We start from the raw sequence: 144,179 nt of genomic DNA on the forward strand, positions 1-144,179 counted from the left end.
AGTGCGGGACCCATGAGTTCATACCGTGATCGCACTAGAAGCGGGAAGCTTTTATAATGAAAACCATTAAAAATTTGTAATATTGTGGTTTTTAATTTATTTAAAAATGAGTCGGAATATGACTTCTCTCTAGGAAGTAATAGTTGGCGCCTTACGTGTAAGATAAACGTGATGCGTGAGTTTCGTTGCTTAAAAAATAGAATATACCAAGAATGTGCTTTCAGTGTTAAGGTAAGTTGGTTGTGAAATAGTTCAATAGTTTTACATACGGGTTTTTTAGCCTAGTGACGCTTCCGATTACTTTTGCTTGTGGGAATATCGGAAGCTTTTAGAGTGAAACACATGCTTTGTTGTTATTGTCTAGTTATTCTAAAAAAAATTGTCTTCTTTATTGTCGAATGAAGATTATTGCATCGCGTTGTTATAAGGTATTTTTTCAAGCTGTTAAGCATAAGATGAGCAAAACGTTTCTTTATCCTCTCCTCGGAAATCACGCTTGTGTTGTAAGTGCCCTCTCTAGCATCGCCACAATTTGTAATTCTTTTTTTTTTTTTTTTCCCCATTGAGATACCTCATCTTACACTGATATAAGTGCTCGCAGTGCTAAAAACACCATGAAACAATAAATGGAAGAATGTAGACCCTTAGGCTATGTAAAGTCGCGCGCTAACCATCATCTCCTAGTTTTTCAAATTTTGTTGAGCCAAGATATTCAAATCTTTATTTTCGAACCGGTATCCGATCAAAACCGCCGAAGCCCGTCATTGAAGCTGGAGACAGAGAAACAGGACGTAGAATGAAGACACTATGTTTGAAACTTTAGAGACAACATTGGCTTTATTTATTGAACCACAGTATAAATTGGAAATGAACGTTCAAATAACTTCCTCCAAAGATCTTTGCTTCTAAAAACAAGTTATACTTCCTCTGCGCTTCGAGTCCATGGGGAGAGGTGAAGGGATGATTTGTCAAGCAGCGCGCGCTTTCTACTGACTCGACAGAAACAGTACTTGTTAGAGGCATTCGGACTAGTTTCCCTTGATATAATCATTTTAATATCCTCAGCATTCGATATGTCACAACCTGACGTCTAATCTGCCTTAAATATTACGAGGATTAAGCCAATAACAATTGAAGTATCGCCAAATCCTAGGCCACTAGAATGTTGTCCCCGCCTAACTTTAATTTGCCTAAAAGGAGTTCCGTCGTACTTAGTTGTCATAAAAGCTACGCGGATTGTCTGTCCTGAAATGAAGAAAAAGCCGAACAATGCCCAAAGTAGCGACAATTAGAATCGAACTTGTTTTTATTGATTTTATGCAGTAAAGTTAAGTAATTATCTTATACACGTGAAAGTGTAATCACTAAAATATATCATGCTTTTAATTGAATGTACGTTTTATTCCTAAAATTTAAACGTATTTTCAGACCTAAGTCGTTTTAAGGCGCAGGACATGATTCAATTAAATCTCTACATAAAAATAAAACAGTAGTAGAGTAGTGATGCTTCTACGTCAGCATAAAAGACAAGGTTCATATTGTTGGCGGTTCCGGTGCGTGTTAGCTGCAGTGCTAATGCTTCTTTCTCAAGGTAGGTGTTTTTTTCCCATACAAAAAACACGCATATTTCGAGCACTTGCGTCATAAATTGTTAAAGCGTCTTGTGGGTGATTGCAGTGTAAATTTTGGTCGCTTTTTCACAGCTTTTCTGGTTCGAGACCACTTAACGGCGCAAAGTGATGTCATCGTTGGAGCAATCATGGCTTAAAAGTACATTCATCTAGAAAACAATCTGGTATTCCCTAGAGAGAGCACAGCTCTCAAACAAAGCCTTTTACAACCTCATTAGAACATCAAAAGGATTGAACAACAAGATTGCTAAGAGCCTTGCAATTGCATCAAGATCGGACTAGGACATAAGCATTTGAAGCAGTCTAAACACACCAAATGTGACAGGTGATCGCTGGATGGCAAGGAAAGGTTTTTTAAAACTGCAAGCTTGATTGTATCACCAACAATTTTTATATCTTCCGCCGGCAACCATCCGTGACCATCTTCGTACGACTATCTAAGTCAGGATCGTATAGTTCCTAGAAGAAATTCAACGTATAGGATCTCTTTAAAGCATCTAATGCTGACTACATGGAACTAGAAATATCTGGAAATTAATTCTGTGCTACGCTTTTAAGGATACGAAAGGTAGGTCGGCTAAAACATTTTAGAAAATTTGCATTTTCACAAAAAAATTAGTGAGTTTGCCGCGAAAATTTTCGCGCACGTTAAGCGATGTTATCGGACATTTGCCTCAGTTATCGTTCCAATATCAACTTCCTCCATTTCGTACTGTTCTTTTGTAAAGCGTTGGTGTAATATTGATCGTCACTGTACGGTGGTCGTCATAGGGAAGGTTGTGTTTTGTTTTTATTTGATTTTGTTTTTACTTTGTATACGTAAAAAAATATCATTATATTTATTTTTTTATTATTATGTAATTTCGTAAAAAGATTCGAGCTCTTCTTTAAGGAATCGAGTTCACCCTCATTTTAAAAAAAATTCTTGTAGCTTGTTAACATGTTTAAGTGTCAACTCAATTAGAACACTGTGAAGGACGATCGTCACTGCGTTTAGACCCAAAAAAAACAATCCAGAATCTATACGATAGTTATTCATCTGCGATTAGAATTCCTAATGAGCTCGCAGCTTTTACTAAAGCTATTTTTATATATGCAAAGCCAGTTAGTGAGGGTATGAGTTTGGATCCATTATGCCCCCTCGGACGTAAAAAATATTTATAACATAAGCAAGAAATAATAAAAAATACTGGACCACTTTTTTAAAACCGGATAACTGATTAAATGGTAGCTTCGGCCCTGAAACCCCATGTTTAATGTAATAATGATCCATGCACTGAGCCAGAGTGTTGTCGATGAATCGCCATTGATATAAAGTGCCTGATAGATATGTTTATATTTAGACTGTTTGAGTGGCTTCGTATATTCAACTATCAGTTTTCCTCGTTGACAAACGTCCTATAATAAACTATTAGCTTTAAACGAGTAATCTGCAGCAAGCTTTACTCTTTTATGTAAGAGACTAATATCGTAGATATGAGATAGTAGATATATAGGTAAACCTGTGGATATCGACCACCGACAACTGCCATCGACCATTTGGATTGCCCTCTTGTGTTTGTCCCAAGTTCTGAGCGATTAAATTTACAAATCGAAATCAGTTGATTTTAGATTTTGATAGATTAATGATTTCGTACGGATCCCGGTTGTAGGAAGGCACGCCGACCGATGGATAATCCTTATCCAGCGCGGAACAGTGGATATTGGCTGTTAACCAATATATTTATCCACTGGATAAGATGTATCCGTCGGATATCTGCCCTTCGTACCACAGGCAGCCCAAACAAGGTTCCTGTGTATGGTTTATAAGGAAATGCATGGGAGTTATGATAAAGTCATGAAATGAAATGTTTCACTCAACAGTTTGCCTCAAAACTTGCTGCAGTTGTTACTTTTACTTTTTTCAGTCTTCTGGCGAAGAATTAGCGCCATTTGAGGCCGTTTAGTGGGTTTTCAAAATCCGCTCTTCTCTGCTCATTCCCTTGTAAACCATACACAGGAACCTTGTTTGGGCTGCCTGTGTTCGTACAGCTGGGCCCTGATCCCGTACTTTCAACAAACCATCGACCGCTGGATTAACAATTAACGTGGTAATTATTTATGTTTTGTACACTGGGGTAAACTTGTAAATAGTGGACCGGACCGCAACTATTGTTTGACTGCGCACTTCAAATTATGTAAATTTCCAATCTTCAAGTTTTTGTACTCGACGAATTAATTAATGGCAGCAAAGCGAGATTACGCGAGCAGATGGATAGTAATGCATGTACCATCTTTTATAAAGATTGCGTGAATTATTCACTAACGAGTTATTTTTTCCAGATCAAGAGTCGGAGCAATTTTTAAAAATTCTTACTTTGGCATAGATTTTCATTTTAGCCGTTTCGTCTTTCTCTTTTCACTGAATCGTTTTACTTTACTGGGATTTGTTTTTGAAGTTTTTGATCGATAGGAAAGACAAACTCTTACCTAGAGCCTTTATTTCTTACTTATTTCTTCGAGCATGCGCAGTACGAAATAAAGGCTCTGGGTACGAAATTGTACGAAAGAAACCTCTGCCCATACTCAGCACTTTTCCTCAGTTGAGCATGCGCCGAGTTGTCATTGAAAAACCTGAATGACAACGTTCTTTGACAAAGATTGAACTTGCGACATGCGAGCATCAACTTATAACTGGTTACAACACTTCCTCATTTGCATTTTATTTATGACGTATCTAGTGACGACACTATGTCTTGTAATATCTCCCCTCCCTCGATTACTTGTAGTAGTCTTAGGCCTCGTCCACATATATATTCGGATATTTTTGAATACCGCAACGTACTTTTCCGTTACGGATTGGCCTTCAGTCCATACTTTTCCGGATTCTTTTGGTTTATTAATATAGACTGTGGATACAGCCTGGTTGAGACGGTTGAATCCGTATACTTTTAAATACGCTGTCGTCATAAAGATAAATAAAATAATCTAATAATAAAATAAAAATATCCATCCACACGAGGTCGTATTCACAGCCTATTCAAAAAATTCTATACTCTGGAGAGCGTATTTAAAAAGTTTCTGATTCATGGACGGTATTCACCGGATACGTGTGGACAGAAGGTCAATCCACGACCAAAAGCACGTTTGGGATTGAGAAATATCCGGATACGTGTGGACAGGGCCTGAAAACCGGTCTTCAGAATATGGAGTAATCTGCTTTTGTTTGACTCTTCATTCATACGTACGCATGTTGGTTTGTAGGTTTGACGTGCGAAACAAGCGGAATTCAACAGGCAACGCGCAGCATAGACGATGCATCGACGACCGGTGAGTGTTAGACCATAATGTATGTTATTGCCTTGTATTTCAGGGTTTTTTAATAGAAAAAATATACATTTTTTCCAAAATGGATCATGAATATTTCATAATATGATTCTAATGTAACATGTCCTTCACATGCACGGTGATTCAGATCTCGGCGGCTAGCCTGCGTAGCAACGCTTTAGGGAGGAGGAAGGGGAGAAGGAGCACTAGGGAGGAGGGAGGGGAGAAGGGGAGGAGGACTAGATGTCGGGGCGACGTTAGTCTTTCCAGAAAAATGAATGTGTTCTTTTGTTTAGTTCATAAGCACCAATTGTCTTACCGGCCCTATTCAAATAAGGGAGTACAGAATGGGTGAACCTATCCAGTGGTGCCTGGCAACCTTCGTGTAAACATACCATAGACCATAGACCATAGACCATAGACCATAGACCATAGACCATAGACCATAGACCATAGACCATAGACCATAGACCATAGACCATAGACCATAGACCATAGACCATAGACCATAGACCATAGACCATAGACCATAGACCATAGACCATAGACCATAGACCATAGACCATAGACCATAGACCATAGACCATAGACCATAGACCATAGACCATAGACCATAGACCATAGACCATAGACCATAGACCATAGATTATAGACCATAGACCATAGACCATAGACCATAGACCATAGATTATAGACCATAGACCATAGACCATAGACCATAGACCATAGACCATAGACCATAGACCATAGACCATAGACCATAGACCATAGACCATAGACCATAGACCATAGACCATAGACCATAGACCCCCAAAAGGGATGGGGGTGGGGCTGTCGGGCAGCTACGCAGGCTAAAAAATTAGAAATATCTATTTTATAAGTTTTTTTCTTTTGTGATCTTTTGGTTCCTTTCCATGATCTGGGATTTCTGGTTTCGTATTTATTAGAATCCCGTTATCTCTATCCACCCAAAGGACTATATATAGCAGGAGTACGTAGGGTGGGGAGGGGAAATAGCCCCTTTGTATCTTAGTGATTGTCAATGGAAGCCTGCAGTTGGTGATGTTTCACGGATCTCTTTGGGGAAGTTTCACAAATCTCTTTTGGGTCCTTTTGCATCGAAAATACAAACCTACCGTTTGCTCGATCTCCATCTTGAAAATGTCTTTTCCAGGCTTACTTTAGTACCGCATTTTGACAAAAGAGTAACAAAGTTAAAGATTAAATAAGATTGACTTGAAGGTCAAGTAAGCCTGTACAACACCCCACGCGGAGTAAAAAACATAAAACAGATGTTGGTCCATAACCTTAATAACCACGTGTTAACAAAGTCTCGGCGTTCGTACGAAATGCATACATGTAAGTCGATCAGTGAGAAAATCACTTATGAATCTTACATTTAGTTATAATATAAACGCGTGACTAGTAGATGAAGTGTTTTTTTGTGTTGCTACCGGGTGATCACTGAAAAACTGGAAACTGATTTAGGGAAAAACTAATGTTGAGAAATTCTGCTTGATTGGTCAATATTATGGGACAAATCCGTCATTACTAAAAAAAATTATCCTTTGCGACAGCTTAGCAGATTTTCTGCACAATTATTTTATGAGGTGGGGGAGGAGGGGCCGAGGGGGAAGAGATCCATTTGCACAAAGCAATATATCGTAGCGTGTAACAGATATGACATCGGAAATAATGCTATAAAAAGTATAAACAAAACTATTATACTTAAATTGACATAAACATTTCGAAAGATAAGTTATGCATAGCTCGGAGAGGATGTTGAATTATTAAGCTCTCAAATTTTAATTTTTTAAACAAGGGCCCACTCACTAACTAACACTTGCAGTGCTTTTTGTTTGTACGATGTTATGTTTTCAGTCTACCAAAAGCCTCTTATAAGTTTTAACTTGAATAAGATCGCAAAAGTGTCATTGCAGAACTTTTTTCTTCGAATATAGCTAGAAAAAAAATAGTTATAAAGGCCTCTCAGTAGTTTCATCCACTATCAGGAATCTTTTCAAGAGAATACAATTGACCTATTTTTCTCCCTTCAATTCACAATCTTTTATCCAGCAACGAAGTGAATCTTTCCAGAACCTTCCTCGGAGCCGTTCGACCAATTATTAACCTGCGGACGTCTTTTCGTCTTTCGCTTCCGGGATTTTTGTCTTCAAACCAAAACCATTAGCTTGTTATGTATTTTAAAGATTTTCAGTCCAAAAATCAAGGTTACTTTTGTTAAAGTTCACGTCTGTTAAACCAATACAATGCAGATAACGTACTGGGTTATTTCTATAGGCGACTCGAATGGAGCTTTTGGGTAACCAATTAGAAGATTCCTTCCTTCAGCTAGAGAATCAAATCATTCCCATTAGCGACTCGGCATGAGTTCATAAATTGAATTCCACGTTCTTTAGTTCGGTAGCTCATTGTAATCCCTGTCTAAGGCTTTGTGAACGATTTTGAATAAAAAGTCGGTTTACCAAAAGGGTTTTAAAGCGCTAAAATGCATAACATAGAAAGTATTCACTCTTTGACGAAAATGACGCGACGTTGCACACTGTTAATGGCTTTATTCTAAGTCGCTTATGGGTATTTTTAGATACTCAGCGATCAAGATAAATCAATTCAATATAACTAGCGAAGAAATAAACTACTCTATGCTTGTACTTGCGACTCAATGAACTCGCATTTCTTTCTGTCTTTGTTTCTCAATCTACTAAGAGTAATTTCAAGCAGTTCTTCCGAGCTACAAGGAATTAAACCCGGCTCTAAAGACTGTGAAAACTGTTTGTGGCCGTCTTTATATACTCTACTGTCAGATGCTTGATTCTCAGTAGCCCAGTTACATCGGTTTTATAAACAGAATATTTCATGAGTAGCCTAAAGTTGGTCATAGGTAGAGCGCGGTCCGCTGCGAATGAATCGACCTTGTTTGAGCTCCTTTAGGTTAAACTATAAACTGGGACGCCTACAGATTTGTTTTTCTCTCGGTATCCAATCCTGTCTTTGTTATTACCATGAAATTATAAGGCCCACTTCTTAAATTCAGCAATGTGATTCCAACACAAACTTAGGTGATTTCAACCCAGGCAGGGTGTAGATTGCCCTAAAAAAATAATTCTACCATCCCAGATGTTTAACGTAAGATTTTGCATAAGATCATTTCAAACTTAATGATAAAATTAAAATGTTTAGTCTCAGAAAGATTGTATTTTTCTTTCGGTAATTCGATTTTATTGACGTAGGACATTGACGCGTAAGACACAGCGGGGTGCCACAAGGCTTTGCTATAGTACCTCTTCTCAGCGCCACTTCTTACCCGAAGAAAACTTCGCATATTTATCAAGGAAAGCACTTGTCGCCACAGCCACAGACGTCCAGATAAAACTTTTCGAGCTGTCAAATAATAGAGCTCAGTTATAACTAATTCTTAGCGAGTAAAGAATGTACTTATCTCTAGCAGTCAAGTCCATCAGACGTAACAGCTGGGTGATGAGATAATTTTTTGGGGCCGTAGTGTCGGGTAAGGAGAGTACGCTGCTACAGGATAGGTTGAATGCTGCGATATGCAACAAGATAAAAGCACTATGTATAGGACCACTGATATCAAATAACTACGAAACAAGCGGTGAGTAAGCTAGCAAGCTAGAACTTCGTGCTCAAATATTTATTTAAAAACTATAATTTTCGCTTCTCGCTGCTCGGCTCGGGAATGCATGGAAAATATTATCTGTGCTATCTTTGATCTTATATATATTCTGGGTTTTTTTTCTTCTTCTCTTGGAGTTTTATTTGATTCAAGCAATATTTGTACGGCTCAATGAATATTATTTTCTGAAATTAAAAAATATATTTTTTCCCGCCCCATGTTTATGGCCGATTCTTTGCTTTACCACTACTCAAATGTCTTGTACCATGAGGAGTCTCAGTGTGTGTCTTTTTCTCCGGACTAGATTCACAACAGACTTGTTGTCAGACACAGATAAAAAGCTCAAACGTCCATTAACACATATATAACTCACTTTACCCACAAACACCTCGTCAAATTGGCATAAGCACTTGCCCAGATATTACGCCAATAACAGCTGTGGAATTTCCGAGAACAATCTTACTTTATGCTGAATTTTTTGGCCAGGGGCATCTAGTAAGAAATAAAGAAAATAAAGGTACATTTGACAAAGGAGGTAACGGTCAGAATTACTTCCCAGCACGAAATAAATACAACTTAATACAGAAAGCGCTACATGCAGATCACTACAAGTAAAGCAGGTGTCGCAGTATTTAGCACTTGTTTAGAAGTCTCTCAAATTAAGCAGTCATCAAACAAAAGGTCGAAGATACAAATATCTGTGTGTAGTAATATGTCTTTCAGCCGATCCGGGAGCCTTCCTACTTGTCTCTCAAAGAATTTGTTCAAAGAAATTCGCTTTGTTTAAAACCTATTCAGTGCTTCTTCGGCAAAGATGCTACACTACAAAGCTAGTATGATATTGTAGACATTGTTAAGTGAAATGTTTAGCTGATGCAAAGCAAAGGATGAGGTTTTACAATTCTCGACTTTATTGCAGGATAGAATTGTGTGGCCATTGTGTTGTTCGAATATTTCCCGATAAGATTAGGTCTAGGAGTATACTCCTAGACGTAAAAGATTAGGGCTAGGAGTATATATATACCAAAAGCAAATACTATTGATAAGCAAATTAGTAATGTTTTTGTTACTTAGTATTCTGGCCATTTATGTTCGATTATTAGCGAGATAAAATGTTTAGTAGCAGGGTTCTTAGTGTGTCGTCTGTTAACCGGTAGATCACAATACCATGAAAAACACCACAGAAAAGGGGAAAACAAACATAAAAATAACTAAGGATAATTACCGCAGAATTAAAAAAAGCAACAAATAATAGTTGAAGCAGATGCAAAAAATAAAATAAAAAAGCAAACAAAGTGAACGCCGTTAAATACACGAGCAAAGCCATCCCAGCGAGAATACAAACAAACGAAAAATAAACAAACAAACAAAACATTGAGCATAGTACATCAACTGAATGAAACAGTAAAAGCAAAAAAAAAAAAAAAAAAAAAAAAAGTTAAAGCAAAAACAAAAACAAAAACAAAACAAAAACCGTAAACTCGCACACAAAAAATATTTTTTTAGATTTATCTAGAATACAAGAACTGAACCTTCCTCTAACTATAAGTGTTTTTCTGTGAGTCGAATGAACATTGTCATCAGTAGCAACCGCTTGTGTTCTTTTAGGCGGGAAAATCAGCGCCTCAGATGACGCGTGCGCCTAAATTATGCCGCCAAAACACTGTTAGAACAGTCATTTTATTTATATGTAATATTTAAGAGGTTGTTCAGCAGAATATTTTTGGTTTTCCCACATTATTTATGTTGCATAACCTATACATTGATTTCTGCTTTAAGTACATCTATTATTCAATGTGCAGTAAAGATAATCTTGAATTTAAAGGCCATTTGCTAGCCATTAGGAAGGCGTTTAGCCTCGTTTGCCATTTGCATTGATGTTGATAATGATGACCGGGGATAGCTGGTTATCTTGCGTCTCATTTCTTAAGCGTCAGACTTGGCTAAGATAAGGGTTAAGAATGGCTATTAGTGGGGCTTTACAGAGTCATATTATTCTCTAAAGCTTGAACCCTTTCGATGTGCAGAATGCAGGAAATGTATTGCGACTATCTCCAGGGATTTGAGAGATGTGGTCGAGTCTATTTAGTCGTAAAAGCAGTGTGTTACTCTTATATTTTGTCAGTGTTTGCAATAGGATTTGTAGATAAAATTTAGAACGGCTTTTAGCAAGGAGCGTTAATTAATGGATTAAAAAAGCGTAGATTGCTATCACAGGATAGAGTATTTTAAAAATAATGTTTAAGAAGGTATATTTCTGTTCGCTGTAGTCGAAAGGCAAGTATTCCAAGAAGGGCATGGACGATTGCTGACTATACTCGGCACTCAATCGACCGTGTAAATATATGAATTAATTTTACGATAACCTTAGCTAATCTAAAACTCTCAAGTCAAAAAGTTATCCCATCCTCATCGATAACCCAAAGACGCAATATAGTCAAACGATCAAAATCATTAGTTTTTATCAAGAAAAAATGTCTTTTGATCGCGGTTTCTTTACATCCATTGTTTCCCCACAGAATACTGACGCCTTTGTATTTTCCTCGCATAACAAGATAAAGCACGATCACATTGTCGGTGTCTAATCTCTCCAGTTGTTAGCTCTTTCATGTGACAAGTGTTCCTAGGTATCTTTATTTATTGACGTCATTGAGGATGTCTCATTTGCGCTAAGCGAAATAACTCAGAAAATTATTGCTTTTAGAGTCGTGAACGGTTGGTAGGCCCTTCAGCTAAAATATCAAGACGTTTTGATCATTCTTCGTGCGATTACGTAGCCTTCTGGGATCAAGGCATGTAGTATAGTGAGTCAACGGTTTATGCTTTATACGGTGCCTTGGCAGTGACGTAAGCTTCGTTTATTATGGTTTATTATTTGTACACATTAGATTTTCAATCTGTCTAGTACTTTTATTTATATACATAGAGCGTGATTATGGTGAATAATTTTCTTTTCTTTTCTTTTCAACTCTTACGAAATGGTATCAATTGAACAAATTAGAACACACGGTTTCCAAGTCTTGTAAGTATGTTTTATTTCCTCTTATTTATCTACTTTTCTTTTTTCCTAATGGGATGGAGTACTCTTACCTGTACGAACATAATTATCCCCAGGGGATGGAGTACTCCTACCTGTACGGAGATTATCCCCAGGGGATGGAGTACTCCTACCTGTACGGAGGTTATCCCCAGGGGATGGAGTACTCCTACCTGTACGGAGATTATCCCCAGGGGATGGAGTACTCCTACCTGTACGGAGAATATCCCCAGGGGATGGAGTACTCCTACCTGTACGGAGGTTATCCCCGGGGAATGGAGTACTCCTACCTGCACGGAGATTATCCCCGGGGAATGGAGTACTTCTACCTGTACGGAGATTATCCTCGGGGAATGAAGTACTCCTACCTGTACGGAGAATATCCCCGGGGGATGGAGTACTCCTACCTGTACGGAGATTATCCTCGGGGAATGGAGTACTCCTACCTGTACGGAGATTATCCCCGGGGGATGGAGTAATCCTACCCGTACGGAGAATATCCCCGGGGGATGGAGTAATCCTACCTGTACGGAGATTATCCCCGGGGAATGGAGTACTTCTACCTGTACGGAGATTATCCTCGGGGGATGGAGTACTCCTACCTGTGCGGAGATTATCCTTGGGGAATGGAGTACTTCTACCTGTACGGAGAATATCCCCGGGGGATGGAGTACTTCTTTATGGAGTACGGAGACCTTCCCTTAGGGATTATTTTAAAATAGGTTGTTTTGGGCGGGAGGGATCATTTCAAATTTTTAGTACAAATATCCCCTTGGAATGAAATACCATTACATCTTTTTAAAGATATACATCTAAAGATACGGGGGAGTTCTCATTGTATAACAGCATTTAACCGAGGGGGGTGGGGTCAGGTGAAGTTCTATTCCCTTGAACAAGAGATTTCATTGATAACCTTAAAGTAGCTTACCTTAAAGTAGGATTTCCGAAATTCAAACCCTACCTTTTACGACAACCGCTTTGTGCTGAGACAACTTCTCCCCCGAGCTCTCTCTAGGCAGTCGCATACACAGACAGGGCCCCATTAATTATATCACATATCAATCGATTTTGTGGTCGAAAAGCGGACATAACGGTGCCATCACATACTTATTTCATTGTCACACCTAGAGTAAACCCCTGCCAAAGGGTCGTGTAGAATGTAAAGAGGAAAATGACTTAAAAGTACATATTAAAACAAAGAGAAAGGTTCTTTGAGGTGAATGTTTTTACTATTTAAAGAGATTGTGATAAGAACGGAAACTAACAGGAAGTGAGATCCAATTGAGGAGTAGCTTACGTAGCGAGCACTTCACTCTGTTGTTTACTTTTACTCTTTATCGTACACACTATTACTTCTTATTTCATTCCTTTGTTAGAAATTTCATAACTTCATTACAATGGTATAAAATTGAATTCTTTTGGAATTGAAAATATTCAAAATATAAATCTTGTCGTGCAGCCGAAGTTAATCGAATCAGGACTAGACCACGAAACACTTCTAGGCTTAACTTTGCGCGTTTGTCGAAAAAGAAATAAGACCTTAGTTAAAAGGACTTACGAACAGATAAATCGTTTATTTAAAAGTCAAAGAAAGAAATCCCAGTAGTCGTTTAGCTGAAATCCCTGAACTCAAGTTGAGAAATCAAAAGGAAAGATCTTGATACTATTAAACACGATTAGCCGTAAATCTGCTGCCGTCTTGATCCGTGCTATCTTGGCTTGGGACTTCAAGTCTGAAAAACTATACAAAAATGGTGACTGCTTGGCTCTGGGTGATCCTATTTTGGTCAAGTTCAACAAGGCATCTTAAGGCATCATATTCCTGTATTTCAAATGAAAGACTAACTATTTATCGGGTTTTTAAATGTTTTTAAATAATTAAGTCGATAGCTAAGGAGAGGCAAAAATACTCCATCTTAGCTAAATCCACGACAAATCCGCCGTGACACAAGTAGGTTTATCTCGGGTAGATATACTAGATCGTGACAAATACTTGACGGAATTCGATCTGTGATTGAGTAGGGCACAATAGAGTGATGCCCACATAGATGTGGATTTAGTTACACGGAGGCCACTGAGTGGATAAGGTCGCAGACAAATGATAAGCCCTAACGAAAAATCTCTATTTTTGAAACACAAGACCTTGACACGGTAACACAGTCGGGAGCTCTTGTGATCAAAAATCGTCCCTTTGAAAGTCAGGGGAGCTATTTCTATCACATGAGCCATGGAAACACACATCTGATGGTTGATTCGTGAAGCCATTTGTCTTGAGAAAGCTATGTCGGAGAATAGTACAGTTCCTGGCGCGAATAATGTAAGCAACTGTTTATCATTGAGTAAGAAGCTCAGCAACTCATAAAACTAAAATTATAATATATTCTAGCTATAAATTTTCTATTATTTTCTATTTTTTCAGATGGCTGAAATGCGCCCGTCAGGCATCCAGCCTGCACAAGCTCCATGGGTTCCCCCTTGCGCTCAGACTGTACAAGCAGGAGGAGTTTGGTGTGAAAAATGTAACAACAGGCTTGTAGAACTCAAGCGCCAGGTCCTTCGTCTGATTCTTCCAGAGATTCAGAGCTTTTTCCACAGTGGAACCACACCAAACACTGTAAGTATTCTTGTTTGGGAATCGCGTCGTTGCATGAAATCCGCTTATTTCAATCCGAATAGTTTGGAGAGCAGGAATATTATCTAGAAAGAAAATAATCGTCTTTACGGCGCTCCTCTTCCCTTTTCTATGGGAATTAGAATGTTCTTGCCTTAATTCTTAATATTGTTCTTCATTAATTTCCAACCAACAAATACTGATTTGTGCACGATTATGAAGGCTTACCTCTTGAATTCTTTTAATACGAAAGAGAAAAAATTCACTGAAAAACCTCATGTGAGTTTAGGAATTCATTCTATCAATAGTTACATTACTTCAAGGGAAAACTAAGAATCAAGGATAATATAGGAGAAAATGTCATAGGTTGTAAACAGAGATGTAGTGTTGATTCAAAATAATAAGAGTTGAAAGCATATGTGTGAGAGTGTGAACAATATTGCTGTTGTTCTATGTCGGAATGACGTGAATTTATGCGGTAATGGTTATCAAAAGAGTGAACTAGTGAAGGTGAACCTAGTGATCAATGCGTTAATTGTTTCCAAGGACAAGATAGTAGGTTTTGTAAACATGACGGAATGTCGTCAATCCTCGCAAGGCAGAGGAGTCGGAACCGGCGCGGTGGATAAAGGACCTTCGTTGACGTAAAACAACAATATTTTATATAGAAGGGGTGCTTTGAAGTAGAGTGGGTTTTCGGCCAAAACCACATGTCAACGAGACACAAACACTTAGTGCTGACGTTAATGTGTTTTCTTTGATATAAATGAAAGGCCATGAACCTTTTCCCTGCAGTTAAGATTAACGTTTGAAATCAATCCTCTTTTGGATTGACAGATATGGAGGAATGATAGTATCTATTCAAAATGAACAGCAAGCACCCCCTGTTCTTTTCTTTGGGTCAAACTTTTGTGGTATTTCAAAAATACTTTAACCGTACATTCCATTCCTGGAGGAAGAATTACGGAACGACGTTTGATCAATGAAATAAGTTTTCCTCGGCTTTCTTTTTCAAGAAAGAAATTTCACATACTGTACAACTTCTTTTGCGTTGTCCGTGCGGTGATATAGTTTTAAATATGAATATTTCTTCCATATATTTCGATGTTTCAAAGTCTTAGTCAAGTAGAACTCTGCAGTAGACAGCGTGCACAAAGTAGGAATCTATCTTTCGCCTAATTGGTAAAACTCCAAATACCGGACAATGTTTGACAAACAGAGTCAAGTTAAAAGCGCGACTTTAAAGGTTACAGGTCGCGTGCTTCGTCAAGAGTGTTGAGATATTTCACCGGCGCACGATGGAAACAAAACAAAGCCGGCGCGCAATTAGACCAGAAGGAAAAGACAGTCAGTCATATATTGAGTTATCGGAAATAATGAAACTGGTGCGCAACTTTGTTTATGCACCTTAAATTCTTAAACTAGAAAATAATCCTGAAGCGTCCACGTGCTGGGGAAATGCATTTCCTTGACAAACGAGAATAAAGTATTGTTACGAAAGTAGGTGGAATGAAAAGAATTGGTCATCTTCTCTACCGATTCTAATCAAAAACAAAAAACAACAACAAGAAAAGAACAAAAATCCCCAATAAAAATCTTTTTCTTTCAACCGACCGATCTTCTAAGAAGCGTCGTATCCCCTCTACCCCCCCTGACAATTCGTTAATGGCTCTAGGCTATTTTTGTCTCAGAACAGCAAATTTTTTGAAAGTATGTACCTTCGGAGTTTTCGTGCTCAAGAGCGACCGTCTTTGAAAAAATTTGGGTTTTATTCCTTCTCAAAACATTCCACAATAAAAATACTTTTCGTTACTTCTGTTGAACTGTTTCTTTCCGTAGCGTGCCGTGTAGACAATTCCAACAGTTTCGAACAGTCCTAATCGTCACCTTTCATGACTGCGCCATACCGAGTTAATTCATTAAGTTCATTCTCAGGTGGTCTAGTATTGTATGGATTGTATAATTCAATAAGACAATATCCTAGTCAAAACAAATTATCATCTTGACAATGAAGATTTTCCTGACTAATTCTCTTACTCTACCGTTGAACAGATGAGTGGTCATATCGCACAGATGTACCGTTGTCATCTCGTCTTGTTTTTGTTCCCTTTGCTTTGCGTGCTTGCGCAGTTGGAGCGCAACTTGTATTTTCTCTGGCCCATTTACAGACCACTGGCGGATGGGAGGGGAAAGCCTTCATGTTACCACTGCTGAGCGAAAATACGCCATACATTTTTTACCGTGATTAATTTAAAACCATTCTTTCTTTCGTAAAACACATGGTTATTATTAACCTTAATTTTTGCGCCAAGCCCCTAAGCCAAGACATGTATATAGGTAATTAATTGGATAGACTTTTGGTTTTTTCATTTTTAATTGTTTTTCCTGAGTGACTCAGTATGTCTTAAGTACGCGCATGTGCATAGTGAATTAAATTCTGGACGGTCTGACCAACGAGAATGCGGGCTTAGAAAACAATCACTGGACAATTCTGGGAAATTCTGAATCCCTATTCCTTTTTTGTCAGACAGGATAAATCTTTTATTATAAAGACTTTATATTGACAGAGGAAATGCTTTAAACCAATCTGCAGTTTACAAAACTATTTTAAAGTAAGATTCTTTGATTTATTGACACGGTATGACATGATGAGCTGTTCTAACCATTATTCCTTGACATCCCCAGGATTACCTACTTCCACTGCAAATTACTGGCTATTAAAATCCATTCAATAAAGTACACTTTACCTCTCGACCGCGTTTGCCACTGTCCTAGCTGCTAAGGTTTTTTGCGGAACAGTGTTTAGGTCTTTGTTCTTCAAAAAATGATTTTAAAATATTTCTAGAAACAACTATTCTCGATTTTGTAATTTTATTAACATTAGACTGTTGTCTCTGAGAGGCGCAGTTTCTATATTTCTTTTTGGTAACAGAAAAATCTGAAAAGATTTTGAATGATGCATTTACATATTTGGATGTAGTAACATCATTAGCGCACGGCTTCCTCCCCGCATAATTTTCAAAATACGCGCAGATGTTAGCAAGGTTCCTATGTGTCTTTTGCGTGGCTAAATGTGTAAAGAGCCGCGTCCGGACCTGACAAGCCATCACTTTTAGATGCTCCACATCACGGCCCTGTTTTCCATACAAACTGATTGTCTCGTTTGATTTTGGTCTCCAGGGTTCCTTGTCATCTCGTATCTTCAGTCAAATTGGCCTCCCTGAATCGCATCTCAAGTCATGGCACGCTGACCAGTGTCAGGTCTGTTCGACTCATCTCAACCAATTAAAATGGGAAGCCGTTTCCATGGTGCACACCCTTGAAGAATCTCAATTCCTCGCCTATTATAACATACCTGGATACGTCGTTGGACCTAACGCTCAGCAGGTTTTGAGAAAAATGGAAAAACAGCGGCCCCCTGTTAATGTGGTTACCGCTGAACAAAGTGATCGTGGGCTCGTATGTGCTCGACCGGAAGACGCGGCATCTTCGTCGTCTTTTTTACACAGGTTAGTGAGTTTTATTCTTATTCCAGATGGATATATCCCGTGCACAAAGGATTCCTAACATAAAAGTCATGATCTAAAGGTTATAGAAATAGGATATTCATGAGTGCTCAAGTCTCTCACCACGCAGAAAGATTTCCAGTGTGATAAAGTCAGACTTGACGAATGACGTCATGTCAGGAATCTGCTTTATCAATATCACTTATCTCCACAGTTATTCTCTCTCTCTATATATATATATATCGATGGGAAATAGTGTGACAAAATGCAGACTCTCTGATACCGCAGCAATACCGGAGACAAATACGAACAGACGTTTTTCCTTCGAATTAGGAATTAGTCTAGCGATACTCCAGTTTCCAGTTGCCTGTTGCTCAGGGTTAACCTTGATTTTGTGCAGTATATTCATGTTCCAGTAAAGGTCTGTGGAATTGTTCAAAGTGTTCGTATTGTTAAAGTTGTGCATTCTTTACTTTACCGTTGGTATTTCTGCATATTTGAACACTGATACGAGGCTAACCCTGAGTAAATGAGCCTGCAATTAAGAAACACAGCGGTAATTTAGAACTCGAAAGTGGTCTATTGTAATTGATAGGGTGGTGGGAATCAATGGAGCGATGATACTGATGGTACCCCTGTGCGATATTTGCCTTGTTTCCAAGTCCTTGGTCAAGACCTATAACTTGACGCTATGTTTTCCTTGTTCATGCTATATCTAATCGCCAAGAATTCTTTAATCTCTCCGCTAGTTACCATTAAACATTGCGACAAACGTCACGTGACCAATCTTTGCATAAAGGCTGTTCCATAAGTGCATTTTTAGGGCAAAGGCTGCGATTTCAATGATATTTTTTTCACTTCAAGTTTCTATCTTCTGTGTATAACTGTGAATGTACTTTACTCTGTTTCGTAAAATTTGAGAAAATGACGCAGAGAAATAAACTACAGTGTAGTGAGGTAAATAAGGGTAAGCTATTTGTATAAAAAAAACGCACGATATCGATTTGAAAACTTTCAAAACATGACGAGTATCTATAAATTCCAAATTGTACGAGAAGATTGTGCGATTTTTTTATTATAATTTGTTTAAAACACTCAACAAAATTGAGCGACTTGGGACTCTTCAGAGTACAATTTTAGATTTAATTGATTTTCTTGTCCAATCAGAATCGAGTAATTTCGTGTAGTGTATTATAAGGAATTAAATTCTCGAGACTAGTTAGTTTTGTTACCTAAAACTACTCAAGAAGAATCCAAGATCTCCATTAGTCGTGCTGGGGGAAAAGGCAAAGAATGACAAAATGTTTCGACCAATAATTGCAACACACTTATAACCGATGTCCTTATAACCTCCAGCATTTATAATGTATATATAGGTTAATTAATTAATGGCTATAGATATTGAAGTCTTTTTCCGGAGATATTTAGAATATTCACCTTGGTGGTCTGACTTACACAGAATAATTTGCCCTCAGGATGATTGAGCCTCGAGGTATAGGCAGTATAAGCCCCAAGACAGGGCTTTGCTTCTTAAGGCTAAACAATTTCAAAGTCGGTTTAAACCCCCTAAAGGTAATCTAAAATATTTTATCTTCCTTAATCATGGAATTGAGCTTGATACTCAACAACAATTTGCAACAACTACACTCTGTTTGCCCTGTCTGGATTTTTTTCATTTTGTTTTTGAAAAAAAAAAAAAAAAAAAAAAAGATTCCAATCATAGAATGAGCCACCAGCGATGGCTAATGCTCTATCCCACCTCGTGTAACGCCCCGAGAAAAAGAACTATTCGTAAAATGAGCTACCTAAAAAAAGCTTGTTTTTCTCGTTACATGTATATATATTGTGGTGTTGGTCTAAATTGATCCTAAAAGATTCTTGTCATAATTCATAATAGTGACAGCTGAAATCAAGAGGGTTTTTGACTAGAATATACTTATATTAATGGCAGTGTACATATAAACTGAACTGAATAATGTGTACTAGTATCGTAGCTTACTAGTAATATTCGTATTGGTCATCCATTATGTACAAAAGAAACTAACTAGGAAACTAGTTTTAGTTTCGTCGTCAGTGTGTTAAGCATTCAAAACTGAATGGGACACTTTGAAATGAAGGGATTTGGTTTTAGGACAGCTGAATGAATTGATTCAGCCACTGTGCACTTTATAGGTTTTACAGAAATTATTAATTGGAAGATTGGTAGATTGACACTTATCATTTGGATTGATTGGTCGAACTCTTACTAAAAGCTCAGTTTTAATTAAGATTGTGATTGGTTGGCTTATATGATCGTAAAACACCTGTTGATGGGGAATAAAAGATTATAAATTTGATGAACACAACATTATAGATGCTCTTCGCTGATTGGTTAGTCTTTCCCGGGGTGTAATTTGATTGGTCTATTGTTGTGATTGACATACACCTGTTGAATACAGAAAAAGCGAACTCAAACTTCAATTAAAATATCTTGATTAGGATATCGTAATGACTGGAAGCAGTTGGTTTTGCTTTTCAAGGAAGATGACCACGAGGTCTTTAATATTTTTCACACCAATTACAAATGTCTTTGTCAAAATAAACGAGTCATAGCTGCAGATCAAGCCATCTAGCTTATAAAGCATGATTACTAAATAGCAGAGCATTTGAACGACACTAATTCGCTGGAACATCAACGAGTTTTTCTTTATGTTTAGTCGTAGGCATCCACTGACGTGGCTACATTTTAGCGTATAATGATTGTTAAGAATTCTTTTCGATAAAAAATAAGTTGATGCTCTTAATGAAGATCTGTAAACTTTTCTAAGAATATTGTATATTTAACAGATCATTTTGAAGAAAGTTCTATGATATCTAATTAAAGGAAAAAAGAAAATACGAAGAAAACTCTCCAAAACTCAATACTCCATTTACAGTTCCGTTCGAGTGACTACGAATAATAGTTGCAAGTCGAGGCTGCAGTTTCCGCGCATAGCAAAACTATACTTTTTATCATGCGATGAAACTCCAGCCTCGGCTTGGAACGGAACTGTAAAATGGAGTATTGCGAAAGATAGGAATAAAATATACAAGCAGAAATATTATATCATACAAAAATACAATACAGCAGCTGTTTCTGAAGGTTCTTAATTTTTGTAATCAAATCCACCCTGAACAGCTCGTCGTTATCGCGATCGGCGTCTCACTTTAACACCAAATGACAAAATGATGAAATTGTTTTTAAATCTTAGAAGTAAATATGGCGCTGTAATTTATGTACAAGCTAAAATTAAGGCAAACATGATCTATATATTCTATGACCGTCTAATTTCACTAGTATTTTAGAATCGCTGATAAGAAAAATCAATCTTCTTTTTCCTTCGTTTTTCTTTCTTTCCTTTCGTGTATGTTTTGCTCAACTTTATTCATAGTGTCTTCCATAATATTAACAGTAGATTATAGCTAGTCTGGGTATTGTTCAAGTAATGGTTTTAGAAAGTGGCTATAGCGTTTGTTGGTATTGATCGAACGGCGTGTTTTGATGTGTAACTGAAGATCAATATTCGTTATCAAAAACTGCTGGTCATTTCGCGTAGTGTTGGGGAAGTTCAATAAAAATGTTCGCGAGAAGTCTGTCTAGAAGAGAAGTATAAACACTCTACCCTACTCAACCCTACAGCCAGTTGATGGATGGAATAATGGGTGAATAGATGGATAGATGGGACAGGATGGATGGATGAGATGAATGGAGGAATAGTTGAATTAGAGTTTGAATGGATTAAAGCATGGAATGGGATGCGATGGATGGGATGAATGGATGAGATGGATGGATGGATGAGATGGATGGATGGATGGATGGATGGATGGATGGATGGATGGATGGATGAGATGGAAGAATGAGATGGATGGATGGGATAGATGAAATGAGGAAAGATAGAAAATCGACAAGAAACCATCGATCAGCAACATTCATTTTCCCCACCCTCCCCACCCCTCTCCTCTACATACTCACCATCTGCATAAGGCGCTACTGAAACTTCCGATGAATTGTCATTGAGTGCAATAAATATGAACAACCTGTTTGCCTACGCAAAACAGCGGTCGCCTCTTTATTTCATTGTAAATGAACAAGGAAGACCTTTAACAGTCCTTGACGATCCTTGTCGCTATATGCTCCTATCGCACGCTTATCGACATGAGCTACACATACCCTAGAACGTTATCCAGCATGTCTCGTGATATAGGAAGGGATAATTCATTATTATGGTAGGATTAACTTCTGCAAATAATATCAAACTTGTCGCTACTCTCTGGCGTCATTTTCATCATTTTTTCTACAATTTGTTTCTCTTTCTTTCTTTCTTTTCTTTCTTTTCTTTTTCAATCCTACTCAGCTCCAGCACTTTCTACTGGCATCCTGAAGTCTTCCTAGACTATCATAGGTAGGGGCTTCGCGATATTTAATTTTATTTATTTTAATTTTGATAGTTTCATGTGAGATTGCTTTTATATTATCACTGATATTTATTGCTCATCATCATATTATCCTCCTATCAATGTATTTATATTTGAATTATTTTTATTAATTAAGATAATGCGGTGCAGTATACTGACATTATTATAACAAAGTTATAGTTTTTCCATCTCATTGTTGTCATTACAACTGACTTATAATTCTTTTTTAAATACCATTGAAAATACTATTTCCAACAACAGTTTGTTTTAAGGATTGCAACAGGGATTTAAATAGCAGTGAAAAATCCTTCAAATTCCAATATTTTTAGGGGATTTTACTGCATCTGTAGCACTGCAGAATAGCTTGATATCATAATATTCCTCTTGAGAGAGCTTAGCAAACGAATGTTTTTATTGTAAGAATATTTTTGTACTAGACTGAATTTTCGTGACAATACCATTATATTTACTCTTTCTTCTACAATATTTTCGGTCTTATCTCCCTAACTAAGCGGCAAGACAAAGAATTATCTTTTTCAAAGGAAGTCTAAAGCAATTTCACAATACAGTTTTATAATTTTTATCTCGGTCCCTGTAAAGATAAAATCCATCCGAGCACATTGAATTATTCTGTAAGCGTTAAGTCTAGACTGTCGCCATAGTTTACAGATCATTCTGATAGCATAAAAAGAGATTATTGGCTTCAAACAAACTTTCAAAAGCAAGAAAATGCACTAAAAAAGAAATATTCCTTCAAAAACATTTTTTGTCAAGGTTTCGAACTTATTTGTCTTCAGCGTTTTTATTTTGGTTTCTGCAGTCGCTGATGGACGTTTTTTCTGGCCTCTTTTAAGAAAACGTTTTTTATTTCATTTCTCAAGGAAAAACCTTAATAATAGGCAGTTTAATGACTTAGAGCAACCACATTTATTTTAAATGTTCCCGTCATAATGTGAAGATTATACGCACTTTACAGCAAACAAGAACCAGAAAGTCTATGAATCCGGCCATTGATGATCTCATTCAGCACACAATGAATATTACCGAGCGCTTCTCTTCCGACGTTCAGGAAACCTCAAGTCTCGCAAGTGCGCTTTCAAATGTACCGATTCTAGAGCAAAATAAGCTTAAAAATACATTTTTTAATCTAAAAACAATACTAGTTTCTCGTTACGTCCTAAACCCCGGGAACTTAAGACTGAGGACTAGTCTAGTTCTTGATCATTGATCCTTATTTCTTACTAGTAAATGAGTTCGGTCAGGGAGCTCTTTGAATATCCTTCCCGCTGTGCTGGCTTAAGTGCAGAGTTCTGTCGACATGGTTTAATAGTGGTAATTGTTATAACTAAACACACAGCCATGACAGTCGGGCTAAAATATTTTTTCATGTCAAAACACTAGCTCGATGCATGCTTAGGGTGTTCGCGGTATGTTTCTTAATGATTAATTAATTTAAGCTTTGATTCAATATCTCTTTGGTAAAGTGCGGTGTTGAGTGAAAGAAAAACCTTTAGTTAGATCATAGCGAGAAAATCTTCATATGAACATGTTTAGGAAGACATATTGAGAGACCATTTCAGTTTCATGAATAGTTTATCACCATTTCATTGGCAAGGAGAGATAAGAAACACTAAAATTAATTTCCGGTGAGAAGAGTTCAGAGAAATTTCACCGAAACGCTTTCAACAGGTAAATAATCAAATGCGCAATTAAAAAAAGGTCATTGACCGACCTTAAAACAAGAGCACGGATCTTGTGATTCAGGCGCCAATCCGCGCACGCGCAGAAGATCCAAAAGAATGTCTGTGAAAGCATCGCCTTTGAACAAGGGAAATGCTAGCTGTAATGATTCTTACGACCCCAATCCCCCTCGGCCACCGTATACACAGCATTTCAAGGGCTCTACAACGTCCTTATGATACCGCCCATCCCTTAATCTTGAGTGTTCAATTGTTTTCAATATACTATGATTAAAATATACGCTATCATATAGGGCTGCACAGAAACTGAATTTGTCATCGAAGAAGAAGGTCAAGCGAAACCACAAAGATGGTCCCCAGACCAGCGATGTTCCCCAAACCAGACATGCGCAAAAGGAAACGTCACCGTATCCATTCCCGACCAAGTTTAAGGAAGTTTTACGATCGTCCAGTCCTACAGTACCAGCAGCGCTACAGAAGACTAGTCCAAAACGAAGAGATGGAAAGGTAAGAATATATGATTCTGTTACACTTAGTTTCTGTGAGCTAGAATATTCCCAGATAAGTATATAGCCCATTACTAGGAGCATCCATCTCCCATATTGGGTCTGTGAGCCACCGTATCGCCATATCAGTATGTAGCCCAGTACTAGGAGCATCCATCTCCCATACTGGGTCTGTGAGCCAGCATATACCCAGATCAGGAGCTAGCCCATCTCTAGTAACATCCATCTCCCATACTGGGTCTGTGAGCCAGCATATTTCCCAGATCAGTACGTAGCCTATTACTAGGAGCATCCATCTCCCATACTAGGTCTGTGAGCCAGCATTTCCCCAGATCGGGGTCCCATCATTAGTAACATCCATCTCCCATACTGGGTCTGTGAGCCAGCATATTCCCATATCAGTACGTAGCCCATTAATAGGAGTATCCATCTCCCATACTAGGACTGTGAGCCAGCATTTCCCCAGATCGGGGACCCATTACCAATAGCATCCATCTCCGATACTGTGAGGCAGTATATTATCCCCATTCTAATGATAATTCTTCTGAACGACACTAAGTCATGTTTCTGCTCTTCAGGTGAAGGTAATGTTACGAATATGTCCAAGTTTTATCGGCGAATCAGCATCAGTTATGAAAGTCGATACAAAGCGAAAACAAATCACTCTCTACGACCCAAGCACGGCCACTCACGTATCAACAGCTAAGCGCAAGATGGGCGTAGCGGCTCCTAAGATATTTGCCTTTGACGCTATCTACGAAGCCAGTGCTAAACAGAGTGACGTTTGTTCGGGAACCTTAGTGGATATCCTGCAGACTGTAGTTGGTGGTTCAGATGCTTGTGTATTCACTTACGGACACGCGGGATTAGGTTTGTTACTTTCTCGTCACATTGTTTGTTTTCTTTTATCATTCTTTAAACCTCCTAACCTTCAAATGTTATCGATACCCTGAAACAACCTCTTGGCTGATTAAAGTCAGGGCATGATGATAAAAAACAGCGGGAAATTTCGACTTTCGACAAATGATAAATGCGTTTACCGAAAAAAAAAACAAAAGAGCGGGAAAAGTAGATTGATTACCTCAACGGGAAGACCGAGTTTTCCGTAACTTAGTCGATAGGATTAAAATGTGCCATTTGTTTTGCAACTGGAATTTCCGGTTTTTCCTGGTAAATGGTAAGCACCCCAGGAAACGAACCTCAGGCCCCAGAGATTATTCCCGAAGATTATCATTGATAACTGTCATATTTGGTTTACCTCACAGGAAAGACGTACTCTATGATTGGACGGGACGAGAATGACCAGACACTAGGCATCTTACCATCAGCACTATCATGGCTTTTTCGTCTCATTAACGAACAGAAACAAAAGTAAGTTAAGGACAGTAAGCTTTATTCAAACTGTTTAAAATTCGTAAAATACCTCTCTGATTTTTGACTACAGATCCATTTTCGCTGGGTTAGTCTCGATTTTGTATAGAATATACCAGTGAACTGAAGTCCGTGGATTTTCAAAGTGGTTGTATCGTTGTTCATTCTTTACTTTACCTTTGGTATTTTTAAATGTTTTGACACTGAAATGAGACTAAGCCTGCGTAAATGACTCTCGAATGAACGAATTTGAATAGTGTGGCATATATATTTTACAAATTAACATTGTCGTGACATATTATCTTTAATAAAACGCAATATGTTATCAATGTCTAATTTGCACAAAACTATATTATGTTATGTTGTATGCGTACACACGTTCATCATCGTTTGTCACTGTCAGCTCAATCTGTACTACTGACTGAATTAACGAGGCGAACAGTAATCGGAAAAAGAATTTCGTCGTGCATGCGCAATAAGAATGACAGGGATCTGGGGCCCAATTTTGTCCCCAGAGCCTGCGTTTCACTTGGTCAGCACCGAGGAATAAGTACTGGGACCGAGGGTGGAGGCGCACCGACAGTGCGTACGAATAGTTTTTAACACATCCCTTTTTTGTTACAGAACAGGTACAAAATTCTCGGTTCGCGTCTCAGCCGTCGAAATTGTTGGGCGATCAGAAAACTGGAGAGATTTGCTGGCATCCGCTACCACAGGTAACCCATCACGAACAATCTGTGTTTAATGTTGTCACGGGATTAGGCGTTGTGCAACTGAGAGAGTAATTATTTTTGTAACCTTATTTTAAAAGGGACAGATAATGGCAGTAACGAGACACCAAGTCCAAGCGAGTTCCTTAGAGATGACAGGACTGAAGGAGTACAGGTCAGTGAGTAGTTGGATTTTTGAGCAGATTGAAAGATGGATTTGCTTCCAAGAGAATCAAAGAATATACTTTTTTGAGGGGGGAGCCTTGATTTTTCCGCATTTGGATTCAAACTGATATATAACGCTGAGCGTAATACAAGCGCATATACGTTTCCTTTATTGTTTATTCCTTAATTGTTCAATATTTTCACATTATGTGATTCTTTTATAAACATTCTCTAATCTTATATTATATATAATATGCGTGTAAATAAAACCAAAAAGTTCAAGTTCAAGTAGTTCTTCAGGAAATCCTTGTCTCCTTGAATGGCACATATTCGGATTAGCATTCATTTTCGTTCGCAACTCATCATATTTTTTCTGTCTACCCCGCGATGTCACCAATGCTCCAATCGTTTTAGTAACATAGATTTTATTCATTCATCAGCTGATGAACCCATCTGAGCTACGAGCTTCGTCTGCAGAGAAGGCTGCTTTCTACTTAGACGCAGCACTCGCCGCAAGAACGAGATCGTCAACAGAAAAACCTTCAGGTAATGCATACTTTTATTACTTGATAACATGACATTCCCAGTTCAAGAAAGCCTATTGCTAGAGTTCCGCGTGCCGTTACGTTTTGTTTACTCCTTAGCAACGAGGAGCTTTTGAGTTGATCCATTCCCTGATGACGTCAGAAGACCCTATATAATTTGGTGCTCTCAAAAACCTAGACATAATGACTAACACGTTGCATCCTTTGTTCGTCTCAGTAGACGGAGGCCTCGAAAAAGACGAAACAAGAAATTCACACATGTTTTTTACGGTTCACATTTACCAAGTAGAGAAACATTCCAAAAACAGTAAAGGTAGGTAAAGAAGTAATAACCAATTGCCTCTTGTCTTGTTGTTTCGTGTGGAGAACGCTTCAACCTGTGGCCTTGTTCAATGGCTAAATTGCTAGGCTTCGTTGCATCATCTCATTATCTGCTCTTAATGGTGGACAAACACAGTGACGAATCAAGGAATTTAGAAAGGGGGTTTCAAAATGGCCGCCATGAGCTGATGAGATCGGCTTCACAATTTGGGCGTTCCAATTTCATCAGCTACTGAGCGTAAAGAACACGATTGGCTGCACAAGATCTTACAAAAGGGAGGTTCGATTGAACCCACGCAATCATCCCCGCTTATTTCCGTCACTAAACCACTGACCACCATGTGCTGTCAGCCAAAAAGTCCAGAAAGAATTTTACTGGAAACTTGAGATTCAGCTGATGAACATTCTGCAAGAGGCAGGAAGGATGTCTAGTGAAATCAATGAATTGGATATTTGGAAGTGTTCATTTTTGATAGATGCTTTGCCGGGCGCTAGGACTCCTATGATTTGATCTGCAACTTTATTGGACCTGTTGCGACGACTGTGTATTTCTAATTATTGTTTTTGTTATTTCAGTGCATGGTGGAAGATCGCGTCTACATCTAATCGACCTCGCCAGCTGTGAGGGATACACTGGGTCCAAGAAAGACAGTGGTGCCAGTAGCATGTCTATAGCAGGCCTTGGAAATGTTATTATTGCTCTGATTAACGGTGCAAAACATCTACCCCACAAGTAAGCAATCCTTATATTGATAGATTACTGACCACCATGTGATGTAACCAGAAAACATTCTACTGAAAACGTGTGATTCAGCTGATGAACATTCTGCACGAAAGAAGAAATAACGTGAAGTGAAACCCAGAATTACAGCAGGGGTGTTCCTAGGGGGTTCTGGTATGACTATGACCTCCTTTCCATTGGTGGTCTATTTTTTGGGGAGTGTCACCTAATCAAATGTTTTTTTATTGTTTGTGTTTTCCCAGGGGAAGTAAAATAACCCGTATGTTACAGGAGTCGATTGGTAACCCCTCATGTCGTACCACCATGATAGCACACGTATCACCATCGCTACCATTCTACGCCGAGACCTTAGGAATCGCTCAGTTGGCGTCACGACTACACAGACTCAGGAAGAGAAAGGGAAAGGTGAATTGGTGTTCCTTTTATATGACAGTTGTTCATTTAACATGTTCATATAACATAATCCAAAAGACATGATTTATAAAGTCATGAGAAATAAAAAAAAGTTAGGAAAGAAGAAAGGAAGGAAGGGAATAAGGTAAAGGAAATAAAGAAAGAATAAAGGAAGACAGAAAAAAATTAGTTTGGTTTGTTTTACAGATGAAAGAACTTTGATCATCGATGTCTTTCTTTAATTATAAACTATTATAAAGTCTAAATAATTTGTGGTCTGTTCTTAGGGATCAAGCACGAGTTCTTCTGGTGGAGAAAGTTCATGTGACGAATCAAGAATACGAAAACCACGTCTACGAACAGCAGAACCCAAACTCCGCACCACAGCTATCCCAAATAGACTCCGAGAAGATACACGAGAAGAGGCGGAGAACTCGGATTATAACTCAAGCACGGGGGAAGAATCATGTGATACAGTAATCTATGTTGGTCCTGATGGAGAACTGAGTGATAGAGATCTTACAGACCACGAGGGACCGCCATCTATTCATCATTATAAGACAAGTCCGTTGGCTAAAGGGAAGTCACCGTGGGAAGAATGTGAAACCACGAGGTCGCTGAAGAGAAAGCTGGAAGCTATTGAGAACCCTGACCAGGAAGACGACGAGGAAACAGAGGGCAGAGAAACACCAATTGCAACAAAAGAAAGGGAAGAAATAAATGAAGAGGAAATCTTGACCGAAGAGCGAGAACCGGAAGAAAAAGCAGCAGAAATTAATGAAATAAATGAAACTGTGCAGACGACAGACGAAACACAAGAGTTGAATTTTGTAGAGGAAATAGAGGAGGAAGAAGAGGAAGAAGAAGAGGAAGAAAGAGAAGAAGCGGAAGAAGAAAAAGAAGATGAGAATAAAGTTGATGTTGCAGAAAACACACCAGATTGCTCCCAACAAAACAAAGAAGACGCTTCTCAGGAATTAGACACTTTTGACGACGATTATTTCGAAGAACTAAGAGAGCTGGAGTTTTTGGACCAAACTCTGGACAAAAACCTCGTGCACTCGGACGAGGAATTTGAACTTCAAGAGAAAGATTTTTTGCCCAATTTTACTGAAAACCCAAGCTTTCTTTCAGAGGATCTTAGCTTTCTACCGTCGAGACACGTATTATCAGATATACAACTGAAGGAAACTGCTAAATATGCACTAAGCAAGGCTGAATGTCTGTTGGAAGTCGAGTCAGATAATATCGAGGCGTTAGAGGACTGGAACGAGGCTGCAGCTGATGTAGCTGCAATCATAAAGTACCATAAACAATTAACCAGTAAAAGTATTCAGGGTGATGGGTACCCTGTAGACCAATCGCTATCAAAATCCATCAAAAAAAGTCACACATCAAAGTCCAGTAGTTCAGATGCCTCATCTTCAGACGCTGAGAGCATTGTCCTTCCAGAGAAACCATGTTTTTCATTCATGACCTGTGACGCTGTGAACGTCGACGATAATGAACCAAAAACCACTGGGAAAAGACTTTCTGGTAGCTTTATTAAGATAAAAGGTGATGTTGGCTTAGGCTATCGGCCCGATGTTACCGCCAAGCTCGTTGAGGCGTGTCAACCTGAGGGATTCTTCTCTCAGGATGGAGGAGCTTGCTATGTAGTAGAGGAACATCACAGTCCAGATGAGCTCTATTATGACGACACTGAACTGATCTGGGGCGAGAAGGAGGACGACCTGAGGACTGTTACTGTACTGTATCTAGATGAACGTGGACAAGGCATTGAGAAAGAGGTCAAAAAAGCACTCTCTGAGGAAATGCTCTTCCCAGACTTGGATCAAAAGCTCTATGACGTGAATTTAGTCTGTGATGGACGGGAGTCTGAAATCTCGTTCAAAATGGAAGGTTCTACAGATAGTTTCGATTCTGACCCTGACCTTCCTCCAAGATCTCCCGCCATGGACACCCCAATGAAACTCTTTTATCACCTAGTCCCATCGCCTCAATCTTCCTCCAATGAAGAGCTAGACGAAAGTCAATCCTCGAAAGCCAAGCTAATGGCTGCTAAGTCACTCTCTCCTATACAAGAATGCCCTTCAAGAGAATCAAGTCTGAACAGGTCGTCGGACAGTCTAAATATTCAAAGTCTGCGGGATCAGAATTATAATGTTGTCAACACTTCAGAATTAGGCAACGGTCGTAAAGTAGAAACGAATGAGAGAGAAATCACTTCACCACCTGCTAAATACTTTAGAACAGTGGAACATGAACAAAATGGAAATCCAACGAAGCCGGGGAATAGTCCACCGCAGAAGTACGATGCTTGTTCGATGCTTCAAAGGTTTGTTGCGGACCAGATAATGGAAAGTCAAGCTGCAAGCCAACTCACTCGGCCCAAACCACAGCAACCAGTCGGTACAAACCGAGTTACGCCAACACGAGGTAACAGGCGTTGCCGTGTCATATCCCCTAACGATCCTTCAAGCCAGGACATCTTGATCCCACCGCTGACACCACACAGACGATCAGTGACGGATCGAGCGCGAGTTATTCGCTCCCCAAAACTAGGCGTACAGCGTGAGAGGGAATACGGAAGTGATGTAGTAAGTTATAGAAGAGACTATCAGGATGATTCTAGTGATAGCTCGCTGACGACCAGAACAGAGCCGTGGAATCCTGTCAGGCCAAGACCGTTGTTTCCTCCTCATCAAGTAAAGCAAAGTATTATTACAAACGTTACGTTTCTTGGGAGCGAAGAAGCTACCTTGTCGAACACTCACACCAAGGTGGTATCCGTAGAAGACCTGAAGGAAGCTGAAGATGAAATCCGTCACAGTCAAGAACTCGACAAAGAAAACTGTGACAGAGTGAACTATAGCCAAGAGGATAACGCAAGAAGAAGTCGAGAAGCAAAAAAGAACCAGGAATTTGGTTATCAAAGCGAACCTGAGGTCTGCAGAAATAAAAACTCCAATCGAAAACAAAAACACAAGCGAGATGAACGAGGTTACGTCAGCGAAGGAGAAGGAAAACTCTCGAAGACCAAATGCGACAGGTCGAACAGTTTCGTACGACTAACATACCAAGGATCTGAAGTGTCTGGAAGTGAGGCCGAAGTAAGACGACCTCGTCTGCACCAGAGCGAGCCACATGTTGGTCGCTATGGAAACCTTAAACGTCCGTCAATCAGCAGAGAAGCTATAGATCCCAAGACACCGTATGCACCACAGAAAGACTTCAAGGTTCGTCAAGGACAGCGTCGTTCATTACCCAAGATTATCTACAGGTTTTCAGGAGAATATGGTGCCGTTGTCACTACTGCTGGCGCTACCACAGGCTACCCACGACCCGTATTGTCATACTCAGTTGAAGGTATGCACAACACATCGTCAAGTAGACTTGGATCCACGAGTACTGTTAATAGTAATGGTCTGACGCTAGCCAAGAGTAACAGCAGGGTATGGGTGATGACTGATCCGCCAACATCTTGTGAGGAGATGACAGCTGATGAACAGTCGGTACCAGGAACGCCCGTATGTGCGTCACGTGGGAGGAGGCTGAACAAGCTACGGCTCTTCAGGTAATGGAAACTACTTGAAATCTAATTGAAAAATTTAAGTATGAAAAACGTCCGCGCATGTTCAAAGTCTTTAGTCGAAAACATTTGCGTAGTACTTTTAAAAGTTGCAAATTTGACTTTCAAACTTCCCCGACAAATGGACAAGCCAAAGCTTAGTCAGCCCTTGAATTTAACGACGTTTGCGGTCATTGTTTCTGCGCATCCCTTCTGCCGCGCCTTCAAGTTATTTTGATGATTTTTATATATTAAAAATACGATCAAATCCAAGATGGCGGCGAAATCTTGCGACACGATATCTCGAAAACGGTGTGACCCCGCCAGTTTTTATTTCATATTTCTAGCTCCAATGTAATCGAGTATCGGTATATCGGTTTCTGATAATTGAGATCGTAATTTCATTTGCCCGCAAACAATCTTCAAGCTAATTCTTCCATATTGTCTTCAGTCGTGACAGAGGTAGCAGCTACAGCAGCGGACATGCGAGTGACAGCAGTGTGAACGACAGCCCGGGACCACGAAAGAGCAGACTTAACAGCTTGCGACGATCCAAATCTGGTACATATTACAAGACTTGGGAGAAAACCCCGATTGGCATTCAATTGATTCCAAGGTTATTATTATCATTTTTTTTTTTAATCAGTATCGAATCGATCAGATGCAGCCAGCAGTAGTGGCTACGAAAGCATGCGCAATGACACGAGTCATGCATCCAGTGATAGCTGCAGTGAGAGGGGCTCCAGTAAAAAGAAGAAAAAGAGAGGTAACTTACTTAAACACAACATAAATTATCAAAAGTGCCAGTATAATGTTTTTACTAGTGGTAATAGATCTCTTTACCTTGGGCGTAATGTTTTCCCATTTCAGACCAAGTGTTATCCCCTTTAGAATGATGTTCTTTGTTTGAGTCGTATCCATATTCATGTGTCTTCTCATGAAAAACAAACGTTAAACGAAGAAATTATACTCTAGGGAATTAACGACACGTGGTCTGAAATGGGAATTCATAACCCCAACAGTAAAGATGTTTATTTGTAATTTGCCCCATTAAATAATATGATTTTCAATGAGTTATTACGTATTTCTTTGGCCTAATGACGTCACTCGTTCCCACCAGGTTTACACAAGCGCAGTAATTCAGCTCCCCCATCAAATCGTCGTCGGTCAAGATCCCCTCGTCGTTGGTTTAGCCGGAAGTCACTTGACGACCCTATCGAGATCAAGGTCTATCACGTGGATGATATGGATAAACTGCAAAAATTCATGAGATCCGAGGTAAGTATATTTATGATATGATAAGTAAGGTAGTAATTTCTAAGACAATCAGGATCAGGGATATATATATATATATATTTATATGGCTTGGCTTCGAAAACTTGTGTCGTTCGTGATTTCCATTAGCTCATATTCTCCACACATGAAAACAGTTGAAAACTGGTAAGATGAAATCGCAAACTCTAGTGAGCTTAGTTTCTAAGCTTCTCGAAGAATAATTGAGGCTTATGATATGAAACTATAGAGGAATGAACAATATTTTAATGAAGAATAAGGAAAAGAAAATTATCATTTGCTACAATTTTCTTTACTTGATATTTTTACGGAAACTGACACATTTGGTTTTCTCATTCAGGGCCTCGCAAATTTGACTAGTTTTTTTAGTAATTATGATAATCTCCAACTAACTTTCTGTCTGTTGCTAAGTGCCAAAGCATTTTTTTTGTTTTCATTGCGGTAAAAATGCGGTTCATAACTAGCATCGTCATTTAAAATGTCTTCAAGTCTGTTTTAAGTTTATAGTGTGTTGGTTTGTCCATAAAAAGTTCGGAAATCTCCAAAATTTGGATTTTGATAAAATACATCCAAGTTAAATTTCACGAAACTTGATATTGGATTAACTGTAGTTATGTTTTGTTTTTCAAGTAAAATTAACCAGGAATTCAAAGCGTAAAAATGAAGGCCATGAAATACTTTGTCGAATAATTTTTCAAGAACAAAACTAGCCCCTGGGGTGGACGGTGGTGGGTTGTGTACCTGTGACAAAATTCCTAAGTGGGAAAGTAGTAAGGTCGAAAGCAAAGACTGGTGAGAAGAAAACGATGTAATGCATTTCAATCTTATTTTTTAACTGTATGGTTTTCATTATCGGGGACATTTTCTTCATCTCGAATAAAGACAAATACTGAAGATGATTTTTTCCCGATTTTATTTTCGCCTTTCATGCCAATGTTATCTAAATTGGGCTCCCTGTGCCTAAATTTATATATTATGCTTTAATTTGATTGGTGGTTATGATTGACATTTCGCATTGGTTTATTTTGAAAGGCTAATGAAGAAACCTTCACGCGGCTTCGAGGATTGAAAGAACAGCAGAGTGTCTTGAAGGCAGAACTACGACGATCGAGACAACGGCTGGTTGACGATGAAAAGAGATGGAGTTATGGACGTGAGTTGCGTCACTTTTCTTCATACAGATGGCTAAAATTATGCGACAGGGATTACCTTGGGCGTAAAGCAGAGGAGTAGCTAGGATTTTCCGAAGGGGTGGAGGGGGAGGGGGGGGGGGGGGCAAATTCAAAAATCCGCCATTTTGTTTGCACCCCCGAAACGCTGAACAAAAAAAAAAAATAAATGAATAATAATAATAATAATAATAATAATAATAATAATAATAATAATAATAATAAAACAAAATCAAAAGAAAGCAAACAATTGAAATTACTGCCACCATTTTGTTGCCACGATGACGTTGGGGGAAGGGGAGGGGGGGGGGGGGGACCCTGGCCCCCTTGGCCCCCTGCCTATCCCCTTTAAAGCTATCACATTTCAGACCACATGTCATCCTCTAGAGTGCCGAATCCATCTCATTTTTAATTCACACCACATGTCTTTTTGTGTGTAGCCTAGAAATAGACCTTTTTACCTTGAGCGCAATGTTTTCTTATCACAGACCACGTGTCCTCGAGAACTCTACTTTACCTTGTGTCGCCATACGTCGACCATATTGTGATTCCACAGTATTTTGTATCACACATCACCCTTTCGAACCCTACTTTGCTTCGCATCTCTAGCATTGTAGCCTACTGTATAGCTCTACTCTACCCATACATGGCCTCTTATAGCTTTATAGCTTTATCAGCCTTGTTACACCATGCATCACCCATTATGACTGTTCATTATTTTGTCTAACCATTCCTCTGCTTCACCATATCCCTGCCTCATACTCTCTAACACAGTTTTATCGATGTTTTTCTCCTCTTACAGTCAGAGCTGAAGGGATGTTCCCCGTTGATGATCCTCGCCTCGCACAAGCCCTTGAAATGGAGAACGTCATGTTGGAGAAAAGAATCAATACCTGTAAATCAAAGCTAATGATGGTCACCTCGTTTGATGTCATTGTCACCGAAGTTTAAATCATGCATGTGTGGTGAAGACCAAGCTAAATGTGATGGGAAAATGAACGAAGAGGTAGCTGGGAAAATAATGGAAAAATTGAACATGTCCTATAAATCGTCAATGTTACTCACCTTCGATTATGGAATAAGAAGTGTAAAATATCAATGTATATAATGGTGAAATGATGAAGATGGTCAATAATGATGTTACTCACCTTTGAGTATGGAATAGGAAGTGTAAAATATCAATATATATAATGGTGAAATGATGAACATGGTCAATGATGGTACTCACTCACATATAATGATCAAATAATAAAGATGGTCAATATTACCGTACCGCAAGTATCGCAAGTACATGGAACATATGGCAGAGGGTGCATGAGAGTACGATATTAGAATAAATAGCGCCCAAAATCACAGTCTTTGAGATAATTACAAGCGCTGGATTCAGTCGAAGTGTGCAATATGAAAGAAATAGATTAGTGGTACTTTCTTCGGAATATTTCTTTCTCTACCGTCGCTCGTGCTCGTTAGCGGCAAAAACGACAAAGTGTGCTGTATTTTGATTACTCCATTAGTCACGTGCCGAGTTGTCGGTGATGTCGGACATCATCGAAAGAATGTACCTGGAATAAACTCATGTCAAAATACAGTAAAGTTGTCAAAGTCTCTGCTTGGAGTCTACCATAATCAACAGAAACACTTAAATCAGTTTTTTTTAATTCAATGTCTCACTATAAACGTTTTTCTGGATCGATAACAACGATGCTTAAAATGTGTCGCAATTCTAAACTTTTTATTAACGGTCCTATTTATTTTCGTACAGGAATTTCAGTGATAGTTATTTTATATTAGTAATGTCGATAATCTAATCTAAGATCTTTGAAACGCCACATAAATGGTCACTGACTTTCATCCAATTTAAGGCCACTATCAAAGTAACCGGGCCTTTGGTACCGACCGAGCGTAACTGGTACCCACAAAGACCTCGAATATATCAAAAAAGTTGCTTTGCTATAGTCTTTTTTTAAGATATACGCACAAACAAGGTGCATTGTGGTCTATCTTGGCTCCAAATAATAATAGTGATATAAATGCATAGATAATTTAAATTTAGTACCCGAGTTAGACCACGATACACCACGTTCGCCATCGTAGAAAAGGACTATGCACACCACAAAGATATATTTTAAGATATTTTTAAATGGAAAAGTCAAATTTATAATGTTAATAAATTCAATGGTTTTATAAAATATGTGGTTTTTTATTAATGTTTAACATCCGTAAGGGGATCTTCCGACAGGTTCACACAACACTCCACTCGCATGTTAACCATGTTACGGACCAGAGGGAAGATACCGGAGAACCCGGAGAAAAACCCTCGTGTCAAGGGAGAGAACGACACATTAAACAAACTCAATTTGTATATGAGGTTCAGGCGAGAATCGAGCTCGCGACTCTAAGCATGAAAAACACAGCGATAAGATACAGTGCTACTATGTTTGAGTTGATAATGGCATGGCACGGACCCGGCCGTCGCGCAAATGATCCTGACAATGATTATAGGAGAATAATCCAATGAGCGAGCGTGTGGGCATGTGTCTTCATTCATACTCGTAAGGGAACACGATCACGGTCACCCTCACGCCTCTCTCTACTTTTCATCCTCATACGAAATCCCTTCTATTTACTTTTCCATGTAAAATATTGATAGATTTGAATTGGGTGTCAAAAAGGAACAAAAGAAACGAAAAAAAGATAATTTACTATTGCCTTTTCAACCCTCAGCTGGTTTTGGACCGTAGAAAATCTGTTTCACGGACGTATATAAGTTCAATAAATCGCGAGGACCAGAACAATACAATTATTAAACTAACAATACACAGGCAGTAACGCTGGATGTTACATAAAGAAAGAGCAATGCATAACCCATGTAAAATATATCATGGCTCTGTCTATATTAAGGTGAAAATAGGGTAAAAAGATAAGTGTTTATAGTTGACATCAGGTGTGTCTTTGCAGTAGAATCGCCCAAATCTTTTCCTATAGGGAGCCTAAGAAGCACAAATTTATGTTGCAGAGGTAGATCACTTTTACAAGAGTGTGAAAACTAAGCCCTCGCAGTCGAGAAAGTGTCTGTTACACGCCTCGTTAATAGGGACCTTAAGCTGCAGGACGATAACGCGGGCGACAACGTCGGCGAAATTGAGGCGCTTCAACCTTCTATTGTGTTATTATTTCGTGTTTACCTAGTATTTTATATAATACATAAAGTTAAAGACATTAACCTAGTTAAAAGCACAAGGTAATTGCGACAGATAAACTGATTGAAGCAATTAGAAATTTTGAAAATTTACATTTTTTAGGTCAGGCACTGAAAAAGTAATAGTAAAATACAAAAAGAGGAGGGGGGAGAAAGAAGAATAAAAAATAGAATAAAACATAGAAGATGTTTTAAAGTCGTACAAGTCTTGTTTTGAATAAGATTTTTTGCGAACATAGAAGATGTTTTAAAGTCGTACAAGTCTTGTTTTGAAAAAGATGCTTTACGAACATAGAAGGTGTTTTAAAGTTGTACAAGTCTTAAGTTTTAAATAAGATTTTTTGCGAACATCAAAGATGTATTGAAGATGTTCACGCTTCCTCTTGAATAAGATTTTCTATGAATGTCAGAGGTACTGAAGATGCGCGCGCGCCTCGTTTTGAAGAGTGCATTGTTACGTCACGATTCGATTCATATTCTAAACATTTATCTTCGACAACAAAACAGTTGTAAGCCGAGGATTTTTGGCTGTAGATAAATCTTTCTTATCTGATATTTGGGCGATTCTTGCTTATTCTTACCCCAGTCTGCATTATCAACATCGAAAGGTTGGCGCACATGGAACTCGCCGTCTCGACGGCTTTGTTAACGTTTACATAAAGTAAGTTATACTGAATGTCTTTTGCTAACTTTTTACCTGCAAAAGCTAGTGTTTTGGAATTGAAAAACAAAAAATGTGTTGCGCGTTTGATTTTGAGAAGAGCCTATGGTCTATTGTGCCATTTCAACACCTCGCGAAATCATCAACAGTGACACGGTCAAATGTTTTGCTCTTACTAATTTTAGTACTTATAGGCCTAAGAGTAACAAAGCATTGAAGATCTTCAAACATGGCGGCGTACTGGCCAAGAAACACCGGAAAAAGAACCGCTAAAAGAAACAGAGAAAAAGAAGAAATAAGAGAATCCATATCAAAGCAGTTTCCAGAGGCGTTCGTAAGAGCTGTAAGAGAGACGCCCTTCCCATTATCCGGCGAGTTCCAGTGTGAGTAAAGCTTACCCTTTATCTTCTACTCTATATAATCCTAACTGCCTACCCTACGTATCCTAGCTCTCCTCTCCTCTCCTCTCCTCTCCTCTCCTCTCCTCTCCTCTCCTCTCCTCTCCTTTTTCATCTCATCCCATCCAATAATTGTCCAACATATCCTATTTTGCTTTGTTTTATTTTTTTTCTCTTTCTTTTATTTGATTACAAATATATATTTCTATAGTTCTTATAGTTTTTATTCAGGAAAAATACCAATCAGATTTGATATAGTTAACATTTGATGGAAAGTTTTTTTCCCTTTCTTTTCTTAGTTCTTAGGTATTTCATCAATTTTCAAATGCTAAATATATATAAGTTTTAGATAGTAATAGGTAGTAATATAGTATAGAAATATCATTATTATAATATATCATTCATATTTTACATAAGTTAACTCTTAATTAGGACATCATTAGTTATATTATTCTAAATTTTATATAATTAAGGTTATTTATATATATATATATATATATATGTATTTATATATTTTATCTAACTTATTTTATCTATTTGTTATTATCATAGTCTCTTTTTGAGGGTCACTGGGTTATCAGTATTTATCGTATTTTTCAGTTCTGTTGAGGAGGAGGGGGTAGATGCTAACATTGGGTAGGAGAGGGGGTTTGAAATAGCTTTATTGGCATGACCTACAATTTACAGGTATTGCTAAAGCATTGAACATTAACAGGGTTTTTTTTTTTTTTTTTTTTTGTTATATTTTACAAACACATTGTAATAAGAAAAATATCTATATATTTATATCTATATATATCTATATGTAAAGTAACATATTTAAAAATATAGGTATAAGTATTACAAATATACTAAATTATAAAATCTTAATTGAATGGTAATAATAATCAAAGATATATTTATCAAAAGTAATCATTAATAGATTACATCAATTATTATGATTCATTCCTAAGAATGAAGCATTTGTATATAAACTTAGAAAAATAAAAAATAACCTTGTCATTGGTTATTGATTTCAGGTTCTATCATATCAAAAAATCGTCGGCGAATTTGATTATAAAGAGGACAGTTACACAACATATGTATTTCTGTTTCAACTTCATTGCTCGTACAGAATAAACAGATACGTTGATCGTTTGATATATTTTGGTTGTTGTATCTGCCTGTTTCGATAGCTAATTTATGATTACTAATTCTAAATTTGGTGAACTGCCTTCTTTGCTCAAAATTTTGAATTTTATCCAGATAAATTTAATATTCATAAAATTCCTTAAACGTTTTATAAAAGCATAATTTTCTTGAATTGTTTACGAGTTTTTTCAATGATTGAAGTAAAGTTCCTGCATTTTTACATAATACTTCTCCAAATTAGAATTAGAGATGACATCTGTAAGTTCATTTTCTATGTTATAAAAAGATAACATTTGTAAAAGGTTTGTATAATAGCAAGATTTATTCTCTGCATGTAAAGACTGGGAAATAAGTAAAGCTTGTTTTGATAGAGAATTATCAGGTAAACATAAAAGATGATTAAAGTATTTTAAAGAAAGTTTATCAATAAATGTTATCAAAGGAAAACGTCCAAGTTCAGCACGTGAAGCAATATTCGAAGCCTTATTACTTACGCCAAGATAATATTTACAAAAACGTAGTGGAACTTTTTCAATCGGATTTTTGGTAGATGCTAACATTGGGTAGGAGGGGGGTAGATGCTAACATTGGGTAGAGGGGTAGATGCGAACATTTTCCTTTCCATTCTTCCAATTTAAATAATTTGATTCCATTGTTTATTCATAATACTTACATTATGTTCAACAGTTGGGACGCCTGAACATGGATATGCGAGCACTGGTGTTGGATTAGGTGAACTAGCTAAATTACAGTTGCTGGCCATGAACGTCTCGGACGTAGAAAAGCTGGAATTCTTCGCTATGGCTGGAAAGGAAGCGCTCCAAGAAATACAAGAAGCGCAGGCTGAAAGAGCAAAGCAGAAAACCATGGAAGAACTTAAAAACATCATGAATCGAATCAACTTTACTCTCGAGGACTTGAAGACTAGCGAGAAGGTACTAAGCGTTACCCCTGAGGTAGATTTAGCAAGGAAAGAAAGAATCGAAGAAGAGAAGAGAAAAAGAAAACTAAGAAAGAAAAGGAGACACTCTTTAATGAAAAAGAGATTAGCAAGAAAAGCAGAAAGAAAAGCAAGAGAAAAAGAAGAAATGGATGAGAGTTCGGACGAAGATTTGACGAAAGAAAAGGGAAGGCTTTCGAAAACGAAACAAAGGGGAGGTAAGATCACTCCTGCTGGAACAAAGCGAGGGAAAGAAATAGAAACAAGAGAAGAAGTGAAAGTAATGGAAGATGAAATTGCTAAAGGTGGCCAAGAAGGAAGAACAACGAAGATGGCAATGATTTCTGAAGAACGAGGAATTGAGCATGAATTTACAGCAGGCGAGCAACCTGGACAAAGAGATACAGTTGCTGCTGGAAGAAGAGGATTGGAAAGCGAAATCGCAGAAATGCAAGACACTGTTGATGAAGACGCTGAAGAATTGAAAAGACAGATCGCTGAAGGTGTGAAGAAAATACAAAGAATGGCAGGAGCTGAAGCAAGAGAAATAGAGAAACAAATCGCTAAGATTGATCAAGATTTGGAACAATTATCTGATATTAGCAGCATGTCTTCGGAAGATGAAATCTCTTTGAGTTCTGAGGATCTAGAAGCTTTCGACAGTTGGAGTTCTCTCAGTGATTATTCTTTTGATAGTTCAGAAGAATATTCAGATCAGGGGGATGTTGACTACGACCAGCTCAAGAAAGATTTGACAGCACCGTTAACTCCACCCTCGCTGGCTGAGAAAGTAATGTGGAATCAATGATTGTGCAGAACTGTACAGATAATGCACGCGCGCTTTCCATTCACGCGGAAAAACCGAAATTTTCGGTTGGAAAATAAATGGTATTTGTCATTCCGATCGGAAAGCTCTCCCCTCTTCCCGAACAGGAAGCATTCCCTTCGAATTTAATAAACTCCCTCGATATCTTGTTAAATTATGGAAATTGAATTGTTAATTGTTAATTTGAGTTCCCTTGAACTATAAATGTCCCCTTCATTAAGGCTTCTGTACGGGAAGTAGAGAAAAGAGTGTGCTATACGGGTGGGGTCCTATTCTCTTTTATAGTGCCCGTAAGGTATAATGCTGGAAAGAGTGTATTATAAGAGGGGAGCTGTTTTACCCCTTTAGTAGGAACTGTAAAGGAAGTAGAGAGAAAAGTGTGCTATACGGGTAGGGTCCAAGCCTTTTTTATAGGGCCCGTAAGATATAGTGCAGGAGAGTGTACTCTAAGGTTAAAGTTGTTTTCACCTTTATTAGGGCCTCTGTAGAGGAAGCATAGACGAAAAGTGTGATATGGCCCATGTACAGGAAGTACAAAACAAATGAATAAAATTGTATGTGTGAGTGGGGATTTCATTTAATAGACTCCTTGCTTGTGACGTCATGATCAAAGTATCTCAATTTGGATGACAAAACAGAAGAATTTCAATCCGATGACAATTAGAAACCTATTGTTATGTCCTCCAAATTGAGCTGAATTCCAACGTGCTGCAAGGGGTCTATACGGAAAGTCTAACAGGTTTTGCAACCCCCTTGTTTAGGCTACCGATAAATCGATTTAGAATTTAGATTTGTGGTAAGGGCTGCTGAACTAGTTAACTGAAATTTTCAACAGGCCGAGCAGCGCCGAGAGACAACGGACACCATCACAAGCTTCATAGAACGCTGCCTAGAACGAGAAGAACAGCTCGAACAGCTCCAGTCCTGGATGGAAGCAATAACAGCCGAGGAACTCCCTGAATCCTTCCAAGATCAAGAATCATCTATATGTGCTTATAGCCCTGACCTACTCGAGGAAGCTAAAGCCTTGCAAGTCCAAAGCGTTCTTGAGGAGTTTAAGAACTCCATGAAGAAGCTAAAAGATATTGCTGACTCGCTGGGAATCGGCGAAAAGGAGGAGGAAGAGGCAGTTGTCGAGGAGACTCCCGAGAAGAAACAATACACGCAACGACTTCCGATACCTACTAAAACCAAGGTCCAAAAAGTCTTCAATGGTGAGTTGGTGTTAGACTCAATTTCTGGCTGATTGAATGTCGTCATACACATGGAAGGCTCAATGTTACTTCCCATCAATGACGTAAATAGAATAAAAAGCCTACATTTAAATAATTTCTTATTTTTGACGAAAAAAATAGAAAATATGACAAAAGTCGAAATCTGAAAGATGAAAAGCCCATGAAGCTGACGGCGTTCATGGTAATTTGGCGGGAACAATTCGCGCCTGCCCAATACGCGCGTGCGTTCTCTCCTTCAATTCTGTCTCGATCTTGGATTCTTGATACGCCATTGTTTGCCATATTGCTGAGAGACATTTAAAAAAACCCTACTGCTTATTTTCCATTCTTAGAGGAAGAACTAGCAATACCAGACAATTTCAGCAAGGCTGCCACAAACCTGTCCAAAACTCTAGATGAAGCCATGAAGTCTTGTCCTTCACGACGAGTTCGCCTGGGTATTGCAGAGGGATTAAAACAGTTTCAATTCATAGTCAAAGTAAGTTAATTCAACTACTAAATGGATAAGCGTCTACTCTATCTAACCGTGACCACTCGAGTTTATTTTATTCTATTTTTTATTAAACAATATCAGATAAAGTATGTATGTATTTGTGTAAGTATACTTTAATTTTTTCTTCCCTTTCATCACCTTGAATAGTGTATTATGTTATGTATTGACATAAGGTTTTGTACGTAGTTTTTTTCGACGGTTTTGGTACTTCAATCGACTCCGACCCAGAGGCATTACACCCTCATCTCCAATTTTCAGTAATCTTCAAAATATTCAACTTCTAGATCTTGTTCACCTTCATTCAACAACATTTATAGATGATTTTTATTGCAATTCACTACGATACCTTCAGTTTTTAAAATTTTCTTTAAAGCCATCTCTGAGGTGCATTTTTAAAATACCAGACTCTCTTCTAAATCATCCCTTTATCTCCCTCATGCCAGAACTAGCTATGGCATGTTCAATATAAGATACAATGGTGTAAAAATTTGGAATGACATCGATAATAATACATCATTTTTTATTTTATTTTATTTTATTTTTTGTCTGCCTTCCTGACCACCCTGAATTCGAACTTATGCATGCTAACCAAGAGAATGTTACATCATATTCTCTTGATGCTAAACTCATCCTGAGTTGGTTTAGCTTCTAGCTATTCTAGGCCTCACTGTACCTTATACGTCAATGTGTAATCTTCTCTGTCATTTTGTACTTTTCAATATCATTATAAAATAACTGTTATGAATGTCGCGTTCTGATTGGTTTGGAGCGCGTGCTTTATGAGAGCACATTGCACGCGCGCGCACTTTCAGTTGCGTCATTCCTATCTATTATTGTAATTTGTATTTTATAAAAGAAATAAAAAACTTGCTTGCTGTGCTGTGTGCAGTCATAAAGCACTTGGGGATTGGCAGAACACTCGAGAAGTGTCCAGAAGCACTCCGCCACGCGTCGTGCTTCTCCTAACACTTCTCTCGTGTTCTGCCAATCCCCGCGTGCTTTATGACAGCACGCGCGCGCGTTTTCTATTCCTTCGATATTTATCATTCTTGACCATCAAAAACACATACCAGCAGCCCAAATTAAATAAGACAATGATGCTACGTTTAACTTTCGTAAATCAGTAATTTTACACGGCAGTGTATGATATTATTAATACTTTAGGTGAAAGGAAATAGTATTTACAAATGAAACAATTACAATTCAAAGGTTCTCGAAGCTCGAGACCAAAAACTTCACTCGTTGGACACAGAAATCTTGAATATGGGACAACAACAGGTGAAAGCCAATAAACAAGTGGAGGATTTGAGAAAGACAAAAAAGAAAATTCAAGTCAAATGTGAAAAGCTGGAGAACATAGTGGATGATCAGAAGACTAAGCTGGTAAGCTAGCTTAGTTAACTGCTGTGTGTTACTACTGATTCTTAAATAAACTTCCAGAAAGAAAGAAAGAAAGGAAGGAAGGAAGGAAGGAAGGAAGGGAGGGAGGGAGGGAAGGAGGAGGGAAGGAAGGAAGTAAGGGAGGAAGGGAGGAAGGAAGGAAGGAAGGAAGGAAGGAAGGAAGGAAGGAAGGAAGGAAGGAATGAAGATGCAGTGCCAGGGTTTTTTTAATGTTGGCTTGTTCACAACGGATTTAGTTTGTTCGCCGCACTTTAGTATTTCCTACCTATATCGCCGTGCCCCCTTCCTATTCTACTAGACCCATTTTCTCAATGCTAAATTAATTGAATGCATTCCTTTAAGACAATGACAGAGAAGAAGATTGAAGAGCTTAGCAAAGTAGTCGAAGAATATAAACGTAGAGACAGTCTTGGACTCTTTGATGATTCAGAAGAAGAATCAGACCTTAGCAGCAGTACGTCTTCACCCTCGTTCGGTGACCTGTCGACAAAACGAAAAGCACGGAAAAAGAAAAGAACAAAGGCTGAAAAAGCAGCACAAAAACGAAAACAAAAAGAAATGAAGGCTGGTAAAAAAAAGTCTGAAAAATACGAGAAACGAGGGGCTCAGAAGTCTGATGAAGAAGAAAAAGTAGACTCTCAAGCGGATGTACGAAAAGAAGAAACAAAGTCACAACAGATTGTGATAAGACCAGTCGATATTGAAAACTCAGAGATCTACCAAAACCTGAACGCAAAGTTTGAACAAGTCTGTAATGAGCTTCATGTTGAGCGGGAAAAACTGGCTCAAACAGAGAAAGAGTTTGAAAAACTAAAGAAAGAAAAGATCAAATACATTCAAGAAAAGGTCGACCGAAAGATTGAGATGGAGCAACTGATTCGAAAGCAAGAAGTCGAAACAGAAGAACTACGAGATAAAATTGCAAACTTTGAAATGGAGACGAAGAAGCTGAAGAGTAAAGTTGAGAGCAATGAAGAAATGATTCAGTACCAGGAGGAGCGTATCACTCAATATACTGAAGAAATCCAACATTTAGAAGATCGGGTGATGGGCTCCTTACCAGAAACCCCGGCCATAAGTTCCACTAGCTTCGCGCAGACAGGAGCTAGTCGTCGTGGAAGAAGAACACTCGAGCCCCCGACCGCCCGCCAAATGGTGACTAAAATAAAACAACAATATGAATCAGAGATACAGGGTCTGAAGGACTTCTTGGCCAAGGAAAATCATCGGTATCAAGCAGACTCAAGACGCAAAGAACAAGAACACAAGAGAGATATACAGAATATTCATAAAGAGTCGTTGCAGGTGTTGAGATGCATCAATCGATTCAAGGAAGGAGCAGCCAATCTGTTAGACCGCGAAAGTAAGTCTAAACTTCTAAAGAGGTTTCATATGACATGTATGACGTGACCGTGTCACACTTTCCTTGATCATCCTTGATGTTCCGTGACCGTGTCGTGAACATATGGTCTTGATAATCAGAACCCCCCTCCCCCACTAGGGGTACTAAGGGTACTAGGGGTGGTTCGTTGATAGGGATGTGTCATTGGGGTCCCAACCCTGATCCTATCTAAGACGAGAATATCTTGTAAAAACATGAATTTTAACTCTGTTAAAGATCTAACAGGACGATATGGTGAAAGTTACTCTCTAAAATTGTTTGACGGCGGGAAAAATCAGTTTCGACATAAAGTCAAAATTAAATGACTTATCTAAGACTTGAAAACTCTAGGTACCGCTTACATATCCAAGAATCATGGTCCTGTCTATTATCCTGATATTATGGAAATCGTATATCTTGTCTATGGCCAAAATCCTGAAAAACCATACACCATCAAGGGGAACATCCCCTCCCCCCACGGACCAGAACATAATGCGTTTTGATTGCATTACCAACTATGTTGTTTCTATTTATATTATATTTTTATTATATGTTTTTATTTCGTATGTTTTAAGTTGTATGTTTTTTTTATGTTGTATGCCCTTCTTTATGTGTTTTTTTCTCTTCTCTCCATTAGACCTTTCTGCAGAGGCATATGCCATGAGGATGTTACCTCCACTAACAATGGATGAATCACCAGCAGAGATCAAACAAATGCTGGCTAAAATGGCTATCCTTTGTAATGAACTGCTCATCTCTATGGAGCTTCAGCTGTCCAAGGTATGATTACGCTTTGAAAGGTTGAATACATACGATCAGGACATTTCTGGTTCTAGATTAGAGGGAAGGTTGGGCGAACACCGAATAAAATGCTAGTAATTGTTAGTTACTTCAAAGAGGATAAAGACGCATTAACCGTACGTTGTAACGTATTACAGCATGTTATACTGCAGAGGGGGAATGAAGGGGAACCAATACTCCAGATTCGAGGTTTCTGTTGCTCAGGGTTGGCCTTGACTTTGTGCAGAATATTGATATATTCCAGTAAAATTCCGTAGAATTTCAAAGTGTTTTGTTCGAAGCTGTGCATTCTTTACTTTACCGTTGGCATTTGTGAATATTTAGACACTAAAACAAGGCTTAGCCTGAGTAAATGAGTCTGTAATCAAGGAACACAGCGGTAATTTGGAACTCAAAACAGGTCTGTTGTGAAGATTATTTTAACATTTAAAAATGTTATCACCATCTTATTGCACACAAAATGATGTCATGTTGGAGAGGTGAGGGGTGGGAGGGGTGGGTGGGGATATTAACACCGTAGTACTTCCTCAGTTAGATCAGTATCACATATCATGTTCCAGAAGGTAATGTTGGAGGAGATTATGAGCACACCAAAAGCGTCTTGCTCTGAATGAAAGGATGACACTGATTGAATAATATCCCGAATACCTTCGTGGCATTTCACGTTGATAGCTTAGGGTGTGGTCGAAGACAGTTGATTCCTTAAAAACTTTGGTCGAAGTAAGCAAACACACTTCAATATTGTTTCAGGCTTTGATGAGCAAGCGATTGGAGGTAAAAGACACATCCAACGCACGTACAATCTATCAGAAGAAACTGGAGAGTCAGACAGCTGCTCTTTGTAAAGCCAAAGATGTGGGCGCCCGGCAGGCCCACAAGCTGGAGACTGCTAGAGAAGAGATGGTCGAGTATGAAGCTCAGGCATTTAGGTTTAAACTACAAGAGGTATGATTTTCCTCATAAAATAGAAACGATAGATTGATTATCATGTAAAGACAAATACCTTTTGACACATGAATATCCTACGCAAACTCGAGGTTACCCTAATCTAAAAGAAATCCTACCAATAGACCGATCCCGTCTATGCTTGATTGTCCACACGTCCACCGACCCAAGCAATGGGTAGTTTTCCCAATGGAATACAGAATATCTGACCAATAAACTCGAATTCATATATTTTTTAGTAGTTATCGATTCTGTTCTTAATGCACCTTTAGATTAGTGCATTGATTCTAGCAAAGACATTAACAGTTTTCAGCAATCGGTGTCTGTTCCTGGTTGTAGATCAAAAACATATTTTAGCTTGTCCGACGTAGCAACAGTAACTAGGCAGGTAGAAGTAGAGTAATGAATCGGTGTATTTTATCTATACCTAAAGACAACCGATTGGGATCTAGCGTGTTAGGTTTTGGGGGAAAAGGAAAACCGAAAAACCCGGAGAAAAACCTTGAATCAAGGATGAGATCTAAAACTCCAGCGCATGCGTTGCATGCTAATTCCAGAAATTGAACCCGGTCTAGACCCAGCCGAAGGTAAAAGACGAGTCTATAGTGCGTTACACCACATGCGTTGCACATGTTGTTCAATAATGGATATTTTTTGGTGAAACAGGGAGAAAAGAAAGAGATATTGGAGGAGCGCTACAAGGAACTATACAGTGAATATATGGCGCTGAGAAAAGAAGGAATAGCAGCTCGTAAATTAGAAAGAACAGAACGAGAAAAAGACGAAGAGATCAACAGAAAAGAAGCACTCATCATGAAGCAGATGCGAAAGGAGAAGGCGTTACAACGAGCATTAGACGAACAAAGAAAGGTGTGCAATAAACTAAAGGCTTTGGAAGCATTGAATAGGATGTGACGTTGAAGGATCATGCAAAAATCTCCAAGTAGTATAGACAAGCAGAAGAGTATTTGTCTTTAATCAGAAGCTTTACAGCAATTTTCATGAACATGCGAGCTGCACGCTGAAATTTGGTTTTTCGCTGCCGTCAATCAAACCTAATCAGTCAGTACCTTTCATATTTCCGAGTCCGTACCGCTCGGAACGAGTTGCACGATTGAATTAAAAACAACAGATTGGTCTTCCAAACAATAGCACTAAACCTAACCTTTACAAAAGCGGTACTGTACTTAGAGGGCAATGAAAATCCAGCTTTCGAGCGGTACTGGATTACTCGAAAGGTGGTCATGTTTGTCATGACAAAAGACGCGCATAGCAATAGAGTTTTCTTCCCCAGCGAAAAAGAATTCTTTCTCAGATTAGACCAGATTCTATAAATTGTTCATGCTTCCTGTCATGGCTGCCATAACGTGATGGTGCAAAGCCTCTATATAGGCATCAAAAAGCCGTTAAGGGATTGTGGGAGATCCCTCGCGATGCGTATGCGGTAACCCAAATCGATTCACGCCTCATTAAGGCCTCAGTTTCAACATAGGTTACAGTACAAGCACGAAAAATGCAGACTTCCTGCTTTGACTAAGCCAACATAATCTAAAAACCATAACCATTTCTTTCCTTTTGTTTTAAATCTTCAGATAATAGCAAACCTAACATCAGCGTGGCAGATGAGACGTTTTGGTCAATACTACATCACAAAATCCGAACAGGTGCAAAATCTAGAGACACTCAAAGAAGCTTTGCACGATGATCGAATAAGAAGAGGACCATATGAGGTATTTATAGGCTTCCTACGTAGTATATGTATGAACTCTTGTGGAAGGGCTTCTAAGGCTGTTTATTACGATGTATATCAAATGTTAGGGACCGATGCACAACCGAACAAGATGTAAGGGACGTTAACCTGGATCTATAGAGAACCCATACTTCTGTTTTGGAGCGCCCCTCACGATCAACAGTGGATTGTTGATCTCGTTCCCAGGGCCTTCGTTTTTTTTCTAGTTAGCACGAGACGAACTTAGTTGCGGCAAACGTCACTTCTGTGCGCTGCATTTTTTACTTTTTTACATATTGCATACTTAGGAACTTTGATAAAATCTTCAAACTGACTTCTGGCTGCTTGCGCTCTCATAAACAGTTCGACTGATACATTGAAATGGCTAAATATTTCAAAGCCTCGTTTAAGATTATCAAGGGAAACGCAGTCTCTATGGGCTAAGGAGAGACAAGGCGCGAAAAATGCCGGCTTTGAAAACCAAAACTTTTCTTAAATTTAACTTTAATTCAAAACTAGTTTGCATCTATATATTTGACCGACTAGTTGGACTTGACTCAAACAATTAGTTCTCTATCGCCCTCATGGCTTATGAATCAATAGCCCATTCGGGCTTGAGGACTAATTGCTAAACTATAATAGGTATAATGAATTGTTTCATGTTACGAATTGTTTTACTAGATGACAACTAATCTTATCAAAGAAGCAATAGAACTGCCAAAAAAGCGCTTTATCGAGTTGGTTCAAAAATACTACCGTCAAGTGAAGTTGAAAGAAATGCAAGAACGAGTAAAGAGAGCGAGACTGGAGGAAAACCTGGGAGATAAATTTGTCTACATGTTGGAACGAAGGATACAAAAAGTAAGTTTTTTTAAATCATAAATACACAGTTTTGGCAGCCGTTCTTGAAAAAGTTTGTAATACAACCCAACGACTCTTATTTCCGAGTACGTTTCAATTAAAGTATACACTTTTTTTTAAAAAAAAGTCGGAGTCCAAAGAGATATAGATGATAGGAGAGAGGAAAGAGGTCATTCCAAACTGTCCTGCATGGAATGACTTGTTTCTTTTTATTATTCTCGTTTAGTGTTGCTTGTAGTCGACAAAGCCATCTTGATAAACAGCTCGATAATTCCTGTTTAGGTGTGTGCTCCATAATTTCTTTGGCTCCAACAACCTTTTTGAAAGTCGTAAGTCACTCAAACTATATACGTATGACTGCAGGGACGTAGTCAAGATTTTGCCTTGGGGGTGTGGGGGGAGGGGAGGTAAGTCGCGTTAACTTATCACGTGACTACTTAGGTGTTAAGGTATCTACAGAGTAAGGATGACTTTCTTTCATGCAGCCGTTACTTATAGTTATCAATTTGGCCCTTGCACCCCCCCCCCCCCTCCCCCCCCCCCCCCCCCCCCTTCCCTGGCTACGTCCCTGGACGAGCATCGTTGTACTGTTTTGCTCTGCTTTTGCTAGAAATATTCATGTTAATCGTTCGGTTTCTTACTAGCAACAAGACGTTTGGAAGAAAAAGAGAGAAGAGTTTGTCCAAAAAAGAGCCGATTTACTAATGCAGTTATCAAAAGTGTAAGGTTTTGTTTATAGCAGTTTAAATGTTACGTAAGCTCGTAGCTGCGAGCTGTACGCATGAAGTTGCGTTTTCCGCTAACGTCAATCAAAAATAATTTAGTGGGTACCTTTTAATATTTGACACCAGCGAAAAACCGAAATTCCATTGGGCAACGGACAACTTGCAACGCCCCAACTACTGCTGAGTTTGTGTATATAGAGCGTCTTCACGTGACGTCACAGCGGCCATTATGGGGTACCAAAACAATACATTTTCTATCCTCCGGGAATTGAACTCTATTTTTATGCAAATACTGTGCAGAAAGTTTCTATTGTTTATGGCTGTCTTCTCACGTGAGTTAAAATGCTCTATAGCAAATCATTGCTGTAAACGCCAATATATTGAGTAAAGAGCATCGTGCGTTTAAACCCTTTATAAGGAGATTACGCTGAGCCATTTTATCAGAAAGAATTGTGGAACGAAATAAAGATGATTCCTCGTATATCTTCAGGAGGGGAGGGGGGGTAGGGAGTTATTATGGTGTGACCCCTCCCTTCAGAATTGCATGTGTTTTGGGAGGAGGGGAAAGAAGGATGATTTGTTGCTCGTTTATGTTAAGAGCTATGGACATTTTCATTTCGTCCACCACATTTTAGTGCCTTAAATAAAACTTTTATTGAAGTTTTTTGTTAAAAGAATGGAATCTACTTTTTTGTTTGATTCTTTAGACTGACTCGCCTCAGCCAAGAGGCAGATATACTCCTTTCCCAGCCTAAAGTACTAACGGTACGTGCAGGGGAGACCCAAGAAATTTCTACTGGTATACCAGACTTGTTTGAAGCAGTCAAGATACTCAAAGCAAGAGAAAGGGCAAAGGAAATGATGACGACGACGAGAGAAGCCTCAAGGATTCCTGGGGAAATAAGTCCACCCATGGGAGTCAAGATCCAATACTCGGGTCATGATCACGCGTGGAAACTAAAGGCAAGTTGGACAGCAGCAATTCCTGGTTCAAATCCACTTACGTACTGTTGCTATGTTCCATAACAACTTGCGGGATAGAACATTGCAGAATTCTAACTATTGCGCAAGGATACTGAAGTTTTTCAGTATAGACAAAAAAACCCACACAACAAAAATCCTTACAGCCTTAGTAATGTGTTATGTTCTTGGTGGAACTATGTGACCTTTATATATGGGGTGTCGAGATCCGGAGAATAGAAAGAGTAAAAGGGTCCTATAGTGGCTTTGCACCACCACGTGACGATATCCATGTTAGATGGCAGGAACAATACAATCGTTTTACATGAAAAATAATTCAATTCCCAAGAGCAAATGGATTTTATTGTTCTGCCATCTAACCACAGGCAGTCCAAGCTGTAGTATGGGCGACGGCATATGATGGTGCAAAGCCTCTATCCTCTTACTTCCCCTCTCAACTTCTTCGCTGTCCCATACTGGAAATTGTTCAAAGGAGAGAAAAGGACGGAGACAAATATATGCTTCATGATTTTTGACTAGAGATTTCATTTTGTATCATCAATACAGAACAAACCATCTCCTTCTCAAGTTGTCATAGCAACACCTCGAATATTGGACCTCGACGTAAACATGACACGAATTGCTGCTCATCAGTAAGCTTGCTCGTCTGTCTCTTCTTTCTTTCATTACTTCTTTCTATTGGTCGTACCGAAGTTGAGTTAACATTTCTAGAGCATTTCAGGACTATGCCCCTTAAAACAATCCCACAGTGCACTGCAATGTCAACTCGAACCAGTTTTCCACGAAAAAGTTCATACCTCTCCCATTTTCCGCCTTCCTTGTAATAGACCATTTGACAGATCCCGAGGCTCAACCTCAGCCTCGCCAGCGTGTAATATATTCTTTAGAAATTGCATACAACCTGTGAAATTTTTAAGTGTTTCAATTGTTCGTTGATAGAAGAATAATTACACGCTGACGAGGCTGAGGTTGAGCAACGGGATCCGTGAAATGGCCTATTATTGCTGGTCTAGTTTTCATAGCTGCCGTCTCGGTTGAATTTGATAAAAAATTTGTCTTTAGTGTTGAACTTTTTGTTATACCAAGCAACGTGGTTGCCGTGTCTTTTGTTATTTCATTCTCTTGAGAATTATTTGAAAACCAGCAATTGGGAGGGGAGACTTAAGAAATATGTTGAACAGTTACCCTCGACAACGAAAGCCTGACCTGCTCGTGTGAGGACAATACTTCGTCTTCACAATGTCATTAGGCTCACGGTTAAAGTTCGCCTTTCATCGCCACGGGTGGCTGGTTCTATCGGTCCTGCGTATTTTCATCGGGCTTCCCGCGCGTCAAGGGATATTCATAACGGCGTTCAGTTTAACGTTAGACCATAGAAAGGGATGGCTTCTAATTAAGTTTGAACTTTTTCCTTTCGTTTTTGTCATTACCCTTAGGATTCTATCTCACGTAAGCAAGATGCCGTGGAATCAAGCTTCACAGAGTCTACCCTCGCTTAAAACTTTCACATCAAGAAAATTCCCAGCAATCCAAAAATCCTTAAGTCAGCCGGCACCAAGGAGAGAAAATCTCTTGGGGGAAAAGAGAGCCTTGGTGCTTCCACCAATCGCCACATTCTACTCCTCAGAAGATATACAGCAGCAGAAAGACACGAAAATCAAACAATGAATAAAGACGAAATATGTATCCGAAATCTACTCGTTTTAGTATCTATAAATGTATCAGAAATAATGATAAAATCAATCATAATAAATCCATGTAAAGTTTACTTCGTGTTTGTTCTTGCATTGGAAATTTATAAGTATACAACTTTTCAAAGAAATTCTCGTTACGGACACCTATATTACAGACACCTCTATATTACGGACACCTCTATATCACGGACCCCTCTATATCACGGACCCCTCTATATCACGGACCCCTCTATATCACGGACCCCTCTATATCACGGACCCCTCTATACCACGGACCCTCTATATCACGGACCCCTCTATATCACGGACCCCTCTATATCACGGACCCCTCTATACCACGGACCCCTCTATATCACGGACCCCTCTATATCACGGACCCCTCTATACCACGGACCCCTCTATATCACGGACCCCTCTATATCACGGACCCCTCTATATCACGGACCCCTCTATATTACGGACACCTCTATATTAATTTCCCCCGAGCGAGAGAGGAAATTAAAAGGAGGCTGCCAGCAGGGAAAACCGAAGGCATATTGATACTAACGAAGGTGATTTAGATTATAGTTTAAAAAATAGTTGCACAATTTTTCATCGATTTTTACCAATAACGAAATGTGGTTACACCATGAATGTTTTCAAATGAATACGCCTCGTAGAATATGTGATTTAATTTTTGACCACAAAAAATGTTATTTCTACACTAAAGATATCCCATGTGCATCTCATGACACGAGTGAAAATCGTCTGCGCATGCTCTAAATCCGTATGCAAATTAGTCAAAACATCTTCATGCTAGTGTAAAAATATGTGAAATTGACCTTCAAAAATGCCTGATAAATTGAATTTCACAAATGCCAAAACGTGGTGTCCATGCTTGAAACTTAAGGCTAATTCTTTCATATTGTGTTTGTTAATACAGTATCTTGGTCTGACAAAAGTATACTCGCGGAATGTTTTGTATACTCGGAGAAAACAAACATTTATTTTCTCACTCAAACTCTTCTAAATTCTTAGAAAACGTGCTGAAATGCACGCATGCGCAAACGCTTTTCTTTAGTATCGTGCCCAATCTCGTACCCAGAGCCTGCGTTTCTTCTGGCCTGCGGCGAAGAACAAGAGCTCTGGCATAATCCATATTTTGGCGCATGCGCAATTTTCAGAAAGTGAGATGTTAACAGTCAAAATAAGCAAAGTCAAAATTAAATCGATGCCAAAATCAAAGTCAAAATCATAGTATAAATTAAAAATCGGGGGGGATATTTTTAATTTTTGGTAAGTCTTTGAACGCGTGCGCTCTTATACCAGAAGTCCAAATAATCCCGGTCTCAAAAAATGGATTATGCCAGAGCCCTCGTTCTTCAACGCAGGCCAGAAGAAACGCAGGCTCTGGGTACGAGATTGTTGCTTACCTTGCTCAACTCAACAAGAATTTTTTCCACTTCACAATTTGCGTCTCCTCTAAGATCATCCTCCACAGATCGATAGAATTCTGACGAGAATCATATCACGTGATCACTGCGCAGTTCATTTGATCTCTTTTGAATGAGAGATAATATGCAATAACAGTTTGGTTGCGCATGTCAGTCACGTGCGTGATGTCAATAAATCATGTGATCATGTTGCGCGGGAAATTTACTTCAACGTTTATTAGAAAAATAAAAGTTCAAGGGAAAATCTTGTGTGTGATGATTAAAAGTGCAAAACAACTTCCTGCGCACGTCAAGGATAATGTGAAGAACCATACGCGTTTTGAGCTTCAACAGGGCAAAACCCTCAAATTTTGCACGGGACTCTCTATTTTTCAATAGCTCATTCGAAAAATCTCCTAAAAATCTAGGTTATATCAACATTTTAGAAAAAGTTTATATTTCTAACACATGAAAAAATAGATTTTTGTAGGGATTTTTGTTCTACTTTATGAGATTTTTTAAGAGCACCGAAACTACAAAATATGACAAATCAATGTATCTCTTTGTCTTTTTGTCGAAAATATCTATGTAATATTGTAGAATTATTGACTAGCCGTCATTCGTGCAATCATATAGTCTGCAAATAACTATTATCTTATTAATCTTAATTTTTTTCTAATTGCTTCCGATGGCGCAAGTTTTGCTCCAAAAGCTCGCGCGTAGGCTGCCATTAAATGCTGATTATCTCGAAGACAAGCTCGGGACACCCAATTTTTCTTTCTAGATTTGGAATCAGCATCAAATTTCGATTCGGAAAATCGAAGTTTAAGAAAAGTTTAAATCGTTTTCCAAAAGTAGGCAGTCACCTTAAAGAATCTCAGACACTTACGTTTATGGTACTCTTCTCTGATGGCTTCCAGTTCCTAGCAGGCGAGAAAAAAAAAAGAGGGACAAGATTTTGTTTTATTAGTTAGTTTAGTTTATTTGTGTAATGCATCTATTGAGTTCGGGCGAGTACGGTAGCTCTCTTTCTATTCAACTCCCTTCCTGATTTGAAAACGTGCAGAATTTAATAGATCGTATTACCTTTCGTATGCAAATTGCCTATTTCAGACCACGTGACATTACCTAAGAACTGTTCTTTATGATGAAAATTTTGAAATATTGATATATGAAAAAATGATTTCCCAAGAGTGGCTCCACCTGGTCTGTAACTATTGAAGTTTACGTTACTATCTGTAGTTTAAATTATGAAAGAAAGAGGTATTTTATGACCAGTTTATCATATATAGGTAACCCGGTAATAACATGTTATTTTGATTCATATTTATTTGGGACCATACCTCCAGACATCGAGTGCCGAAGTGCAGTATGGCAGCGCGAAGCGTTTACGGCTACGCCGGAGATTTCGGCCCCGACACCGCTATCCAGTGACTGATCAGGAAGCTTGGCCGAAGCCTAAGGGAGAGGTTAGTCGGCCCCTAGGCCGTAAATGATTAACCCCTTTTTGTTTTAGCTTCGCACCAGTGTCCCAAGATGTGCAAAAGGGACAGCATGGTGGTCTTTAGCAAGGGGGGGTCCTACATGGACGCCAGAGACACGCCGGGGTAATGAGCCCCGCCCCCCATGTAGACCTACACACTACAGATTACTACAATAAACACTAATACAAAAAGATAATCAAAACATCATTTACATATAGAGTATCATCCTGGTCTACCTAGGATTATACTCATCAAAACACTTCATAGGTATATTCAAGCGAACACAACGTTTTCCCTTGCATAAACGTTACACAAGTACAAGTGAAAAGAAGACAAAGAAAACTACTTTTAGGCTGACCAGGTTATAACAGTAATATCCGGAGAAAACTTTCCAAAACATTCCAGGATCCGTTGAAAAAACGCCTTGATTTTCGACTAACCGAACGTTTAGAGTAACAGAGCAGATGGATATTAAGTCGTTTCACAACCTTTGCTTTAACCACAGAGGCAACAGGGAGAGTACCTTCAAAGCAATACTCATTCCTAGCCAACCACACAAAGTACTTCAACAGATTAAGAAAATAGGAAAAAACAGGTGGAATAATCTGCCGTTCATGATTGTCATATCCAAATAGCATATGACGAGATTGAAGGGATGGCGACAAGGGAGTAACACGCAGAAATAAGGTCTGAGCCCATAGTAACAGTTCTTGCATGAGGTTACATTCAAAGAATAAATGAACTGGAGTTTCCAAAGGATGTCCACAAAAGCATGAAGGATCAGCAATGTTCATACCAAACTTGACAAGTCGATCACAGGTATAGAGCACTCCATGGCAAATCTTCCACGATAGATCACGAACTTGACGATCCAAAGGCATAATGTTCACTTGTGACCATGTGTCCGTCCAATAGAGCTCGCCAAAGATTGGGCGAAATTTCAGAACGCAATTAGGAAGCATAACATTCCTTTCAATGATATTTGAATAAACAGATTTTGTAGTAAGAGATGAGATAGACAATGCACTACCATCAGAGGACCGCAGAATAGCAAAAGTTTTCAATTGAACTGAGAAATGGCCACCGACGTATGCTCAAGCATCTAAAAGTGAGGCATAAAAATCCGGTAGTAAATGAGAAGGATAATATGCAGGATATGAAAGAACAGAACGTAAATCATCACCAAATACTTTCTCCACAAAAAAGGAGAAGAAAGCACACCATTTCGATGGGGACAGGGCCCACCGCTTTATCCACTGACAATGAAGTGCGCGCACCTTTGATTGTATATCAATTAAACCAAACCCACCTTGAGTGGTGGATTGGAAAAGAACGTTTTGTGACACCAAATGCTTTTTCCCCGACCAAAAAAAATCCAAAGTACACTTGGAAGCTTGCGCCAAGACCCAGTTTGGCATGGCTAGTACTGAGGCACAAAACAATAGACCTGCCATGCCAAGTGCATTCAGGACAAGAACCTTACCAGAATAGGAAAGATTACGATGTTTCCAAGAATCTAGTACACTAGAAAGTTTGTTTAAGCGACCATCCCAATTTGGATGAGAGACATCATCATTTCCTAAACATGTGCCAAGACAAGGAATACTGTCTGAAGACCACTGCAAGTCAATGGGAGGATCACTACGACCTCTCCAAGAGCCTGCCCAAAGCCCTTTAGATTTCTCTTTATTAATCTTAGCCCCAGATGCCTTTTCATATTCCTCATAGATGGAGAAGACAGTGGATATTTCATCGTCATCTGTACATAACAGGGTCGTGTCATCAGCGTATTGGGAAATAAGTGCTGGTTCATAATCAGGGTGCGGAAGAACCAAACCTCTTAAATAGATTGACGCACGGATACGACACGCTAAAGATTCGGCAATCAGTACGTAAAGGGGCGCTGACAGTGGACAACCTTGTCTTACACCCCTCGATAAATTTATAAAAGGTGTAAAGAAGCCATTTACCAATACCGAAGACTGAGGTCCAGTATAGAACAAGCGTACCCACGAGCAAAAGGAAGGTCCAAACCCCATGCCTTCAAGGACTCTGAGCATGTAGGACCATTCCACCCTGTCAAAAGCTTTTTCCTGATCCAAAGACAATAAGGCCAGAGGTGAATGAGTTATTTTGCCATATGTAACAGCATCTTGAAGAAGCCTGATGTTTTCACCAATAAATCTGCCAGGTACCGAACAGGTCTGGTCAGGAGATACAACATAAGCGATCACTTTTCGTAGACGGCCCGCGATTGATCTTGAAGCTATCTTGTAGTCTGTACATAATAGGGAGATGGGACGCCAGTTTTTCATCAAAAATCTATCTCCCTTTTTATATGAGAGCGTTATAATCCCTCTCCTCTGAGAAACTGATAGTACACCACACCTAAAGGCATAATTAAGTACAGCTACCAGGTCCTTTCCAATGAGATCCCAAAACTTTAGATAAAATTCTTTGGGAAGACCATCAAAACCAGGCGTTTTACCTGACGGCATCCCCTCAAGAGCCTCAAGACATTCCTTCATGGTCAAAGGACCCTCACACACATCTTTCACTTCTAAAGGAATTCTACATTCCAAGTTAGAAATAAAATCATCTGCAATGGTTTCATCAGTTTCTTGTGAAGTAAATAAACCCTTGTAAAAAGAGAACCAAGCCTGCCTCAAATTCTCAGGATCAGAAACGTATTGATCATTGCTATCTAGAATAAGATCAATCATTTTGTTGGCCCTATTCTTCTTTCCCATACGGAAGAAAAAGGAAGTGGATCTCTCACCCTCTTCAGTCCATTTGGTACGAGCTCTTATTTCTGCCGCCTTGGCTGCCTCTCGATCAAACAATTCTAATTCGTTGAGTACACTATGGTATTGATTTAGAACAGAGAGATCTCCCCCATCTACCAGAACTTTTAATGATCTTGCTTGAGCTTCCAAGGAATGCCTGGATGCCCGTCGTTTGAAAGATAACTTGGAACAAAACCTAGTGGTGGCTTGTTGGATCTTTCTTTTACCTATATCCCACCAAACAAGCAATGACGTACATGACTCTTTCTGAGGTTGCCAGGACTTCCATAAGTCCCTTACGAGCTCCACGTATGCATCGTTATCCAAAATACTAACATTGAGTTTCCAAAAATAAGGGCCTCTGGGTGGAACTTCAGGCAATATGAAATCAAGGAAAACAGCAGAGTGATCAGAATGCGGACAAGGTAAAATACTACACTCAGAAACATGAGGAACAAAACGCAATGGAAGTCCGATCATATCAATGCGGGACGCAGCCATGCCATTAGTACTGATATAAGTAAATTCTTTGGTTCTAGGATGACAGTGCCTCCAAATGTCAATCAAGCGATTTTCATGGAATAAGATGGGAAGGACAGTAACACTGTCATAACTAGCAGGTAGTACAGAATTAAAGGATCGACGATCCAGAATAGGTGTAAAAACCGTATTGAAATCCCCTAAGAGGAGAATGTCAGACGTAGGATCAAGCCTATCATTTACTTGTGTCAAAAAACCATCTCTTTCAGGATTGTGATTGGGAGCATACAGGGAGACGATAGAAACTTTGCAAGAGTCATATTGGACATCTAAATAAGTGAAGCGGCCATTGATACCCGAGTACTGTTTAAGTACAGAAAAAGGAGAGGCACGCTTTAACAAAATTGCAGTACCACCAGAATGCTTTGTGTTGAAATCTCCAAAAGCTAGATAAGGAGAATTATCAAACCAATTATTGAGTTCTTGTTGTGAAATACAGTGAGTTTCTTGGATGCTCACAATATCAGGCGGGCGAGATAAGGAAGACAGCCAAAAAATAAATGTTGTTCTTTTCACATACTCTCGCAGACCATTTATGTTTATAGTGAGAGCCCTCATTTTAAACAAAAATCAACAAGTATTTATGATAGTTTCAATATTCTGAATAACTGCTTATTAATAAACCATCAATTTCAACATTTTCAATAATCATAACATTATTTGTAACATTATTCATATAACACATGACATTACGTAAACAATTCATACTTCAATACAAATCCTTCAATATATGATTAGAAATATAGATAACTATATAAATACGCAAGAAAAATTAGGGTTTCTTTTTAGAACGTTGAGTAATAACCTCCTTGGGATCCACAGATCTTTTGAGGTTACGTAAATTAGTAAAGCAAATGTCCATCCCTTCAGCAGGTTTTTCCTTCGTCGTGTTTTGTTTGACCATATGACTAAATGAAGGAGAGGACAAAGATGTTCCCAAGGAAATTGAAGAGTTAGAATCACACGACAGAGATAGTACTTCAACATTTTGAAGAGAATCCTGAGAAGAAGGATTAGGAAAAAGCGGTTGCGAAGAAATAACTTCTGAGGAGGAATCCTTTTGCAAAGAAGAACGCAAATCTGTAGGTTCCTGTACAACTTCAGTGATCACACCTGACTGAGATATATTTTCTGTCAACTCTTGAGACTCCTCTGGGAGAGAAAGAGCAGGATGTTGCGGAAAGTCCTGTCCTTCTGGACGATCTATAGCGAAACGAGGGGGTTCAATAAGATCCTTCGAGCAAGCATAAGAATGGTGACCTTGCGCACCACAGCGGTTGCAGACACCTTTTAGGGGACATCTTGTATTTGAATGTCCCCACCAGTTGCATGAGAAACAACATAATGGTTGACTACGGTATCTAATGTGAGCAATAAACGGGTCCAAAAGAACACTCGTAGGAATATGCTCATTTAATGTCACAAAAAGCCGTCTATCTCCAGTTTCAAAGCCAAACTTGTCTAAATTTCTCACCACTTGATTTACGCTCCCATATTTTTCAAAGTATTCCTTGATGTCGTCATCCTCCACCTCACAAGGGAGGTTTGAAACCGTCACAACTTGTTGAGGTGATTCAACCCCATTGAAAAAGCAAAAACAGCCCCTAATATAGATTCCTTTCGTAAATAACTGTTCCCTTTGTCTATGAGATTCCTCCTTAAACGTTACTCTACAAGAATAACCTGTATTAGACACCTGAACACATTTTATGGCAGTACGCAATTCATTTCCAAGAACTTTTCCAATGTCCGCAATAATTTCATCCCTGGTAACCGGCTGTCTAAGCCTCTGTAATTGACGTGGAAGCCCTAATTCTAATGTATTTGGCCTATGTACAGAGAACATATTTGACCAAAAAATAATATACCAAAATATTAATAATCAGTGCCCTTGAAGGGAATATTCCTAGGTTGTCGAAGTAGGACAAACCTAGGGAATAATCCAACAGGGGGAGGAGGATACAACTCCAGCTCTTGACTTCAGAAATCTTGATTCTTGAGTCTTGAGAATCTTGAGCCTTGAATCTTGAACTGTGAATCTCAGATCTTGGACTTGAATTTCTACACCGACTTGTAAAGAAAAACTTCACCAACTATCGGCAATCGTGAGCTTACTTGCAAAAGATGATTAACCCCTTGCTATGAACAGCGATTCTTAGCTTGTCTCTTTGGTCAGTAACCTCCTGAAGGCACTTCAAACCATATGTGGGAGGCTCAAATAAGTTGTTGGACATGCGCATAGTATTGGGAGAGCTTTTTTGACGTCACAACATGATGATCTTAGTGATCATGTTTCAGTACCTCCTGTTCCTGACAAGTAGATGCATGGATTGAGTTTGTATCACAGCCGAATAATCTCATTCCTGTTAGTCAGTTATGCTTCTAAAGAGCGCATCTATGAAGCTATCACTCTTAAAATAGAATGTCAAACATTTCCGCCTGGAATTTGGAGTTTTTGAACCTTGTCGACATTAGGCTTCCTACAGCTGTTTACCTCTTTACCAGCACGCTTTAAATATTTTTTGCTTTCTCAAGTTTGTTACCAACCGCGCTCGTTATATCACTATAAAATTCTTTACACCCCTCCCTCCCTCCGTAAGTCGAATCTTTTCTATACGAAAATGTAAATCAGTGCCCCTCCCTATATTACGAAATGTTTATCTTAACCTGTTCATTTTCTTATTCTCGACATACCCTAAAACTAGACGGTATCTAAATCTAAACAAATTTTATAAAGACCAAAAGCACACTTGATTACGAAAAAAAAAAACCGCCAACTATTTTTTCAAAGTCATAGAATTAAGGGTAGAGTGAGGTTACCGTACCGTGTAAGCGAATCCTTGGCTGATCTAATTTGCTTCAAAGCGCTTCATTGACGTCATCTATCAATAAATGTCAGCATAGTTAATGGCGCGGAATGGGTGCCGAGGAAACCTATTGTTCTAGGTTTTTGTTCGACTTTATCCATTGATATGACGTTGATCGTGCACAGGAAAGGAAAAGTTCATCGGTTTTTTCACAGTATAAGGGAATATAGAAGTTAGAGTTTCCAAACCATTTCACTCCAATATCTATGATGTCAGTTATTTCTTCTTTGAAAAAAGAAAGAAAGAAAGAAAGAAAAACCTTGTGTTATAAAGTCAAGCCAAACTTAGATATTTATACTTTAAAAACATACTTCTGAAGTGAAGACCTTTTTTAATTTGACAACGAAGGAAAACAAGTATCAATGAATAAAAAATGATTCCGGTTAATGTATCACAAAAGATGGAAATATAAATTTATCACAATGTCTTTCGAAATGAAAATTAAATTGTCTGTGAGAAAGACGCTTTTTTTTCTTTTCGGAACTATATTCCTATCTGTTGTATGTTGGTGTTATTTTAACTCTTACTTTATTATCGTTTTATGCTTGGGTTAATAACATAAGAAAAATAATGTTTTTTTTTCCTTCCTGGCGTCACCTGCTGAGAAGTCAAAGATATTTTTTTTTAATGTGGGGTGTGGAGAGGGGGAGGGATGGGACATCACATACGGGGAAGAGTTGTCAGCAAAAAATGAACTTTCAGTTGTGGAGGGTCGAATCTTTTTTATTTTGACGGAAGCTAGTTCTTTTTTGACTTAATGAGAGGGTTATGTATTTTTTACTTAATGAAAAGGGGTTTACGACCGTAAGTTCCCCAGCCCTCCCCCTACCCGTAATAAAAAACGTCCCTCACCTTTTTTGAAAGATGGCTTTTCGAAATTTACAACAAATAAACATAATCTTAGCTTGAAAACAAATGTACTACAACTATTGATCCACTTCTTGGATTTTTTTGGATATTCCTAACACTTTTTTGACAGATGGTTATTGTAGGATCGTATATCTAATCGGGGAAGAGCATTCAAGGTTCGAAACTATAAGTCACGCGAGATTTCTTACGAATTCCCCTTTGCTTGCAGACTTTCTTAAGTACATATTTCATCAATGTTTTAATATTATTGATTATGCTGCATTGATTTGCATAAGGATGCTGGTCTACCTGTGGTGAAGTTCGATGTTTGGCATTTATAAAGCATATCTAATCATTCAAGTGCTCATGCAATGTGAAGCAACACGTCATGGAGAACCCGATGTCTTTAAACGGATCGTACCTTAGTTCTAACAGTACCAATAGTAATGATAGCACAGAGATCGTGTTGGAAACCTTCTGCCATCAAGTTGGAGGTCGCTCCCTAATCCTCACATACGACCGCAACACTGTCTGCAAACCTTTGATTCCCCAAGAACTAAGATTTTATCTCGATTTGCCTCAATCTTTGCGACCATTTACCCCACATTATAAAGGTAATGTGCATCTACAAACTAATATTGCTTACTGATAAGAATTCAGCTATGATCAGAGGACTCTTTCGAGAAGTATTTCTCGATCGAACGCTATTTATGATCGTAGTACGTAGTTAAAATTGCTTCGCGTCCTGAAGTTGTCCTCCCTAGCTTATGCCATAATAATTACCTAGAAAACAAAACTTTAAGCACCCCGTCCAAAGTAAAAGCTCTATTTAAGAATATCTACATCATCCGGCCCAAAGATCCTGTAAGGAAAACTAGGAATTTAATTTTTATGAGCGTTTGTTTTGATCTTCGCATTTGTTGTACAAAGTAGCACCAGGTTGTTATAATAACTTTCTTGATTATATTTGCTCTTATAACTTCTGTAAAGCCTAGAAACCCAATTTATGTTTTGAATGAGCGTTAAGTTTGAGTTACTTTAATATTTTCGTAAGGATATACCACAGAAAGCGCAAGCAAAACATTGTCAGCAATGTCAACATTCGTAGTTTCATTTTCGTCTTTAAAAAGTTGTACCATATATAGTATTTATTCTTTCCTCAGTAACAATAAAACCGTAAATAAACAGCTCTTAAAGATACTTGCAAGAATCAACACGTCGTAGTGCAACGTTTTACATGTAAGGAAGTTTAGCTTTGCTATCTAGGTTGAGAGTCGATTATTTATAGTGTCTAAAATCTCAAAATTCATTGTTAAAGAGAGAATTAAAGGCTCCTACTTGTGAGAAAACATTAAAAAATGCATCTTGAATGCTATTTTTTGGTGAGCTTGTAGGTATTAAGCCTTTTTATCTCAGATAACGTCGGCGTTTGATTTTATGAATAAAATACAGGGGGGAAAAATCGACTTCAACGCTGGGGAAAAAAATCATTAAAATGTTCTCATTAAAAATGCGATTCACTCCAAGCGTAGGTCATTTCTTAATTAATTGCAACTACAAATTGAAACATGATGATATTGGTCGTAGAAATAAGTGGGGGCCAAAAAAGGAAAGTTATTTAAGTACCCCTGAGGGCTTGTTACTAGCAATAATTCACTAGTCCCAGCTTTGCTTGAGTATTTGACCAAACTCTCTTAGAAGTTTTACCCCCATTGCTTAAATGTTAAGGCACAGACAAACTACACTATAATAATGATAATAATAATCATTTTATCTATACTTGGATTACATCTCTGAACATATTTTATACACACAACTCTCAAGTTACATGTGATTTTTATGGAGGGTGGAAAACCAGAGTACCTAGAGAAAAAGCCTTGTGGCAAGTAACACATTAAAGGGGCACTTGGATGAAAATGGATAAAAATTGGAAATGACTTTAAACTTAATTAAATGTATGTATACGGCCCCAATCAATCGTAGCCAAGGAACATATTTTCTTCACAGTAAAATGTCTCAGATAAGAATTATCAATTTTATTTAGCATATAAATTGTGAGTAAATGTCGTCATTTACTCAACATTATTGTTCTTTTTTCTCTTAACCCAAAATTTCTCAACTGCAAGTGACTCCCAGGCGAAAAAATTTTCACTAATCTGGTTTACGTAATCATAGTTGAGTCAAATTATCCTCAAATACTTCAATTATTCGGACTTTGAAAAATTGGGACGTTTTCATTCAAGTGCCCCTTTAAACAAACTCTATAACATGACACCGCAGGGCTTGAACTAGCGTTTTCAACCCATTAGACTGATCACAGTGATGAAAGATGATGCACTAACAGTGTATGCTAGCTCCCACAAGACCCAAATCTGTTTTTCTTAGGTTCCTCCAGGGTTAAATATTAAGAAACAAAAGTCTAAATTAGAATTAAAATTTCTCCACTGTTTGTGTACTATTTATAATTGGATTATGATAATTGTGTCTTTTTTAAGGGGTGGGGTATACAACCCACATCCCTGGGACCTCTCGTTACAGATGTCACTGTAATGCTTTGTTTATGTTGGTATATGTAACCTCTGACAGGTGTGATCAAGGTTGATGTACAAGTTACTGATGATGAGAAAATCCAGTTGGTGACAAAAACGAAACAATCTAGTGATGCTGCTGACGTAAACCATAATCTTGATGAGAAAGATACTGATTCAACAGCTGACGAGGATTCAGAAGAGAATGATGAGGTCTCAAACGAGACAAAAGAAAAGGCAGAGAATAAAGCAGGTGTGCTATTTTTAGTGATGCATAGCGTACAAAATTATCAATAAATTTACAATCGTTCAGATTGATGTACTTGATTATTGCATCTGGACTGCAATATGCATATGATATGGTAGTGATTGGTACATAACAGTTAAGGTTTGCAGGGCCGTAACCAGGGGGGAGCACTGGGTGCACGTGCACCCCCCCATAAAAGCTTAAGGTCCGGTCCGCTCATTCATCCTTTTTTTTTGTTCTGCTTTCTTTTGGTTACCTTTTTTTCGATTTTATTCAATGTGCACCCTCCCTGTAAGAGTTCTGGTTACGGCCCTGGTTTGGGATCAGAAACGCAAGTCAAAGTCCCGATATACCTTCAATTTCTAATTTAAAAATAAATGCTAAAACGATGTCTAGCTGATGCTGGGATTAAAATACAGTAAACCCAGTCGCCAGTCATGATGACTGGCAAAATTAATTTTAGTTCGGCCATATCTCTTGTTTCTGGCTCAACGTTACTGGTCAAAATGACAGACAAGATTTGACCAGACAAATTCCAATTCTGGGCAGCACTGTCTGGTGTCCAGCCATTAGGTTTAAGCCATGCTTATGCAAGAGAGGCCACATGTAGGGCAGCTAAAAAAAAGCTGCAGATTGAGTTAGAAAATTTAAAGCTGGTAAAACCTGCGGAGACAAACCCTTGAATGAAGGAAGAGTCTTAACCAAGTCCACTCACATGCTGGGACCACAATTCATCTTGATTAGTATAGCTAAAAATGATCATGTTGTATTCTTGTTCTATTGGACAGAGGGTGCTGTTAATCCCTGGACATTCTATTGTCATGGTCTTCATCAACAGAAACTGAAGGAAAACATCAAAAAGCGTAAACCAATAGGTATTAATAGGCTTAACAATCTAGGTTTCTAGGTTAATCTGGGTTTGATCGTTTTTTGACCTTAATCGTTTATTGTGAGAAAATTAAATGAATAGCTTATAGATTTGCATTAACTGTCCTCTTATTGTTCACAGATGATGTCTTAAAATGTTCAACATTACAAAAAGTTTCACTGTAAAGTTTTAAACATTTTAAGATGTCATTTTTAATCAAAAAGAGGACTGAGTGATTGGGAGCCACTGAGATTGTTGAAAATAAAGCCCTTATCTGATCCATTTGGTATATATTATCAGAGCCACAAATAATGGCTCATGCCCTTGCCACTTGCACATTGGACTAATCAACTTGTGACCAGTCAATGCGACTGACTGGCCTAATGAGAGCAGTGTGGCATCTGTTAACCTGCTGTTATCTTTAGCCATGATGACTTTAAGAGACTGAATCATACTATCTAGTCTAGCATGTAATAATATTTTTATTTCCATACAAGTATATTTATGCCATGTTAAAAATTATATAGCTTGTTGCTTATAATTTGAAAAAAGAATGAATTTCCCCTAAGGTGAATGGCAGGATTGCAGGTTACCTGTTTTCTTGCCGATCCCCCTTTCTCTATTAAATAATGAATGGTCTCTTAGATTAATATTTTATGTCAAGTCTTTAGACTTTTGAATCAACAACTATGTCTTGACCTAACATGTAGTTTTTTTATTTGTAGACTTCATATTAATGGAAGATGTTGTGAGCAGTTTTAGATTCCCATGTATTATGGACCTTAAAATGGGTGACAAAATGCACAAAGACTATGCTAACCTAGAGAAATACAACAGACAGGCAGCTAAGTGGAATGCTTCAACATCTAAGTCGCTTGGACTGAGGATAGCCGGCATACAGGTTAGTAGCTATATAGTGTATTCTTTGTTGCATGAAATAGAATTAAGGTCATCTACAAATGAGTTGCATGATTTTTTTTGCCACTATTACCACACCTCTAAGAAGAAAGCACTAAGCCCTGATTTGACCCTTTAGGACCTTCAACAATTTTACTACTCTTACCAAGAGACCAAGGGAGTTGTTATTTATTTATCACCTTTGTAGCATCTGTTATATATGTACCACAAGTGCAATTTAAAATGACCACGTGATGCCAATCTCGTACCACATGGACAAGTTTTATAAAACCACGTGATTGTCAAGTGCAGTAAAGTTTTTGTCATGTGGTGTAGAAAACTTGTTGATTTGAAATGCACTTGTGGTTAACATAACAGATGCTATGAAAGGCAATAAAATCACTTAACTGCCTCGGTCTACTTTGTAGAGTAGTAATGCTTTTAGTAATTCACAAAGGATATATCGTATAGGACTGGTATGGTTGATAGTATATTAATATATAGTCAAGCCGATGTCAGTGCGGGGTGGGGTGGGGCAGGGGAAGGAGTTGGAGGAGGTGTGAAGAAAATAATAATTGGATGCAACTAAATTTAAGTTGCCATAACTACCATATTATTTAATGCAATGAAGTGAATATTTTGCATATGTTTTTCCCATGTCCACATTCATTAAACTCCATTCTGGTTTATATATTTTCCTAGGCTTATGATGGCAAGAGCAATAAATATGTATATCAAGACAAATATTATGGATTCCAGGTCACTGAAGAAAGTATTAAAGATGAATTTATTAGATTTTTACACAATGGAAAACACATACGGAAAAAGGTCATAGCTGCATTCATAAATCAGCTCCAGCAACTATATGCATGTATCGAGGAGCAAAAGGATTCTAGGTTCTATTCGAGCTCACTCTTGCTGATTTATGAGGGCTTTGAGGAAAACACTACTGATGAAGGACATGTAAATGGGATTTCCACAGAAAGCAAAGCTACTTCAGTCAAAAACACACAGTCAAATGGGGCACGGAGTAGTGACATGGATGAAGCATTGAATTCTTTTGACAGGAATCAAGAAATGCCATTGGTGAATGAAACACAATTAACACTCAATGGAATTCAAACAGATATGACTGGTTTGGCAAGTGAAAAAGTAGGTGTGAAGATGATTGATTTTGCACGATCTTTTCATGGACATGGAAGGACAGAGATGGACCCTATTAACGACTCTCTTGATGGGGCCCCAGATGAAGGTTACTTACTTGGTCTAAATAGCCTCATAAAAATCTTACAAGACATTCTGATGCAAAGTTAATGCCTACTAATTTTCAAAGTAGTTTATATGATGAATAATACATGCGTTTATTAGTTATACAAAAAATTATAATGGTCATATCTTTTGAAATGAATGGCTTTGAATTATAAATAATGAAATCTGATCAGGACCAACCTGTTATTAATTAATGCAGTATATGTAATACTTAGTCAGACACCAGTCGCCTCAAGGGAGTTAGAGGTGAAATTAAATTTATAACTAATATAAATTGAGGTTTAAATTTTCGTATTAGTCTCAGACAACAAGTCATTAAGATTTTTCAGAATAAAATAATTAACATTGTGAATGTTAATTGCAGAAAACAGGTGTCATCGCAATCCTTGACAACAGGGTCAGATCAGGTTTTCTAATTTTGACAAGAAAATTTCTATATTTAAAAATCTTATAAACATCATTTGCAACAATTCTCTATATTTTATATACTTTTTTAATAATATGCAAATAAAATCATGTAAAGAAACTTTCATAGATGTATATAAGTATGTAAACAAATATATAATTCAATGGAACAGAGAAGTTTTCAATTCTTTTTCCTTCAGAGTTGACATTGTTAATCCTTGTTTGTCTATAAGAGAGTTTTGCAACAGTGACATTGTAGATCATCATTCAGCTTACATATAGGTAAGAAAATTTTTATTCAAAAATGCATTGCATTAATTCTTCTTATTCTGCAATATAACTGTTGTGGAACCACAGATTTAATTTCCAATTTATATTCAATAATCTGTAATAGAATGAACGGCCTTTTAGTACAAAATGTTCCTTAAAGAAAATAATCCATTACATGTGATAAAATAAGGGCAAATGATATGGTTTTTGGAACTCATCCTTATGACAAATACCTGTGTTGCTCTGAATTAGGAAGGCTGAAATTTTCTGGAGTCAGCTATAATATTTGATTATTAAATACTATTGTGACCACAGTAAATCCGTGAAACTTTAGTAATACTAAATAGCACAATTTCATGCAAATTCCATTGTTTTCTATTGTTTATTTAGCACTATTTCGTACTATTTAGTAATTAGTGTTTCACGGATTAATTGTTTTCACTCTAGTAGATAAAATTTTAAATAGTGGAGTGACCACAGTAAATCCGTGAAACACTAATTACTAATTAATAGTACAAAATAGTGCTAGTTAAACAATAGAAAACAATGGAATTTGCATGAAATTGTGCTAATTTAGCATTACTAAAGTTTCACAGATTTACTGTGGTCACTCTACTTTAGTTGTTCGTTAAGCTATAATTTTTTCAAACATGAATTTGTTCTCAAATTGTATATACTATAATAATATTAATGCCTAGCCTTTTGGTTAATGTATGAGAAAGTGTGGTATTTATATTTAATATAATATACAAGTACATACACAAGATTGAATTTAATAATTACCTTTTAATTCTTCTACGTTCAGAGTTGTCATTGATAATTCTTGTTCATCAGGAGTCTTAAAACAATAACAATTGAAGGTCAAAAAAATATGTTTTTGGCTTAGGAAAGGAGATTTTTTTCATTCAAAAATCCATTACATTCTTCTTACCCAATGATATAGCTGTTGTGAAATCCTATATTATTCTTAGATTCGTTTAGCTATAATCTTATGACATGGATTTGTTCTAAAATAGTTAATAGTATAAGTTAATGCTCAGTGTTTTGGTCAATGTTTGTTTAATAAAGTGTGATATTTATATTCATAACTGAGTATATATCTCAAATTAATTTGAATAAAAAGAAAGAAATCCTACCATTGATTTTTACCATTATTTGAGTAACTTTTATTATTAACTCAGTATAAGGTTAGAGTGCTTGCACTAAACCTAGCTGTGAAACAAATACCATTTTTTGTACAAAATAGTGATAATCAAACAATAGGAAACAAAGGAATCTGTATGAATTACTATTAATTAGTACTAATATTATTCACGGGTTTAGTGCGTGCACTCTAGGAGGGCTGCTTTTTAAGGCCTTAACCATGGTAACTGGGCCACAGCTCCCGATACACATTACACATGCACTGACCCAGCCAGTGCTTTGCCCCGACGAAAAATGGGAGGGCGGGACAAAATTTGCTCAACAGCAATTAATTCAGGAATAGGCCCTAATAGTCTCAATTAGTGATAGTTTCAAGGCAATGGCTATAGTCTCTGCCGGCGTGCAGACTACTGCCAGAGCTATCAGCAGTACGATGACAGCGATGGTATCAAGGCAAATATGGCTAGTCCGGCACTCACGATCCGCCCCGCGTAACGATAACTGATGAGGTTTATCAATGAGCTTGGCCTGGTAAACTCTGACGACTATTAAAGAAGGCATTTTTTGACCGAGAAAGTAGACTTACCTCCAACGGAACTAGAAAGCGGAACTAGGGTCCTCCAACGGCCATGCATAACAAACATTAATAAGCTTAGCGTTGCAGAAGCGGCCATTAAGACAACCCTTGGTCTGATTGAAGTCGATAGCTGCCACAATTTCTAGCAAAGAGTGCAACACAACCGTCAGGAATAGATAACTGACAGGCGCAGTAAAAGTCATTATCAAAACTTAACTACAAAAAAATGGCGCCAACCTGCCACACTGCAAACTCTGCCAGTACGGCCTAGTTGACCTTTGCAAATGCGCATCCTTTTTGCGCATCTCGTTTACATGTAAAGACCGACTGGTATTTTTGATAAATAGTTAAATTCAATCAAAAGCAAATCACTAAATTGATCAAACATTTAAGCTTATTGAATTCCGCGACCTTTGAAATTTTTTTCACAAATTAACTAACCAGATTTTGAAAACTCGTAGTAAGTCTCCACTAGTATCCCACAATCCATTGCAAGTGCTGTTTTGAATAACCAGCTGAAGATCTTTGAAAGATTATGAAGATCTTGACTGGATTTGAAAAATTAATGCACACATAAATCAGTTTCTTTCCGGAACTCACTTCCTTAAGAAAAACGACTTTCCGGTGCGAAATAAAATAACTGTTGTATGAAAGAAATTTTTTCTTAATTTTTCTAATGACCAGATTTTTTGCCTAAAGTTCAAATAGTTTCATGTGGAAGGTTAATAATTATGGACATTTTTCGCTTTATTTTAACAATTTTTGTTAGAAATTAACGTCACAACTTAAAATTTTGGTTGGGCTTCCTTTGTTATTTGCTCCCGCCATACTATCCACCAGCGGTAGCGATACTGATCATGCGTAGTTCATTCATGGCGGCTGCTTGAAAATTCTAAATTTTTTCCAAACAGACACAAATTATTGAAAGAAAGATTGGTATTTTTATGGAGAATGGTTTGTGAGGAACCCATAAGGGTAAGTTAAAAGTAAAATTTGAAATATGACTTTGAGAACGACCTTTTTTCATTGATATTTGTTGTCAGTTGCGAATGCTTATATCCAGAAGAAGGCGCGCTTTTACTAAAACGAACGTTTAGTATTGAATTAACTTGTGTTCTTTAAACTTAATTTTCTGCGTTTACAAATTTAACATAAGATCCTTTATGAAAGTATGTATATACAGTTAATTATTGCTTATCGTCCTAATTTACGCCGTGAAACTTTACTCGTTCGTAAATATTTCGTTAGGTTTAACTTGACATTATTTCGTTTGTATTGTTGTGTAAGCTATAAATTTAAGTAATGTTAATATTTTGTTTGAAAGTTAGATATATGATATATTGGCTCAGATAAATTGTACCTTAATCACAAGTTTATACCGTTGTATGATATTATTGTATCTCTTCAAACTGATCCTATGTTTACATATAGACTTATACATGGGAAGTCGGTCCGTGTAACACTCCACAAAGAGCTTTTCAATTTAGTTGGCGTGAATTGGACATATGAAATTTGCCTGATTTTTGAACTTTTCATTTTTTATGATCATGTCAAAATTCGAAAATTATCTCATCAATGTCAATTTTCAATTTTCGAATTCAAAAATTAAAAATCGAAATATATATTTGAAATGACTTTTTGATACTTTGATTTTGTCCTCTGAAAACGAACTTTGGAAAAATATCCTGTAGACAGGGGGAGGTGAAGATTAGGCAGACTGAGGGTAGGTGAAGATTAGGCAGACTGAGGGTAGGTGGGTCCACTAACAACAACAACAATAATAAAAAACATAGAGGGAGGGGAGGCACCAAGAACCCACCTACTGACCGGACTTTTACGGCATGAGGTTTCTAGTTCGTAATCGTATCATCCCGGCTTCGACTATACTACCTAGGCCACTTTGGAAGACAAGTATGGAGCGTGAGAACGCGATAACCTCATTGGCTAATGCTGTTATCAGTTCATCTCCGTCTAGCTTTACTGTTATCTGATTGGTGATTTTTGATTTTTCCTACCGTAGTCTTGCCGATGAATGTCTCTCAAAGAACAGAAGACTTGTAGATTCGTTTCAGAACATCCTCGTTGTAATCCATAATTCTCGGTTAAAAACACTCCAACTTCACGAAGCGTATATCCAAAATCTTCTATAAGCTGTTTGATTTCGTGCTCATAAGGATCTAAAACACTTCTGCTTGAAGCCATGTCGTTCAAATCAACACAAGTAACAATACTTCAATCTCGCGCCTTTTTTTACAAAGTGGAAGCCGGGATGATACGATTACGAACTAGAAACCTCGTGCCGTAAAAGTCCGGTCAGTAGGTGAGTTCTTGGTGCCTCCCCTCCCTCTATGTTTTTTATTATTGTTGTTGTTGTTAGTGGACCCACCTACCCTCAGTCCGCCTAATCTTCACCTCCCCCTGTCTACAGGATATTTTTCCAAAGTTCGTTTTCAGAGGACAAAATCAAAATATCAAAAAGTCATTTCAAATATATATTTTGATTTTTAATTTTTGAATTCGAAAATTGAAAATTGACATCGATGAGATAATTTTCGAATTTTGACATGATCATAAAGAATGAAAATTCAAAAATCAGGCAAATTTCATATGTCCAATTCACGCCAACTAAATTGAAAAGCTCTTTGTGGAGTGTTACACGGACCGAAGTCGTCTTTACGTGTAAACATATTAAAGCTTACATTGGTTTGCTTTCAGGCATCTATTTGGAATGCTCTGCATCATTATGCCTACAAAGACGCAATATTTTTAGCAGAAAGGTTGTATTCTGAAGGTAAGAAGCTCTTTTTAGCTACAGAAACACTATATTATCTTATTTTAGATGTAAATGAGAAGTACTTGCAAAATGATTTTCACATTAACGGAAAAAGGCAATAACAAATTGTATCATAAAGATTAAACAAGATGATGCCATTATTTAAGATAGTGGGTTATATGGGTCACCACTGCTTTTTTAATTCTTTGTCGGGATTGGGAAAAGCAAATCCCACAGAAGATGCCAGCCTGTAACATGATAAGGACTACAGAAACATGCATGTACTAACTTCTTCAAAGCATTATAATTAAGGGACCATTTATTTTTTATGAGCATGGGGGGCTGGTGGGATTTAAGTAAGGGGGGCACCCTTCACCCATGCCCATACAAAATGAACATTCCCTTATCATTACATCTTTTTGGGGTTAATGATGCTAACATTTATTTAGTTTATGATGCTACTATTTTTATATCAGTGTACAACTATTTTCATGATCATATAAATCATACTCAAGTTAGTATTATGACACATTGCACCAATACAATCTTGGGAAATCTTAGCATGTTATTAGTAATGTTAGTAATTTTACCTCTGTGACCAAACCATTGTACTCTTCAATGACTATGAATTCAGTCAAGCAAGTTAATCAAATGTTAGTTTTTGTCGTATTTTTAATTGGTGACCTTTGATTCCATTTTAGTGAATTCTGTTGATACTCTTCATCTATTAGCAACATGTTATTACCAAGGAGGAATGATACAGAACACTTATTCACTGTTACAAAGCAAGGGTTCTCTCTCACCACTTTGTCGTATTCTCTTTGCTAAGTGCTGTTATGAATTAGAAAAGTAAGTCATCTATCTATTCTTCTGTTCATCCATCCATATTATCCTTCATTCCCCACATCCATCTGTTAATTTTCTTTACATCCCATTCATTCATTTTCTTTACATCCCACTCATTCGGTCATTCATTCATCCATTCATCCATCCCATCCTTCAGTCCACACGTCCATCTGTTCATCCTTTCCTCCCATTCATTCACTTATCCATCCCATTTATCAATCCATTCATCCTTCACTCTACAATCCATATATTCATCCATATATCAAATCATTCAGTCCATACACCCATCTGTTAATCCATCTATCCCATCCTTTAATCTATCCATTTAGCCATTTTTTATCCTTCAGTTCATACACCCATTTGTTCCTTCATTCATATATCCATTCAAATAACCCTTTCAGCCATTTATAAACCCATCTGTTATCCCATCCATTCATCTATACATTCATCCATTTCATCCTTCAGTTCATACACCCATCTGTTCATCCATTCATCCCATCCATTCATCTATCCATTCAGCCATTTCATCCTTCAGTTCATACACCCATCTATTCATCCATTCATCCCATTCATTCATCTATCCATTCAGCAATTCTATCCTTCAGTTCATACATTCATCTATTAATCCATTTATCCCATTCATTCATTTATCCATTCAACTATTCTATCCTTCAGTTAATACTTGACCATCTGTTTAAAATCCATCCATCTCTATATTAGAGATACCTAGGTAGTGCAAAAACTGGATATCACTTTTTCTTTTTTATTTTAAGGCTTTCTGAAGGAGAAATGGCATTAACAGGAGGATGTCTTACAAATGGCAAACCAATAGAAACAATAGCTAGTGAATTTGGAAATGCAGCAGGATATGCTCTGGCAATGTTAGGTCAAATATGCAGGTACGGTATGATAAAGTAATTTGATGAGCACCTATTACAAAAAACAAAGGTTGTCTTATTTCATAGTAATTTGCAGCTTCTAAGCTTATTGAGAATCTTTAGAAGCAAAACCATGCTGGATGATTATTATTGACTCTTGATGCTTGTGGGAATGATGAATAGCGTAGTTGTGAAAGAGCTTGCCTCTCACCAAGGGTTCAATTCCCAGACTTGGTATTGTATGTGTGTAGAGTTCTTTGTTGCTTCTCCCCTGTGCTTTGCATTTTCTCTTCTTTTCAATTTTTCCCTGCTTGCAGCAGAAAGCCCAGAGACAGACATACAATACAATAAGTAAAGTCACAACAGGAAATTATTGCATACCTTGTTGTAATTGATTTAACCTAACTCGTATTTTTAATTTAACTAGGAAATCTGACCAAACTAAGAGAGCAGTTGAATGTTTCAAAAGTAGTCTAAAATACAACCCCTGTTTGTGGAGCTCCTTTGAAGCTCTCTGCAATTTAGGTATGTACACCGTAAAGTACTGTAGAAATAACTAAGATAAAATAATGTAGACTTCAAATGGTACAAACATGGGTGAACTTGTGGCATACCCAGTCAGAATTCAGGATGTGGCAAAGTTATTATGCTGTTGGGCCCGGCTGTAAGAAGCCTGGATAGCGCTATCCAATGGATAACTTGATGCTGTTATCCAATAAATTTATCCACAGGATAAGATTTATCTGTTGGATAGTGCTATCCATGCTTCTTACAGCCGGGCCCAGCAGCATAATAACTAAACCATGATGACTTTCCTATTTGGATATCTTAAAAAGGGATCATTTTATTCACCAAAAACCCTTTGTACATTCACTCACTTTATTTATTCAATTGTTTATTTCCAGGGGAGAAACCAGATCCCTCTGAATACTTTAAAACCTCAGCATGTCCCAAGATTTTCACATCACTGACACACAGAGAGAGTATGACAACTGGTTTGTCCACTTCTACTCTGGGAAGCACCTCTAGCATCAACAACAAAAGACAAGCAGAGGAGTACATGGCTACAGAAAACCTGGATCCTTCAGAAAACAGTACACCATCTTTTGGTAGTGGAATCTCACCAGAAATGTCTGATAGTGGATTCCTGGTTCCACCCACCCCTATGAGTTCCATCAGTGAGAATAGAGTTAGAGCTAGAGTGGGAAGAAATCTGCTTGGTAGTAATCAGTCATCAAGTCCACTAACTCCAAGGTAAAATGTTAATGCATTATTATTGCTGACTCTGTCATACTTTTAAGATTACGATCTAATAAATGTATTTGTTTTGATAGCTTTGGGATGATACCACTGGATACACCAACAGATCAGAATGCAGTGCCATATATTACCCCATCACCATCAGTACATTCTTCCAATGATCTGCACACTGGACATACACCAAAAGCTCCTGTGAAAAAGGTAATTATTGGGCTTCCTTTGGTCATCACTTTCACAGGTAGCCCACTTGACCAATTATTGCCAACGTTTGATATTTTAAAATCATAATAATACAGAATCTTAATTTTTTATAGGGTGTCAGAAGAAATGATACAACAACCAAATCAGCATCAACCAATGCTCAAACAACAACTTCTTCATCTCTGATTTATACAAGAGCCTCCCAACAAACATCTTCCAGTCAGTCGATATTATCTTCGCCAGGAAATAAAACCGTCAGACGAAGTACTAGGTTGTTTACCATGAATTCAAGTTCTAATGAAGAAATCACGTCGGTAAAATAAAGATTATATATAACTGTCTAGTTGTGCCATTGTTTGTTATATTATTTTATTTGTAATTTGTTGCATTTGTATTGACTTAGTTATGGAAATTTGTGATATAAGTTGGTTCATTTGTTTGTTTATAGGATATTAAGAAGCCAAGAAGTACAACCAGAACTAGTACACTAAGGAAGGTACAGTATGTGGCACACAAATTCATAATTTTTTGATTTGTAATACCAAATACCAAAGGTTATTCAACGATATAATTCACTCCTTAATTATTCGGTGAAGGCCAAGTTAATATCGGGGAATATTTACCAAGACCTGAGTATTTGAGTGGCAAGTTAAATATTTCCCGTTAATATGTTCACTTTGCCTTTGGCGAATGTAATTGTTTTAGCATTTTTAACACAAGTGAATTTAATAGATGACAGAGAAAAAGTTTCGTTTTATCAACAAAACAGCTTGTCGCCATTTTTAAAAATATCTTCACTGCTATATTCACCTGTTTGTGAATATAATTGCAGGATTTATTATATTCACTCGTGTAAAAATACTAAAATCCTATTTAACTATAGGTGGTTATCAAGAAATTATTGACCAATCAGCACTCTTGATTTTCTATGACACCTGTGTAATTATACTTAAGTCCTTATATTATTCAATGCAGACTCGGAGACAAACAAGAAACAGTATTCAACAACCATTAGGAACCTGCACGACCAATGTCATCCATGGAGAAACAAAGACAGCAAGAGAAGAACAGCAAGACAAGCTAGTCAGGGGAACCCCAGGACACAACAGTCTTGGTAAGTCAAATAAGGCTATTATTTGAGAATCAGGTTCATTACAGGCAGCAATCTCTTGCATAAGGATAGAATAATTATTGGGGAAAACCTGTGCAGGGCTTAAAATAACGGCCAATCAGTCACCAGTTGACCAGCTCAAATTAATTTTAGCTTAGTCATACCTTATTTCTGGCTCAACGTTACTGCTCAAATTGGCTGGCAAGGCAAAGATTTGACTGGACAAGTCCCAGTTGTGGCCAGACATTGTGCAATGTCCAGCTATTATTTTAAGCCCTAATGTGACAGTATCCCTAACGTTTTATCTTCTTGTAATTTCTTATTTAAGGGAAGGTATTTATATAGGGGGAGGGGGAGGGCTGTTTCCTGCAGGGGTGAGGAGGGGTGAGGCCAGTGTAAGGCAAATGCCCCTCAAAACTCTGGAAATCGCATTTCCAAGACTCTATTTCAAAATTACTTTGAACCCTTTACATGCTTCTGCCTTTGCGGCTAATTTGCCTTGGTAAACAATTCTGGCTACAGCCCTGCCTTGTTGTCTTATAGGAGGGTCATGAGCTTCTTACTGAATGGAAGGGGGAGGTCTACAACCATCTTTCAAAACTTAAACTGTGAATCCCCTGTCCTCTCCCACTATAAAACATAGGCCTTTACTAAGTTGGATATAAAGGATGCATTATGGTCTAGCTTCGGTACAAACAACACCATATAAGGCAAGATGGACAAAAGATGTTCGTACCAAAGCTAGACTACAATGCAGCATGTTCGCTATCTCAGAAAAGGACAATGTTCCTTCCCTAATCTAACTTTAATTTGATGTGAGGTAAAAGCCAAGATAAAATAGAATAATACAATACAACAATACTATCATAAGAACTCTCATGTCAGATAAAACACATTAAATAAGAATATTTTTTCAGAGAATGTAAATGTAATGGTAAAATAATAATCTCAGGTGATTAATGTTCCATTCTTAATTTCCTTGACAGAGGGGTTAATGTCTCTTCTTCGACAAATTGGTGCAGCATATCAAAAGCTTTCATCATATGAATGCAAGCAGGCTCTAATATTGTTCTCTAATCTGCCTCCTCATCAATACAATACTGGTTGGGTTCTAACTCAGGTTGGACGTGCTTACTTTGAAACAGCTGAATATCAAATGGTAATCATCCTAATTTTTTTTATTCAATCAGTGTCAGATTTGAGATTTCATTAATTTTTTACTTTAGACTTTACTTCAGAATTGTGGTTGCATCTTTGTGACTTTTATATTATTTATATCATGTAAAATTGAAGTTTTTTTAATTGCGCCTCTGCATCCCTCTCAAAATAGGCTTGAAAGCTTCAGGTCTAACTGCCCCCATCTTGCTTGACCATGGTGTAATTAGATAAATCACATGAAATCAATGAGAATGCTATTCAACCTATTCTCAATACATCGTTTTGTGCTGCATATTATATTATGTTTTCCTTTAGTGTTTGAGTTTGATATAGCGATTAGCAGACATCTATATTCTATTAATGATCACCATATTCAATTTACTCGACATGTTCTTTTGTATAGGCTGAGAAAACTTTCACTGAGGTTCAGCGAATAGATCCTAAAAGATTAGAAGGTAAAATAATAGCGTACACAATCTCATCATCTCATCATTACTTGACTTTTCACAACATTTCATATACAATTAATATAATCTTGAATGCTAATAGGGATGGAAATATTTTCAACAACATTATGGCATCTACAAAAGGAAGTAGCTCTCTCATCATTAGCACAAGACCTGACTGAAGTCGACAGAACATCACCTCAGGTTAGAAGTACATGACAAATACCCAAAGCACTTAACTACTTCTTAATAGATTTCATCCATCATATCCTGCATGCTGGAATACTGAATAGAGCCACTGTGGGTGACAGACATTTAATTAGTATATGTAATAGGACTCCATGCTGTCCAATTAAGAAATAATTGGACGTGGAAAATTCTGAGGACTTCCAAAACTGGATGAGGCCATAGGCCGAGTCTAATTTGATAGTCAGAGGAATTTTTCGAGTCTAATTATCCCTTGATTGGGGAGCATGAAATCCCATTACCTATTAATTATATAGCTGCATAATCAATCCCATATCAACAAGACCTGTCCAATTAAGAAAATAATTGGACGGTTACCTATATGGGATTAATGAGAAGCTGTATAATTATATAATTAATTTGATGGATGAAAAAACTACCAGTACTTGAGAATTTTCATTTTTCCACCAACTACTGGTGGCATGCTTCCAAGTACTGGACTGTACAATATATTTAGGTACTGGAATTTGTATGGTGAACTCTTGAAAATCTCCCACTACCCTGATTTTTGATGTTCATCATTCAATTTGTTAAAACAGGCATGGTGTGCGACTGGGAACTGTTTCAGTCTTCATAAAGAGCATGATACCGCCATCAAGTTCTTCCAGCGTGCCGTACAAGTAGATCCCAACTTCACTTATGCCTATACTTTACTGGGCCATGAGTATGTGTTAACAGAGGAACTGGACCGTGCAATGTCCTGTTATAGAATGGCTATCAAGGCTGACCCCAGACACTACAATGCTTGGTATGTACATATTTTAATTTGTTCTTGTTACTCTGCTGCTCGTCTTGTAACTCTCTCCAAGAAGTATAATCACATCACTCCTGTCCTTTGTTCTCTGCATTGGCTTCCTGTGAAACATCGCATCAATTTTAAGATTCTACTCCTCACTTTCAAAGCACTTCATGGTCTGGCTCCTGTCTACTTGTCTGATCTCATAACTGTGTATAAACCTAAAAGAACTCTCCGCTCATCCAAGGAACTGCTTCTTGTTACTTGTCCGTACAATCTTAAATCTTATGGTTATCGTTGTTTTTCTGTGTCTGCTCCTGTTCTATGGAATTCACTACCGTCTCCTCTTAGAAACACTTCATGTCTAAAAACTTTTAAGAAAGACCTTAAGACTCATTTGTTTAAACTAGCTTTTGAATCATAATTTATATATATTTTACAGCGCTTAGAGCCGACTTGTATAGGCGCTATATAAATCATATTATATTATTATTATTATTATTATTATATGTTTTCGCTTATCCATGACCATAAGTCTGGCGGAGTATCTTGACCTCAGAAAGGTATGTGCTCTATAATCACCTTCGTTTTCCAACAGGTACGGCATAGGGATGATCTATTACAAGCAGGAGAAATTCAATCTGGCTGAAGTTCATTTTAGGAAGGCTCTTTCAATCAACCCATCTAGTTCTGTACTGTATTGCCATATTGGTGTGGTAAGTTGAGCATTTTTATTTGACTGTGAAAAAGTTGGTGACATATGCATGCCTTTCCGCGACTGTGATGTTTTCTAGAATTTTGATTGTGACATTTTTTTCTCGTGCAGTGTGATTGGTCTGGCAGTGCTTTGACCTTGCCATGTTCCGGGCATTTGATTGGATGGATTGATTGCAATGTGGTTGGGCTGGCATATGCCTTGCCATGTTGTGACTGTGAGCGTGCTGTGAGCGTGAAGACTGTTCCAAAATACATGTAGACCATTGAAAGACAACTTTCTCCAAATGTGATATTGGGTTGTGGTAGAATGAATGAATGAAGTTTCATTTTGTCTTAGGTCCTCCATGCTATGAAGAAGTCTGAAGCTGCCCTAGCAACCATCAACAAGGCCATGACTATTGATCCCAAGAATCCACTCTGTAAATTCCATAGGGCATCAATCTTGTTTTCCACTGAAAAATACCAGGTAAGGGCAGGCTTAGCAGTTAGTCTAAACACCATTATAAACCTATAAGATAGATATAAGTAGACCTTTGCATGGCCTTAAATCAAATGTGTCAGGGATTTCACGAAATGGTGTCCAAAATCATGTTTTTCCCCCCTTGGAGTTAATTTAAAATTGAAAACAAAGACTGAGGTAAATTTAATTTGCCATTCAGACATCACTAAGTTTGCAAGTCTCTTAAAACTGTTATCATTTACAATTCAAGGCCTGTTACATGATGTGTTTTCCCTACTCAACTTATCTTGCATTAAATAAAATTGCTAGTGTCTTAAAACTGTTATCATTTATAATTCACGCTCTGTTATATGTTGCATTTTTTTCCTGCAACTTATCTTGCAGTGTCTTTAACAATGAGACAAATTAAAGTCAATGTCTAAGACCCTTAAGTTTGTGCAACTTGCCAATGGCATTGCAAGAATATAGTTGCACTGTGTAACAAGGTCAAGTCTATTTATCATGAGACAACAATATATCTAATAATCATCTTGATACAATGCGTCATTCCCAAGAAAATAATATTCTTTGTTTGAGAGTTGTATCCATATTTACGTCTTCTCATGTCCAACCATAGAACAAAAAAAATTATTATCCAAGGAATGGCATGCAAATTCTGCAGCTGATAATAAACACTCCTGTTTTGTTCTTGCAGAAAGCATTACAGGAACTAGAAGAATTAAAAACAGTTGTACCAAGAGAAGCCCTGGTGTATTTCCTAATGGGAAAGGTAAATTTCATACCATGTAACTAATCACGACAGAAGGAACATGAAACCAATAAGTGTGAAAATACAGTCACCAGAGTCACTTTAAACTTAAATAAACTCCACATGCAATACCACTACATTCTATATTTACAACATACAACACTTAACTCATGTTGATTTTTATGGAAGATATTAGCTATCTGTAGCTACTCTGAGAATTCCCACTTGTTTACCCAAAATTTCATTTAGGGATCCAAAAAAGCAAAAAAATACTGAGGATGTGAATGGCTAAAAGAATGTCTTTGCAAAAATGTATATAGTTTTAAAAAGCTCATATCGTTTTCCCCCCTGATAAATACTGTCACACTAGCATGATATAGGTCAATAATTGTTCACATATTTTCCATATTGTCCATCAGGTATATAAAAAGCTTGGCCATACTCATCTGGCACAGATGAATTTCTCTTGGGCTATTGACCTGGACCCCAAGGGTGCCAATAATCAAATTAAAGATGCCATTGACAAGCGCTACCTTCCAGATGACGATGACAGCACCATGGGATTAGGATGTAACGAATCATCAATGGACCAATCAGCTGATGCTGCAGATGAAGAACCAATGGGACTGGAGCTTGACTCTGCAAGTAGCTCCAGTATGGTATTATTCTAGAATCTTCAATCAATATAGGAATAAGAATTAATGATTTATAAACTTGTGTACAGTAAAAAATATATTGCCGAGGAATGATTTGCAACCAAAGCTTGATGACTCTTATGAATTTGTACAGTAAGTGGTGTTGATAAGTTGACTGTAGGGGGTTAGTAAATGCCTTTTTTCAGAGACTGTTCAAAGCAGGATTTATAGTAAACTTTGTGATTTAACCGTTGATTGTGAAGGTTTTTGATAATGTCCCCAATTCAACACAATCCTATACTATTGAATACTAGTGTCCTTTGGGTTTTAGATATTAGGTAAAATTTCTTATCTATAGACTTCTAATAGACCTTGCACTAATACACTAATAGACCTTTTTACTTATATGGCAGCCATTTTGAATTATGGGATGCTGAGGGGGCAAAATTTATGAAGCATAGAGTGTCGTTGTGGTTATGTTTTCAAATAATTTAAAGTCTTGGTGTTTTGCATATTGTTCTAAAAAAATGTTACCAGCAAATTCAATTGCTTTTTAGATGTGCTTTGAAAAGCACAAAGGTATATTAAAAAAACACCCTGACAGTATTTGAATTTTCCAAGAATTACCCCTCTGCATCCCATACAAAAATAATTCAAGATATCCACTTTATCGGTAAAAAGGTCTATTCTTCATGGGTCAAAACAAAGAAAAATCTTTTCTCTTGAGATCTGTAAACTTTGCTCATGTAAATGATTTTATTTTGCTGCCCAGCTTGATGTTATGTGCAAGGGGTCTATTCTAGCTTGCCTCTGGTGGCTTCAAGTGTTCCAAGCTCTCACCCATGTAAAATCTAATAATAAAATGAACTGTTGAAATCATCTTCAATTTTTTTTACAAAGCACAAATTATATTCATGATATTATACCTCATGATGACAATATCCATTGTTTGTTCTTCTGCACACTGTTCTGCATAAAACATGATTATAATCCCTCATCAGGCAGTTCATAGAGGTTGTATCATGAAAAGCTTTGTAATACAGTTGGATATTTTTTTGATCACCGTGCAATGTTAACTCCCATGAAAACAAAAACCTGCAACACTTGAATCAGAGGCCGTGTGGGAAAAATCTGTTTTTTAAGTCAACAGGGCTGATGAAGGAGAAAGGTCCATAGAGTGCAAAAGATATAACCATGAAACTTTAGTAATACTAAATAGCACAATTTCATGCAAATTCCATTGTTTTCTATTGTTTAATTAGCACTATTTTGTACTATTTAGTAATTATTGTTTCACGGATTGTTTGCACTCTACTCGGACTAGTAGATTAGTCAAAATACCAATCCTTGTCAAATGAGTAAAACTACCCAGCCGTATTTTAAGACTTTCTGTTACAAATTGTTTATTATGACCAATAAAAATGTTACGCCTTATTTTAATTTTTCAAAAAACTTGTTTTATTTGAATGTCTGTTGTGTGTTCACTTATGATCAATCTAGCCCTGTGAGTTATAATCTCATGCTGACAAAAGAAAACCGTATTAGCTTTCAAAAAGTACAAAGAACGTTTGTGCCTTATTATGGTTAGAAGTATTTAACTGTAAATGGCAAATGATGAGCCTTTTTCTGTGGAGTATTTTTGTTGCCCTTTATAATGTAAAACCATTGCTTGTTTGAGGGAGGTTTGGGTATTTGGTGAAATCTTTAAATGACAAAGAAAAATCTTAAGACCCACATGAAGTCCCCCAAAAAATAGTTATCCCCCCAGGCAATCTCTTGTAGCTTTGCATCCCCCACTCCCCAATTCTCTGATTAAAATATCACCACCCCCTATTTAACTGGTAAATTGTTTTTTCACATTCCCCCTTTAAAATTTCACCTGCTCCCCCCCACCACCATCATCGAAATAGTTAGGATGAAATAGGAGATAGTTAACTCTAGACAAAACATAGGAATTAAGTGAGGCATGATAAGGGCACCGGCGTTGACTACCCAAATATATAAATGAATAGATATGAAAATGCAAACATGTCAAATCATTATACGAAGGAAAAGCATGTACAGCAAAATATTGTTTCAGTTTTTGTAAGTGTGTTCACAGGTAGCCCAAGCTTGGTTTCTGTGGTGTCCTGTTATATGGAAATGTATAGGGGTTCATCAAAAATTTCAATAAAATCATCTAAACGTGAAATAAAGCCTCGAAATTTTACCCGATCATTGAGAAATAACACTTCTTTGGCTCTGCGTGGTTATTTTTTTAATTTAGCCTGTTTTAAGATTTTTTCCCCACCAGTAAGAAATATTACATAAGAAAAATATATCTTATTACTTTCTTTCTACTTTCTTACCTATTTTAACTAATTAAACTTAGGCAAACAAAAGTTAGTAGTCTAATTAGAGTGCAAACAATATAACCGTGAAACTTTAGTAATACTAAATAGCACAATTTCATGCAAATTCCATTGTTTTCTATTGTTTAATATAAGCACTATTTTGCACTATTTAGTAATTAGTGTTTCACGGATTAATATCATTGTTTGCACTCTAGTTAGCTAGCCATCTATTTCACGGGTATATTATTATTGCACTCTATTGACATATTGGGTTGCACCCTAACAATTTGCTGGTACCATTTACATCACTGGGTAGACAATGCACTCTCCCAGATGCCATATGTTAGATACCTCTTGTAAGTTAATCATGTCTTATCCCTCTTGTAAATAAAGTCATTATCATCAACATGGCACTAAATTATATCCTTCCCATGTACACACAACATTAAGATACATCAAATAATATTCATAAACACTTGAATTTATACATTTTTATTATGACCTAAACAAACTCTAATATTGTTTTTGACTACACAAATATTACAGCAGAACCTCTGTATCAATCCTGGAAAATAAGACTGCAAAAATCCTCTGGGGTAATGCATGAGGGACAACTTAAGCTGCTAAATAGAGGTTCTGCTGCATTGTTTTTTTTTTGGGGAAATATATTTAGAGCTCATTATTAAGATTCTAAGAAGTTGTTTTATTATTTGGTAAGATTTTCAAAAATAATATTAGAGTGGTTTTCAAAAACCCGTGAAATACACTTTAGCGTATTACACTTTAGTACACTTTATTGTCTGCATTTTCTTTTGATTTTCTTTTGTGTTTTCAGTGTATTACAATTTATTACACCTTATGTGACAGAGTCAAAAGACACTATTTCGGACAGTAATTATTTAGTCATAAATCTATATTTTAATTAGGAATGCCTCGTGTACACATAGGAATGTAATTCTTTAGTTAACTGTTTGCGTGGAAAATGCGTAAGCAAGAAATAATTTCCGTACGTAATTACATTACAGTGAGTCATGCCTAGGTTTGGCGCTTGTTTACGTAAGTTCGTGTTTGGGACATCCTGTTTGCGCCTAGGGCGTGCAACATTGCATAGGATGTGTAAGGTCTTAAGAATGCAGGTTTTTCCATAAAAATAGGCCCAAACTAAGCTTAAATCAGTGTAGTAAAAGTTCTTGAAGACGTTGCACATATCAAGACAAGGAATTCTCTACGATGTAAAGAGATATCCTGTAATCTTGTTCCCGTTTTTTTTCGAGTATTGTAAAGTTGTGTGAATTTTTCAATAAATTCTTTTGTCAAAACCACTTGCAATCTGATTCATAGCTGAGCGCCTTGCCGCCGGTTACACTTAGTTATTACACCTTGTTTCACAGGTTTTTGAAAACCACTCTATAAGCAATATTGGAATTCTCATTACTAAATTTATAAATTTTTCAGAGCCAAATAGCTGACTTAACATTATTATAGATAACATTTGTGTACAATTCACTGTACATCTGCTTTAAATTCAATAATTATTTTAATACTTGGATAAAAATCTAGTATTTAGCTTTAGGTATATATTTTTCGTTTTGATAGTGTTGGAATTCCTGTGGTAATGGGAGGCTTACTACCATTTGCGAGCTACCATGAAGTGTGACGCACTACAGACTGTACTACAGAGGGGCTGTAAAACTTTGAAGATTCTTTGAGAAAAGAAAAAGTTTGTGGCGCCGCTTCGAAAGTATGTTGCTTGACAGTTTTGACAAGCTAACAAAGTTTCAAACGTTTCTTAAAAAACTGGCACGTCACGCCTCACGGTAGCTCGCAAAGGGTAGTATTGGTCTATACAATGTTAGAGTGATTTTCCTTTGCCCATGAAAGAATAGCCAACTTAATACTTATTAGTAGACAAAAATTCCATTGCTTTCTTTCATTATACTTGACTGTTAGTCATTAAATAATAATTCATTGGCGAAGTAAAAACACTCTAATATTATACTGCTGTCGACAGAAATAATTGCCATTTCTAGCTGGTATGTTGACAAACAATGTTGTACATAACAAGGTGAGTAAGTCCACTATTGACTTGCTTTACCAAGCACTCCAACTTGTCAATCAAATTCCTTCTTAAACCACAAGAACCCAAGACACTCAAGTGGTGGTTGTGTAGGACTAGGCTGACAGTTGTGAAAAGAGAATATGTCACTTCAATGTATGGTCTGCAAGTACAATGTCAAAAATAGTAAAGATGCAAAACCAGGAAGGTATCCTATAAAATTATTACGGCTCATGTGGCATATACGCAACATGAAATAGGGCATCATGGACTGATTGGGAAGAAAAAAAGCTCTCGGCCTGAGTGTACAAGATGGTATGTTTATAAATTTAATAACTATTCTTTACAACTCTTCTTTTTTCTTATGCACAGGTTCTTGTAGTGAAGGTTCTTCTGGTATTTCTGCTTGAGTGGGCTCTTCTGGTTGTCCATGTTCCTCTGGTTGCACTGTTTCCTCTGGTTCTGCAGGCTCTTCTGGTTGAACTGGTTCCTCTGATTCTGCAGGCTCCTCTGGTTGTCCAGGTTCTTCTGGTTGTCCTGGTTCTTCTGGTTGTACAGGTTCTTCTGGTTGTACAGGTTCTTCTGGTTGTACAGGTTCTTCTGGTTGTACAGGTTCTTCTGGTTGTACAGGTTCTTCTGGTTGTACAGGTTCTTCTGGTTGTACAGGTTCTTCTGGTTGTACAGGTTCTTCTGGTTGTACAGGTTCTTCTGGTTGTACAGGTTCTTCTGGTTGTACAGGTTCTTCAGGCTGTGCAGGTTTTTCCTCTACTTTATCTTCTGGTGTGACTTGATCTTTAGGCACATAAGGGAGGGGTGGATCTTCCATGAATAAAATAAAGTCTTCTGAAACCCTGCCACCATCATATTCAACCACATAGGTGCCATAATAGTAGCTCTTGAGGGTGGGGTAGCCATTCACATCCTCATCATTACAAAGTCCTGTAAAGAAAACCAAAAGATAAATTGCCATTTTGCCACAATTATTTTTTGGCATATGTTTTGTGGTAATAGGCAAAGTACTAAGTGTAGTGCATGTGTTACGTTTCTCATTTTATAGACATTGAAATCTCCTCCTAGACTATATTGCTCTTTCAAAGATTCCTTTCCATCTCATATAAGAATATATTCTTCTATAGTCTCTCTTCTCACTGTCGGTCTCGCTCTTTTAAGTTCCACTCCCAACTAATAAACCAAACACAGGCTACAAAACCAAATGGGATACTGACACCAAACTGTGTTCTGAAATTATCTTTCTTGCTGTCTTAAAAGTGAATTCAAAGTAAAATTACAGAAATTTCTAATATCTTGAGTATATGACTAGATAGCTTAATACATCACAAAAAGCTACTATTACATATCTACCTCCGTGTTTAGTACAGTCAACACTAGCAAACACCTTCTGTGGTTGAGTTTTAAACACCTCTGCAGCTTTTTCAAACTCTGGCTTGGCTTGCTTACAATGACCACACCCTGTCAAAATAATAAAGATCAAGAAATCATCAGAATGAAATACTTTTTTACACTAGAGATGATCCCGTAAAATAGCAACTTACAAGGTGCATAGAACATGACCAGCACATGCTCAGTGTCCTTTAGGAACTGTTTGAATGTTTCTTTTGTCAGGGACTTGATAAGATTAGGCTTCTCCAATGCAGTTTTGTCATCACTTCCTGCATTACTGCAACAACAAGAATGCAACCACTTTGTTGTCAAATAATTAGAAAAGGATAACTCCTAACTATGAATCACCAAAACTGAATTGCAGATATCATGGATGCAAGCAAATGAGATGCAAATGAGACAACAAGCATTGTATCGGCCTCAATTGTAGGATTCTTAAAACAAGAGAATTTCTCATTGTTGGGCTCAACTGTAATAACATCTTTTGCTGCTTGATGGAAGGGAGAATACGGATACAATCAAATCTCAATCATTTGCCACTCATATTAATTGTACTTATGGCTGTGTACGATTTAGTCACCTTGATTGTATGTTTTAATAGTGGACATGCATATTCTTTTCAGTTCACCTTTTTGGCGCTAGCCGTCATGGGGTATTATAAATTGTTTTAGAGTCACCAAAAAGTTCAGACATTGTTCTTGAATTTCCGTACAAATGTACTGACTCTAAATGAACTATTTGCTTGGTTAATGCTTAGTTAGTTCTCTAAATGCAAGTAAATGATCATTTTTCTAGCTTGATTGAAGCTATTCTTACTGCTGTTAAGAGAGATAACTAACGAAATCTACCTAAATTTTCTCTTTAAAGTCAGTGAATTTGTGTGGGAATCCGAGAACAATGTCTGAACTTTTTGGTGACTGTAACACAATCCAAGCTAGCACCAAAAAGGTTAATTTGGCTTCATATTTTGATTTTGGATTCCTGTTTGTTTTCAGCAACTTATCTCTGTTCACAGTTATCATCATTTCTTTACATTAAAGTAGCCCAGAAGCAACTTACTCTCTCATGAAGTGCACCACATCCAACATGCTTCTGTCCCCTTCATATTCCTTGAATTCCTTGCCTTTTCTAGAGTTACAATCCAAATTTATATGATTTCTGTCAGTCATAATTTGACTTTCTAATTGTATACTAAACAAACCTAGCATGCAGCTTGTCAGAATATATGACTCATTCAAAATATTTCCGAAAAAATGCAGAGCTAAAATACTTTCCGTCATGAAGGCATCCCCAGAAACACAGGCAGAAAATGAGCCAAATACTCTGACTAGAGAGTAAAGATGAGAATATGTGTGTCCAAGGGTCTTTCGCCCGGAATAACCTCGTTCCCCAGCACTATAACTTATCTATATTTCTATATCTTCATGACTAGAGAGAAGATAACACTTTGGAACATACTAGCTACTATCTTAATGATGGTGTATTATAATTTCTAATTAAATGACTGTATACTTACTTGAAAAGTTTGACTGCAAATTGGAATAGTACATGAAAGGAACAAGAGAAAAAATATTAATCACCATGATGATGATGATAATGATGATAAGTTTTTATGATGCATTTTGCTACACCTGTCAATGGATTTGCCATTTTTTACAAAATATGATAAAACACAAGCAATGATAAAATTATCAGTCTTATTGTCTGTCTATTGCAACCTACTGTTAGACTATCAATAAGGTGGTGCTGCTAAAGATCATGTCAGAATAGCCATGATATAATACTACGCACCTGTAGGATATCCACTGATCTTCACTTGTCCAGCAACCTTCCTGTTCTTAGTGCAGTCCACAGCAGCTAATTTAACATCAGGCTGCAAAAACAATCATATCAACCAACATGAGATAAATAGCTGGAGTATACTGTGAAATCCAATAATTATAGAACTGATTCCACAGTAGTCCTGATTGGTTTAAATTTAGGGATTTATAGCCTACCCAAACATAAGGTAGCAAAGACTATAGGGGGCTAATGGCATGCACCGAGATACTTAAATGGTTTCACTGAAGCTCCCCATTGTAAATCCCTATGTTGATCATGAATAGATTGGATGGTCCCATTTCATAAAGACGTTTGAAAATAACATCTCAGACTAGTTAATTCATATGCAGATTACAAATATGTGGTTATCAGTAATGAGGTGCAGGCACCATGGGTGTTGTCACTGGTACTACACCCTTGTCACTAAGATCTCAATAACATCTCAGACTAAATAATTTATATGCAGATTAAAAATATGTGGTATCAGTAATGAGGCGCAGATACCATGGGTGTGGTCACTGCTACTGTACCTTTGTCACTAAGATCTTAATAACATCTCAGACTAGTTTATTTTTATGCAGATTACAAATATGTGGTTGTCAGTATTGAGACGCAGACACTATGGGTGTGGTCACTGGTACTACACCCTTCTCATTCTTATGATTGAGCTTAAAGAGAAGTTTTCACGTCATACATAAATAGTATGTATAGGAGCATGGTTGCACTCACATTTTCATTATCCATGACTTTAGCAGCAGCATAGTAGTCCTTCTTCATTGCATTACAATGTCCACACCCTGGAGAGAAAAAAGTTACTATAAGAGCCACAGGAAAAACCCAATGATTTTGAATCAGGAAAATTTGCTCCACATAATTATACATGCACACTTTGCATAATGTTCTAAGGCTAAGGTCAAGCGTCAAACTTCACCTGAGCCAAACCTAAATGAAACAATGAATAACAAGGCGTTTTTTAATGTCATTAGGTTTGGCTCATGTCAAGTTCGACATTTGAAAAGAGCCTAAGAAGTCTTGTAGCATGCTGTCCCCATGCAAACTGTTCAATTTTTAGCTTGTAAGAGACACTATTTCTGAAAACACACTATCCCTCCCTATGTAACCTCATATGGCGGTCATAGAGGTCATTGTAATAGAAATAAATATTCAGGTAGTTTGAATAAAAGATGTCCTACTTACATGGGGCATAAAACATTACAAGCACATCAGAGTTATTAGCAATATAGTCATTGAATGTTTCGTCTTCCAAGAACACCACTTTCGAATCTTCTTTGCTCCAGTCTGCTGGTGGCGGCCGCGGTTTGGGCTTCTTAGGACTAAATAAAACATGAGTAACAAAATTACTACTAACAAGTAATAACCTATATTGAACCCTCGTTGAAATATAATAATCAGTCCATTACTAGATTAAGTGAGTGAATTACAAACACTGGCAAGTGCCTGGGGGTACTCTTGCCCATTTAGGGTAGGGATGTGCCGCTGAGCCCACTGAACCCTGACCCTGTCACTGAAAACCATACCTTGTTTGGTGGCATGTACCCGTATAGCGAATATAGGGGAGTACCCCCCTCCCAGGGGGGGGGGGGGGCAGTGCCTAGAGTAAACACAGTTACTGAAGGATTTTAAGTAATCTGGCTGTCGACTGATAGTGATTGACATCAAAAGAGAGTACTGTTGATGATCACTTGGCCATAAATGGTCAATACCTGATTGGCAAATATTTATTGGCCTTATAGCTGTCTATACCTGTACGTTTATTGTGCATGAACAACATTTTTGGTTATCAACAAGCCCTTTGAATTGACTTTAGAAAGTGGGTGGTTATTTTTTGCAAACTAAGACAATTGCTTAACACCAGGTTTAGAGAAAACAAGCAGCTACATTATTCACGATGTCATGTTTCCTAATTGACTTACTCTTTCATGAACTCTCTAAAGCCTTCTGCAGATCTTTTGCCAGTGTATTTGAATTGGAATTCTCCATTTCTATGAATAAATAAGAGCAATACATGGTCTTAAGACATTAATGTTCCTTAACCAACACAATACTGGTGGGGGCTTTGAAAAGTATATGACAGCATTGATTTGATACTAAAATATGCAAACGTTTTACTTCCTCTTCCAGATTTGCACACATTAACAGCTTTTTTGCATACATACTTGAAATATTGTACTGTTTTGTGAAGAGGTGGTTGATTTTTCCAACATTAAAGGAAAAGAGAAAAATAGGTTAAAATGTGTCAAAATCTTCATTTCCCTTTGCTAGGGATGCAACAGACTCCTGTCAAAACATTACAGTAAAATATATTGAATGTACAACTCTTATTCTTTCATTGAATTTATTTCTCTGGGGAATTAGGATAGGATGTCTACTATATCATAAGAGGGATGAATTCTGTATAATGTAAAATGTAATTCTGTTCATTGTAAGTGTCGTAATCTGATATCATTACGCAGTATTACGTCACACCCAATATATAATTACATACGCGATTGTAAATGATTCATTACACACAATAGTTCAATAAAGAAGCAATCAATGGGGCACTCTTGTTCAGTGATCTAACATTGGTGACGAGGATCGGTCAGCACTACTTAAGGACGGTGCCTACTAATTGAGAATCAATTATTTTTTTAAATGACTATGTGAATTATTTTAACCTGTCAAAGGGTTGTCAAATTCTGGTTAGAAAAGTAGGGGTCACCATGCATTTAAAAGAAATAATAAGGCTTAAAAATTGTTAAAAAGTGATGACGTCATGATTTTACTAACACCAGGGAAAAAAATTATTTTCAAAAGATTTTGAGAAATTTCTAATTTTAATCGTCCTAAATGACTGACACTTTGTTTCTTTACTAAGATATACCCAATTCTACCATGACTTTAATAGTTGGCTATAACATATATAATTTTTTAGCTTCGTGCTCCCTATTTTCGATCAGTAGATATATAAATATTGTGTCCATATTCTTTTCAAAACCAATTATTTTTCATAATTTTCAATTCACAAGGCTAATTTAGCATTTACTCTATCATTTAAACAAAGAAAAAATAGGGGTATCCAGGCGTTTTTAAGAGATACGAAATTTTAAAGAACATTATTAGGGATAAATCTTATACCGAATGCGTGACAAGCGTTACACAGCATACAAAACGGCGTGACAAACTCTGTTTTTGGCGCGTTTGCACGTCAAGCTAAACATGCTGCTTCCTGCTATGCAAGCAAAAAACACAGAGAAAAACTCGATATTTATAAGGTTTATAGTTCCAGGAAGACTATTGGGTTTGAAGTGAAGTTACTATTGACTTTTTACTTAACAGCAGAAAGGAATTTCTGAAATATTTGGTACGTAATAAGATGATTTTTTAGATTGAGAACTCCAAAGTAAAAGACTTTCATGATGAAAGTATTTAGCGACCAAAAAAAGATTTTCAAAACCATAATTACACACCTAGATATTAATAAATGGTCAATTTTCAATTTCATATGTATTTCTTGTTTGTTTTTATTCAAGTTTTATAGGATTAAATCTAAACAAACGGTAAAAAGCTTTATTATTGAAAGGATTTGGTTTTTTAGAACTATGAGTCTGCCATTTTTTCACTGAAACTTGCCCAAAAAAACTTATGATTCTTTGTCAATAATACTTAAACCTTAGCAAATTATCTTTTTAACAAGCCTGGGTTACTTAAGATCGTTTTCTGCTTTAACTTTTATTGAAAATAAACGTTTTGTTTCGTGCAATTCGAGTAATAAATTTTAAAATTCCTCGAATGTAGATGCGCAGTACGTGTGCGCGTGGACAATAGTAGGCACCGTCCTTAATCACATGCAGTTGTCACAAACAAATTTAAATATTGCTACCTATTGTCAAGATGCAATCTAAACAGTTTTGGACAAATTCGTCTCAAAGAAATAATTTATAGATAAATAATGTATGAATAAGAAGTGACTCATTCCAATAACTTACATGTTGGGTATCCCTTGATTTCATGCTTACTGCATAATGTTTTAGCTTCTGTACAATCTACAGCAGCAATTGCACCTTCAATCTAATCAGAACAACACTTCCTTTTACAATTATTTCATCATGCGTTGAAGCAATATATTATCACACTTTGATTGCAACTGACAGCTGACTGATAAAAGATGGAAATCTATTAATAGCCCTTTTTTGAGTTACGCAATCAAGGTCACTTCACTTAGCATTCTGATCTAGAACAAACAATGATCAAACAACACTATAAGGTATAGGGAACAAAAAATGTTTGTAACCCTAGCTATACGACAATGCACCATGTTTGCTATCTCAGAAAAGGTCTGTGATAAGATGATGAAGCAATGAAAAACATGTTATACACACCTTTTTGTCAGTGTTGATCTCCTTGGCAACTTCCCCATAAGCAGGCTTCAATTTCTGGCAGTGTGGGCACCCTGTGGTTTGATAATAAAATAATCATTTCTGAAAATCTACTTCAAATTTACTAAGAACTTAATGTATTTGTGTTATTTGACTGTATACATGTTTGTCCATCTACTCTACACCTCTTCAACTCTCAATTTGTGTTTTTTCTCATACTATGTGCGCATGTCTATATTCTGTCTATTCCTATGTCTGGATGGCTGGTAAGCTTGCTGGCAGACTGACTGTACTTACAAGGTGCATAGAACATCACTAATGCTGATGAATGTTTCTTTACAAATTCATCAAATGACTCATCATCCAGATGTACGACATCTTTGTTTTCTGCAGCCCATGTTCCTTCTTTAGGTTTCTTATCTTCCTTTGGCACTTTAGGCTTATCTTCAGGACTACAAAAACAAAAGAATTCAGGAATTCAGATAGTTTACTCAGGAACCATCTCTTTGATTCTATAAAAATCCTAACAATCCGGGGTAAACGGAACCCCTAAATCCCTAACTTTTTGCCAGGTTACAAATCCATCGAGAAACATGTAAATGCAGCCTTAATGAGTAATAGATCTTTCCTTAAAATTTACCAAAATTGAACTTACTTGTCCATAAAATCAACCAGCTCATCTTTTGTTCTTGCTCTTCCATAATCACTAGCAAATTTTCCTCCGCTATAAAGAACAATAAACACATTACAAAACTAAATGATGGATGAAAATATAACAAGACAAAGATTGATTTGTGAATAGAAGTAAAAAAATGAATGCCTGAATATGATAGCTTAATAAATGAACATGGAAGAAATGTGAAAAAAATACACGTAAATAAATGAGTAAACAATTAGATGATCAAAAAATGGATGGATATGCATTTCTGGGTGGATGGGTATTATGAGTGGGTAGATGGATGGGTGGTTAGGTGGATAATTACACATGGATGGGATGGAAGGATTGGTGCCGATGGATAGATAGAAGAAGGGGATGGGTGTTTGAATAGAATGGATGGGTAGGTGTACAGATTGATGGAATGAAGAATGGAATGGACAGATAATAAATAAGATGGATGGAGTGGTGGGTGAATGGATGGATGGATGAAAAAATGGATGGATGGGATGAATTGGTGGGTGGATGGAAGAAAAGATGGATGGATGGAATAAAAAAAAGAATGGATGGATGAGATGAATTGGTGGGTGGGTGGGTGGATGGATTAAAAGATGGATGAATGGAATGAAGAATAGAATGGATGGATGAGATAAATTGGTGGGTGGGTGGATAGGTGGATGGGTGGATGGATGAAAAAATGGATGAATGCAATAAAGAAAAGACAGGATGGATGAGATGAATTGGTGGGTGGGTGAATGGATGGGTGGGTGGAAGGATGAAAAGATGGAAGAATGGAATGAAGAATAGAATGGATGGATGGGATTGAATGGTGGGTGGGTGGATTGGTGGAAGGGTGGATAGATGAAAAGATGAATGGATGGAATGAAGATTGCAATGGATGGATTGATGAGGTGAATGGATTTGTGGCTGACAAATGCACATATTTATGTACAAACAATTGAAGTGAATAAATTATGAAAAAAGGAATTAGTTTGTGCATTAATCTACCCTCCATTTACCTGAAGTATTTAATAGTAGGGAAGCCACTGATCTCAAATTTCTTTGCAACTTTTCTGTGCTTGGTGCAATCGACGGCAGCTAGAACACCTTTCATCTGATAAGCAAACAACAGTGTCAGTCTTACATTATACACTGAATTATATTATGATAAGATAGTACACCTTCTTAGCATCAATATCATCTCTCAACATTATATTATACTGCCAATGAGCTAGTCTGTTCATTATCAATCAATACTAGACACCTTTTTGGATTGCATTTCCTCAGCTGCTTCTGTATAGGCAGGCTTCATACTCTTACAATGACCACACCCTGTCAACAAAAAATAAACTATTTAACAGCAGCTATTTAACTATTTAATAAACGTTTTTCAAATGAATGTCTTTACCAAATTTATGAACTACCTTTTCTAGATTGGGTTGCCAAATAGTTAACATCTAAATATTATGACAAAAGAACTTTCCCAAATTAGCTTCAGTGACAATAAAACTTAATATGTTTGTCCAACCACTGGAGCCATTGTTTTGTGGTCACTCAAGCAAACTCGACAAAGCAGGCCTATATTTTTTGGGGTAGGTTATGCATTTGTTCTGATATATTCATCTTAATTAAATGATTTTGAAAACAAAACTATTTGACTGAAGCTGCAAAATGTGTTATTACTGCTTTTAGTTACTACACGCTGGTAAGACAAACTCTTGCACCAAGCTCATGGGCAATAAAGCCATCTTCAATTGAATTTAAAGTTTTAGAGTAAATCGAAAATTACTTGGGAACTGAAGCAATTAAATTACATGAGAACATTTATTTGGTTAATACTTGTCCAAAGCTCATTAGCTTGTTGCATTGCGACTTTTGTCTAATTCAGTAGGTAGTGATTGGTCACTACTAATTAAGAGCGAATTCTTTTCGTATTTAAGCAGTGAGCACCAAAAACTATTTTCTTGTTTCGAAGTGGAGATGACCGATGAAAGTGGAATCAAAGTGTTAACCCAAAACAAAAATTTGAATCGAAAATAAGGTTTAGGCCTTCATTTGCTTATTTCCTATATATTTTCTATAAAAAAGGCTGACAAATCTACATTCTAACACAAATGCAACAAAACATCTTTGTATAATTGAAAATACCGCTTCAAACAGGCATTTTATCATAGTACATCAGTTTCTAACTGTTTAAAAAAGGTTTTGATTGGGATCAAAAACTCTTACAAAAGTCTAGTTTTTGGCACTTTTTGCCATTAATGCTCATTATTGAAAAACATTTCTTCTTAATGTTTAGTTATGATATTTATAGTACTTACAGGGAGCATAGAACATGACCAAGACTGAATCATGTTCTTTGATGAATTCATCAAAATCATCATCAGTCAAATGTTGGACATTACTAGGTTCATCACTCCACTGAGGTTCTGGAGGGGGAGGGGGAGGTCCTTCTCTTGGATCTTCCATGAACTTGATGAAATCCTTTGAGGTTCGGCCTCCAGTGTATTTAAAGTCTTTCTTTCCATAGTTAAAATATCTGAATGTTGGATACCTGAAGGACATTTTCACCATTTGATAAAACATTTTCATAATCATAAGTAACTAACACGCAGCTCAAGAAATGTGGAATTTTAGCTTCTGTCAATCAAAAATATTTTTACAGGCACTAAGTGTCTGGGTTGACTATACCATTTGAACTAACAGTACATGTGATCACCCTTAAGGACCTTCGTGGGCATCCTTCCTGTATATAGTGTCTGGGTTGACTATACCATTTGAACTAACAGTACATGTGATCACCCTTAAGGACCTTCGTGGGCATCCTTCCTGTATATAGTGTCTGGGTTGACTATACCATTTGAACTAACAGTACATGTGATCACCCTTAAGGACCTTCGTGGGCATCCTTCCTGTATATAGTGTCTGGGTTGACTATACCATTTGAACTAACAGTACATGTGATCACCCTTAAGGACCTTCGTAGGCATCGTTCCTGTATATAGTGTCTGGGTTGACCATACCATTTGAACTAACAGTACATGTGATCACCCTTAAGGACCTTCGATGGCATACTTCCTGAATATAGTGTCTGGGAGGACTATAACATTTGAACTAACAGTACATGTGATCACCCTTAAGGACCTTCGTGGGCATCCTTCCTGTATATAGTGTCTGGGTTGACTATACCATTTGAACTAACAGTACATGTGATCACCCTTAAGGACCTTCGTGGGCATCCTTCCTGTATATAGTGTCTGGGTTGACTATACCATTTGAACTAACAGTACATGTGATCACCCTTAAGGACCTTCGCTGGCATTGTTCCTGCATAGCCTTTTCTATACATCAGTTTAGTGCTTGTGCACTCATTGTGATGACATCATTCAAATGTTTTGTTGGACAAAATTCTTGGTTTTCATGCGACGTCATCAAAAAACTAAAATCCAAAGTATTCACTCCTCAAAACTGTTTGTCAAATATTTTGTTCATAGCATTCTAAGACAAGTCTGTTTAACTTCATTCTATTCTTCTAGCATTGTCTTTCATTACAGGATATATATCCAATCTCCTGAGTGCTATACAAACTTACCCTTGAACACCATATAGTTCACAAACACTAGGATACTTGGTGCAGTCAACTCCAGCAAAAGCAATCTACAGGATATGCAATATCAGTTATTAGTATAATTATACAGCTTCTCATTAATCCCATATAGGTAACTGTCCAATTATTTTCTTAATTGGACAGGTCTTGTTGATATGGGATTAATTAGGCAGCTATATAATTAATAGGTAATGGGATTTCATGCTCCCCAATCAAGAAATAATTAGACTCAAAAAATTCCTCTGACTTCCAAATTGGACTCAGCCTACGGCCTCATCCAATTTTGTCAGTCCTCGGAATTTTCCTCATCCAATTATTTCTTAATTGGACAGCATGGAGTCCTATTACATATACTAATTTTTACACAAGTTAATATAATATATCGGGCGTGCTCATTGGTCACAATTTACGTCTTATGCTGCTGCGTTCACATACAGGTGAATATGACTAGCGATTGCACACGCTTGTTTGTCGCTTTGTGCCACTTGCAGATATAAAAAAATTTGATAAGACAAAACAACTCTCTCTCTGTTATTTATTAAATTCACTTGTGTTAGAAATACTAAAACAATTATTTGCCTCAGGCTCTGTAATACTTGGGAATATTTAACTCACCACTTGGAGACTCAGGTCTTGGTAAATATTCCCCGATATTCACTTGGCCTTCAGCGAATAATATTGTTAATTAATCCTGGATCTATGTTCAATTCCTGTACTTGACATCGTTTGAGTAAAGTTTGGTGGGCCTCTCCCTTGAATAATCAAGGGTTTCTCCCGATTCATTCTGTGGTTTTCCTCCCTCCACAAAGCTCAATGCTTTAAATTCCAATTCCATCTGTGAGAACTTTGATTGGCCTGAAGGTTGTTTCAGGATTAAGGGTAACTGTTAGTTTAGGGATGCATTATGAACAATAAGTTTTAGTAATTATAAACTTTGAGAGCAACCAAATAAAACAAACCTTGTTGTTATCCTTATGGTGTTCAGCAGCAGTAACAATTTCAGGTTTGGCATTTTTGCAGTGACCACACCCTGTATAAGAGACCATTTCGATATAAAAACACTCACAGCATTCATAGTCCCCTTTAAATAGTCCCTGCTCCTTCTTGAAAGGTAACAGTGCCTGTGCGAGAACAGTAGTGACCTTGCAATGACAGGGACAAGTAAATAATTGTGCAAGGTGTTTTTAAAAAAGGTTTATATCAATGCAAATTCACTGTGGTTCTCAACAGGCACTGTTACCTTTGAAGATGGTGCAGGGAATGGAATGAGCATAATAACACATAACAATGAGCAGTCATTTATCATGATTTTTGACACAAACAGACATATATCACATATTCTTAAATCACTTACATGGGGCATAAAACATCACAAACACATGCTTCTTCTTCTTGAGGAAGCCTTTGAAGTTTTCATCAGTTAAATGATGAACGTCTTTGGCAACATCACTCCATTCTGGTTCAGGAGGGGGTGGCGGTGGAGGCTCTTTGGGACTAAAATGAAAAAATGCATGAATCTGATGAAATATTGTTTTTATTTTGCAGCTCTTCTACTCAATTGTAAATAGATGCATACGATATTAACTTACTCTTTCATAAAAGACACAATCCTGTCAGCTTTTCTCTCGTTGACGTCAAATTCCAATTTTCCATCCCTGTGTAATATGAAAGAAGATTAATACACACACAACTGCTGATGCATCTTAAGTTTTAAAGCTAAAAGAACCAAAAAATATTAACTAATACAAAGTGCAGTTACCGTTGATGACTTCTCATCCAACTACTCCATTGTAACAAAATGCCTTTCTTTATATATTGACTACGTTTTTACAAGCAATAGGAGCCCAATTTATGTTAATTTCAGGGTTCAACCATTCCCAAGTGGGTCTCTCCCACGTTTTTGTCATGCAGGCTCTCCTAACCATAACATCTTTGACACAGTTAACCCATTTACATCCAACGTATACTAAACACCAAGACTGTTATTACAGTAAAAAATTCTGTTGCAACTTGTCTTGCATAGAAAAGGTAAGACCAAAAATCAGAAAACACAAGAAAGAGGGTATGTTACATGCAGGCAGTAAAATTAAATTTTACTGCAAGGCAAGTTGCACAAGAAATCATCACAACCATAACAAACAGGGTAAGAAATAAATCCGACCTTAGTAAATAGTTTCGCCCTGTAGGTAAGATAAGTTACGATGAGTGCTCTTGGACCGATTGCACTCATCATAAGTGCCAGCTATTGTAACGCACTTATGGTAACCTGTTTTGGAGAGATCAAATTTCGCTTGCACTGACTGTGAGTGCAAAGTCACATAACTAGGTTATGGTTAGTGCATTTCAGAACCATTTCCACTTACCATACGTGCTTTTTTAATAAAATTCGCTTGACTCCCTCATTAGCACAACTTCGGATGACGGGATATATTACTTTTATAATAGCGCATGACTCCCTCATTAGCACAACTTCGGATGACGGGATCCTATATTACTTTTATAATAGCGCATTTAACACATTTGAGATCGGTCCACGAGCAAAGTTTAACTCGGATAAACAAGTAAATATATTTTGGCAAATACATTTTCAAATAAATGATCGTTCAACATAGATCATTTAAGAAAACTTTGACATCTTGTTTACCTGGGAAATAACGATATTAAATAAGACTTGCACGATTGTGATATTTAACTTTCAGAGGACATTATTATCACGGCAGCAATCATAAGAGTAAAAATTTGATGATTGTCAGAAATTCTTATGGTCGGTGACTCTCTGTTAGACTTTGTGAGATATTTTGCTTTGTCTTCAGCACTTACCGGCGGTCACGTTCTCACATTGCACTGACGGTATTCTTGGCTTTCACGTGACGTCACTGACCTATTTCGACCTATCCAAATATGGGCGTCCGCCATCTTTGTGCTCCTCCGAGTGTGAAATGTTGTGATAATAGTAGGCCATTTTTATAGTGTTTAGAGTTTTAGCTCGAATCAGAGCCAAATAACGTCTCAAAACTTTGGAAAATGGCTGTGCCAGTGCTCTCGAAATATGGATCAGGTCTTGAAAGTCATGTAAAGGAACGTTATTTGAAGAAGATCGAGGCAGTAGGCGTTGATCCAGTCACCATACCAAGTGAGCAGTTTGATCCTGAATGTTTTGTTTAGTTACTTGGTTTTGCAGACGAGCTATTATACGAACGATCAGTTTAAAAATTACAAGAGTTTGGAAGCATATAATCAAGTGGTGTCTGGATTTGTGGCTTCAGTAAGAGGACGAATTATCTCAAGCAAGCATGTGGTCGTGGCGAAAGTTCGCCATTCCCAACGCATGAATGACCCTCTGGCCGATATTTGGATCATTGCCGGCAAGGATGGTACGATTTTTTCTGCTCATTGTTTGGGTTGTAAAGCAGGCCTAGCAGAATCTTGTTCGCATGTTGCCAGCGTCTTATTTTACATCGAATGTTGGACAAGAATCAACGGGAAATTAGCCTGTACCCAAGTTAAGTGCACGTGGCTTCTTCCCACGTATGTCAACCAAGTATCTTACGCAAGGGCCAAGGACATAGATTTCTCTTCTGCGAAAAAACTCAAAGAGATTCTAGACAGTAACATTGATAAATTGAATGATGAAAATTTAGGACAGTCTCGTAAAAATCAAGCTGGACCTGGACGAGACCCGAACCCTTCAGCCCAAGTTTCAGCAGCGGAAAAGGAGGAATTTTACACAAAACTCTACAACTGCCAAACAAAAGCTGCTTTGTTAAGTTTAATCGACCCCTTCGCTGACCATTTCATTTCCAAAAGTCGGAATGTTCCAGTTTTATGTGATCTTTACGAGCCTTGTAATTTAGATCTAGATTATCTAGAACTGTTGCGAAAGTGCTTAGATGTCAAGCTGAACATTTCAGACGAGGAGATAAAAGCGGTTGAGCAAGACACAAGAGATCAAGCTAAGGGCCCAGGTTTTTTTAGACATCGTGCTGGCAGAATTGGAGCCTCTGTATGTGGTGCTGCCTACAACACCAACCTAGCTCAGCCCTCCCAGTCACTGATCCAATCTATCTGCTACCCCCACTTGTACAAGCTGGATAACAAGGCCATTCGACATGGCATCAAGTACGAACAGTATGCCATTAATGCATATGAAAGCTTAATGAAAACAAAGCATATTAACTTTGAACTTAAGAGATGTGGTTTGTTCATCAACAGGGAATTTCCTTTCATCCATGCAACCCCAGACTTTTTAGTTTCTTGCAATTGCTGCGGATTGGGATGTGGAGAGGTGAAATGTCCCATTTCCATCCCCAACTGTGACTTTAAGCAGTATGTTCTACAAAAAAACTCTTGTCTTGAGGTGGTAAATGGCCTAATGAAGCTAAAGAAGAGCCACAATTATTACTTACAGGTTCAACAACAGTTGTTTACTCTGCCAGAAAGAAAATATGCTGACTTTGTTGTTTGTGCTGTGGATTCAGATGGAAATGCACACATTGTGTGTGAGAGAATTTACCCAGACCCCCACCACTTCAAAACTGTCGTGAAAAAGCTTGAAGCATTTTGGAGGATTGGCATACTCCCTGAGATCTTGGGACGGTGGTACACAAGAAAGTGCAATGTTATCATTAAAGTTCCAGGTGATCAAGCAGTCTGCTTTTGTAGAGGACAGTGCAGTGATGAGATGGTCTCCTGCAGTAATGCTGACTGTCCTTATGGCCAATTTCACATAGAATGTTTGGCTGTAGGTGGGAAGTCCATACCTAAAAGATGGTATTGTCCTCACTGCAGCAGGCTGCCACAGTTTAAGAGAGGAATTGGGGCTTCAAAAGCCAAGCCGAAACCATCTACTGTCAACCAAGCTGCAATGCAATGCAATGCTATTTGTGTTTGTAATGCAAAGGCACTCATAAGTGATAAACTGGTCGAGTGCCACAATGCCAACTGTACAAATGGTCATTTTTTTCATCTTAGCTGTTTGGGATTGAAAAGAATGCCAAAGAATCACCAGTCAACGTGGGTGTGTGGTGCCTGTAAAGCTAAAGAAAACAAATCATCCACACCTACCACTTCTACTTCTTCAAAGACAACCTCTGCCAAGCCAAGCAATTCACCATCACCAGAAACTTCAGAATCACAAACAGATGATTGTAATAGTGACAGTGAAGACGATATTGAAATCACACAGGTTACAACCGGTGTTGTTGACAAGTATAGTGCCCTTGCAACACTAAACAATGCTGATTATGACCTCATCAGTGATCCTGCTGGATGGCTTAATGGTGATATAATTCAAGCTACCCAAGTATTATTGCAGAATGTAAACCAGTCAATTGAGGGATTTCAGCGCCCAACCCTAGGAAGAGTAAGGAACTTTGATGTAGTTTCGGGAGAATTTATTCAGATTTTGCATACAGGGACTGATCACTGGGTATGTATTAGCAGTATAGGATGCTTACCTGGTGTTGTAAATCTTTATGATAGTCTCTACCATCATGCAATTAGCCAGGAAATAGAGGAGCAAGCAAATGACTTAATAGGTGGAAGACTAGTTAATTTAGAATTTGTACCAGTTCAGCAACAAAGTAATGGTAGCGACTGCGGAGCTTTTTCAGTTGCTTTTGCTACGTGTTTGGCTTTTGGTACTAACCCCAGTCATGTAACTTTTGATGTTGCTAAAATGCGTCCCCATTTATTAGCTTCCCTTAAAGGTGGACAAATAAGCATGTTTCCAACTTTTTAATTCATTCTTTAGCAAAGAAAATTATTAGTGATAAGTAATAGTCAGTAATATGACATAAATATTATAATAAATAATTTTTAATAAATAACCAAAAGCAAAAAGCTGATAATCAAAATAAATACTTCATTTAAGCGATTTAAATCAGACATCTTTTCATTGGAACTCAGTGAATAAAATGTAAAAATGTTTGTGTCTGAACTGTCCAGCATTATCAGCTTCTTACTTTAGGCTCAGTCAAAACAGATTAATTCTGCTTTGAGAAATACACCAACATATTAAAATCTTTTCTTTCGAGATTCAATCTACATCTCTTATTATGAAATCTAGTGACAATATTAAAATAAGCAGGAACCCATGTTCAGGGAAATGGTGTATCAGGGAAGAAACAGTAACATGACAATGAGTCATACATAGAGCAATATTTCTAGCAATAAAATTAATTAATAAACATTTCAGTTGCTATTGAATATTATTAGACCTCTGTTTACCTTTGGCATAATATTTTTCAATTTCTCTCTGGCTAAAAAATTGTTAGTTGAATCAAAATCAGTATTCATGTGTTAGCCACAGTTATCTTCTTAGCACATAATCTCAGATGAAAAATTAGGCCATAGGTAAAGAGTTATTTTCACTTTCTTTTTCCTTCATGCCCTTTTTCATATCAAAATTTAATTTTTAAGATTGTTTGTCCCCTCCATATTTGGACTTGTTGAAGAACGTGAATAAAATTGTTGCTTTATTTCTAGTGAAATAGTAATTGTGATTTTAGTGTTTTGTGCCTGTCGCAATGTAATAATGATTTCTCCTGGTATAATGTTATTATAGAAAAAACTTTAAACATTGTTACCACTCCTGCTTTTTATGAAAAATGTACTACTCAAATGGCACTATGGAAGGACAAAAATTAACAAGTGCAGAGCAAACCCTTAAAATGCGGTCAATGATTGGTACCTGGAATTCAGGTGACCCATTCTGGTTGCTGCTTACAAAGTTTGTGGGCAGTGTTCCTTCCAGAATAGTGTATTTTCGCCGCAGTAGACCAATCACTCTTTCGACGTGTATCCTAACACTGGCTATCCCCCTTGAATGTTCAACGTCAATGGGATCTAACTGGGCTTTCCCTTTGGTAAATGCTGGAATTACCAGTTTTCCATGCTTTAAACCAACACTTTCTGTGATGGTAAATCCCCGATCAGCCATGACTGTATCCCCTGGGGTCAACTTATCTAAGAATCCACAATTCTCAGTTAAATATTTATCTGAGGTGCGGCCACCCCAAGCTTCAGAAACAAAGCAAATTGTACCTTGGGGAGTGATACCAATAAGGATCTTTATGGTGTTGTGGCGCTTATAAGATGAGAACGTTTGAGCTCTGGCCATAAGATTTGTTGGTTTTTCAATAAAAACTTCAAAGCAATCGATTATGACAGTTACTTTGCGCCTAAATGTATATTGAAAGCACATTGGCATAGTTTTCCACAACTGTTCCCTTTCAGGCCAAATGGATAAAGCAGGACAACCTAGAATCCATTGCCAATATCCAAGAGGTAAATATTCTTGATACACTTGACAGGGACACCACGAAACGATACGCTAGGTCTTGAAAGGGAACGTTTAGTCTCAGCTTCATCAGTACCAGCACAAATTCTTGAAATCTATTAAGAACTGTAGATTTCCGTTGAACATGTGGCGCGACATGCTCAAACACCACCGTCAGGACTTCATAGGAAGGTAGTCCTGTGTAAAATCGAACTTTATCAGCTGTATCGAAGAATTCTCTGTCCGGAGCTTGATATGCAGATTTTAAAAACATGTATTCAAATTCATCTGTCTGTGTGTCAGCGTTCTGTGAACCTTCAAAATAAGTTAAGTCTAAGTCCATCTGTGTTGACTCGTCCTTGAAAGTCACTACGGGTGTCTGGGTGCTCTTGTCGAGTATTTCTTCACGCTCATCATTCGCACTGCTGCAAGAAGGCTCAATATTAAAACATGAATTACTCTGTGTTTCGGTAGAAAACTCGATATCTTGGACAGCACTCCCAATTTGATTCAAGTCCTTCTTTTTCCTCTCGACTCCAAGTTGCTGATGTTCTATGATTCGCTTCCTGCGCTCTCTTGCCCTTTCAGCTCGTTCTGTCTTAGCTTTCGCTGCTTCCTTCAGATCTTCTTCCTGACTTTCCTTTTTTCCAAGGTTAATAGGTGGAACCCAATCAATATTATATCTGTCCCAGACTTTTGCAGGCTTTCCAGAGACAAAGTGAAGACCACAAACACGTTCGGTTTCAAGAACCCTCTTCGCGTCAGTATCGCCTCGACTGATGGCCGAAATCCAAAGCCTTCTCCGCTCTCGTGTCATCTCTTCGTGCTCTTCGCCTTGATTCGATATCACTTTAGGTATTGAAGAAAAGGAAACTTTTTTCTTACCGCTCTTTGAACCGCAACCAACTACGATACAATGCACCATGTTCAGTGAAAAGTTCACACATATCTCTCTGTCGCGTCTGTTTGTTTACTATCGAGGGGCACAAAGATGGCGGATAGCAACCGTTGTCAAGACCGGTGTCACGTGGGTGAAAGCCAAGAATTGCTTGAATTCGTCTCCAATTGATAACTTGGTAACATCATTTTTGGTTTCATCCTTAAATCAGTCACTCATTTTGGCGACAAAAAATCAATAGCTTTCATCGGAAAGACTTAATTCCAGATTTTCCCGTGAAAGTAACCAAACTGCTTTAGTGTTGAGGAAACAATTCTTAATCGAAAAATCCACAACAGTGAACTCTGAACTCCTCGTAAATCAGTTTTGTGTTTACAACACACGGTAACAGGAAACCGATCACATTAGCACCACTGACAGCATTAAGGCGGAATGTCAAGCGGCTGTCAGGACTGACAGCATGATCTTTGGTATCTTTGCTTTGCTTCTCTTTGCTTTTCCTTTTAGGATCACAAAGCAACATGGAAAGTCCCAGTATTAAAAAAACAGTTAAAGGCTAGTTGTAAACGCACTTGTAAATAACAAAAGATATAATGGCAAACCGTTTCAGAGGACTTTATATGTTTGATTTTTGTATGGTCTCATTGCAAGTACGCTTCGCTGGTCCTCGCTCAAGCCATACTTGATAGTTAGTTTATAAAAAGAGGTCGAAACCATCTCTGGCCCTCATGGCATTTGCAAATAAAGCAGTTTCTGCTGGTTTTTTCCTCAGCCATTTCGGCGGAAAATGCTTTGAAATTATTATCGTTGTTGACCGTCTTCAAAAGCGTTAATTTAGCTAAAAGCATAGTTACTGTATAGTTTCTTTTCAGTCAGTTGTCGACGTAAAATAAACTAACCACAAATAAATATGTACTATTACGACGATATATTATGAAACATTTGCACGTTAGCGTTAGCGATACATAGCTAATTAACATGATCCGGTCCGTGATCAAATTTCACCGCAACTCACTATCGCGCCAAGAACCATATACTACGTGACAATGGATCACCTACAGCTAGCTTTTGCTTTATTGCTAAAAAATTCTTGCAAGGAAAGATTATTGATACAAAATATGCTGGTGTTTTAATCTTATGATTGAATTGATTTTTGTTGTTGCTCCAAATGGCGTGAAAGTTCGACATTGCGTGAGATGGAGGAGGAAATAAGGAAACAAGATAAAATACTAATGGCGCACGGAAATGCCGGTAGCTTTTATACTTATTAAAGAAAGTAAAGTAAGGGACTAGATACCGTACGAGTATTTTTGAAGCGTTCATAACTTGGAGAAGCCTTTTAAAAGGCAAATAGAAAATTCTCAGGTTGCGCCCGTTCGAAGACTATGTTAATTTCCTTCGCATTGAGTTAGTTTTTTTCCCGCCTAGTGATTATTATCATAAAGCAGGGTTATCAAGGTTACCAGAACACTTCTCATGTTTGTCATCTCTAACGTCTAAAATTACCTGATATACAAATTCTACTCAAATTATGCGTCTTTGACAGGCTTTTAGCAGAAAATGCGTAAGTGGCATCTAAAGGGATTTTTTGCGCAGAATGTGCTAATGGCCCGTACTTTAAGTAGAACATGCTTATATTCCCGGTTTTTACGCTTGACGGATTTGTTTTGACACTACGGATTTTCACTGACAGTTGCTCATTATTATTTCGCAGGTAAAGAAGACGTCAAAGTTTTCTCAAATAATCTAGGTTGAACGATCATTTATTTGAAATGTATTTGCCAAAATGTATTTGCTCGTTTATCCGAGTTAAACTTTGCTCGTGGACCGATCTCAAATGTGTTAAATGCGCTATTATAAAAGTAATATAGGATCCCATCATCCGAAGTTTGTATTTTCTAAGTATTAAATTAACTATTCTAATTCCAAAGTTGTGCTAATGAGGGAGTCAAGCGAATTTTATTAAAAAAGCACGTATGGTAAGTGGAAATGGTTCTGAAATGCACTAACCATAACCTAGTTATGTGACTTTGCACTCACAGTCAGTGCAAGCGAAATTTGATCTCTCCAAAACAGGTTACCATAAGTGCGTTACAATAGCTGGCACTTATGATGAGTGCAATCGGTCCAAGAGCACTCATCGTAACTTATCTTACCTACAGGGCGAAACTATTTACTAAGGTCGGATTTATTTCTTACCCTGTTAACAGAGCATTTAGTAATGAGAGAACTTACTTGAAATATTTCACTGAAAAGAAATAAAAGTAAAAAACAAATTAGGAATACACAACATAAAAATTGAATGGCAAAAGACAAGGACAGCAAGTTAGTGTTTAGAGTACTATGTAATGGTTAACAAGAACCACTGTGGAAAGTTAAATTGGTATGATGTATTTGATTAATATGGTAGTTTCTTGCCTATCAAAGTGCCCCTAATGCCTGAGACAATACTTTCAGTGTTGATATATGAAGTGAATGGTTAAATGGTGAAATATTTCTTCAGTTGAGTGTTGCGTCTTTAAGTTATAAAGGTTTACACTTTTGGTTGTGACATCATCTGGGTATTTGGGTGGATTTGTTCTAACCTGTAATACTAAACACAGGCCATTATTATGAGACACCACATTTACAATAAACATTGTGTAAACCATGAGTATTATTTTGATATTTATTAAATACTTTTTTGCTTGAACAAGTTGGAATTTCTATTTTTAATTAATACCCAGATGATGTCCGAGCCAAAAGTATTAACCTCTATATCTTCAAGATGCATCACTCAAATTATATGAAATAATGTTTTATCATTCAACTATTCCCTTCATGTAGAATTAATACTTATAAACGTAGTGACTCAGGTATTTGGGGCACTTTTACCTATTGCAATGTTTTGTCTTCATCAGCAAGTATGACCAGACCTTAAAATACCGGCTGGGCATCAAACAATTTCAGGCTAGAATCTGAACCTGTCTGGTCAATTTGACCAGTAACGTTGATCCAGAAAAGGTGTATAATTTAAGATGGAGCTAAAATGAATTTGCCTTGTCCTCACTACCAGGGAATGACAGGCTATTATTTTAAGCCCTAAGTAGAAATGAAAACAGTTTTCTAGGTCTAGGGTAAGGTGCAGCCTTACCAGATGGATAGCCTTCAATTTTGAATTTCTTGCCCAGTGCTACCTCCTTTGTTGCATCAACTGCAGCAAGGACACCTTTAACCTAAACAAGGAAAATCACCGTTATATAATAAAAAATTCTAAAGAAAGCTTTCTGGAGTGAATCATCCTGTTGCATCTTTTTATATGTTACTACCTGAAACATTTATGTACAAAGTATATAACACAATATTTTTTAGTAATTTATGATTTCTATTATTATGGTATTGAAATAAAGGTGAAAAAGCAACCAAATGACAATATTTTCTCAGGTGGTAGCATAGTTAAAGCTATATGTTACCCCTTCATCCTTGAGGGTCTTGGCAGCGTCTACATACTCAGGCTTCATCTGCTTACAGTGACCACACCCTGTAATTTTGAATAATATGTTATAAACCAATCAATAATGTGCATCTACATAAGGAAGATATTGACCAGGAAGACATTGACCAGGTTGTAGTTATATTACAAGAAACCAATACCATATTTTTCCCCTCATGGTCAAAAAAGTTGGGGTTCATGTCACACTGTCCCTAAGAATATATAAAATATTGCTTCCAATGAAACCAAATTATTTAAGCATGCATGGGTATTTTCTCTCTCTCAATGTAATATACATTTAAGGACATCTGTGGACATTGCTCGCACACATCCTAATTCTTCACAAGTTTAAAGGACACTCATTCCTCCTCATGATGACATCATTATTTTTGTTATCACCACTTGATAACTAGTCATGTAGCTCACCACAGGTCCCAAAATGATTGACTTCTAAGTCATTTTGTTTGTACAGCATTGCACAGTGACCTCCTTCTTTGTTTCCTTTTATGTGTTGTATATTGTTTTGTCAACTTGCAAAGTTTCAGGAAATTGACATTTACTTCGCATTTTCCTGCGAACGTCCTTAACTTGACTTACATGGAGCATAAAACATGACAAGAACAGATGGGTTGTTTTCCATAAATCCATCAAAAGTGTCATCTTTCAAGTGAACCACATCACTTGGGACATCACTCCACTCCTCTTCCTTGTCCTGTGGAGGCGGGGCTGTGGGGCTGAAGGAGAAACAGATCACATATTTGGTCAATGCTACTACCTAAAGGGACTAAATAAGAAAATAGGCTGGAGGCTGGAGGAGTTTTATGACTAGTATTGTTTAGTTCCAGAAATTATCAATAATCCCATGGAGGATTTTTCTTTAAGATCTCCTCCCCCACCCCTGGAAATTCACATTTTTTTCCATACAAAGTCTGTAATTTCTATTCTTTCTCTGACCCCCCCTTTCGGAATTTCCAAATTTCTCTCCGGGATGTTTATTCTCTACTTTCACATCCCCATAATGCCTTGCGTCTTTTGGGGTAACCAATCAAAAAACTGTCCCAAATTGAAAGGTTTCTTAATTGAATTTATACTATACCTGCTTTTATCTGTACAGTACTGATTATCAGTTTATTCCAAGTTATTTTTGCGTGTACAGATCATCAAGAGTTTTGGTCTTACAGAAAATGTATTGACTTACGAAACATTTTTTAAGATTTACCTTAAACGTCTTCAAGCTTCTATCTTTTTCCGTTTTTTACTTCTTCATTTTATTTTTGGATACCAAACAAGGTATTGTCAACATTGTTGCCCCCCAAAGACGCAAAGTATTATGGGGATGTGAAAGTAGAGAATGAATAATATCTTCAACTACACATCCTTACTTTTTCATCCACTCAATGAGAGCTTCCTTTTCATATTTGCCAGAATATCTAAACTTTTCATCTCCTTTCCTGGTAATTTAAAAGACAGCAAGTAAACAGCAGGCCTTAGATGCTTTACATATATAACTGCACACATAGCATGCACATTCATTTTCTATTCCACAATTACTGATTTATTGGGTGAATACTACTTGATTCAGGGATGTAGAGTGCAAAATTTTTATGTGGTGAGGGGGGGGGGGGGGGGGGACTAAAATGAAAGATAGATTATGAAAAGAAAGATTTATGCATGTGCCTGCTGATATGCAAAGTGCTTGATCCTAGCATACATGTAAAAGAATTTAGTTTAAAATTGTGAGTATTTTAGCAATATTACAAATGTGAAATTCAAAAAATCATTTCTCACAAAGTCGAACCCCCTGGCTCCTATGTCCCAGTGATACTCAGCTGACAGAATGACCGGCATACTCTTAACACACTCTCAGGTGACGATTGGGGATGATTGCAACAACAAACTCCAATATATCCCTTTTATATAACTTTCTGTAATTAAGTGAACTGATAAATTTCTCTACTCTGGTAAAATGTCTGAGTGGTTGAAGTTGGTAATTGTTTGGATAAAAGAGAGCCAATAACATATCCACCCCATATTGGTCCATTAGAATATTGTATAATCATATAAATACATTTCAACAAGCCTTACTCAAAGTAGATAATTGTTGGGAATCCAGTGATGTTGTACTTCATGCGTGTACTATATCCTTCTTCGGTGTCTACATCCATACCAGCTAGCACCTAGTGTAACAAACAAGACATTCTTTCACAAATTTCAAACAGACATTAATGTCCCCCCTCCCAAAACATCTAATGAAACTAAGATTCTTGTTTAGTCATTCTTTTATGTAAGGTTCTGGGTTTGAACCCCGGGGGGGGGGGGGGGGGTACTCCCATGTATGGACTATACAGGGATGATCTGCTGAACAGGGTATGGTTTTTCTGGCTTCTTGTTCTTCTTGCAATTTCACTCAAGTTCCAAGTTCTTCCTGAGTTTCCTGTCATATTTAGGGTTTCTACTTTCGTATTGACCAAAACTGGTTATTGTATTCGTAAAAAAACAATACCCGGAATGACATGATAATTGAAACAGGAACTCAGTGCAATAAATTATATCTTTTGTCATAAAAAGGGTCTACAAATTTGAGTTTTTTTTTGTCATAAACAGGGTACCCCCTTTCAGAATCCCAGCAGAACACCCCTACCCAAGTTAACATCACATCACATCACATCACATCACATCACATCACATCACATCACCACACACCACACACCACACACACCACACCACACACCACACACCACACACCACACCACACCACACCACACCACACCACACCACACCACACCACACCACACCACACCACACCACACCACACCACACCACACCACACCACACCACACCACACAAGTTCTGGCGGGGTACCCCTTCCAGGGTTTGAACCCTGAGACATTTACTTACTTCCTATTTTGAGGCCTGCAGAATGGATGGCCAACTAATTTATATTTTAGTCAACACAAAATAGTATAGCTACTTGTAAGTTATAGTTATTAGAGGGGAATATTAACTATGTAAGAACCTTGCACTAATAATTACATTGTTTGGCAAATCCTGGTGAATTGTGTAATTGTACTACCGTAGTTCTTCAACATCTTTACAATCTTTTCACCTCAATAGATCTCTTTAGCTTTGTTGTTTGTTGTACAAATTTCAGACCATGTGATGCCACTCTTGGGAGTTTATTCTTTCAATACATGTGTAAATATTTTAACAAGTTTGTCAAAAAGAACAATTCTCAAGGGAATGTCATGTGATCTGAAATGGGCAATTTGCATACGAAGCTAAAGAGGTCTATTGTTGTGAGTCAGTATGGCAATATTCAAGCCTTCGAAAATGGTATGAAAAAGATCTTATCTAGGAATTAAATATGTGGAAAAACTGGATGAAAAATTGCTAAGCCTGAATTGAAAGCCTTTTCGAGTTCCAAATTACCACTTGATTACAGACTCATTTACACAGGGTTAGCATCAATTTTGTGTAGAATATTCATGTGTTCCAGTCAAGGTCCATCGAATTTCAAAGTGTTTGTATTGTTGGAGTTGTCCATTTACTTTACCATTGGTATTTATGAATGTTTAGACACCGATTTGAGGCTAACCCTGTGTAAATAAGTCTGCAATCTAGGAACACAAAGTGGTAATTTGGAACTCGAAAATGGTCTATTGAAAGCCTTTGGACAAATTAAACTACTTACTGAATCATCCTTGAGTTCAGTTGCTGCTGATGCAAACTCTGGCTTGAACTTCTTACAGAATCCACACCCTGTTGTGTCACACATTGTAATTAGGGACCATTCATTTTTTTTTCATTTTTTATCTGGAAGGGGGAGGGGAGTAAGAGATTTTCTTGGTATTAAATCCAAACAAGAAACCTTACCCATCTCTTTTGTTGTCTAAGAAATGGCCCTCCCTTGTTAAATTCCTTTCTGTTTATTACAAAGGTGCTGTACGATCCAGATTATTTTGTGTGCCCCCCCCTCCCCCTCGACCCAAGCTCTTGAGTGTGATCTGTCTTATTACTTACTCCACCACAAATCCAACCAAAAATAAACAAATTATAATCATATATATTTACATAAATTACTTACATGGTGCATAGAACATTATGAGGACTGGCTTCTTTTCCCTTCTAAATACCTTGTTTAGTTGCTAAAAAGGATAGATGAAGATAAAATTCAATTTTACTAGGTTCTGTCTACTGAAAAATTAGTGCATAATTTATAGTCGTAGGACAAGGATGTTCAGTTGTATTACTCCTCTTTCTCCCTACACAACTTTATACTCTATTTTATACTTACTGTTTCATTTCCTATGTGAACAACATCTTCAGCTCCTGGTTCTTCTTCCCAGGGTCTATCACCAGTTGGATTATTCATAAAACTCATCATGGACTAAAGAAATACAATGTAATGATTATAAATACTTGTAACAACAAGGTATCCTGTAATGAGCTCCTGCCTCAAGGTGTCCTTTTCACTGACACCATCTTGGAATATTCCAAAAAACATTGTCAGTCCAAGATCTAATACTATAGTTGAACTGAAGCTAAAAAGAACTTTAGTGCTTTTATGCTTTCTTGCTAAAATACAAAAAATTCACATTATTAACTCAAAGGTCATAGCTTTATATTCCAACTTAAAAGGAAACTATGTTGTTGAGCTATGAATATATTACAATTTGCAGCATATTACTCACTCCCAAATAGTTTCAGATCTCTGACTAAAAATGGTTTTTGAAAAAGGTGTGTACTAAAAGCCTGTAAATACTCAATCAAATGCTTTTCCTATGCAAGATGATAAACTTTCAACCAAATCCCTAAGCAACATCTTATTCTAAGTGAGGTGCTTTGCATGAAAATGAAATTATTCATGGCAACCATATAAAATATGAGCTCAGAAAAAAAATCTGAGCACCAGATTGATTTTTAACTTTTTATCTTCTAAGGTGCATTGTTTATACTTGCATTGTCAACGTAAAAGAGAAAAGATAGCATATAGAATATGGCATACTTTCCAGTCAACTAATGACTGATTTCAATGAATATCATTGACTTACCTTGAAGGTATTTTTACGGTCATATTCTTTATTAAATTTTCCATCTCTGATAAAGATAAAATAATGCACATCATGGCTCAAGATAATCAATAAAAGTATAATTAACTGGCAACATTTTTTAATTTTACAGTGCAATGCACCTAACCATGGCCACCCAACTTATTTTTTTACTAGTTAGCCAATCAGACAGTGAGAATTTGTGCATTTGCACGTGACCTCACTCAGCATGACCCCAAATATTTAAAATTATTTTGTACTTTTTGCAACAAAAACTCTTAAAATAAATGGTTATGAATTTGCCTAGGTGATACCTATTTTGGTCCCTTTGCTGGCAAACACTGTACACTTTCGAGAAAAATCTTTTAATTGATGGCAACACTTGGTGGAAAGGATTTGACAGCATTGGTAAAAAATAAATTGGATGGCCACTTTTAGGCAAGTGGTACTGTAAAAAGCTGTACTCTTAACATACTTGTAATGCATGAGAGAAACTGGCTTGGGTGTTACTTTCAGCTTCTTGCATAATTTTTTACTAGTACTGAAATAAGTAAATGAAATAATTATTACGATAAATATTAGCTTGAAAAATAAATTTAATTGCATTGAAGTTTTAATGGGAAAAAAGATTCTCATCACTCATGGAATAAAAAGAAATATTTATTGCTCCTTGCATAAATGTTAACTGCTTTTTCGTAAAGTTTTTTCAAAGGCATAGTTACAACCATCATAGTTACATTTTAAAGGCAAAGGGGGAAAAGAAATGAAGAGAACAGAAGAAAGAGTAAAAGGAAAAAGTGAAGAAATGATAAAAAAGAGAGAAGAAAGGAAGAGAAAAGACATCAGGAATGAGATGAGATGAGATGAGATGAGATAAGACAAGACGAGAGAATAAAAGAGAAAAGAAGAGAAGAAAAAATGTTTCCATGGAGATCCCCATTGCCTGATCAGCTGGCAACCAATCCTAGACAATTAATTGCGATCAAGAATAAACAAAGCACAAAATAAGATTTGTTTTATAAATCATTTTACTTACCCACAATCGATATATGCTATCGTTCCCTTCCCCTTGATCTCCTTGGCAACATCTCCAAGTAGTCCCATGCGCTTGGAGGCATCTTTGTCTGCAGAAAGGAAACAAAGAAGAAAGAAGCAGTTTAAAAACAGATGAATACAAATAGATGAATGGCTAGACAAAAGGATTGAGAAAAATATTACAATATAGACGGGTAACGAAGCGTGAAACGTATTCTTGTCTGGGTAATTTTCAATTTCAAAAGCAAAAACTGAATTATCTTTTTATTGTTTTTCTGATCGTTAAATGAACAATTGCTTTTTAATATTCCCAAAAGGGGAAACTCTTGAAGATAATATATTAGAGAAATTGCAAAATTGAATTAAATTGAAAGCTCTCCTGCTGACATATTTTACGTAAATATTGCATTTGGATTTATTAGTTCTGCTGCTATCTTCTGCTATCGCATCAATATATATATCTCGGTATGAATAACCAACTGTTTGGTATAAAAGAAAAAAGTTAAAGAAGGTGATAGTTATGAATAAAACAGCTGATATTTTTTAAATACTAAGACTAACAATTGGATAAGAAGAAAATATATTTGGATTAGTTTTTAATTTGAGATAGTAAAGGAGCAGTCGGCCTTACCTGATTTACTAAACAATACCAATAAGTTTGTATGAGTTCTTTGAAGCTTCTTAAAAGGTTTGATATCCTCTATGTCCACAATAAAGCGTCTATTATCTGATTTTTTAGCTTGTAGAGTTGATATAGAAATCTGGAGAAAGAATCAAAACAAGTTCACGGATGACTGCAAAGCTAAAACATCTGAAAATATTGGAAAAAAATTGAATGCAAAAAATTACTCACTCACTTACCATAGTTAGTACACTAAAAATGCGCAGCAGTTGATTAAGCTGCAGCATTTTGAAAGGGAAATGCAAAGGAGAAATGAGGAATTTAAATAAAATTTCTATGTTATATTTAGGGGAATCCTGGAAAACTAGTGAGTCCTACAAAGACTGCCACGTGTGATCTCTATCCGCACCGATCCACAGGAAGCCCATAAGACCTTTGAAGCATCCCTTATTTTGATTGGTTGGTTACAAAAATATTAACCAATCAGAATCCGAACTTAATCAGTCATTTCTATTACTTTTTGTGATTGGGTTATTTTAATTGAAAGCTGATCCAATCAAAACCTGCGTTATAAAAAAGGCGATTCTGGAAAAAAGTTGTGTTTCAAGATGGCGGATGAACAGAATGTTGTGGGAAACACTTTTAGATCCGCATCTTATAATGTGATTTTACAAGTTAGTTTTAGAATTTTGACGTTCATTATGAATGGCGTCCTTCTTCGGTACACGACGAGGGACATGCTGGGCGTAGTGAACGTAAGACTAATGTTATTACAACAAACGATTACCTTCGTGTCGCGTGAAGCTTTTCGAAAAGCCTGTCTGAGCAAGTCCACTGAGAAACGATGGCCACAGGTTATAAATTTACTATGGTGCGTCTTTCCTATTGGAGTTGCTTTATCTTCTATCCTTGGATACATATGGATATACTATCTTGAGAGACCTGACCCGGCTCTTGTGTCGAACTATAATCTTGGAGTTCTAGTTTTTGCCAGCACTGGAGCTGTAGAACTCTTGTGTGAACAACTTTGGGTTATCTCACAGGTTTTTCATTTTCTTCGCCTCAAAGTGGTTATAGAAGGAATTGCAAACTTCTCGAGATGTTTCCTAACGCTCTTTCTGGTGATCACATTCCCAAACTTGGGAATCATTTGTTTTTGCCTTGCCCAAGTTTCATTCTCTTTGCTAATCGTAATTCTTTACTACATGTATTTCATCCATCAGATGGGTAAGATTCAAACAGAATTGCCTGAGGAATTTCCTTTGAAGTCTATAAGGGATTTCTTTCCTAGCATTGTAGCAAAAAAACCATTGATAAGCTTAGAAATGGCAAATCTCACTTGGAGTTTCTTTAAGCAATCTTTTCTGAAAATATTTTTAACTGAAGGGGAAAGGTTTATCATGACTATCTTCAAGGTCCTGACTTTTGCAGAGCAAGGTGTATATGATGTAGTTAACAACCTAGGCTCATTAGTAGCTAGGTGTGTTTTTATGCCAATAGAAGAAAGCTACTATACCTTCTTTGCAAATATATTAGCTAGAGACAAAAAGGCTAAAGAACAGTCCCCAGAGGCTGCAAAGATGGCAGCACAAGTTCTTGAAGTGATGCTCAAGTTTATGGTGTTGATAGGCCTGACTATTGTGGTGTTTGGTTATGCCTACTCTTTTCTATTGCTGGATATCTATGGTGGTACCACTCTTAGTGGTGGTGAAGGTGAGTACTCATTACATCCTTGGTTTCCCCCTCACTCTTAGAAGTGGTGAATCTAGTGATGGTTTTCAACCATTCCCAAGACATGGCGACCATGTTGGAGGATATAACAAAAGAATTCATCAACAATTCTTTTGTTAAGTTCCTCCAACATGGCCACCGTGAAAACCATAAATTGGGTGTACATGGGAAGGTACTTCCCTTAGTGGGTACTCAGTACATCTTTCGCAGCTCCTTCTTAATAGTGATGAATCTATTGGGTGTGAATGTGAAGGTACTTCCCTTAGTGGGTACTTGCTGCATCCATGGTGTCCCCTTTTAGTAGAGGTGAATAGGTCAGGAGTTGTGTGTACAATAGGGTAGTTCCCTTGGTTAAGGGGCAGTAAGGGGTATTCATGTGATTGTGATTTTTTTTGATTTTCATGATTTGTGATGAGGAAAAATAATTTTCCATAAATTTAATATTAATTTCCATGATTGGTTATCCTCCTATTTTTATTTGTCTTTAAATCTTTGTAGACCCCTTTATCATCCCTGTTGGTGGGTACTCACTACGCCCATGATGACACCCTTCTTAGTAGTGGTGAATAAAATAGGGCTTGTGTGTATGGTAGGGTATATCTTCCCTTGGTGGGTACCCGTTCCTTCCTTCCACGATTGTACAATCCTGAGCAGAGGTGAAGCTAAAAATTAGGTGTTTGTCCCTTCATTGTTCTTTGATATGCCTTATATGTACTTCTTATATGTACTTATATGTACTGCTTATTTATACACTTGCTACATGTAAATGTTAATATTTCTCTTTTAGGTCCCAGTTTACTACGTTGGTATTGTTTGTATGTCTTGATCATTGCCATCAATGGTATAACGGAGTGCTTTATGTTTGCTGCAATGAACAAGGATGAAGTGGATTCCTATAACTACAAGATGATGATGTTTTCATGCTTCTTCCTGCTAGCTTCTTGGTACCTCACAGTTTTTGGAAGTTCTGGTTTTATAATTGCAAACTGCCTTAACATGATACTCAGAATCTTTCACAGGTAAATTAATTTTGATAATAACTGGGTCTGACATTATTTTTAGTTTATTTCAATAGTTAGGTTTCTATACGAAATATACTGAATAAGGCATTAGAGTGAAGTCATTAAACCTGTGAAATAGATATTAGACTAATACACTTTAGTAGACCCTAATTCCATCATCTTCTTTCGTGTCTATTTGACTATTATACGTTGACTAGTATTTGTTATTTCACGGGTTAAATGACTCCATTCTATGAACAAAATGATGTTTGCACCGAAGCTGGATGGTACCAGCTGGACTACAATACACCTTATTTCAAAAAATTCAGAAGAGGCATGTAATGAAAACACTAGAAATTTACACCTTAATATTTATTTTGATCTTATTATCAATTATTACAGCTTGTCATTTATCCTCAAGTATTTCAAATCAACTCCAGATCTTCAGCCACTCAGAGGGATCTTCCCTTCCTACTTAGTTTTATTGACGTATGCATTGTCAGGCATCATTACTGCATTATCTGAAAGGGTACTGTGCTGTAATCATGGCTGGTTCTATCGTATACTTCACATTGGCATAGGAGCTGTTTGTCTCCTCTTGGTGGCTGTTGCAGTGCTAATCAAGGAAAAGTCTCTGCTTGAATTCGCTTATGAACAATTTATTGGAGCCAAGAAAAAGAAGAAAGACTAAATTCAAGTCTATAATGCAAGGATATGAGAAAAAATTATGAGGTATTGACACCTTCCCTGATAATTGGCTGCAAGTTAACCAACGTGGTGACAGAGTATGACATCACATGCACCGCAAGATTTTGGTGACTTAATTTTGCCAGGCATCTTGAAACATTTTTAAACTAGTCATAAATCAATGCATCCTTAGTACAAGAATCAAAACATAAACAAATCACCTCAAAACATCTCCGATAAAAACAGCACTTTCATACTTCCACATCTGTTATATTAATTGTTCTAAGACCTGAGTATTCGTCTAAATTTCCTTTGCATTTCTTTAATCTATTATTTGATGGATCTTTTCTTCCTAAAAAAATATCGTTTTTCTCAGGTTTTGTGCTCGTGTGTAGTCGAGACAGTCACGATCACCAAAAACAAACGACTCACCACCGCGCATGCTTAGACCTACCGCTGTAGAGCTAAAACTGCTGTCGCAGATAATGAGAAAATCACATTCGGAGAGAATAAAATGTTCAACCAGCATTGCTATGATACCATTTGTATGTTGATGAGTATTTGACGTATTAACTGATTTGTTACATAATTTCGAACCATTTACGTGAGCCCTACACTTTACGTTTTTCTGTAAGATATCCAGGTGTTGTATCGTCAAGTTGGTGGTGACGACTTTCCCTGGAAAGTTTTTCCTGGCATATTCCTTCACACGGTTGTTATCTGTTGCCAAGAACCATAGCGCGTTATTCGTGCTTTCATTGAACTTGAAAACTGTTTGTTCTACGTGTCTTGCGCACTTAAAGAATCCATTAAGCCTAGTAAGGTTTTTGAGGTTATTAAATCTATCGTCCTTAGGAGGCAAGTTTTCAAACTGCAAATCCCCTGTCCTTATATGCACACCAATGGTCGGTCCACCAGCCTCACGTACTTTGTCTTTCCACAATTGAAGGAGGTTCTTCACAGCGCGAGACTTTTCAAACAAGAAATCAAATGCGCAACCGATGAGGGCATATTTAGGAAGCCCGGTAGAAATCAATGGCGTGATGTTCAATTCTTTTGCTCGGCGCATAAGATATGGGTTGTTTTTAATCCCACTTTCGACAAAATACCAAATAGTAGTCACTTCTTCAATCGGCGCATCAAAATAACTGCTTAAATTTGTCTCTGTAAACCAATTATTAAAGTGTTTACTGTCTCGTATTATCCAGCCTCGAGCTTCAAGGCTATTCGCGCCGGCGGTTCCCCAGTAGTGACGGCGCGTTTCTACGTTACTCGGAGGCGAATGATTCCACAGTATCCTCTTGGGCTTCAAATGGTTCTCTATAGGCTCCGGTGTCTGCCAGTTGATTAAGAATGCTCTACCCGTCAATATAGATAGGTAGAATAGTGATACCACTGCACGTAATCTATTGCCATATCCACAGCAGCCTTGTCTGTTTCCCGGTGGACATGTGTATGCCAGGTATTTTTCATTCTTCCTGGACGCTACCATGTCACTATGTAGTCGAGCATACTTATCTTGCCATCCACTGCCGCATAATCTTAATCTGTTACTCTTGTCCCATGTATGGGTTTCAAAGGGGTTTCTTTTGTGTCGTTTTGCAAAGGTATTTTGTTGATGCAAGGCGATCTGGCTTGTCATGTTTCTTTGCGCGTCGTTGATTTTCCTTTTTTCTGTTACAATAATCATAATAATGGTCAGCATTAATCACAGTCATCAAATTCATAGAACCCTTTCAAAATTTTCTTGGGTGCGAGGCTAATGCAAAAACTGCACTGAGAGATTCAGCAAATAAGCCTTTTCATAGTTTAAGAATCGATACCACTGCGCATGCGATTTTATCCCGAATTTCTCACCTTCTTTTGTCTAAACCTTCTTTGGTTCTTAATTAAACAAAAGAAGGTCAGAAATTCGGGATAAAATCGCATGCGCAGTGGTATCGATTCTTAAACTATGAAAAGGCTTATTGCCAACTTTGGAAATGAGTGGAGGACTGGTAACGAGTATTAACATTGTTCGTGCTACTCCTTAAACTCATTGAAAACTCCTTGAATTTAATTCACGTTTTTAAGGGCACTTGAAAAGCTCTTGAATTTTATGGTTTTATAGCTAAACTCCTTGAAAACTCCTTGAATTATTGCATTGATCATTACTTGCATGGTTCTGAAATAGATCTAGTCAGAAAGATTGGAAAATCTGAAAGTCAGCCATGTGCAACCACTGTGTAAAACCTTGGCATAGTTAGCTGAATATACTCCTTAAAAATTCGTTTTTGGGTCCTTGTATACTCCTTGAATAGTCCTTGAATTTTAAGCGTTACCTCGGCACGAACCCTGTTAAAAATTAATCTAATTAAAAACGATATTTATGATGAGAAAGAGCACATCAAAATTACTAGGCTTCTGCAGTTTGGCTTTGATTGACCAAGCAACAGCTAAGTTATAAGCAATCAAAACGTTCAAAGAAAGTTCTGTGATGTTTGGCCGAGTTGCTACACAAAAGGTATCAAACCCAAAATCCAGAAATTTTCTAATTTTGATTTACTCTTTCTTGTTATATTTATTTTTAATTAGGTTAGTTCACAAAACCTGTTTTCAGAAAACATAAGTAAGTCGGACTTATCACTTTATATGTTAAAAGAGGTCTGGAAATTGTTTCTGAAATTCGCGCATGCGCAAACTTTCTTCGCCTTTTCATAGTTAACGGGAGACTTTGTAAAGTATCGTGTTATTCTCACATTGTGATGTTAATTTTCCAACCATTGTCAAATATTTCTTGCCGAGTTTCTTTGCCGTATAAAACATTTACACTTGAATAGACTTTCGGGCTCTGTGATTGGTCGAGCGACAAGTGATTTTAACACACAACTCGAATGTGTGATGAATTTAGTCTGAATGCAAAAAAAAAGTGGGTTTTTTTTTCTATTCAAAATAGAAAAATCAGTAATGAATATAAATAATCACTACTCCAGTCCTTTTAATCTTATAATGTCTGATTAGAGTTTTTCGATTCAGCGGCCCAAAGAAAATATACAGCTTTTCAAACACATATTGCGGGTGTAGTTTTACAACTTTGTATTAGTTTCTCCTCTTAAGTCCTGGCTAAACGAGGAAATATGTTACAGCCAGTCTCAATCACACGCGCCCTCAAGCGATTGTTTCTGTCTCGACGAAGAAGATTTTTGGTGGACTTCAATCACAAGAAGTTTCCATGTAATAACATTGTCGGAAAATACAAAGCTAAAAGGTTACTTGCCTATAGAATGTCATGGGAACGCCTTGATTGACGTCCACCAAAAGCTTCTTCGTCGCGACAGAAACATTTTCTAGAGGGCGCGTGTGATTGAGAATGGCTGTAACATGTTTCCCCGATGTTTCCCAGTTTAGCCACATGCGAAACATTGCTGCGTGCAACAAATTTTGCTTCCAAGACGCAAAGATGTTTCAGCTGTGCGTCAGAAACATTTCATGCTTCGATCCAAGACACATGGAAACGATGTTCCCGATGTTTCCTCTTTTAGCCACAAAAGTCAACATTAAATTCTAAAAAGGTTCGTTACTTAGCAACGCTCGCTCTATCTTGAAAATGCGCTTGCGCTAAACAATGTTGAGACTGTCGTGTTTCCTGGCAGTTTTGCCACCTTTGGAAACATTCAAGAAAACGTTTCCTCGTTTAGCCAGCGCCTTCGGTGTAAAGCGGCGGAAAATACTAATTTTCAGGGTTTTTTTACTGGAATATTCGAGTTCAAAAGCCATGCAAAAGGCATGTTAAATAAACATGATTATTTTCATTTAAGCAGTCTTAACAGTTTTATATAACAATATATAGCGGAAATATTAACGCGGAATCTTGAAAAAGATAGAAAAATAGTCTATTACAAAAGCTAGAATTTTGCTCTATTTATAATAGGCTTTGTCAATGACGATAAAAAGCTATTGCTGATGAATGGATCTCGTAAAACTGAAGATTAGACCCATTCATTCCTTAGACATTCAAAATCCTACGAGATGAATAGATGAATGAACCTTTCACACTTGAAGAATTATTAACTTTTATCCTCCTTGTTGTGGCTTTTTAACATGCTGCTGTACTACTGCTACCATCATATAGACTGGAAGCTAAAGGGCTAAAACATTTGTCCTCATCGTACCAAGTTCCGAAATCTAGCAATATTCAAAATATTGTTAACTTTATTTCATTTAATAGTAGCAAATAAACTACAAAAAAAAACCCTGATTTTTGTGTAGGGTACTTTGGGATATTTCTTCAGATGGAATTTCTCCGCATAACATAATTGAATTTTTTATAGCATACATCGGTAATAAAACATTAACTATGGAACGACTAATAAAATAACCCTCTTGGACTCAGGAACCTAGTGGTAAATGAAAATTCTGGAAGCGAGAAACGAGCGACAGAATTTTATCCCTGTACTGTTCCCGAAGATGTCCCCTTTGACTCGTTTTTATCTAGTACAGAATTTTACACAATGCACATTGAGGTTTGAAATTAAGAAAAAACGTGAAATAAAGAAAAGAAAAAATGAAGAAGTATATCTCACCTATGATAAATATGTTGTAAGTGATGATCACCAGGGTAATAACGATGAGGAAAACCAAACTGGAAAAATTGGCTGGTCTCTTTAGGTACCTTAAGACATTCACCATGCTCTCGGAGATATGACTTGAACAGTCACTTCTTGATGAGTATTCAGCAAATAAATATAATATAGTGTAGAAAACCTCTCAAACGCCTCTAGTCTTATTCTATCGTAACATTCTTTGAGAAGCAATTTTAAAAACAATATAATATTTATAAAGGGAGATTTAATCTCTCTCTTCGGCTACTTTAGCTTTGAAGGCGAACGACAAAAGAATACAAAATCCTGGTTTATCTGTCTACTTTTCATATCATGTAAACAGGTTTTGCCCTTATCATTACTTGATGCCAGTTCATAATACACCCGACACCCGTAAAAACTTGGAGCTAATTTAAGCAGCAAGTGAACAACGGTTTCGATGGTAACCAACATTCTTGTTTGGCTTTTACCACGTCAAAGGCTTTACAAACAAGATTTTTTTTTCATTTGCACTGAATTGAAGCGCCGAACTATAGTGAACCATAGAAAAACTGTCACGGGCCAGTATAAAGTATATAACAGCTGCTAACGCTAACGCCGGGTCATTAACGCTATAATATATTCCTTTCACAACTTAAAAGGACAATCATTTGGGTTCATATAAAATCCATTAAAAGGCCATTAGAGTTTCATTTTTATCGCAACAAATTTGGTTTAAGGTGTCAAGTACAAATTTAAAAACAATAGAAATAAAGAATAATACGTGTTTAAAAATCGGCGTGCAGCCGGATTGTTTTATCAGCCCTAAAAACACTTGATAAGATACAATAGAGTTTATTTGAACCAATACTTCAAAGAATCATGCCTGGCACTTTGACCACGTTTAGCCGTCAGAATACGTGGAAGTTCGCCCTTTTTATGGTATAAAAAACGCGCGAACAACGTAAAGCTGTCAATTATCAGCCATATTTACTGAAAAGATGAATTGCTCGTCTCACAGAACTCTAGAAAATGACCAATAATTAGTTAGCAATTAGTTTTTTTCTTCTCAAAAGTTGGGTATTATAAAGTACTTTCGAAAAGCGAAATTAATAGAGGGGCATCGACTTTGTTTTGGGGATAGTTTGCTTATCAAAACCGTGACGTCATCACGATGTACGTCATGGGTTCGTACTTTCTGTATGGTACAAAAACATGTGGATCACCAAATACATTTATTGGTACTGAATAAAATAATGCAAAATGTACCTGGGATGTTCCTACCTTTCGGCAATTATAAGAAAGTATTGGTAAGAATGCTAATCAGTCAGTTTAATACTCAACTACGTTATCATTGCATTTACAGCACTATTCAGGGAGTATGTTCATCAACACCGGGGATCAATTGCAAGTATATACGAGTAATAAGAGTTTAAAGTTGAAGAAAATTGCTATACTTTACGAATACTTTTAATGGTGACTGTTCTAAAAATCGTTTATCAGCCAGCGATATACGGATTTTACTTTCATATTACCTTTTTTTAAAGCGTAATGATTGATAATGACTGTATATAAATATCCTTTATGGTCCAATAAAGCCTACTTCTAAAGGAGCTAGAACGTATGAGGATATTTTCAGTATAATTCGTCTTTGTAAATACGAACGTGACATGTAAAGGTGTGACGCTGTAGCATCAAAGGCCACACCCACTTCTTTTAGAATGCCTTGCGGTCACGAACTTTGGGTAACGCAACGCTGTTGTTGTTAGTAAAAGCACTTGACTCTGGAAAAATGATCCTTTATTGTGGATAATCTTAATTTTATTAATCCATCTTTTCAAACTATGTAGTTTTATAGTATTTCAAGCTAGTAGTTTGCTTTTTTTTAAATATCTTGCTCTTTAAGGAAATATTTAAATTCATTTGATCGTACCGAACGGCCGCTTTTTCTTCGAAATTTCTCCAATTTTAAATCTCCATTACTCGTCGCAGAACAAAATACCCAAAACAATCACTTTACTCAAGATTAGAACATTGTTTTAACTTCTCAATTACTAAATATCGACGTTTTATTTTATATAGCACATGGTTTAAATATTTTTTGAAAGTTCTTTATATTTGATGACGTGCCAAAGTAACTTGGTAATAAAACATTTTTCGCCAACATAAATTTATTGGAAAATAATACAATTTCACAGATTTAAAGCCAAGACAATGTTAAAAAAAGTTTTTTAACAATCAAGTCCATAAACATTTTTGCAAGGCACGCGAAGCACTCGAAGTTGGATGATATTTTGGCTCTCTCAGAGGGTCAATTATGCACAAATTGGTTTTCCTCGTTTTTCTCGGAAATAAAGCCATATTTCAAAAAACGAAGTATACCACGATTTGTCTTGGCTATATGTCTACCTTATACTTGAATATAAGCGAAATCGATTTTTTGACTGTTGCCAGCAAATTTCGATTTTGTTTGATAGTTGCTGACATCTACTCTTTAAAGAAAATATAAAAGTAGCAGCCCAAAAGGGTGGAGCGCGAACGGGACGTGAGCGAGACGTGACGCATGCGAGGCAACCCTCCACAGGATTAGTATAGGTAATCGTATGGGGCCGGGTAAAATTAAGGATTAATTTCACGAGTGTTTTCAAAGTTTTGAAATTGCACGACTCGTGAAGCGACACGATTACGATTACCCGTTTATCATATATAGGGCAAAATTCAACGAAAAAATCCATCTTGAAACCAATATAATGCATGTACGCTGTCAATGATCCTTTCCTGAGCTATCAAATCAAAAGTTGTTATGGTTCAAAAGAATTTAAGTCATAATTCAAACATTATTACATTTGCTCTATTCTATCAAACTTTGGACAATAATTACTGCAATGTTTTCTTCTGTACAAAAGAATATCATCGATCACTTCAACTTATATTAAACAATAACTATTTGCCAATGTAAAACCACCAGTAATGTCAATCACGTGTCAATCTATTGCAAAAGGCCTATAATTAAGAATTCTCTTGCACTCGGGTCTTCTATTTAGTACAGAAGTATACAACTATTGCGTTTTTTCGAAAAAAATCTTGTATATCTCACCTTTGATAGATATGTTGTAAGTGATGATCACCAGGGTAATAACGATATATTCAAAGCAAATCTAAAAATATTGACTGGTCGTCTCTTCATGTACCTTAATACATTCGCCATGCTTTTAGAGATTTGACCAGTCACTTTTGGTCGATATTTAGATTTTATTAACCGAGCGGGAGGTCTGTACGGGATAATCTTGACCGAGGTCAAGATTATCCCGTACAGACCGACCAAGCTCGGTTGATAAGAGTTTCATTATATGACCACTTTTCATTAAAAAGGACAAAATGTTTTCGCCGTAAGATTAATATGCGATCGGACCGGTTAGTACCGGAGAATCTAGACCGCGATGCGATCTATCCAATCAGATTGCTCGATTTGCTAGTGTCCAGGCTCTAAGATTCACGGTCATATAATAATGAACTAAAATGAACAAAACCTTTCGAACGCAACCAGTTTTATTCCATTAATTTAATATTCATATAGCGCGATTCTAACATATGTATTCATATGTATTGTGATATCTCTCTATTTTTAATTGGAATAAAATGTCCCACTGCTACATTTTGAAGTCGAAAGACAAACAAATGGCTTAACAGTCTAATTTTCATCCATTTCCATACCATGTAAACAAGCTTTGCCTTATTTGATCCCAGTTCACAATACATCTTAAGAAAATAGAGCTAATTTGAGCTTCATTTCAAAACCCGCAACGAGCGAACATTGGTTTCCATAACAACCAAAGTAACAAGGCACGTCTCTTATCTCTGAGTTTTTATGATCAAAATATTGAATGATCATCATTGTGTCTCCTCGCATTGAAACCGTAGACCCAGTCTGTCTTCTCTTTAACTCTGTATAAAGTGGACGTAATTAAGATAACCACAGAAGAAGCTTTTTCTCAGCGGGGAATCGAGCGGGGATCTTAAAGCTCGTATGAATATGTAAGGGCCTGGAAACAAAAATACCCAGAAGGCGTTGTGATTCCAGGCACAGGCAGGCCGTAGCCTAGTAAAGAGCAGTGTCCCACACAAAACACATGCTCAAACAAGCTTATAGCAGTTTCTACCTATACACTTTTACAGCAAGCTTTCTTAAAATTGTAGCCTTAATAGGTTCTTATGTGGAGGGTGCTTTTTTTCTTTTCTTTTCTTTTTTCTTTTTTTTATAAGTGAAAATTTTAGCCTAACAGGTTCTTAAAACCCAGGTTCTTAGTACGCGGGTTTTGTTCAGTCGTTTTCGGTCAGTTTGAATGTAGAATCAGATCATGATTAGCCTATTAAAACTACTGCTTCGCAATATTTACAAGCATTGTTCATTTTCAATTTGATACCATTAAATTCTCAGCTGACTAGACGTAAACCTAAACGTTTTCGCACGATTTGAGGTTCAGAGCCCATGAAAATATTGAGCATTGAATATTTAGTGCATGAAACACACAACACTATTGGCTCTGTGTAGCACAAGAATTAGGAGTTGGCGTGAAATGTGTTTCTTGTTGACTACTAAACCAAAATAACGGGGCCACAATAGCGGGAGTTTTAACAGTGAATGTGCCCCCGACTACCGGGGGAAATGTCTGATTTTAACACCACTTAAATGTTAAATTCCCCGGTATTTCGCGGGGGTCGGGGGTGGGGGTTTCAATTGACTAGCGCATAAATTATGCTAATGCTATTGTTTTCTATTGTTTAATCAGCACTATTTACTACTAGATAGTGTAATATTCTGCCCCATCTATTGTTAATATTAAGATATGGAAAGGCAGCTCTGGCCTGGAACAAATCCTGGCCGGAGAGCAATAAATGGGACAGAATGTGGATCAACTCGGCTTGCTCGTGGGCGGGTGGGTGGGACAAAAAACGTATACTTCTTCGTCGGTGGTTTAATGAGAGTGATTAATTCATGGCGTCCTTTCCCTTTTGTATTAGTATAAAGTCCGTGAGAATACATATTAACAATTCCTCTGGGACATAATTTACATATTCAAGTTGACTATGAATAGTGCAAAGTGTTGCACAGTGTTGTCTTTACTTTCAAAATACTTGTCGCACTTTGGAATATCAAAAAATAGACTCTTCCATAGTCTCTCGCTTGGTCGCTGCACTCTCCACGTTTAGAGACTGTAACGGTACAGTGCCGAAAGGGCTTCTTAAAGTGCGACAGTTTTTTTCATTGAGAGCGAAAAGTTTTAATTATTTCAAAGCACCACAGAACAGACCTTCAAGATGATTTGTATTTTTCTTTCTAAGACTCTCCGTTCTCCATTTCTCCATCTTCAATTCTCTTCTTTATTTATATTTTCAGTCCTTTTTTGTTGTTTTTATCTGTTCAGTCTCTATGTCTGTATAAAGTTTAACAAAAAAATCCGTTTGATACTTCCGCACGCAAATGTAAACTTTTCAAACAACGGCGCTAGCCAACTTCCTCAGATCTTCAGTATAGTACAAAATGCTATGGAAATCATATCAAGTCTAATAAAACTCTCCTCCTTCCTTTCTTACTTGATCTTTGGAAACCGTTCGTAATTACTCTTCCTGTTTCAATCGTAGCTGTTCAAGTATCCCGTGCAAAGCGAAGACTATCATCCCATGTTTGGTCATTTTCATTGTGAATTCAGATCATAGTGTAAGGGTCTTAGGACCCGACCATTAATCTAAATTTCCTTTCTTCGTTGTTTAAGGTGGCTGCCTACTTTTGAACGTTCGAATTGAGCCCACGATGAGCGCGAGCTCAAAAACCGCTGAAAAATCTACAAGATTTTATTGAAGAACCATACGCGCTTTGAGCTTCAATAGGGCAAAAGCCTCAAATTTTGCACGGGACTCTATATTTTTTAATAGCTCATTTGAAAAAACTCCTAAAAATCTAGGTTATATCAACATTTTAGAAAAAGTTTAAATCTGTAACACATAAAAAAATAGATTTTTGTAGGGATTTTTGTTCCACTTTATGAGATTTTTTAAGGGCACCGAAACTACAAAATATGACAAATCAATGTATTTTTTTGTATTTTTGTCGAAAATATCCATGTATTATTGTAGAATGATTGTCTAGCCTCCATTCGTGCAATCATAGAGTCTGCAAATAACTATTATCTTATGAATCTTAATTTTTTTCTAATCACTTCCGGTGGCGCAATTTTTTTACTCCAAAAGCTCGTGCGTAGACTTCCATTAAATGCTGATTATCTCGAAAAAGAGCTCGGGACACCCTATTTTTCTTTCCAGATTTGGAATCAGCATTAAATTTCAATTCGGAAAATCGAAGTTTTAAAAAAAATTTCCAAAAGTAGGCAGTCACCTTAATTCATTATTTGATGTGTGGATCTTTTCTTCCTAAAAAATCTTATTTTTCTCAGATTTTTTGCTCGTGTGCAGTCAAGACAGTCACGATCACCAAAAACAAACGACTCACCACCGCGCATGCTTAGACCTACCGCTGTAGAGCTAAAACTGCTGTCGCAGATAATAAGAAAATCACATTCGGAGAGAATAAAATGTTCAAACAGCATTGCTGTAATACCTTTTGCATATTGATGAGTATCGTTGAATATCGTACTATTATCGTTGATCTTGGTGTGATTTGTACGATTGGCACAGAACAGAGTCTTATTAAATGGTACAACATTGTAACAAAATGCTGAACCATTGAATCCAGTCGTAAAGTTACACTCGATTGTATCATTTAAGATTGTTGTATTATGTAAAATATCCAGGTGTTGTATCGTCAGGTTGGTGGTGACGACTTTCCCTGGAAAGTTTTTCCTGGCATATTCCTTCACACGGTTGTTATCTGTTGCCAGGAACCATAGAGCGTTATTCGTGCTTTCATTGAACTTGAAAACGGTTTGTTCTACGTGTCTTGCGCACTTGAAGAATCCATTAAGTCTTGTAAGGTTTTTGAGGTTATTAATTCTTTCGTCCTCACGAGAAAAATAGTCAAACTGTAGATCCCCTGTCCTTATATGCACACCAATGGTCGGTCCACCAGCCTCACGTACTTTGTCTTTCCACAACTGAAGGAGATGCTCCACCGCGCGCGACTTTTCAAACAAGAAATCAAATGCGCAACCGATGAGGGCATATTTAGGAAGCCCAGTAGAAATCAATGGCGTGATGTTTAATTCTTTTGCTCGGCGCATAAGATATGGGTTGTTTTTAACCCCACCCTCGACAAAATACTAAATAGTAGTCACTTCTTCAATCGGAGCATCAAAATAACTGCTCAAATTTGTCCTTGTAAACCAGTTTTTAAAGTGTTTACTGTCTCGTATTATCCAGCCTTCAGCTTCCCGAATCTCTGCACTGGCTGTTCCCCAGTAATGACGGCGCGTCTCTAGGCCTGTGCATATGTCAAGTGGACTTGAATGATTCCACAGAATCCTCTTGGGCTTCAAATAGTTCTCTATAGGCTCCGGTGTCTGCCAGTTGATTAAGAATGCTCTACCCGTCAATATAGATAGGTAGAATAGTGATACCACTGCACGTAATCTATTGCCATATCCACAGCAGCCTTGTCTGTTTCCTGGACATGTGTATGCCAGGTATTTTTCATTCTTCCTGGACGCTACCATGTCACTATGTAGTCGAGCATACTTATCTTGCCATTCACTGCCGCATAATCTTAATCTGTTTCTTTCGTCCCATATATGGGTTTCAAAGGGGTTTCTTTCTTGTCGCTTGGAAAGAATTTCTTCATGTGTTTGATGGCTTGATCTGTCGTCTCTTCGTTCATTGTCGTCAATCTTGCTTCCTTTCTGACCTGATGTCTTCTTAATGTCGTGGTAGTTGCCATGGTAATCTTCAATAACGGTGCGCACTTTAAAAAACCAACAAAAAAAAAACAAAACATAAGACAAAAGCGTTTATAACTCTTTGTATTTTACTTGTTTTAATCCTTAGTTTTCGAACAGTAGACCCTTGTTACAATTCTCGCTCGATACGAGAACTTTAACCAGAAGTCAAGACCTAAAATCAGCTCAATCTGGGGGTCAAAAACAAAAAGAATTCCTTCTCTTGAGGATTGAAATCTTTTATCATGTTAATATGTTCCATTGTTTTGACCCTCAGGTAGTATCAAGTGCTAGTTACTGAGCAATGCCGCTTTGTCTTATTTGGTGGTTTGGAATTCCAAAATTTCAAGAGGAAAAGTTACACTGTGATATTCTGATTGGCTAACATAATTTTCCCTCAGATCAGCTGGCCATGGTTTGAGTAACAATCGCGATGCTCATAAGTAAACAAAATGGCAGGTGATCAAAATAAAAATCAAGATTATGTACGCCGTCATGCATGTGTACGAAACTGAATGGGTATATCTCACCTGATAAGTTAATACTTTTCCACACGGTAGATATGTTGTAAGTGATGATCACCAGGGTAATAACGATAATGAAAACCAAACTGGAAAGATGGGCCGGTCTCTTCAGGTACCTTAAGACATTCGCCATGCTTTCAGGGACTTAGTCAGCTGTTGATGATATTTGGCACTAAAAATAAACTGCAAATAGATATGGTCATTTTTATCATATTTCTAACTGGCTGCCAATTAATGAATGTAGCCTGATCATAAAGTCTCCCATGGTTTCTTCAGGGGGTGGGTAGGGGAGTGTCATTCCGGATCCATGGGGGTAGCTGACAGCTGAATTTTTGATCTTTCATAATTTATTTGGTATTTTTAAATTTATCAATCTTTTTTGGAAACACAATTGGCACAGAATACGACTCCCTTAATAGTGCCCTTCGTGGTACTTAGAATTATTGCTCATGACTACAGTCGACTGCACTGGACCACGGTTCCAGGTGAATCATCATAACAATAGCCGTGAAAACAATGCACCGAATAGCAGGGACGGCGAAACCGGGGAGGGGGGGGGGGGGGGGGGCTTCACTTTTTGTGAAATTTTAATACATTTTCACTAAACTAAGCCCCCACACCTTGCCATACAATGTCACTATTGAGCCCCCCCTTCCCCCCCCCCCCCCCCCCCCCCCTCTCAATCAAAAAACTGCTCCGCCGTCCCTGAATAGACTATACTTTTTAACATCATATTTTTCAACCGATTCCGTGCGTAGCAGAGATGTAAGGGATTAGTCGATATGGTCTGGGGACGGCTAGTCTCTCCCCTGATGCTTTCGGGCTAGAACATTTTCTTGCGTAATTCGTACACCCAAGGGCAGAAGGATTTAATCGCCGTCAGGTCCGAAGTCCATACGACGCCTCAGCTCTGCGGATGTCTCTGGGGTATGGCACACTGTGGGATCGATTTTTTTCTCGAATTCTGTCAGTGGTTTCAAATCCCATCGTATCCAGATAATATTTTCTACTTTTTAAAATCAATTATCCGCTGGCAATATCGTTTTCATATAAAGAGTTACTACCTTATTCCTTCTTCAGTGTTTATATTCAGAAATTACCACTCTTTTCACTGCTACGCGCTGATCGAGACAACCGAGTCGCAACATGGATATAGGTAGGGCAATACACTGCCGCCAGTCAGAGAATATAAAGGTACCGACCAATTTATTTGATTGAGGGAAGTGTATTGCTCAGCGCGTAGCAATGAAAAGAGTGGTAACAGTCAAGTAACTAAAAGCCTTACCATTTGACAGAATATAGATATGCTGTCGAATCATCCAAAAAATTTAATAGAAAAATATAATAAAAGCCCAAATCCTGGCTCGGATTCCAAAACAAGATGCTAACTTCTCTTGATGGATTTGCATAAGCATTTTTTCTTTATTTGCTTTTCCTTTATTAGTGAAAATTCTTTTGTAGCACAGTTCGAGTTCAGGGTTATGGATGGAACTACATTCTAAGCGCCTGTAAAAATATTTTAAAACTAATACATTAGGTTTATTTGTGCCTTGCTTTAGAAGGTATTAAATATTCAACACCGTGTCTTGTAAATACAGCTTGGCTTGCGTAAAAACAGCGAAAAAATATGGAAGTTCTAAGAGTTCCAAAATCAAATATTTTTACCCTGACCCCAAACTAGCATATTACTAAGTCTTACCATGATAATGTCTCTGGAAAAGCTGGACTTTCCTTGAACTATTTTTAAGTAACAGTGTAGCCGAAGGAAGGCAGTTTTCACTTCACTTCACTTCTTCAAGACTCATGAGTTTCTTGTTGGACCGCCTTCTCGAACTCCACTAGTTAACACTGACCGAAACAATGTTGGAATGTTGAAATTCACTAGCAAAATTTTCAATCTAATTGCATCTCAGCAGTTAAATCACAACTTTCACTCCATTCATTTCAGTTACCATTATAAATTCCTAAACACAAAAGCTAAAATGCTTACAAGCAAATGAAGAATGTTTGATCTATTTTCTGTTATCGTTCTGTCTGTAAACTTTCCACTTTCTACTACATGTTTGTACTCTTGCCGAGCTCACGATAAATAATATTTAACGATTATTCGCCGAAGGCGAAGTGATTATCGGTGGAATATTTACCGAGCCGCGAGTCTTCGAGTATTTAGTATAACAGACTTGAATATCAGAGTTTTACCTGGTTACTTCCGATCTGGAAAACTTTACAATACCTCATAATCACCTCTTCAGTGCTCCGCTGCAGCGTAGATTATCGTCTCAGAATCACGGGTTGCTCGACCAATCACAGCTTGAGAAACTCTATATTCAAGCCTAAAATTAGTATAGGAAATCGCACGATCTCTAGTACAACAAGAGAGTCCATACCTCGGGCTTCCCTTGGAGCCCGAGCAAATAGGAATTTATAGGTACGAGTGATGTTTTGAAAGTTTTCAAAATCGGACGAACCTCGCTAAGCGAGTTCAATTTAAGAACTTTCAAAACCTCACGAGTAGAGTGCTTTTAGTAAAAGCGTGAAACTTTACTAATACTAAATTTTACTATTTTGTACAAATTAGTAATTAGTAAATTAAGTGTGCACGTGCAATCACTGAACCGCGATTGTGCGAATAATCAAGTCAAGCGCAGTAGAGCGCGTTTAAGAAACGCTTGTGTACAAGATGCAACAAAACGACTGGGTATGATTAATTTTGTGATATTGAATGCCGTGTACATTCATCGTTTACAGCCAGGTGGAATACACTAAAAACAGAATAAATAATTATTATTAATCCTACTTTAGACAATGTACTTCGGTCTTGGAATGCACAATTTGCAGTATTTATGAACCCAACCTTTTTTGAAATAGTTATATAAAATACTCAACAAAAATGAGCAAGTTAATTGGGACTCTACAGAGTACAGTACTCCTCTTGTACTCCTCTTGCCCAATCAGATTCGACATGGCAAAATATTGGGTGACATTTGCTTGCTATTTTTGATTTTCGTCCCCAGTCCCCTAAATTTTGACCCAAAATCTTCGTAAAAATGGAAAAACTTTGAGTGAAAATGAAAATTTCACAATGTTGTAACTAAGTTTCTTCAAATGTACGACCGAATTTAAGTTCTTTAGCTACTATTCTAACGACAAATGTTAAAATATTCCTGAAAGCTGAAAAAAAGGCAATGTAAATCCGAGTTCGAAAATTCAAGGCGAGATACAGAGCGTGACCACAAACGTGACTCGTTAGTCCGCGCGGCCATCACTTTAAGCGGCTATAAATTATTCAAAACATGCATTTTCCTAAATGTACGAGTGGATCTAGGAGGTCTGGCATCTTATTATCGTTTTTGCACCAAATTCGAAACATTTTGAATAAAAAAGTCTCTGTAAATAAGCACTCGAAAAGAGATGATGTTTGCGATTCCGGGCTTGCCCTCGCTTATAATTAACTGTATTATGCATGGGATTGCGCTGGCCTTGTTTTGTGCCGAAGCCGAAGCCATACAAAACGAAAAATACAAAGAAAACAATGCGAGAAATGTCGGGAATAATAGCCGCGACAGTACACCTTTTGCTGTTCATTAAGAGAAAATGTACATTCATTTGTGCCAATAGTTGTATCAATAACGTGTAATGTACTTTCATCAACACCACAAGTAACATCATTAGCGCGGACCAACTTTCAATAACGATATTTGAATATGCGTGTACATTCATAGGCATCAATGGACAATCAATAGCGCGTTTGTACATTCATATGCGCGGAATGTATTTTCTTGTGCGCGAAATTCAACTTCAATAACACCAAATGACAAACAGTAGCATTTATGGACAATCATTTACCCAAAAGTGAAAATTCATTAGTGCTATTAGCATAATCACTGACAATCTATAATGCGTTTGGACAATCATGAGGGTCAATGTTATATTCTATAGCGTGGTTCGACAAACATTTGCATGATTCGAATGAACAATAAGAGAAATAAAACAATCATTAGCGATTTTTTATCTATTTTAGCCTTTAATTTCTTCGCCATTTATACATCGTGGCAAATACGTTTGCATATAACTGAACCACTGACCACATTTAGCGATAGTGATAGTTGCCACATTTCTCTGGAGCCCTTCCATTAGCAACTGCGTTCTATAGTGACCTAGAGCAATCCCTTGTCGTCTTGCCTCAGCCCGATCGTTCGTATGTTGTTGGATCTCTGGACGGCTGATGTCGGCTTTGATTGCTGCTTTAAGTGAGCTAATTGCTATTCTCCTACGCAGCCGCTATTATGGAGGCAGTTACCTGAGTTTTTTTTATATGTTTTAAAGTGATAAACAAAAATCGCTAATGATTGTTTTATTTCTCTTATTGTTCATTCGAATCATGCAAATGTTTGTCGAACCACGCTATAGAATATAACATTGACCCTCATGATTGTCCAAACGCATTATAGATTGTCAGTGATTATGCTAATAGCACTAATGAATTTTCACTTTTGGGTAAATGATTGTCCATAAATGCAATTGTTTGTCATTTGGTGTTATTGAAGTTGAATTTCGCGCACAAGAAAATACATTCCGCGCATATGAATGTACAAACGCGCTATTGATTGTCCATTGATGCCTATGAATGTACACGCATATTCAAATATCGTTATTGAAAGTTGGTCCGCGCTAATGATGTTACTTGTGGTGTTGATGAAAGTACATTACACGTTATTGATACAACTATTGGCACAAATGAATGTACATTTTCTCTTAATGAACAGCAAAAGGTGTATTATTCCTCATTTCAGACCTTGATAAAGTAAGTTCAATTAGCTCTACTTTAAAAAATTACATGAAGTAAATTTAATCTTCAGTCTTGAAATTAAAAGTTATAGTGCCTTTTGTGGAATAATTTTAAAGAGTTTTCAACTCAATTCTTTGTTTTGTTGTAGTAAATTTCTTAATGAAATGTATAAATCGGCAGAACAAGAAGCTGACGGAATCAAAGAGGTGGATAGCAAGACTATTATTAGAAAAAAATTCTGTCTTTAAGATCCTGATAGAGAATGTATGCCAGAAATGCAATGTTCCTGGAGTCATACTCAATTCTAGACTTATACCGATGTTCAAAACAAACAAAGCTAGTTGTCTTCGAATTCAAATGAGTTTGACCCAAAAGATTTAAATATCGTACTTACTTCGATCGAATAAATTTGCTCTTTATTGATATTTTCTTTTTTGGTTTGAATCTTTTCCCTTGTATACCAACTAAGCCGTCTTCTAAAGTTTTAAACAACCCTTTCTCGGGACACTTACGCTTACCCGCCATTTTGAAAGCTGGCTCCTCCACGCATACGCTATATTATTCATGTCCAAAATGCGCAAGCCTGGGGCGAATGTCTCGTCTGAGTGGCCAATATTTTCGTATGTAATTTATGGTAATAAACAGTTGTTTTTAAATCTCTCGGGACGTTTGAATATGGCATGCAAATGGTGGGAAAACAATCCTTGTGTTGTTACTATAGCTCAGTTATCTTGTGTGATTAGTTAAAAAACGCTTTTCTGTCAAATTTTGACAAGTATATATACAAAACTAGCAATCGTATATTGAATACGAAATAGTTTTTAAATTATTTTAAAATATTTTCAGCAGAAACAATCGTGAATGCACATGGTATATAAAAAACATGACTCAATTGATGACTTTTTAAATTGTGTGACTTATCTCGAGCATATTTTATCTCCAGAGTACAGCATGACAAACTTCTCACGTTTGAATTTAAAAACAACTGTTTATTACCATACTTCGGGAGTAAATCGGAAAGCAGCGAAGCGAGATGAGACCGTGCATGGTGCTAAAGAATTTGGTGTTATGTTCATTAGCAAACAATAGAATTCCCAGAGCACCAAATCGTTGGGAAACGATCAATGTTTTCTGTATTTCTCGTTCGCTTTAGATCGCTTTAAATGAGTTCAGTAGTCTCTCAATTTTCTCTCAATATTAGTTTAAGTTCTAATTTGTATCCTGACGTAGTTTTGAGAGAAATGATCAGCGATGTTGTTCCTTTTAAAACTAGATGCAGAGTAAAACTAAATGAGCAATGACTTTTGTGAATATATAGCTCTGAAATATTAATTTCGGCCGTATCACATCAATTGTTTAGTTTTGAAGTAGATTATGCCAGGAGTTCATAACTTCTGATTATGCACTATATTTAAATAATCTCAAATATCTCATGATTAGCTAGATAGATTTTTTCAAAAATCCCTACAAATGGAGGTATCTGGTATATAATTATGTGGTATGAAGCATTTTAGTGTTGAACGCTCCACAAGGCTAAAATTGTTCTCTGAACGAAAACAAATATTTCATCATAATCACGTGTTATGACGTCCGATCTCATTAAAAACTGCATCAAACATTAACTCAATCTTTATGTGACTTATGTCCAAAAAAGATTTGCAATCGGATAAAACACGTTTGTGCACCAGGTTCCAAACGTGGAAGGTAGCGGTCAAGCGTGAGGGGGTCCAGCCACCTTAATAAACGAGCAGGAGTGTTTTATCGGGTATAAAACACGAGGAGCAACCGTGTGGTTTTAGACCCGATAAAACACGGTCTGCGACTTTATTTAACGGCTTAGAAAACTGATGATGTATGTTCTCATATTGTACCGAATTCTTTACGAAATGAACCAAGTTTGATAGAGAAAATCCAATATCAAGTTTATGCAAATGAAGACGAATCTATATCAGATATAAAACCACCTTCATGATGGTCATGATTTCTATGTGTTTCCTTCATGAAGTATTGATGTGTTTTTTAATTATTCTTTACATTTTCCAGTGTTCCAATTTTTTTTACTGTAAAAAACATTGTTTACATTCCTGTATTGTCACGTTGTCTTTCACTTTCATTAGTCGATCAGTTTATTTTATTTTCAGTTTATTTAACGGGTAAATTTGCATGTTAGGAAAGCCGGGTTTGTGGTTAAAAGAGCATGCAAAGAATGTATCTCTTCATATATCGTACAATAAAAATATATCTGTCTATAGTAATAATAGAGTGCAAACAATATAACCGTGAAACTTTGGTAATACTAAATAGCACAATTTCATGCAAATTCCATTTTTTTCTATTGTTTAATTAGCACTATTTTGTCAGTACTATTTAGTAATTAGTGTTTCACGAATTAATTGTTTGCACTCTACTAATAATAATTTTTATTATATACATACTGAGAAATACTCAGTGAAAATGTATTCAGTAAATTTTCGTTCATTCACTGGTCTCAGCCAATCAGAGAGACGAACGACGTTTTTTCACCGTGAAAAAAAGTCGTTCGCCGATCTGATTGGATGAACGATATTTTTGTACTGCACAGTTGAATGGTTTCCATCCCTGCGCTCATAGACTTGGTAGCTTTGTCATTGAGCAAAGCACAGGCTTACCATCCGAAGTATCTGTGGTTTCGGATGTGTGGGCTCCCTTTGGTCTCTTGTGGAGTTCGCCCGTTAATAAAATTTTGAATTATCGAGTGATTTCAGCTTCTCAAAAATACATCTTCTGAAGACTTCCCAAGAATTAAATGCCTTCAAAATAAAGTTTAGTCATTCACTTCATGAAATTTGAGTGTTATTTCTTCGTCCGATGCGTTTTAAGGCTAGTTTTTGGCGTTTGGGACGGACTAGAATGTTACCCAAGAAAGACAACCCTACAAGCGCACAATAATTTAGACCCATAGCATGTCTAAACACAATGCACAAGCTAATTACATCACTTATTAATAACTACCTGCAAGAACACCTGCATGACTAACTACAACTTTATGCAACTCGATCAGAGAGGAGGAGTCAAGGGCTCCATGCGTGCGTTGATAACCTCTTGATGGATAAAGCAATCTGGGAAGACGCTAGTAAAAACAAGAAAATCTCTTGTCTTTGTGTGGATGTGAAGAATGCATTTGACAGTGTATCTCATACATGATTACTTACAGTTCTACAAGATCATGAAATAAACAGAATACTTACGTCCTTCATTGCTATAATAATTAAGACCTGGAAAACTACACTCTATGTACAAACTGCAGAAAGTCAAATAACAATAGGTCCAGTTAATATCAACCGAGGAATTGTACAAGGAGACCGCTCTTTTTGCGTAACATTATTCACTTTATGTCTTAATCCTATAGCTTGGTACTTACGGTCCACTGAGGGTTACACTCTTTCTCATGACAAGACTATCAAAATTACACACAGCCTATTTGTAGATGACTTGAAGACCTACCACAAGAATAAAAATCAAAGCTGCTACAGTTGGAAGTACTCTAGAAGAGATGTTCAAGAACACAGGTTTACAATGGGGAATCGATAAATGTGCAGCCATCTACATCGAAAGAGGAGAGCATGAAGTGAATCATGAGCTACTTTTAGCAAGTGGACAACGAATACCAGTTCTTGGAGAAGACGACTACTACAAATTTTTTGGGAAATTTGAAAACACCAGACAGCTCGAACAAGAAATACAAAAAATAGCTGGCCGTAAATACCTCAGACGATTATCTGTGATATGGTCATCGCCCTTATCAATACCGCGAAAGATCAAAGCTACAAACCTGTTTGCAATCCCAGTTCTTTTATATCATATGTGGACAACTGACTGGAACATTCAACATCTACAAGAACTCGACAGAAAAACACGAAAAATAATGAACGAAAACCACTGCAAACATAACCACGAGTCCAATGCTATATTCTACCTCCCCTTTCACAAAGG

General features: G+C 37.3%; 8 protein-coding genes across 11 annotated transcripts; 5 read left to right on the forward strand and 3 right to left on the reverse strand.

Annotated features, from left to right (window-relative positions):
* Positions 1-8,447: 8,447 nt before the first annotated feature.
* On the forward strand, positions 8,448-36,855 carry LOC116306087 (uncharacterized). 4 transcript variants are annotated; one of them, XM_089027397.1, is made up of 19 exons: positions 11,317-11,439; positions 11,594-11,614; positions 14,049-14,243; positions 17,421-17,749; positions 24,174-24,387; positions 24,965-25,256; positions 25,652-25,757; positions 26,382-26,473; positions 26,569-26,642; positions 27,073-27,178; positions 27,395-27,490; positions 28,075-28,231; positions 28,483-28,645; positions 28,921-32,210; positions 32,656-32,765; positions 32,851-32,970; positions 33,325-33,482; positions 34,530-34,650; positions 35,469-36,855. In XM_089027397.1, exons 3-19 carry the CDS (start codon positions 14,049-14,051, stop codon positions 35,615-35,617), a joined length of 5,772 nt encoding a protein of 1,923 aa, XP_088883523.1. In that variant the 5' UTR covers positions 11,317-11,439; positions 11,594-11,614; the 3' UTR covers positions 35,618-36,855. The 4 variants fall into 4 exon arrangements, with proteins under 4 accessions (XP_088883524.1, XP_088883523.1, XP_088883521.1 ...); XM_089027398.1 differs by lacking the exons at positions 11,317-11,439; positions 11,594-11,614 and adding an exon at positions 8,448-8,571; XM_089027395.1 differs by lacking the exons at positions 11,317-11,439; positions 11,594-11,614 and adding an exon at positions 13,749-13,946.
* Positions 36,856-64,282: 27,427 nt separating this feature from the next.
* Positions 64,283-71,627, forward strand: LOC116305051 (inositol hexakisphosphate kinase 2). Its single transcript, XM_031714882.2, has 5 exons — positions 64,283-64,619; positions 66,592-66,786; positions 67,569-67,655; positions 68,374-68,549; positions 69,248-71,627. Exons 1-5 carry the CDS (start codon positions 64,394-64,396, stop codon positions 69,857-69,859), a joined length of 1,296 nt encoding a protein of 431 aa, XP_031570742.1. The 5' UTR covers positions 64,283-64,393; the 3' UTR covers positions 69,860-71,627.
* A 1,452-nt stretch (positions 71,628-73,079) lies between these two features.
* On the forward strand, positions 73,080-85,858 carry LOC116305048 (cell division cycle protein 27 homolog). Its single transcript, XM_031714878.2, has 18 exons — positions 73,080-73,184; positions 74,925-75,000; positions 75,684-75,831; positions 76,602-76,727; positions 77,134-77,231; positions 77,612-77,960; positions 78,041-78,167; positions 78,281-78,481; positions 78,616-78,663; positions 79,143-79,281; positions 80,265-80,437; positions 80,840-80,891; positions 80,986-81,086; positions 81,668-81,876; positions 82,463-82,580; positions 82,919-83,047; positions 83,736-83,810; positions 84,209-85,858. The coding sequence occupies exons 1-18, from the start codon at positions 73,161-73,163 to the stop codon at positions 84,458-84,460; spliced, it is 2,445 nt and encodes an 814-aa protein (XP_031570738.1). The 5' UTR covers positions 73,080-73,160; the 3' UTR covers positions 84,461-85,858.
* Positions 85,859-87,233: 1,375 nt separating this feature from the next.
* Positions 87,234-119,419, reverse strand: LOC116305047 (uncharacterized). The gene is made up of 35 exons (XM_089027491.1): positions 119,270-119,419; positions 119,040-119,169; positions 118,410-118,497; positions 117,849-117,914; positions 117,377-117,422; positions 116,620-116,712; positions 116,410-116,470; positions 116,017-116,084; positions 114,411-114,502; positions 113,708-113,776; positions 112,923-113,059; positions 112,306-112,373; positions 111,987-112,068; positions 111,089-111,101; positions 102,266-102,331; positions 102,031-102,170; positions 101,636-101,706; positions 100,662-100,726; positions 99,391-99,623; positions 98,334-98,401; positions 98,089-98,183; positions 97,070-97,138; positions 96,712-96,866; positions 96,418-96,488; positions 96,025-96,106; positions 94,213-94,225; positions 93,970-94,038; positions 93,233-93,369; positions 92,765-92,832; positions 92,006-92,087; positions 91,731-91,743; positions 91,274-91,342; positions 90,367-90,491; positions 90,176-90,283; positions 87,234-89,752 (listed from the first exon to the last, which is right to left on the reverse strand). Exons 1-35 carry the CDS (start codon positions 119,315-119,317, stop codon positions 89,157-89,159), a joined length of 3,456 nt encoding a protein of 1,151 aa, XP_088883617.1. The 5' UTR covers positions 119,318-119,419; the 3' UTR covers positions 87,234-89,156.
* Positions 103,540-107,161, forward strand: LOC148912308 (uncharacterized). The gene has a single exon (XM_089027379.1). It carries the CDS (start codon positions 104,005-104,007, stop codon positions 106,414-106,416), a length of 2,412 nt encoding a protein of 803 aa, XP_088883505.1. The 5' UTR covers positions 103,540-104,004; the 3' UTR covers positions 106,417-107,161.
* A 214-nt stretch (positions 119,420-119,633) lies between the features above and the next one.
* LOC116305046 (man(5)GlcNAc(2)-PP-dolichol translocation protein RFT1) lies at positions 119,634-122,986 on the forward strand. The gene is made up of 3 exons (XM_031714874.2): positions 119,634-120,743; positions 121,549-121,780; positions 122,165-122,986. The coding sequence occupies exons 1-3, from the start codon at positions 119,639-119,641 to the stop codon at positions 122,451-122,453; spliced, it is 1,626 nt and encodes a 541-aa protein (XP_031570734.1). The 5' UTR covers positions 119,634-119,638; the 3' UTR covers positions 122,454-122,986.
* On the reverse strand, positions 122,117-134,243 carry LOC148912309 (uncharacterized). The gene is made up of 2 exons (XM_089027406.1): positions 133,625-134,243; positions 122,117-124,123 (listed from the first exon to the last, which is right to left on the reverse strand). Exons 1-2 carry the CDS (start codon positions 134,241-134,243, stop codon positions 122,802-122,804), a joined length of 1,941 nt encoding a protein of 646 aa, XP_088883532.1. The 3' UTR covers positions 122,117-122,801.
* Positions 134,244-134,282: 39 nt separating this feature from the next.
* LOC116305045 (uncharacterized) lies at positions 134,283-140,745 on the reverse strand. Its single transcript, XM_031714867.2, has 4 exons — positions 140,602-140,745; positions 137,118-137,739; positions 135,425-135,601; positions 134,283-134,920 (listed from the first exon to the last, which is right to left on the reverse strand). Exons 3-4 carry the CDS (start codon positions 135,549-135,551, stop codon positions 134,283-134,285), a joined length of 765 nt encoding a protein of 254 aa, XP_031570727.2. The 5' UTR covers positions 135,552-135,601; positions 137,118-137,739; positions 140,602-140,745.
* Positions 140,746-144,179: the final 3,434 nt, after the last annotated feature.

Source organism: Actinia tenebrosa, unplaced genomic scaffold (assembly GCF_029948245.1).
Source record: "Actinia tenebrosa isolate PJP-AT-01 unplaced genomic scaffold, QUT_ActTen_1.0 PGA_scaffold11__36_contigs__length_13525064, whole genome shotgun sequence".
Taxonomy (NCBI): domain Eukaryota; kingdom Metazoa; phylum Cnidaria; class Anthozoa; order Actiniaria; family Actiniidae; genus Actinia; species Actinia tenebrosa.

What these genes read in the sequence shown, in the direction of transcription:
- LOC116306087 (XM_089027395.1), top strand. Translation starts at nt 13,911, where the DNA reads ATGTCGGAGAATAGTACAGTTCCTGGCGCGAATAAT. An exon ending in ATTAACGAACAGAAACAAAA is followed by an intron (nt 25,758 to 26,381) that starts GTAAGTTAAGGA and finishes TTTTTGTTACAG; the next exon opens with AACAGGTACAAAATTCTCGG. An exon ending in ACATTCCAAAAACAGTAAAG is followed by an intron (nt 27,491 to 28,074) that starts GTAGGTAAAGAA and finishes TTGTTATTTCAG; the next exon opens with TGCATGGTGGAAGATCGCGT.
- LOC116305051 (XM_031714882.2), top strand. Translation starts at nt 64,394, where the DNA reads ATGGAGAACCCGATGTCTTTAAACGGATCGTACCTTAGTTCTAACAGT. An exon ending in AAAGGCAGAGAATAAAGCAG is followed by an intron (nt 66,787 to 67,568) that starts GTGTGCTATTTT and finishes TCTATTGGACAG; the next exon opens with AGGGTGCTGTTAATCCCTGG. An exon ending in CAAAAAGCGTAAACCAATAG is followed by an intron (nt 67,656 to 68,373) that starts GTATTAATAGGC and finishes TTTTATTTGTAG; the next exon opens with ACTTCATATTAATGGAAGAT.
- LOC116305048 (XM_031714878.2), top strand. Translation starts at nt 73,161, where the DNA reads ATGGTTTGTGAGGAACCCATAAGG. An exon ending in CCCAGGACACAACAGTCTTG is followed by an intron (nt 79,282 to 80,264) that starts GTAAGTCAAATA and finishes TTTCCTTGACAG; the next exon opens with AGGGGTTAATGTCTCTTCTT. An exon ending in AAACAGCTGAATATCAAATG is followed by an intron (nt 80,438 to 80,839) that starts GTAATCATCCTA and finishes TCTTTTGTATAG; the next exon opens with GCTGAGAAAACTTTCACTGA.
- LOC148912308 (XM_089027379.1), top strand. Translation starts at nt 104,005, where the DNA reads ATGAATGACCCTCTGGCCGATATTTGGATCATTGCCGGCAAGGATGGT.
- LOC116305047 (XM_089027491.1), bottom strand. Translation starts at nt 119,317, where the DNA reads ATGCTGCAGCTTAATCAACTGCTGCGCATTTTTAGTGTACTAACTATG. An exon ending in TGTCATGTTTTATGCTCCAT is followed by an intron (nt 112,374 to 112,922) that starts GTAAGTCAAGTT and finishes TCAAAATTACAG; the next exon opens with GGTGTGGTCACTGTAAGCAG. An exon ending in CCTACTATTAAATACTTCAG is followed by an intron (nt 97,139 to 98,088) that starts GTAAATGGAGGG and finishes TGTTCTTTATAG; the next exon opens with CGGAGGAAAATTTGCTAGTG.
- LOC116305046 (XM_031714874.2), top strand. Translation starts at nt 119,639, where the DNA reads ATGGCGGATGAACAGAATGTTGTGGGAAACACTTTTAGATCCGCATCT. An exon ending in CACTCTTAGTGGTGGTGAAG is followed by an intron (nt 120,744 to 121,548) that starts GTGAGTACTCAT and finishes TTTCTCTTTTAG; the next exon opens with GTCCCAGTTTACTACGTTGG. An exon ending in ATACTCAGAATCTTTCACAG is followed by an intron (nt 121,781 to 122,164) that starts GTAAATTAATTT and finishes CAATTATTACAG; the next exon opens with CTTGTCATTTATCCTCAAGT.
- LOC148912309 (XM_089027406.1), bottom strand. Translation starts at nt 134,243, where the DNA reads ATGCGCCGAGCAAAAGAATTAAACATCACGCCATTGATTTCTACTGGG. An exon ending in TACTCATCAATATGCAAAAG is followed by an intron (nt 124,124 to 133,624) that starts GTATTACAGCAA and finishes TTATTGTAACAG; the next exon opens with AAAAAAGGAAAATCAACGAC.
- LOC116305045 (XM_031714867.2), bottom strand. Translation starts at nt 135,551, where the DNA reads ATGGCGAATGTCTTAAGGTACCTGAAGAGACCGGCCCATCTTTCCAGT. An exon ending in GAAAAGTATTAACTTATCAG is followed by an intron (nt 134,921 to 135,424) that starts GTGAGATATACC and finishes GGTTTTTTAAAG; the next exon opens with TGCGCACCGTTATTGAAGAT.